The sequence below is a fragment of the Brachyistius frenatus genome, unplaced genomic scaffold (assembly GCF_029030835.1).
Source record: "Brachyistius frenatus isolate BFR_SWC_R1_liver_20210118 unplaced genomic scaffold, ASM2903083v1 Contig_30, whole genome shotgun sequence".
Lineage (NCBI taxonomy): Eukaryota > Metazoa > Chordata > Actinopteri > Embiotocidae > Brachyistius > Brachyistius frenatus.
The window spans coordinates 2317109-2448486 of NW_027210629.1; the positions used below are offsets into that span (position 1 = coordinate 2317109).

The 131378-nt window shown below is 40.1% G+C and overlaps 8 protein-coding genes across 10 annotated transcripts; 4 read left to right on the forward strand and 4 right to left on the reverse strand.

Moving 5' to 3' along the window:
* The first annotated feature begins 23543 nt into the window (after positions 1 to 23543).
* smarcad1a (SNF2 related chromatin remodeling ATPase with DExD box 1a) lies at positions 23544 to 39561 on the forward strand. The gene is made up of 23 exons (XM_069699506.1): positions 23544 to 24009; positions 24799 to 24943; positions 25033 to 25150; positions 25404 to 25473; positions 25744 to 25838; positions 26242 to 26343; positions 27676 to 27754; positions 27884 to 28620; positions 29356 to 29552; positions 30027 to 30117; positions 31601 to 31700; positions 33023 to 33082; positions 33437 to 33512; positions 33716 to 33851; positions 33939 to 34070; positions 34465 to 34560; positions 34922 to 35039; positions 35158 to 35273; positions 35493 to 35681; positions 35794 to 35912; positions 36364 to 36546; positions 36776 to 36885; positions 38265 to 39561. Exons 1-23 carry the CDS (start codon positions 23904 to 23906, stop codon positions 38324 to 38326), a joined length of 3237 nt encoding a protein of 1078 aa, XP_069555607.1. The 5' UTR covers positions 23544 to 23903; the 3' UTR covers positions 38327 to 39561.
* Positions 39562 to 40229: 668 nt separating this feature from the next.
* On the reverse strand, positions 40230 to 43794 carry prf1.5 (perforin 1.5). Of its 3 annotated transcripts, none has more exons than XM_069699503.1 (5): positions 43125 to 43794; positions 42539 to 42814; positions 42121 to 42392; positions 41499 to 41640; positions 40230 to 41306 (listed from the first exon to the last, which is right to left on the reverse strand). In XM_069699503.1, the coding sequence occupies exons 2-5, from the start codon at positions 42806 to 42808 to the stop codon at positions 40419 to 40421; spliced, it is 1572 nt and encodes a 523-aa protein (XP_069555604.1). In that variant the 5' UTR covers positions 42809 to 42814; positions 43125 to 43794; the 3' UTR covers positions 40230 to 40418. The 3 variants fall into 3 exon arrangements, with proteins under 3 accessions (XP_069555604.1, XP_069555605.1, XP_069555606.1); XM_069699504.1 differs by having other exon boundaries at positions 42539 to 42913; XM_069699505.1 differs by lacking the exon at positions 43125 to 43794 and having other exon boundaries at positions 42539 to 42952.
* A 488-nt stretch (positions 43795 to 44282) lies between these two features.
* Positions 44283 to 47368, reverse strand: mpeg1.1 (macrophage expressed 1, tandem duplicate 1). The gene is made up of 2 exons (XM_069699501.1): positions 46919 to 47368; positions 44283 to 46530 (listed from the first exon to the last, which is right to left on the reverse strand). The coding sequence occupies exons 1-2, from the start codon at positions 47366 to 47368 to the stop codon at positions 44839 to 44841; spliced, it is 2142 nt and encodes a 713-aa protein (XP_069555602.1). The 3' UTR covers positions 44283 to 44838.
* Positions 47369 to 50458: 3090 nt separating this feature from the next.
* LOC138621436 (histone H1) lies at positions 50459 to 51332 on the reverse strand. The gene has a single exon (XM_069699502.1). The coding sequence runs from the start codon at positions 51252 to 51254 to the stop codon at positions 50754 to 50756; it is 501 nt and encodes a 166-aa protein (XP_069555603.1). The 5' UTR covers positions 51255 to 51332; the 3' UTR covers positions 50459 to 50753.
* Positions 51333 to 55544: 4212 nt separating this feature from the next.
* mapk4 (mitogen-activated protein kinase 4) lies at positions 55545 to 88600 on the forward strand. The gene is given in 18 exon segments (XM_069699341.1): positions 55545 to 55697; positions 59341 to 59532; positions 59675 to 59749; positions 59871 to 59966; positions 60483 to 60635; positions 60851 to 60934; positions 61557 to 61631; positions 70817 to 71029; positions 71032 to 71096; positions 72597 to 72622; positions 73729 to 74100; positions 74857 to 75032; positions 80226 to 80370; positions 82142 to 82224; positions 82420 to 82498; positions 82796 to 83015; positions 84083 to 84248; positions 84853 to 88600. Coding segments are annotated over 18 exon segments (3231 nt in total). The 5' UTR covers positions 55545 to 55637; the 3' UTR covers positions 85804 to 88600.
* Positions 88601 to 89551: 951 nt separating this feature from the next.
* Positions 89552 to 104089, forward strand: me2 (malic enzyme 2, NAD(+)-dependent, mitochondrial). The gene is made up of 15 exons (XM_069699507.1): positions 89552 to 89758; positions 92817 to 92973; positions 96442 to 96575; positions 96735 to 96884; positions 97154 to 97229; positions 97441 to 97602; positions 97728 to 97941; positions 98471 to 98568; positions 98733 to 98846; positions 99024 to 99135; positions 99446 to 99588; positions 99691 to 99793; positions 100000 to 100070; positions 100647 to 100745; positions 101334 to 104089. The coding sequence occupies exons 2-15, from the start codon at positions 92860 to 92862 to the stop codon at positions 101493 to 101495; spliced, it is 1752 nt and encodes a 583-aa protein (XP_069555608.1). The 5' UTR covers positions 89552 to 89758; positions 92817 to 92859; the 3' UTR covers positions 101496 to 104089.
* A 346-nt stretch (positions 104090 to 104435) lies between these two features.
* Positions 104436 to 112643, forward strand: elac1 (elaC ribonuclease Z 1). Its single transcript, XM_069699508.1, has 5 exons — positions 104436 to 104666; positions 107989 to 108195; positions 108549 to 108607; positions 110094 to 110304; positions 111987 to 112643. Exons 1-5 carry the CDS (start codon positions 104510 to 104512, stop codon positions 112463 to 112465), a joined length of 1113 nt encoding a protein of 370 aa, XP_069555609.1. The 5' UTR covers positions 104436 to 104509; the 3' UTR covers positions 112466 to 112643.
* Positions 112644 to 115800: 3157 nt separating this feature from the next.
* mier3b (mesoderm induction early response 1, family member 3 b) lies at positions 115801 to 121680 on the reverse strand. The gene is made up of 13 exons (XM_069699537.1): positions 121633 to 121680; positions 120725 to 120749; positions 120311 to 120456; positions 119505 to 119627; positions 119198 to 119321; positions 118866 to 118939; positions 118666 to 118738; positions 118380 to 118528; positions 118063 to 118144; positions 117098 to 117189; positions 116869 to 116996; positions 116570 to 116724; positions 115801 to 116404 (listed from the first exon to the last, which is right to left on the reverse strand). Exons 1-13 carry the CDS (start codon positions 121639 to 121641, stop codon positions 115929 to 115931), a joined length of 1656 nt encoding a protein of 551 aa, XP_069555638.1. The 5' UTR covers positions 121642 to 121680; the 3' UTR covers positions 115801 to 115928.
* Positions 121681 to 131378: the final 9698 nt, after the last annotated feature.

Below are 131378 nucleotides of genomic sequence, written 5' to 3' on the forward strand. Positions count from 1 at the left end.
TTAGAACAACAGTCTGTGGACAAACACTGAAATACATTTTTGCTGCTGCGTTTGAAAGCCCGCGTCATTAGTATAGCTAAACGCAAGTTGTTACCACCACAACCTATGCAGCGAGGTTGGTGATGTCTGTACACACCAAATCTGATCCGCTCCCGTGAAAATAACAGTGTGGACAGTTTGTCCTAAAGATTGGATTTTAGGAACAAATCAAACATTCTGCAGTCTGAAAAAAGCCCATGCCACCGGCCACAGCTGTCCTCAAGCATAGGGGCATAAAAATAACAATACATTTGATAACATTTTTAATACTCTTCTGCTGCACCTTACACATACACATTGTTTTCCTGCATATTGCTGCTCACCAAATTATGTTTTATCTTTTACCACAGTTGACATGAAAATGTATAAGTTCTACATTTCTATTGAAGATCCCAGAATGCAGCACAAGTAAAAATCTTTGCAATAACACAAAGGGGCCAAGACTATTGCTGTGTAATTTTTCTTTGCGGGATAAAATGTGGAAATAAGCTAGATGCTGCAAGTGAGCCACCGAAAATAAATGATTATTGAAGAATCGGGTAAAAATAGATTATGCAACAAACAACAAGTACATTAGTATTTGTTGGAGAGGATTCCCAAATTATTACAAACCAGATATTCTCATGGTGTCACTTTTGACCATTTGTCAACAAAAAGCAAGTAAAATGCCATCAAACCAGTAGCTAAAGATATGGTTGATGCAGCAGCCAGCTGTATAGCTTTAGGTTAGGTAATGTCCTTTGAAAACTGCATTGTATAAAAAAAAACAATCATATTGTATTGACACAATAAAATAGATAACAAAATTATTGCAGCACAGGCTTGTTCTCTTATTTTGAAAGGGTTCCACAGCTGAGGGCTTTACATCCTCTAAAGAAGAGGTGCTAAACTATTTTGACAAAATACATCCTGTGGTTTGCACAATGACAAGTAGCCCATCCCTCAGAGCATGTCCACCTGCACATAAACACATTGACACAGTCACACACACGGTGTATACACACTGTAACAAGGAAGAAGATCATTTATCTCTGCAGTTCTCTCCATGAAAGACGTCTATGGGTGAAGCAGGGTCTCCCAGGGCTTTGTTCTGGGCAGGGTTCAGCTCTTTGTGTCCACCACCTTCAAAGCAAATGTACATGAACACGAACATGAGGCTTCTTGGGTAACCAGCCTATTGAAGAACAGCACAATGGTGCTACCAATTATCCACAGTGCTCAATGCTCGTGCGGAATCAGTTACATGGCTTTGTGTGTGTGTGTGTGTGTGTGTGTGTGTGTGTGTGTGTGTGTGTGTGTGTGTGTGTGTGTGTGTGTGTGTGTGTGTGTGTGTGTGTGTGATAGATTTGCATGTTTGACGATGTAACCCTTTGATGTGTGTGCATGTATCTTTCCATGCATGTTATTCTGCATGAATTTGTGCATTCACTTTATTGTATGTGTAAGAGTTCATTTGTGGATAAGAGTGTGCGGGTGGGTGTGTCATTGGTACCATCTTTTAAATCACTTCCTAAAACTTCTTGCCGTTTTGTTACTTTTGATTCTGACTACTATTTTGCACTACTATTATGTACACACTTCTGTTCTACTTCTTATAGTGTGACGTTCTTGTCTTTTTTTTTTTTTATAACAAATTTTCTTTGCCTTATTTTTAATTATTGAGTTAGATTTTTTTAAACACTTAATTGCCCTGATGTGAAAATGCTTTGGAAAAAACAGAGCTTCTGTGTGTGTGTGTGTGTGTGTGTGTGTGTGTGTGTGTGTGTGTGTGTGTGTGTGTGTGCACGCACGTGCGTGCCCTGCTTGTGTTTCTGCGCAAGTGTCTGTAGTGTAGTTATACTTCCCAATAGGAAACACATAAACTGCAAGGCTTTTTACTCCCCTTGACACAGAATGACTTCCAGCAGGGTTGGGTTACAGAGAGTGTGAAGCCGGCCCTCCTCAGAGTCAGTCAGAGTGAAGAGGCCTTCACTCTGACTGACTCTGCACACATGAAAAGAAACCTCTCGCAGCTTCGGAAGACATTTGGCTGCAAGCACCTGCAGTCAAATGACTTCCAAAGCTCCGAGAGGTTTCTATCGTTTTCACACCTCGGAACATGAAAGGTGTGTGAGAGATTGAGAACGGAGTGAGCTTGTTCCTATACGTGTAAATGTGCGTGTATATCCTCAGACAGATGTGAGTGTTCGTTAGTGTGTCTTCCCCATCACACCGGTCATTTTTGCCACACATAACCACCACTGGCAATCTGCCAGATTCACATGTACAGTGCAAACGTGTACGTACAAGAACATGAAGCCATACACACTGATTGTCAATTGACCAGTGTCAGGTTCATTTAACTTCACCAGGTGACCAAACTTGTTTCACTCATCTTCAGTATGTATTGAAAAGGCTAATTTAAGGATGGAAAACATCGAACATGTTAAAAAAATTTTTAATGTAAAATCAAACCCACTTTCTTGGGGGCTTTGGCTTTCAGAATTGGAATAGAATAGCCCAGCTCATGCAAAATTACAAGGGTAGATAAAAAAAAAAAAAACTTCCCAAACTCCTCCTGTTTTCTGATATACACAGATTTCCTGATTTATAAGTTGATCTCTCACAACAGATTTCCACCTGGTATTAACATACATCCTATATCCAGATAACTAATAAGGGAAACACATGTTATTGCCTGGCATAAATACACATAGAACACACTGGGATCAGAAGACGATACAATCGGCCAGCATGAATTGTGATTGGCTCTCAGCCAGGTGTAAATGCAATCCATAGGTGTGACCGCATTCTTGAGAAAAATATCAACCCAACAAGTTGAAAGCTTAACTAACTCCATCTCGTCCTGCTAACTCAAGCAAGCCCAACAAAAGCTACAGGTATTGGCCTGGCAATAGCTTTAGCTCCACAATGGAAGTAAATGGAAGCCCATACAACAGCAATCCTTTGACCTGGAATGCACCATGTTTGTTGATAAGTCAACAAGCCTCTCCTAACTGATTTGCATATTGAGATCAGATCAAATTGCAGGCACAATCAAGGTCAACAGGAATGGATTTTAACACCAGATGTAAAGACCCATGAATTGCATGTCAGAAATCCCATTTATACCTGTTGTAAATTGGCATGGGCTTCTAAGGTAAAACATAATGGTGATGTTTCCCTGTCACGTACCATCTAATCAGCTTTGCTCCTTTAAAACAGGTCCAACTTTTCTGGAAATTATAAGGGCATAAATGCAGCTGCATGCTGAACTGCAACTAATTACAGTGTCAAATAAGTACAGATTTAGCTGAACTGCAGGTAAACTGAAGCTAAACCAGGTGTCTGAGGCACTTAACGCACATTTGTCAGAGTGCCTCATCACTGAGGCTATGTCTAAACTCCCTCCCTTGTTCACTCATTCACTCCTCACTACTGTATAATAGACATTAAATAGTTTACTCAATAGTGGGAACAAATCAAGATTTTGGACATTAAATAATCATTGTCATTTTGCACCATCAACTGTGGTCATTGGATGGTGATTTTCACATCTTTAAAAGGTGAAGCATTGTATTTTGGGGTTCTTAGCATGAAGTAGTGCACAAGCCACAACCACTGGTATATATATATATTTTAAATCTTTTTCAAATGTATACCTCTGTTAAATTAGGTTTATGCTCAAAAACAGTTTGACTAGGTTTAAGGACAAATTAGGGTTTTGGTTGAAATAGAGGATCTTGGTAACCATGACAACAACAAAATGATTCAAGAAAATATTTGCTTTGAAATGAAAAACAAACAGCAGCCCATCAATGTCATAGTCAAATAATAAAAAAAGTGTTTAAGGTTATGGAATGGTCATGGTTAACTATAGCTCTCCTCTCCTCTCCTCTCTGATCTCCTCTCTTGTCCTTCCTGGGCCCATTGTACAGTTGCCCTTGCAGCTCTCCTTTCAGCTAGTTGCCCTACTCAGGTGAGGGATACAGTATATTGAAGGAGAGTTTTCTTGTATTTGATTCCGCTCCTTTTCAGAGAGGCTGAAAGCCTGGCCTCCGTGCTGCCCCCCCCCTCCCCCTGTCCTGTCCTGTCCAGTTCCCAGGGGACCCCCACTCTCTCCCGGGCTGGCCTGGGTGGAGCGGCCTCAGAGTGGGGCAAGTAGGGAACAGACAAGGGTATCGCTTACAGCCTCCCTCCTGCGCTCACACAGCTCTGAGAGACCAGACAGCACCAGCACACCCTCTCACCTCGCCTGTCTCCCTCTCCCAGGTGCACATAGACACACGATGGTTTTAGTGCATGCACACATGTACATGCGCATCTTTCCTCCCATCTTTCCAATTAGAGATACATGTCCTATCGTTTACACCCCCATCTTTTCAATCTGTCCATTCAGCCACCGATCCAGGAAGGAGGCAGACCACAATGGAGCTGTGGAAAGCCATATCTTTGCTCTGAAAAGCAAGCAATTGAGATTTGGTGACTAAGAATGACACATGAGTTCATATGGAGAATGGCACAAGTGCATTTACAGGGACAAAAACTTGAGTCAAAGGCGCTCTCACAAGAAGAAGCACGCACACATGCACGTGCACACAATTGCATAGAAAATGAACTGTATCTGGGCTCCATTTTTGTTAACACACCATGTACTCACACACCTTTGGCCCACTGAATAAACAAGTCAGGTATATCAGATAACATTCTTGTTCAATGCTACAGAATTAAACTTTAAACAACAAATAGTATCATATTAAACTGTCTTATTTTAAATCTAGAACCAAGAAACCGAATATATATGGTTCACTGTTAGATGCTATCACAGAAGACACAGGATTTTCACTTACATTGTTCCAAAGTTTAGGTATTAACTGTTGTTTTACATTAAATAAAACCTGCCGTATAAATATTTTGAAGTTAATTGGATGAATCACTATAATGTGAAAAAAATTGATGGACTAATGCTTTGGGCTGACTTTTAGTTTTTAGTCAGCTTTAGTTCTGTTGGACTCATGTTTTTGTTTTGTTTTTTGCACCATTGACGGTGTAAATGCTGTTTTTCTTTACAGCCGGGGTCTTTATGAACTATGTCATATTATGATATTGAATGTTAAAGGCACAAAACTATATATATTAATGCTAATTCAATCCAGTTTTACTTAATTTCTGATCGAATTGGCATGTTTTAGCAATCCGTACAGGTGTATTTAAATACATGAGAATGAATTAAGCGCAACAAACTTTGTTGAAATATTATAGTCACCACTTTGATTTCACACTTCAATGGGTTTTATTAGCTTCCCAAACTTGGAATTATTTGAGAAAAGCTAACTACAAGGTTCATTTCAAAGTATTGACTTTTGTTTTTTGTTATGAAGTGTTGCTTGTGTATCTGTGCCCTCAGCTTGTGAGATAAAGCCCACCCAACTTCGCACATCACCCACTTAATCAGAGGAGAGGTGCTATCATGTATTACTACTCGAGTGGTCTTTTTAAACACACAACAATAGATCAAGCCCCCTGCTAGACAAAACAGCAGCACACTACTTCCCACAGTCCAGGAATTGGATTAACATTTGTCTTTTCAACTAGACAGGAAGTGTAACAGTGGGTCTGTGACCCTCAACCCTCACAAAAAAGACCTTAAATACCAACATTCAAGTTGGTTTTTAGTTAAATGCTACTTTAAATCATGACTGTTAAAAATTGTATCACAAACATCTTCAAGTCATCACATCATTATTCATTATGGAGCTCTTTTGAAATGTGAATGTATACCATAAAGCATACATAGAGTTAGATGTGAACACTTCTCATACATGGTCTCACCTCCTTCCATTGCTAAGTATATTTGTTGTCTGTTGGTTGAAAATGCCTCCAGGGCATCTTTAAGCGTAATAGACCCCTGCCAAGACACAAGATCCCAGCAGGATAACACAGCTAATATACCAAGACATTTCCTACCACTGTAACGGATTAGCCTGCCTCACTGCAGGGTAACATAAACACATAAACAAAGGTCATTTGACTGACTGTGAGATGAGGCTCATATTCCACCTGTTAAACTCACGGTTCCCTTTAGTGAGACAGAAATCTCCTCCTCTTGGAGCTTATGCCCAATACATGTTTCAGTGTCATTAAAAATGCAAAAATACAGTTGTTGGTTTTTTTTCTGTGAAAATACATTTTTGTTGTTGCGGGGGTTTTTTTTTTGGGGGGGGGGGGGGGGAAATCCCCCTTCTAAATTCAGGCTTGAACTTTGAAATCTTTAAAGAGAATAAATTACCTCAAGGTTAAAGGTACTCGGGAAATGGGAATACATTTTTATTGCAAACGTGAGAAATTTCTCAGTTGATTGACTTTGTTTGTTTGTAGCTGCCTTATCTTCCTCCTCCCAGATTAGTGCTCCAGTCTGCCTGTTTTCTCAGTATTAATACCAATCCACATCCTCTTCATTGGGGTGGGGTGGGGTGGGGTGGGGGGCGGGGGGGACGGAGGGGGAGGGCTCGAAGGGGGTGGGGGGGGGCTCCCGTGGAGATCAGTGACGCCTCACTGACCACATCAATCAATCATTCTCCCTCCGACTACCTCTCTCCCGCTTCCTTTTGTCTCTCTCTGTATGTATCTGTCTCCATATCTCTCTGTCTCGCCTACACAACTTTAATATCTGTCTCATCCCTCTTTCCCACACATGACATGGGAACTGCTTATCATAAAAACAGATACATTTTGTTGTTGTTGAGGAATTCATTGATGGGGCCCATTAGAAGCGTCTTTGGGTGGTGAATTATAACTATCCATAAGTATCTCATTAATGCATTTTATTATATACGATCCCTTTTCAAAAAATGACACATGATTTTTTTTTTTTTCTAAGAAGGGTTCTTATACTCACTCTGGTAATTATCTGACATTTTTGGATATTTCTCAGGTGACTCTTCCTAAAGCAGCCATACATCTTGCAGTCTTCCAGAAAAACTCTATACTTGTCTTCATAATGAGGTCAACTACTCGAAATTTGTAGAAGTGAGGCGACAATAGAGATCAGTTGAACATACACTCCCTGTATAGCAAAGGGTTTTTGTTCCTGCATTGCCCTCATGGGAGGTCACGTACTGTGACACAAAATGCAGGCAACATATGTGCATCCCATGTATTGTGATAATAATATAGGCCTTTTCAGTGCTTTTACGCAAACTTGGTTCAGGCAAAAATCACTCTGGACGCCCACGCAATGCACGGATTACATATGTTGTTGAGAAGTTATTAAGGTTGCTATACAGGGATGAGGAATAACAAACCTTCTGTCTATTTTTTCCCCCCACTTTCCTATCTGCCTGCACAGAGAATTGTGTTCATTGATAATTCTGGTGATAACCTGTATTTTTCTGATTACCTGTCAACTAATTTAATGTAATGACTCAAACCCACAATAAATACTATTAACAAGTATTGTGCTGCCAAATACTGATATGATTCCTATGCCATAAGCTCCATTAGAGTCCAAAAACTGAAAACACACATAAAATGTAAACATGGACACTGTAGTTTATTTTGAGCCCATACAGCTGTTTAAGGACATTATTTTGGCTTCTCTAAATTAAAATTGTTAAAGATTTACTCCCTGAACAGAAAAAAAATTTGCTTGGGTTTGAGAGTCAGACAGAGTGGGAAAATAAGACTGTCGCATTGTTGGCTTGGGTCTTCTGGTGGATTTTGTTTGAGAAGAACAGTGCAGAATATCTCCAGCCAACCTACCTACCAATCAACACACCCTTTCCATCTTCCCTGCCATTTTGCGTACTGGTTTTGTTGTCCTGCCCTCTTCTTATCTCAGCTGTCTGTCTGCATACCAACCTGTCTGCTACTTAGTGTGCCTTTTTACCTCTCAGTCTGTATGTCTGCCAGCGAGGAAAGGTCAGTACTAAATGGGCTGAGCATAAACAATGCCCTCGGTACCCAGGGCAGGGACAGCCAGCGTCCCACAGCCGACGTCCTGCCACTGCCGCCTGTGGTGTGTGGCCAGCCCTTCCTATTCATCTTTACTATTCTCTCTCTTCATCCTCTCTGCACTTTGCTGCATTTGTCTCAGTGTTTGCCACCCTTCTCTTCTCCTCCTTTCTTGTTCTGCTTTTGGCCACTTGTCACTTCTTTCCACCGCTTTCTTTTCTCTCTCCCGCCCTCCATCTCTATGTCTGTCCTTCCCTGCACCCCCCCCCCCCCCCCACACACACACTCCTCTCCCCATCAGTCCCCACCAGGAGGAACCTAATAGGAAATCAAAGTTTCTGGTGGAAGAATGGAGTGGGGCTTAGCATTTCTGTCCCCTGGGTCCTCCCCGCTGAAAGAGGAGTGCAGAAAAGACTCTATTGGCACTGTGGAGGGGAAGGTTAATGCAGCAGATAGTCTTTCCCTTGCTCTTTTTCCATGTCTCTTTATTTATTGTTTTTCTCTCAGACAAACTCTTTTTTTTCTATCTTTTTTACCTCTTTTCCCTTCTTGCTGCCTTTCATTCGCTAAAAGACACTCACATACTCTTCTTTTCCTCTCTAAGAGTGAATAGCAAAGCAGGTGTATTTATCGGCCCCTGGTTGGATAGCGTTTTGTGAGCTTGAATTTGCAACCCGCCACTGATCCAGCCGTCCTTTGGGATGCGGTGTGTTTGGTTGTGGAATGGATCGTGTGTGTGTGTGTGTGTGTGTGTGTGTGTGTGTGTGTGTGTGTGTGTGTGTGTGTGTGTGTGTGTGTGTGTGTGTGTGTGTGTGTGTGTGTGTGTGTGTGTGTGTGTGTGTGAGTGAGTGAGTGAGTGAGTGAGTCCCCCAGCCCGGCACAGAACGCACCCCTGCCCTTCAAAGCCCTGCCTATGTGTAGCAATTGACTCCATTGCCCCTGTGAGCTCAGGTATTGCTGCCTTGTCAAGCATGTCAACAAGCATTTACAATGGCTGTCCCTGTGTCTCACTACATATGGAATGATGTTTCTTATCAGCAGCTTTAATAATCAGCTGATTATCTAATATGAATATATGAAGTAAAAGTTGTTTCAAAGCTAATGCAATCGGTGTTGAACCAAATGATAGATATTTATTTCAAGGTCAAAGCAGAATAGAATAAAGACATTATGAAATGCAACATAACTTTTTGAAAACCACATTTTGAAAATACCTTAGCATCAAAAGAGGACCCAAAAAACTGTTAAACAGCAACTCTGCTTGTTAACCTAATTGCAGGAACATTAGTAACAGTCCCTAGCCATCATTTCTTGTTAAGGATAAGGGTGTAGAATGGCTTGTGTTAGTATGTTCATAAGCCATTGTACACGCTTGTGTATGCAGGGTGTCAGACACATTAACAGACTGGCAGAAAGTGCCATGTAAAAGTGAGGGCTAAGCCAAGAATTAGTCCTGTATTAGCTGTTGAGCATCAACCGATTCTGGGCTGAGCAGTCCAGGCCCTGCTGTGTTAAGCTTCTTAAACACTAAGAGGTGGAAGAGGTGGAAGAGGTGGAAGAGCTTAAACAGCGTGAATGCTTTGAGGTACAAGGAAACACAGGGAGCTCTGGAGGAGAGGCCAGGGGAGATAGCAGTATAGAACAGGGTGGGGCACAGCAGCCAGAGAGCAGGAGAGGGTAGAAAAAGATAAAACACACGTCATTTCGGAAGGAGTCAGGACATGAAGCCACAAAGAGAGAGGAATACTCAGACGCATGTGGGAGAAGGGAGAGAGGATGTTGTAGCTGAATTCAGATTCCTTTAAAACATGTTCCAACTCCCAAAATTTCCTCCTCTTTTCCTCTTCAACTTTCCTCCCCCTCACGCCTGCACACCACCCACCTGCCCTCTGTACTCCCCCACAGAAGAGTTCGGATTCTTGGAAGGTGTTGGGTGTCTACAGTGTCACAACTAAACAAAACCATTTGAAAACAAAGTGGGCTCGTGAATGTGCCGGCGCAATCCGACCCCTCTCCCTTTGTGGCCGTAGAGAAAAACGGCCTCTCAGAATCAAGGGGATGGAGGGCGGGCAAGGGGAGGCACACCATTTCAATCTACAGGTTACCCCTTATCCACCCACCCAGACCTGCTTTTACCGCCTCCTCTCCACCCCGCATACACCCCAGTTTTAAGTGCACCCTTCAAAGGTGAACATGCTATCTGAAACAGAGCTGTCTGTGTTACAGTACCTTCAAGAAGGAGATACTCCCTTTCTTCTGTTCTCTCTGATTTCTTTCTCTTTTAAGCCACTTTCATTTGCTCTTTTCCCACTTTAGATTTTAAATAATGTCATTTTCTTGTAAGAATCTCAATGCAGTTAGCAAGGGTCACATGAAATGTTGAATGACAATTACCAAAAATTATATCAAAATTTTGTAACCTTTTTCGATGTGGATAACACAGAGTTTAAGCTGGCATCTAACAGATAATAAAGGTGACAGTTGGACAGGAAAATAAGTGTGACATTTGTACAAAAGGGTGATGACGGGGTTGTGACTCATTGTATTGCTTTCTGTCATATGAGAGCTTTGGAGATCCACACACAGAAGACAAACATAAAAGTGATGACACATATCCATATGCCTTAATAATGCATGTATTTCTGATTTGTTGTTTGGTTTGTTTGTTGAATGCCAATGACGTTCTGTTGTAGGAAAGATTGTGCATAACATGTGGGCTACTGCAGACTACATACGGAGTAAAATCATTTACCTTGTTGTATGTAGATCATTTATTCTACTTTCTTTTATTTCTTTCATTAAGACATGTTCTTTTTTATTTATCTTTATTTTGGAACACAAAGAAGCACACAGGTCATCTGTCTTGTCTGTGCTGCTGATTATGGGAAAGTGATGCCCCCAGTTTGTGTGTGTGGGTGTGTGTGTATGTATCAGTGTGATGAACTGTCTGTCAATCATAGTCTGAGTTAATTATTTTGTCACCCCGCTGGGTGTGAGTGTGTGTCAGGAACTCTGACCTGGACCTGGAGACCCAGAGTTGTGTGTCGCGCGCGCGCACACACACACACACACACACACACACACACACACACACACACACACACACACACACACACACACACACACACACACACACACACACACACACACACACACACACACACACACACACACACACACACACACACACACACACACAGACATTCTTTCCCCATAGAGTGAAGAGGTCCACCCAGGATGGTCCATCAGCCACCTGACTAACCACTTTGCTGATCAGGATGAAGAGGTACATATATATATGTGTGTTCGTGCTTGTGTTCACAGTCTTTGCTGATTTAAACTTTAAACTTACTTTTTTTGTTTGTTTTTCCTTTCTTGGCAGATGAATACCTGAATACCTGTGTATACCTTCACTGTATGTTTTAATATTTAGCACTGACTACATGAGCAGGCATTTTTAGTAATTCATAATAAACATGAGGAAAGAGTCATCCATGCAAGTCGAGCGATGTCTGATGTTTCTAGAGCGTTGTGTGTGTTTTATTGCTAAAATGTGCATGTGGCAAGTGTGATGAGTGGAGACAGAAAAGGGCAGGACCCCTGTTAGAGTAACCCAGCACAATGAACACCCCTTGTCACGATCCTTTATGTCAGACCAATGGAGGCAGGGAGCAGAAAATAACACGCCGTAACTCACTGCCATTTTTCGCTGGCTGGTTAAGTCAGCCTGTGTGCTTGTCTCCTGTCAGTCTGAGTGTCTTTCTTACTTCAACAGCAAGAGCGTTAATGAAATTATTAAATTTGACTTAGAGTGGAGATGAGACATTCCTGAATATATGTGGATATCAAATTCAATAATTATAAAAGGCTTCTGAACCGTGCAAAACACTTGCAAATTCACAGTTCATGAAACATAGGTTTTGATGCATCATCCTCACAGCTGAAGTTGTATCAGTTTAGATCAAGTTCTGGGGCCCTGTATATCTACTATAATCCAGTGTAATTACATTACATAACAATATAGGTAGGCAGGGCTTTTTGGTCCTAATCTGGTACTTCATGTTATTTTACGTCTAAAATTCTTCTGCCATTTTGTATAAATATAAACTGAAGACAACACGTGCAGAATATCATAAATTAAATGATCTTTCACCTCCAGTGATCATATGTTTTCACCGTCCAGGTAGCATTGTGCCAACAGAGTCTACAGAGTTTCTTACAATTATCTGTTTTGTCCCCAATTTTCTACAGCTTCATTCAAAATGATTTTAAAATCCTACGCTGTGTTTATTGCTGTTTCTTTTCCCAGAGTGCAATGATCACAGTAGAATAGCCTGACCTTTGCCCTCTAAAAACGTCTATGCACTGACCCCACTGACAAACATCAGTTATCAAAACCAAATAATCAGCACCAAACCACTGGGCTCAGACAAATAGTCCCAGTATGATCCAATAGACACATCGTCTGTGAATAAACAATAACAGAAAGCTCCTTTTTTAATGACATCTGAACCAAAAACCCTGCACTTCATCTTCCCACAGGGGAGGAATAAAAGCCTGTACAATAACCAGCACCTACATGTGTCTCGCTCCATAAACTCCATCACCCACTGTGAACTAAATTGATGGAGAGTAACCCAAGAATTAAAATTAAAACACTGTCACCTTGTTTTTGAAGATGAAAGATGCCGAGTAAAAGAAAAGTGGGCGAGGACTTATTGGATTAGCAACCGACACAATCACATCTGTGCAGATTTGCCTCTGTGCTGTAAATGTGATTGTGGGCAATAACATGTCGATTAAGGGTCCGTGGCTGGAGTATTGGAGGCTTTATGTGAGACTGCGGAGGATGTGATTAGATTAGTGAGGGCTGGACTGAGAAGCCCATCGGGAGAGGGAGTGAATACTGATAAGAGGGTCCAGAAGTAACTGCACAACAAGTAATACTTTTTTACCACATGCAGTATTTGCTTTGTTTCATCTTCAAAACAAAAGAAAAAATAACAAAATCATGTGAGATTATTTTATATTCTAAAGTGTGCCTGTTTTCTCTGATCTTAACAATGTGAATATACCAAGCCTTCTAGTAAGTAGGGTACTTGAGATATAGTTAGCCAGGCATGCTAATTATTGTAGTTTACGTTCCACTTGTGTTTTTGGTTTCAAAAAGACAAACACAACACAACACACTCACACTTACAACCTCTTTACTGTTGCAACATGTGAAAAAAAAATCTGAAGCTTGACAGACCTAGCAGGCCAAAATACAGTTGCTGAGATATGACACTACAGTTACTGCAGTCCAAAAACCTTGCTTCAACTGTAGACACCAGTTTTTCTGGTTGGTCATGTTAAAATGATTTAACCCCTCTAATACATCTGCCATTTTAAATACTACTGCATATTTGCTTCATATTGCTTGTAAACTGTTCAGAGCATAATGTCAACAACAAAAACCGCACAAAGCTATATCTTTTTTTCATTTTTCAAATGATTACTATCATTTATAGATGTCGGATAAATGTTGCATTTTTTTAGATGAATTAGTATTTCTGTTGTCGGACTCCTTCCTCCATCTGTTTTTTTCCTGATGACCAAAAAATAAAAAGGCCTCTCTGATTTCCACCTTACTAAATTGACTTATCGGTTAGCGAGCCGATTGGGGCGAATGAAAACATGACCTTCACAGACGGGGTCTCGAGCAGAGAACTCCAGCTACACTGATCAAGGCTGATAAACGCTCAAGGAAGAGGATACTGCAAAGTCACACAGAGACTTATCTCCAGGTACACTGATCAGCAATGATAAAGTCATATGAGGATATGGGAGAGCAGTGGAGTGGCAAACAAGCACCATTAGGGTTATTCTATTCATACTTCGAGAGAGAAGGAGAGCGAGCAGGGAAGGCAGTGAAGTGGCTAACAAGACCCATTAGTACTACTCAGACTTTCAGAGTGATGGTTGGCAGACAGACCAAATGACTGACTAGCTTGCTGATTGACAGGAGTGGACGGGGGATGAAAGGGAGGGGGAGAAAAAGAAAGAAAGATGTCACATGTACGCAACTAACTCGACCAATGTGGACTCCTGGTTTACTTGATAAACTTGTATTAATGTGACTAAATGAAACAATTCTAGTTTTTTTGTTTTTTTTAAACAGATACAGGAATAGTTTGCTACAGAGTTGAGAAAGTAACTCTCTTTCAGTGGGGTGAATTTTGGAGGTTGATTTTGACTTGCACTGAAAAAAAATGAAGTGGCTTTTCTGACTTCATCTGATTTAGTGTTGCTGTAAAGAATATTATAATGCACTGGTGAGAAAATGATTTCAGAGCAAAATAAATCCAGCTTCTTCAGTTACTTCCTCTGACACACAGATCAGTAAAATGAGGTGAAATTTGTATGATTGATGATGAAAAACAACAAGAGTGTGGAGCCGTGTCCAAAAGTCAAAGATTGCTGTTGAGTTAAGGTACATTTTCATTAGCTGTAGATACTTGCAGGTTCATTGGTCTCCCTGTTGCGAAAAGGCTGTTTGTTATATGATTTGGGTGGGACTGAAGATGCTCCATTTAATATATTTGATGATTTAAGAGCTACCCTATGTCATAAAATGTTGTTAATTTTGGATGAATGATTTTAAGAAACTTCGGCTGTGTTTCAGAAAGTTAATCGTTTGTGTGGCTGATTTTATTCACAGATTAATTCAGAACATGGTACAGGACAAAGTTCTTTCTTTGTAGTGTACTGTAAGAAGTTTCATTCTCGTTTATGTTTGAGAAAAGTCTCACCAACGCTGCTGTTTTGGTTTCCTGTATGTCCATGTGGGCTGGACACTTGTATGTGTGTGACACAACTAACATTGTAACTTTCTGTAACTGTTAACCCAACATTCACCGATATTAGAGCTGCTATCATTTCCTCTTTGCAACTGTGAATTGTACAACTTTACTGTTATCATATTTATGTGTTTATGTAAAGTAGGAATGGACCCCCACATATACATATTTCACTAATGCAACTCACTGCCAGATTAAATCAAACAGCATTGTGACAAAAGACGAACTTTGTCCAAAGCTACCCTTTTTTTAAAGAGTCATTTGGGTCGGCTCTGAAATGAAGACAATCATACAATTTTTGGATCAGGTGCTTTTACTGATTTTTTTTTTGTTGAAGTCTAAGTATGCTTCTGTTTTTTGATAGATGTCTGTCAAAAGAAAATTGTGTTCTTATTTGTGTCTCTCTTGCGAGCTCATGTTGGCTGCATCCCTCTCGAGAGCATGATCCAGAAACTTATTAAATTAATCATAGCATTAAATGAGGAGGAATACCATAAATAAAATAATTGCAAGAATAAGAGGTTAGAGGAGTCGGGTAGTGACGAAAAGCAGGTGTAGGTGGTAGTGGGAAGAAAAAGAAGGATCAGTGGAGGGAGGAGAGTGCATGGGGATACAGTGCAAAGGGCTGGCTAAACTTTCAGATCTGTCCCATTGTCCTACATTAAAAGCACCAGCGTCCATTGTGAGGGCAGGGAGGGCAAGATTTCCCTGCAAGCTGAGGGAAGTTAGAGGATAGAGGACATTGGCAGAGAGTGACAGAAACGTAAAGTTAGAGGTCGTGTCTGGAGCACATCAAAACAAAAAGTATGATGGGGAGCAAGAGAGGGAAAAAAAAGAGGGGGTAAAGGTAAAACAAGTTGGGGTGTGCGCACAAAATAAATGTCCCCTCCTCTTTACAGCACGCTTGGCTGCTCCAGGATGGAGAGCGAAGGAGAGAGGGGATGAGGGAAGAATAGAGGGTCACACTAGACAGTGGGAGCTTTGTTGGCACTTATCAGACTGATGGCAAAGCACTAGACCCAGAGAGGAGAGACAGTGAATAGAGAGGGACGTAGGTGTGTGTGTTTCTGTGTGTGCGTGTTGGACTGGGGACGTGGAAGAGAATGAGGAGTGAAAGAATAGAAGGATGATGCAAATAGAGATGAGACAAGAAACCGTGAAGAGCAAAGAGGGGTAAAAGAGAATGGGGAATAATGGCGAGCCCAATGAGCAGAGGCATAGCACCCTGTAGATCACTTTACCAGCCTGAATGCACCTTCAGCAGAGACTGAGCAAGGCAGAGAGAGAGAGGGAAGAAGGGAGCACAGCACTCCAACAAAGAGCGAGAAGGTCAAGGAGAGGTATACGATATGGAGGTAGAGAAAATGGAAGGAAAGGACCGGAGAAGATTGGATTACACAGCGGGAGAGCAGAGACGTCCAGTGCGACATCCATCAAGGTGGTGTTTCACACAGAGGGTGACTCTGCCGTGAGTGTAACTATGTACCAGGACAGTGAAAGAAAACTTCTTTTTGTTGTTGTTTTTGTTGCTCACTTTCTAATCTAACTCCATCGTTCACTTCCCCACTCACACACAGACACACAGTCACACACAGCCACCGGCAGTTCCCAGCTCCCAGCTCCCCGCGGTGCGCCTGCTGAGAGGGGTCATGTCAGACATCAACTCCCGTCGCGTCAGCTCTTTTTCTCCCACAATTCAACACAGCTGAGGCTGTCACCACACTAACCTCCCTTCCCCCCAAAAAGGCCCAGACACTGGCCCCTAACATTCATGCAAACACAAACATATTTATGATGTACACACATAAGTCAGTGTGCGCTCACACACTCAGCCACGAGCCTTATCAAACACACACACACACCCAGATGCAGTGGCGTCCCAGAGGAGACCGACCCCCAACTGGCGTCCACCAGCAGGGGAGCTGATCTTGTGCTGACATTCCCATCTCAGTTGTTTCAACTTCCCTGCCAGTTTACAGAATAGAAAGGCCAGGACACACACACACACACACACACACACACAGAAACTCACACAGTCACAGTTGTCAAAGCGAGTCTGCCAGCAAAAAGAACAACTTAACGAGTTTTTCATTCTCTTCCTGTCCCAGCTCTCTTCTCTTTGGATAACTTTGTAAAGGAGTTTAAAAGTTTTGCTGTGCCATGAAGTGCTCATTACGTAATTCAGGTGAAGCAGTGTGAATATACCATTGTGCATTCGGCTGAATGTAAGGTTTATGTTACCTGATAAAGCCACCCAAGTTGGTGTAAAATACATAGTGCAAGCAAATGTCAGTACAATCACTGTGACTGCAGCCAAACACAATCAAAAGTAAATCTATGACAAATAGCAATCACTTGACTTTAGCAAACCAACTAAAGACAACAATATACTTGTATTATAAGTGGCTGGTCAGCCTGCACACACTGTAGTGATTAAAGGCAATCTTACAGGATTTCCGTTTGCTTCGATTTGATTTCAAAACACAATACAAATTTTGTAATACAGTCCACCAGTAAAATATATGGACTTCATTTTTGTCAGAGAAGACACAAATGTTTTAGCCAAACTGTAAAAAAAAAAAAAAAAAACACAGAAAAATGGAAAAGCAAGTAAAGTCAAAATAGGTGTCATTTTGTCTTGATTTTCCATATTTTGGGCATGATTACACTGAACAGTTCAGATAGAACGCTCACTGTTGGCAAAGTAGAAAAAGTAAATAATACAGCTCACAATATTTTATGTCTAAATGACAAAGACATAACAAGCATCGTTTGATACAAACAATTGCAGACAGGACAATGCGAAGGCATGCAGCGCCAACAAAGCTCTGTCTGAACAATGTTCTGTAAGGCAGCCTGGGGATCAGTCATTGTCCCCCTGTCTTCCTGCATGTCTCCTTCTGTTTAATTAAAACACTGTGATAATGTGACAGACCTGACAAAGTTGACTGCAGCCACTGATTTCTGCTGCCATTGAAAAGAATAAGAAACAATGGAACCTTTTAGTTATACCACACTTTTTCTTTTCAGTTGTGATGGTAAATAATGATAATTATCAACAATCACAGGTAAGGATTCTGCCACGATAAGACAAATTTACAGCTGTAAAATACATTTGCATGAAAGTAAGTCAAAGTGTCCCATTTATGATATAGATGCAATTAACATTGTTTGATTCAGGAGTGCAAGCAGGATGACAATACAGAGGAATGCATCGCTAACAAAGCTCGTTTGACTGATGTTCTGTAAGGCAGCCTGGAGGATCAGTCATTGTCTCTCTGTGATTGGTGTGTTGTCTCGGCTGCTCTGTGGCATTACCTCCAACAACATGGGAATTCTCCCCTGCTGCTGTTTCTCTTTCCCTGCAGAGAGAGAGAGAGAGAGAGTGGTTACATGAGTGATGACAAAACAAAAGCAGCACAAAACTTCTTTTGAAGCGATTGAGTGTCTGATACGTTTTCTGACAGCAGATCTTGAAGGGGAGTTGAGTGTTTTAATGATATCAACACGGAGGTGTACAAAATATGCTGCTTCTATTAACTATTGGCCTGCACACATGTTGCTGCATTCATTGTACACTGTGTACACCGTCTTTGGTCTCGGTGGATACATGCACTGTAACTTTTATGAGCATATCAAAGTCCCTTTGGCCAACTCTCTTTTGTAAAAAAAAAAACAAGCAACATCATGCACTTGTCAAGTTTTGTCCAATTAGCTTGTGTACAGCACAGACAATAACATAAATATTACACATCATAATCATTAAAAACAGGTATACGTTAAATCAGTACTTGTCTTCAATGCTAAAACTAAGATTATGTTCCATTATGATATTGTTTGGTCAAAGTAAAAGTACTGAAGTGAGTTAGATCAGTTAAAGTCATGCTCATATCTCAGGTCTATTATTATCAAACCCTCACCCGTGTATGTGCGAAAGTGTTGTTTCCCTCTTAGGAGAGTTGCAGTTTTGGTCAGTTACAGTCAATGACAAGTTTTCACAGAAGAAATAACAAAGTGAAATAACAGTCACATCAAACACCAGCAGCACTCACCTGTATGCTCAATATGTTACATGTGTTTATATTAATGTATACCCCACATCTCAGAATAGAAATTATGTTTGAACAAATGATGTTATGAGCATTGTTTTTGGCTATCACTCCCTCCTTCAATCTATTGAATCAAAATATAAACAAAACCTTTGGTGGGGCACCAGCAGGTGAACACGACACTCCTGTAGAACAGCTGGCTCTGGTACAGTATTGATGATCATACATCCTGAAAGCTGATCATTGTAGCTGATAAACAAACCAATAGAAATCAATCTAAAGTAATGATACTGTGCACAAACCATACAAATATGTCATTATACTATATGGCCTACTTTGTATAAGTTATGTGCAATAATATCTGTTTCTGCATGTGAAAATATCCTGTTTACAATTCTATAGATAAAAGGTGTATTTTGTGTGTGTGTGTGTGTGTGTGTGTGTGTGTGTGTGTGTGTGTGTGTGTGTGTGTGTGTGTGTGTGTGTGTGTGTGTGTGTACATACATAGGTCTTTTTTTTAACCTATTTTTATTATCTTTGTATTTTTTTGTATCTATCTCCTCTACCTGTACTATCTCTCTCTCTCTCTCTCTCTCTCTCTCTCTCTCTATCTATCTGTCTGTTTTTGTCCTCATCAGTCAATTATTTTTACCATGAAATGTGTTCTCCAATCAGAATGAGCCTTTCTTTTGGGTGGTGTGTGTGTGTATGTCTCTGTGCATTTCTTGGAGCGGGAGGGTGGGGGGGATTTACATCCCAGACGTGTTACCACGGTGACAAGGTGCTCACTGCCGCCGTCGGGTCTCGGCCAAGTTGGGCGCCGTGGTGACTGGGTGGTGACAGACTTTGTGACGAGACCACTGGGACACCATGGATGGGTCAGCCTTAAAAACGCACACATACGCAGACACGCACGCAATGCAGGCACTTGCACATGCACTTGACACAGGCACTAAATATTCAAAAGTCAAGCACGCATGTGGACAACTTGGGTATGCAGATGCATGCTTTTCACATTTCAAATGCATACATGGACTGTATGTACATGTACACTATGAAATGTAAACATGCATGCAGTATGGACACTGAGCTCAAACCCGTGAGGCCTGGTTTTGTGTGTGCATACTTATGTGTGTGCATGCGTGTGACTTAAATAATGCGACACCGATCATTTGTTTTCTAAAGCAACCGGACATCATATCATCTGTTTCACTTTTGCACTGGGAATGATTCCGTACTTTTATGTCAGATCTTGCAGTCAAAACATCTGTTAAGACATCAAGTACCTATTTCATTTTGTTAATGCTATCACTACGTGGGTGTGTGTGCATGTTAATGACTTGTACCAGCACTAGGACGGCGTCGTGATTTATATATCCGTGTTGTTGCATACTCGCCAGCTAGTCTGTGTGTGGATCTGTGCATTTTTACTCAAAGACGCCAATATAGTGGACAAACTCATTCAAAACAAGCCTGACAAAGCAAATCAAACAAAGAAAAAAAAACATCTATCCTAATTCAGATGTAAGAAACACACACACACACACACACACACACACACACACACACACACACACACACACACACACACACACACACACACACACACACACACACACACAAACCTTGACCAGGAGACAGGAGAAGCAAGGAGCCACAGTTTCAGCTTCCTGCAGTGAGGGGTCATGACCCCTATCAGACTCCGTGTCAGTCTGCCTATTGTGCCATGGGTAGAGCACAAACACACACATACACACACGTTAACGCTATAACTTACATGGTCTCCATGACGATGGTGAGGCGACAGTAAGGCGGCAGGATGGCGCTGTATTGGCTGCTGAGGTGTTCTGATGAAGGGACCCAACCTAATCATCATAAAACTGTATATTCACTGTACATGAGCAGGTGTAGTCTACAAGTGTAGGCACATTATATGATTAAGTGTATGTACATTTGTAAAAAGTGGGTTTGAACACCATTAGTAGATCATGCAATGAAAGTGAAATATGCAGTACGTTGATATTATATTTGGTGTTTTAAAGGACTTGTTTGACATATATTCATTAGCGGAACATTTACTGTACAGTTTAGACTGAACAAAATATGTTCTTGACATGATCCAGATCAGACATACCAGATAAAATAAAGACAGCTTCCAAAACTCAAAAAACAAATAAGGTTTATTTCACGTTTTTTTTTTTTAAATCACCTCGGGTGTTTGAAGCAGCTGTGGGTGAAGGTAAGTGTGTATGTATTTGAGTGAGGCTGGGAGGGGGTGGTGTTGTCTGCCACTGACTTTGACCATCAAGACCAAATGAAGATGGCTATAAGTAACACAACAACTCTCTTAAAATTGAAGAAAACTGCACAATTTGGTACAATCTTGAGTAACAGAGTGACATTAAATTTAACATATTAATATATATTTTTGTGAATATGTACATCTTTCCTCAAGCTAGACAATCTTGAGGTTTGACGTATGAAATTATTTCTCAACAAACTGCTCTTTGTGTAACAAATTATGTCTGTCAAGAATTTCACTGACTGTTTCTTGTCACGTTATCCATTGAGTCAAGTCTTCATCTTAAAAGTAACTTAAGCTGTCAAATAAACGTTCAAATAAATACATGTCTCACTTCAATCAAGGTTCAAATGATCCAATATCTCATCAAAAATAAAATATTGGATGTATATGAAGTGCTTCAAACCAGCTCCACCTGCAGCAGCTTTAACAGCAACATGCTGCTTCCACACTGATGCTTCAGTGTGAATGATCTAGTTATGTCATATCAATCAGAGACAAAATAAGCACTTTTACTTCGAAACTGTAAAAACAGTTGGCTGCTCTGTTTACTACAGTCTTTTTTTTTTGTGCTGCACTTTTACTTCTTGAGTACTTTTACATTGCTCTATTTGTAGATTTACTTAAGTTCAGGATCCAAATATTTCTTCTACCACTGACATGTGAAAAGCCCTCGAGATCTTTTCCACATTCAGGGAGGCCGGCTTTAATTTTATATCTAATTCTGCATCTCCTTTTTTAATCGTAATCAATCACTGAAGCGCCACCAAATCTTACTTTTTGTCTTACTTCTTTTTCCATCCTGTTGGACTCTCATCCACACTAATTGTAACTTGTAATACGTCTGCTAGTTAATAGGGCTGCACCTTGTGATGGGACACTCACAAAGGGACTTAGCATGGTTAAGTTATCAGTTGAATAACGTACTATAGGGCCTTAGACACATAGTGGTAGTTGTTGTTCAGATTAATGTTTAAAACCTGCTGTGCTCCATTATTTCCCTCAGCAAAAGCAAACAAAACACACCTCACAGCCATGAAGAGGCTAAAAAAGAGGAAGTTCAACAGTCCAGCAGGTAAACCTCTTCACGGTTCTGTATTTTAGCTCAGAGAATGTGTATATGCTGCCCCCTTTTGATCAGTGAATGTAGGAGTGTCTTTTACACAAAAAATAAGGATTCTCCTGAGTGTGGCATCTAGTGGACAGCATGCATTAACAGGTGAACTGCACTGAAAGGAGGATTAAAGCTTTGTTGCATATTAAATAACGTTATGATGAGTTTTTGAGACTTAAAACAATATTCCACTTGATTATTAAGCATTGTCATGGTGGATATTATGACTTCTAAAACACAATGTAACCTAAAAATGATGATTATTCCATTCCAGTCTTGAGCAACATGATTTTCTGACACACCGAAATGGAATCGAGCTATTGTGGTTACGGTAATTAGGCTTTTTCTTTCTCAGCTTGAACTGAACATGTAGACTACTGTGTGGCAGATACAAAAGAGATCAGTGACATCAGGGATAGTTGAAAATGTGATAGGCTACAGAGGATGTCCCATAGCCTGTTGGGTGACAAAGTTATTAAGAAATCAATGATTCAAAAAAAAAAAAAAATGGCACTACTGTTTGATTTTCTGTCAACTTCTGTTTTTCTCTGCGTCCCCAGACAAACTTTGGAGGCAATTGACCTTTGTTCCAAGTTAAAACCTGCCTCTCTATCCAAAGTTGCCTTCAGATTAGTTTTTTTTCATAATACATCCATGAATTGAGATGTTGAGTTGCCCTTCAGCAATTCCCGTCCTGTTTACCCAATTTCTTCACATGGTGTATGCAGTTAAGAAATCACAATGTATTGAAGGTTGCCAGAGGCCTTTGCACCCCTGCTTACAGTTTCTAAACACATATCACTCACATAGTCTGCAGTGCGTATACATTATCTACATAATTCACAATAACCTTTAATTAGACCCTTTTAACGCCCCCCCAATAGAAACAGTGGCAGCATTTAAATCCTGTGGTCACTTGAACGTCACTTCTTCCATTCATACAACACACCAGACTTTTAGGAAAACAAGCTAAACGTACAAATAACGAGCCAATCAAATAATGTGGTTAGATCAGGGGCTACCCTCAGACAATTGGGGTTTTTAACCTTATATCACCAAAATCACTGGTTTCGTAAGCGATGTTCCGATAACTGCAAGATAGTTTACCTCTTGTCCTTTTCCTGCCAGTAGAACACACCATATACGGCAGCGGCGCGCCAGAACCGGAAGTACGCTACAGTTTACTATCTTGACTTCCTATCGAGTTCCCGCCCACGTCTTCCTCGACCAATGAGAACGCACCGGCTTCGACACAACACCGCCGACAACAAACAGCTTCCTCCAGGGCCGCCGGAGTTCGCGGGAAACCGGCTGTAGACGTAAATACAGCGAACATAATCGCGTTGGGGATTTAGTTGCCGTCCTTTGCTGGTTAAACCTGCGAGTCATGAAACAAACCGTTTTAAAGCAACGCGGTTAAACACGGTAGCGGTGTCACCGCCTTAAACCGCCGTCTGGACGGGACCGCTTTGCCCTGACACCCCCCCTCCACCCCTCCACCCTCCTCCCGTGTGGGCTAACATCTGACGCTAGTTAGCTGGTTTGTCACGTTGGCGAACAGGAACGCTGCGCTTCATGCAACCGGACAAAGAGCTGCCGCTGTCAAGTCTCGGAAGAGACTCGTTGAAATGAGTCTGTTCAATTTGGACCGTTTTCGTTTCGAGAAGAAAGCGGCGAACAAAGAGCAGGGTAGCGGGTCCAACAGTCCGGAGTCGGAGAAGGAGAACAAGCCAGGTAACTCGGAGCTACATGTCAGGCTAACTTGCATTGGTGATTAGCCGGGCATGTCAGACGTGCTATCTGCTCTGCCAAGAGGTGCCGAGCTATTGTTGTCGATACACATCAATGTTGTTCTTAGTGAGAGCGTGACGCTGTCGTAGCTCGGTAATACCAACTCGGATAACACGACACAGTGAAGCACAGAAGTCTCAGTACCAAAACACTGTGAAGGTATTTTAGAAATAGTCATTGTAGCTTTGAGATCATTTCACTCTGCTCTTCATCCTCCCAAGTCCAGACAAAGCATACAGTCAGTATTATGACGAGATCTGACATGCCAGCACTTCCCATACATATAGTCCAAATAAGTAAATATTGCATAATTGATACAGAAGCCAACCACAGTCTCTGGTCTGATTCCTGATTAAATGAGTCGTTTAATTACACTGAAATTAGTATGTAAATGTTCTGGTGGGTTTTTTTTTTTTTTTTACTGACTTGTAAAGGTGTGACTATTGTTCTCAGGTGTCCCACTCCTTGCAGTTATCACCCCAAGCTCAGTATATACAGTTGCATTTAATTTGTAGAATAGCTGGGCCTTAAATCTGTATGTCATGATGGAGGTACGATCTATTTGCCAAGCAGCAGAATATTGATAAGTACAAAGAAAGTAGCTTCAAACTTTGCGTACAAACCAGAAAACATACGTTTACCCTCGGTTTTTGAATTGCATCCCATTTATCCTGCCTTGTATTACTGACAGGAATGCATGTAACCACGTGTTTCTACCATTATGCTTTCCAGCTCAGATGAAACCTGTCAAAGCCCCACCAAAGTCTCAGTCCCATGCACGGGGAGTGGTTTTTGAGGAAGTCCTTTCCATTGATTTAGAGGATGATGATGTCATCTCTGAACCAAAGACCAAAATATCATTAACCAGGAAATCCAAGTATGTGCTCACTGAAAGGACAACGCCATTCAAGTTCATATTCATACTGATTAACACTGTTTTCAAGACCTGTTGGTTTTCTTCAATAGGAATGCATCCAAATACGTGGCATCGGATCACACCGATGATGAGGACATCGAATTGGGCGAGAAAATGACCAAACTGCTGGAGATGTTTCCTCAGATGACGAGAGAGGAGCTCCTGGACGTAAGTCTAGATTATGTTTTTGTAACGTTTCGGCATGAACTCATTATTTTGACTCCAGGGGTGCCATAAGCCAATTTGTAAGATTTGTTGTGCAGTGTCACCCACAGTCAAAACCTATCTAGATTTATTTCACAGGTTTTGACTGCACACAAAATGTATTATGGGAAAATTATATTTTATTTGTATATTAGGCACATTGTCTAAGCTTTGGATTTTACCCTTTTCAGAGCAGCATCTTCTGTTCTCTTTTCAGGCCATTGAAAGTACGAGCACATTGGATGGAGCTGTAGCTGCCTGCCTTTTAAAGTCTGGATATAAAGAAGGTAAATAAAAAAATAAAAACACCATGGGCACTTTAAAAAGAGAAAATAAATTTGATTTGCCTTTTTGGTGTTGATGACATATTAAACAATGTCTGGTTTATTCCCTGTACAATGAAGCAAAATCAAGATGTTATTGCTGAACGTTATGTTCAGATGTAGAAAGAAATAATACAAAAATTGTGGAAAATGTCACAGTGTTTGTTTCCACTTGGCTACTTTTGTCAGTCAGTTGGCCTCTTTTGAGATCAGTTGTTGCTTTTGTCCTCTCAGCTCCGCAGCCAAGCAGGAAGAGAACGCATGATGGATCCAGCAGTTCTCAGGACAGTGATGAGAATCAGCTGAGAAAGAAGAGGAGACCATCAGTGGTAAGATTATTGAGTGTACCTTCATGGTTTTAAATGCTGTAACGTGGACACGTTATTCAGATCTTATCATTTTTGTGTACCTAAAGCCATTTTACATGTTCTGCTGCAGAATTTACATTCTGTACAAACTGCATAAAAACAGGTCTGTTACGGTGTCCAAAAAATTGTCTGAAAAATACCTCTTTCTCTTTTACTCGTATAGAAATTACAATTAAATGTTTGCGACTGTTGATGTAAAAAAAAAAAAAAAGCATATTCGCGATTGTTATTTAATGAGCACTGATGCACACAAGAAGAACTGAGACTATTTTGGGTTTCTCTTCACTGCCAAATGCTTATCTTAGCAGTGCTTTTGTGATTTGATGTGGTAAGGCATTTACCCGTCTTGTATTTTAACTTAAAGGCCTCTGATGGAGAAGAAAATGATGGGAAAGAACCGAGCTGGGAGAAGCAGGAAGCCATGGTCAGAAGACTGCAAAAAAAGTTTCCTGACCAGGACAAGGAGGTGAAAACACACACTGTAACACTTTATATTTTTTATTGACATTCATTTTATTCCACTCTGACTCTTTCCTCTCAAACTGTATGGACGTTTTTAGGTTTATTCGTTCATTTATCTGTATGTTAATCATACATTCATAATAATTTGTCTAGATTAATTTATCATTAAATAATTAGAAGCTTATGCACTGCCATTTAAAGGCTAATGTGTATGATAAACACAAGTGTCACTTGAAACTTTGAACAAACACTTGCATAAGAGGTTAAAGGACATAAGGAATGGTTAAAGTTCAGTTAATTTACAAACACTTATGACCACATGTATCACTACTTATCAGTCCCATCTGTATTTTGCGCCGTCTCTTTGTGAGCTTCATTGAAAACGACTTGATTTTTCCAGCAGCTTTTCTCAAAAATTGCAATGCAGTTTGGAAATCCTTTTAAATGGACCACGAGCTCAAAGTTTCAAAAAAGTCATAAAAAGGACGTAGCTTTACGAATCAGTCTGCGACTGCAATATAGAACACATTGGCTGCATTTCAAAGTAAGGGCTTTTTAAACAAATGTAAAAAAAAAATCATGTAATGTAACACACTGTGTGATTAAAAGTGTGTCAATTGGTTGCGAAATTGTCATGATAACATTTCCCGTAAAAGAGGTATGGGGTTTGTTTTGATGACGTGTTTAAAGAGTTACTGACTGTAAAGTTATTTTTACAGTTATTTTAGTTGATAAAGCAAGTTTTGTTTGGAAAGGCTTATTCGATGTTGTAAGACCTTCAGCAGAGCTTCTATTGAGTCCATTTATTGCATAAAATAACAAAAGATACTTAAACAGAGTAAACAAACTTAATGAAAACTCCACAAAATGTCCCATAACTGCTCACTTTCCTGACACTGGACAAACAGCATAAAGAAGAATTTTGAAGTTGTTTTTTTTTTAGTTTTTTTTTAAGTGTGTCATCTGCAGACCCTTCCATCACAGTCTTAACTGTAAGTGACTGAATTATTGCAGGAATGAATGAATATGTGGGGAGTATTTAGTTCATGTGATTTGCTGCAAACCAAAACCAAAAAATATCACGATCATTTGTTAAATCCAGGCTTCGAGGATGAAGTCATTCATTTTAACAAGCATTGCCGATTTATTGGAATATCTGCCTCAACCTTTATAAAACCCAATGATGGTGAATTGATTGTGTGTTTATCCGATGATGACGAAGCAAAACGGTGAGAAAGGGGGGGGGGGGAAATGCTGGCAGATTTTTTTTTAATTCTGTAAATAATTGATCTTGTGTTTCAGTTCTGACGAAAGATCTGCTTTGTGTTTGGTGTAGGAGCTGCGGATGGTGCTGCAAGAGCACGACTGGAACGTTGAAGATGCTCTCCAGGTTCTCCAGATGTTCTCAGACACAGGTGCAAACACAACGGCTGCCACCTGAATCTGGCTCATGCCATGTATATGTGTACTTGGAACTTTTGCATTGAATTGCTTAAGTGATTGTAATCCAGGCTGCTGTTGTTGTTGTTGTTTTCTGTTATCAGATAATACCAGTTTCAGCTCACCGGATTCAGACGGGAAAAAAAATAGCAAATCAAAGAGCAAAGACAAGTCGAGCAGGAAGCACACGGAGGTGAAGTGCCACAAAGACCGTGCAGATAGAAAAAATGGGAGAGATCAAAAGAACCCTAAAGACCCCAGAGAAATCAGTGAATCAGAGGAGGACAGTACAGATGATTCAGATGCTACAAAGGACAGTGAGGACGATTCAGACTCGGAAGACAGGAAGGATTCCAAACTCAAGGGTAGCGCTTCCACTCTGTCTTCATGGATTATGAAAAAATCAGAGTCGGCGTCATCATCATCATCATCATCCTCATCCTCCTCATCCTCCTCCTCCTCCTCTGTCAAGAAGACAACTACCTCTTCTTCCCTAAAGCCATCCTCCTCTTCCTCTGTGGCCCAAACGCTGTCCAAATTTGCCAGTGTGACCAGCATAGCTAAGAAGCAGGCAGAGGAGAGAAAGAGGAAGGCGCGTGCCTCAGATGAACGTGTCAGTTCCGAAGGGGAGAATGACGATGAAGAGGAGGCAGTAAGCAGCGAGTTTGAGGACTCGGACCACGAGATGCACTCGAAAGGTACCATGACACAACTGAAGAAGGAGGTACTCGCATTCTTCCAGCAGTCGTCGATAGACGAGCTGTCGCTGATCGCCGGGTGCTCCGTTAAAAAGGCCCAGAAGATTGTGGAACTGAGACCCTTCAAACACTGGCAGAGCCTGGTGAGAACACATCTGTAAACCGCAAACACATCATGCAGAGGACTTATTCACGTTAAATTCAACAGTTTGCACGAGTTTTCGATGGGGAAAAGTTGTGGAAACAAAAAGCTACACTGTTATCATCTTGCTGAACACCTGGCGAGGGACATTGTGACGGTTGTAATTTCAATCACACCACATTTATTTAGCGTGCACACTACATCAAGGTCCTCAGTGTAGAGACAAGACATTCCTGACAATCTATTGAACAGCAGAACTCTTCACCTCCTGACACCTTGTTCTCTCTTTCATCTGATTTTCAACAGTTTCTTTTCCCAAACATCTACCCGTCATCAGACAGTAAATATTAACACTATTAGTAATAAGTGTGACAGGATGTCATGTTGCAACAATAGGGCTGTGAAATATTTCATCTCTTTGTATAGCAGTGATAATGTAGTGCTGTTAACATCCTTTGTTAGTAGTGTTTGGGTTATATGGTGATCTTGAAGATGACCTTGTGACCATGTGGATGTATAAAAGCTGTCGTGGCAGCATGGTCTGTTTTTCAGTGTAGTGACAGCAGTTAGGGTGAACTCTTCAGAGAATTCAGTGACTCAAACATTTAGTCTTTATCCACTCTCGGGCCATCGACTGATTTGGCAGAATATTTACTGACAGATTGTGCAGTAATGGCCACCGTCTATATACTTGCCAAACTGTGTTAACTATAACATTTTGTTTGTTCCTCTTCAGATTGAAGTCTTTCATAAAGAAAATGGACTTTCAGAAGACTTGCTGCCGGGCTGCAGAGTCGTCCTCAGAGAGCGTAAAGTCGTCCACGGGCTCATGTCCAAATGTGAGACCATTTCTTCAAAAATGGTCAAACAGGTTACTGAGGTGATGGAGAAAGGCACGGGGGCCATGGAGCAGCCCAGTATACTTAACAGCCAGTGAGTAAAATTCACAAAAACACACACGGGCATTAATGAACGCTTCATAGAATGAAAAAAAACTTCTTCAGCAGCATTTTTGTGTTAAATCGTGGCTTGTGTTGGTGCCAACTTGCTACCAAACATGTATAGACACATGTATGCACTGATATGACCATGAAATGAGATAGAGCCTCCACTGAAACGTCTCATTTTTTGCCTGCTTTGGATGTTTGGCAGACTGTGCAGAAAGATGTCTTTATAGTTTGACTTTTCGGTTTCCAAATTGCCCTGCTTGAGGTGCGTATTTTCTTTGAGCACATTTAGTTTAAGTTGTTTACATGCAAGCAGGATTTGTGACGTCCTAACTTAAGTTTGGAAGACGGTCCCGGCCCGGTGTACAAACTTCTAAAAGTGTGCTGTTGAAACCGGAAGCATGCATGGCACACACATTGAGAATAGACTTTCATTGCACTCCCTGTGTCTGTCTTTCAGATTACAGCTGAAAACCTATCAGCTGATTGGTCTAAAGTGGCTGTTGCTTTTGCATGAACATGAACTGAGTGGTATCCTCGCTGATGAAATGGTAAGACAACCAGGAAAGGATCTATGGGGTTTGACGTCGGGGGAAAGGAGCAATATATGTGAGGTGTTGGATCATCAACCCAGAGTCCAAAACAAATGAAGTACTGTAAATGTTAACATGTAACCCAGGCGGCACAGCAGGCTCCTACAGCTCCATGAGTGTTACTGCGTCAGTATCAAAGAGGGTTTTGTGTAGATATGAAGCCGTCCTGCAGGTGAGTAAATAATCAGAAGGTAGGGACGAAAGTTATAAAGAGTCACATTTATCGTTTTAGCCCCAAGATGGTGAGAGAAGCGAACTTTGATTTGTGTACTTTGTTTAAGCTGCATATTTGTTGAAGTCTGTCAGCCTTTTTTGTTTGTTTTGGTCACACTGGTGGCATTTGATCTGCAACGCAGATGTTCAAATATTGTTTTGCTTTTCTTTCTTTTTTTTTTCGTCTCAATCACTTGATCATTATGTTTCATGTCTGACTGTTGTGAATTCCTCTCATCAGAGACTGTGTGGACTGTGAATGTACATAGTTCATTTTTACATGAACTGCATAACATGGTTACGTGAGCTCTGTCTCCGGTGTCCTGTCGGCCGTCTCTTTAATCCCTTAATTGATTCATTACGGGACAGTTGCCTGTGCGGAAATCGGTGATGATGCAAGTTGTCTCTGCTGTATTGAAGTTATTTTTCTGGTTAACACGGAGAGCTGCACCATTCAAAATGAGAACCCCAGTTTTCTTGTTTAGACAACAAAAAGGGAATACTTTTGTATTGACCTTTTAAATGGAACAGCTCCACGAACCTGACACTGAACATGATAATCAACTTCAGTCAGTATTTTTTCTGTGGGTGTCTCTCGCTCGCTGCAAGTGTTTTTTTTTTTTTTTCCTGACTGCTGGGTTTTGCTGCTCTGCACCTTGTGGCGTAACGCTGCGTTGTCATTTGTTTAAGGAGAATATTAGGAGGGCTTGTTTTTCTTACTGCTTATGTCCCAGATAACAAAATGCAGCAGAAATGTTGTCATTTAGAAATGAGATAACATAGAGGTGCGAGTCAAGATGCCGTTTTTATTACAGTTAATCATGCAGCCCTACTTCATGGCGTTCTGTTGTCTTCACTTTGTATAGCGTTGACGAATTTAGCTTGACGTAAAGGGCTTTTTATTCCCTTATTTTCTCTAACGCTGTCGGTTGTTGAAAGGTTTGAGGTTAATCAGGGCTTCACATTTGAAAGTAGTAGCATTACATTGTCGGTTATGTTTCTTTATACATTTTGACATTTTAGAGGCAATTCTCACCTGTGTAGCAAACGACTGTCTGGAATCACTTTAATGTCCTCTTTCTTCTGATTAAACAAGTTCAATGTCATTTTGACACTCTGTGCTCTCTGATAGTATCTCTAACGCTCAATACAGATTATCCACCTCGTCCTGTCATGTGGAAACTCAACACGGATTGTATCTCTCCTTTTCCCTCTCTCCACCGCTCAGGGTTTGGGGAAAACTATCCAGGCTATAGCATTTCTGGCTGAGCTGTACCAGAATGGAATAGAAGGTCCTCACCTCATCATTGTGCCTTCTTCTACACTGGGTAATGTCTTTTCTCAAATCACACGCTTGACTGCTTTGCTTCAAACAATGTAATCTAAGAACATACGCTGCTTTGAGAACTCTTGGAGTTCTTTATGATTAGGATAATTCCCCCCCCCCCCCCCCCCCCGCACATGAAGCAAGTCTCTAGGACTGCATTCTTTCGTGGCTTCAATGTTGCCCAGGCTGGGAACACCATATCCCACCGTGATGCAGGGAAATTAATCCATGCATTTGTTACTTCCAGGCTTGATGACTGTAATTCTTTGTTGTCAGGATTGCCCCGGTGGATCTCTGAAAGCCTCCAGCTGATTCCGAATGTTGCTGACAATAGAGAGAGCATATTTCCCCCATTTTAGCTTTCCTATATTGGCTTCCTCTTAAATCATGGATAGAATTAAAAAAAAATTCCTCTGCTGACATATGAAGCCCTTAATGTTTAAGCTCTATCTTATATTCTCATTGGTCCCTGTTATCCCAACAGAATGCTTCGCTACCAAAGTGCAGGCTTGCTTACGGTCCCAAGAGTTTCCAGGAGTAGAGTGGGAGGCAGAGCTTTTAGGTATCAGGCCCCGCTCCTCTGGAGTCAGCTCCCAGTTTGAATTCAGGAGGCAAACAAACTCCCTGCTTTTAAGACTAAGCTTAAAAATGACCTTTTTGATAAAGCTTACAGTTAGTGCAGAGTAAAATGACCTTGAGCCATCCCCTCACTCTGGTCTCCATTCATCCCCATGAATTTCCCACTACTGTGTGCTGTTTTAATATTTCCTAACATTGACATTTTATTGATATTGATGTTTAACATTGCTAACTTTAGACAGTTGTTTATTATCCTTTTTTCTGAAATTGAAAAGTGCATAACTAAGTTCCTTACTTGTATACTTTGTAGTTTTTATATTTCCTTGCTATTTTAATGTGGCTGTTCTGTTTGAACAGTGTATTGGGGCCATGTTCAATTGGGATCTTGCACTGTAAACAAAATTGAAATAGATGAGGTTTAACATAACAGTATCCCTTCTGTTGCCTGACGCTATATATAGTTTTATGTTTGGAAAAGGCAGTTTGTGAGGGGAAAAAAGGAAAATAATTATGATGTTTCAATGAAAGCAATACTCTGTTCACCTTAGCTGTCGCCCTTGTGTATCTAAATCAATTGCTTTAATTTGACATGTATACAAACTTAGGTAAGCGGTCACTGAGACTGCAGTGTTTTAGGTTAGGTTAGATTTTCATCCGTTTATGAAATATATTGATTATTTTATTTGCTTTGTAAAAAAAAAAAAAAAAAAAGTATTAATGCTGTCTTGACTCTCTCTGTTGTAGATAACTGGGTCAGAGAGCTGAAGCTGTGGTGTCCAAACCTCAAAATTCTAGTCTATTATGGTAAGACTGTTCATTCATCTTGCTACATAAAAGTCTTGTCTTCCTTATGTCGACCCTTCAAGGTCCTTCAAGTGTTTACTGCAATCAAACGTGTGCAGAGATAGCTGAAGATGTAGACCAGCAGTAGCACTGCATCAAAAACCCAGCACAGAGCTGTGTTGGGCATCTATGTTGCTACAAGATAAAACATAAAGTAGAAAGCCAGGTCAGGAGCAGCCACCTGGAGGCAGATTGTTAAACTCAGAAAAAGTATGATTTGTGTTGATTGTATTGTGATATTGATGTGCAAATAAGTAGGAAAAAGATGTTTTCTCACAGTTCGAAACAAAATGAGGGTGTCCGTGTTCTGTATAGGATCTGTGGAAGACCGCCGTTACCTCAGGCACGACATCCTCAATGATGCTGTTGAGTTCAATGTCATTGTGACCACGTAAGCGCGCACACACACACACACACACACACACACACACACACACACACACACACACACACACACACACACACACACACACACACTCACCCTGCATGATGTTTTACTGATCATTACAGCAAACATGCTTCTGAGAGACAGAATCCGTGCGGCTGGCGCAACTTGTCAATCACACGTTTGCTTGTGTTTGATTTGTTTTCCAGCTACACTTTGGCCATAGGAAACGATAACGACCGCAGCCTTTTTCGCAAGCTGCGTCTGACGTATGCTGTGTTTGATGAAGGCCACATGCTGAAGAACATGAACACTCTGCGCTACCGACATCTTATGGCTATTAATGTTAGTTGACTTACACATTGTAATGTATTTCTACCCCATGAGATTCACCTAAAAGCCTAAAATGTCTTTGTCTCGCTTTCCTTGTAGGCTGAGCATCGGCTGCTGCTGACAGGAACTCCTTTACAGAACAACCTCTTAGAGCTGATGTCTCTCTTAAACTTCATCATGCCCTCCATGTTCTCCAGCTCCACAACACAGCTCTCCAAAATGTTTTCTATGGTCAGTGTGGGTGTGTGTGTGTGTGGGTATTATCTTAAAATGCAAAAGCCTGTCTTCTTCCTTTTAATGTTTGAAACTGAATCCGTGTTCAGTTGTAACTGTTCCGATTTCCTGATACGAAACCATGAATTCGTTGAAATACAAAACCGAAAATGGTGCTTCATAAAATAACAGGCTTAAGAAAGACACCTTCCGCCTCTGAGCTTAAGGTTTCTCCTTACTCTTCTCTGTTCTCTTCAATTGAGTCCCTTGAGATTATTTTCAGCAAGCAAGGAATGTCAGAGATTAAATAAAAGCAAGCTATAATAACGTCCCAAAGCAGTCACAGTACAGGTAAAGTGTGGTAAGGTAGACAATGAATAACCTGTGTGTTAAATGTTGCGTTCTGTATCAGAAATCCCACGAGGAGCAGAGCCGTTTTGAGAGGGATCGTATTTCTCAGGCCAAACTCATCATGAAGCCTTTTATCCTCCGAAGAATCAAGAGTGAGGTGAGTTGATCTGGGAAAGTTGCAAATTTGTGTTGCAAACTGTGCAAATATAATGTGGGTGTTTTAAGAATGTTTTAAATACAAATCTTCAAGTAAAATTATTTCAATCCCCCAGTTTTGTAAAATATTTAACTTTTAGTTTCTATTATTATAGTCTGCAGAAAAAACTTCAATAATAATTGAATCCCGTGATTTAGACATACATTAATTCAGTTATAATTCAGTGAAGAATCATGAAAACAAGATTTATTTCAGCAGCATCTGTTCCTTATTTCGATATTTTGCTGAAGCACACTTGTCGGAATAGTAGAGTACTAAACACAGCGCAAGTATCGTGAATAATGTTTTGTCCTTCTCCCAGGTTCTCAAGCAGCTGCCAGCAAAGGAAGAAAAGATCAAGTTCTGCCCAATGAGTGAGAAGCAGCAGGTTCTCTACCAGAATCTCTTTAACAAACTCAAGACTTCCATCAATGGCGAGAGTAAGCCTCATTTAAATGGCTGGATTTACTGCTATGTACTCTATACTACAGCACTATTTTGTGTAAATTGCAGTATTTGTTTTTGGTTAATACTTTTTCTCATCCGTTCTTTTCTCAGAGCGCGAGTTGTGTAATGTGATGATGCAGTTGAGGAAGATGGCCAACCACCCTCTGCTTCACAGACAGTACTACACCACAGAAAAGCTCAAAGCCATGAGCAAACTCATGCTCAAGGTCAGTCCTGCTCCCTTTCGACTGTGGTGAACTACAACAATTTGAACAGGGAACATTTTCAGCCTAACGGCACAAGTGACAGCTTATGTCCACAAGAAGATGGCAAAGCATTTTTCTGTTGAAACTTAACTCTAATATCAGCGGTTTCATTTAAATTATTTGATTTAAAAAAACAAACAAAAAATGTAAACACGTTAAATGTTTCCTCTTTTTCTTCAGGAGCCAACTCACTTTGATGCAGATGCTTCTCTGATCCAGGAGGACATGGAGGTGATGTCAGACTTTGAGCTGCATCGTCTGTGCCAGCAGTACTCCTCCATCGGCTCCTACCAGCTTGAAACCAATCTCCTGCTCGACTCTGGAAAATTCCACCACCTCACAGGGCTGTTGGCCTCACTTAAAAGCAAGGTAAATACAAATGTGCAGAACGATTTCTGTGCTCAAGAAGAACATGTCGTCTGTTTGGTTTTTTTTGCACAGATAAAAGACTATACAGCGTAACTTTCCTCTCATCCAACAGGGAGACCGAGTAGTATTGTTCAGTCAGTTCACCATGATGCTCGACATTGTGGAAGTGCTGCTGAAACATCTTCACCATCGTTATGTCAGACTGGATGGATCCACACCCATAGCTGACAGGTCAGATGTATGTCAGATTCCAACACTGCACTCAGATCAGTTGAAGGCAACAAGGCATCATCACCGAGCCTTTGATCTTATCAGTCACAAATCGTTTAAGTCATCCTTACAGCAAGCACCATCATTTCCCTATTGCACCACATTCTTTGCAGTTGGACTGTTGCATATGCTCACATTGTGATTTTGATAATAAAATGATATGTTCAAGGTTCAATGTTAATTTTGATCGCCTCCTCTTGGAGAGAATTACCTCCGACTGAAGGAGCTGCAGCAGCATCAACATCTTACTTTCCAATAAAACCACATCAAATAAGAGCAGCAGCTATTGGTTAACCCTGAGCTGATTCAATGAGTGTTGCATCGGGGAGAAAAAAAATGATGTCAAACTGAGGAAAAAGGAAGCAATGTTTGTTATTGATCTTGTACTCACGAGGATTTCTTTGTCCTGCAGGATTGTCTTAATTGATGAGTTCAACACCGACCCTGACATATTTGTTTTCCTGTTGTCGACACGTGCTGGAGGCCTCGGTATCAACCTCACCTCAGCCAATGTTGTCATCCTACATGACATTGACTGCAATCCCTACAATGACAAACAGGCAGAGGACAGATGTCACCGTGTGGGCCAGACCAGGTGAGATGAGATCTGTATTGGCTTCTACCTGTATTCCTGTCTTATTATGGCGGAAATGGAGCCGGAACAGCTTCTGCTATATGCGTCCAGATTGTGATGGGATTCAAGTCTCGGAATAATACAGTACGTATTGCAATTATAGGACCCCGTTAGGTAAAACGTTCCTTTTAAGAGCTGTGCTTAGTGTATTGATTTAGTGTCATGACTAATGTGCCTCCCTGTGTGTCAGGACTGTACAGGTGATGAAGCTGATCAGTAAGGACAGTATAGAGGACGGCATCCTGCAGCTGGGCCACAAGAAACTCAAGCTGGAGCAGGACATGACCGCCGCTGAAAAGGGTAAGATGATGCGTACACATACATACTGCACTCACACACTCTTACTCTGTAATAAAAACATTAAAGTGATTTAATCTTAGATCAAATTCTAAATAATTAAAACATCAAATAGCAGAAATGACTTCTTTTAGGCCAAAAGTAAAACAATATATTTTTCCCTATAAATCTACTTTTATTTGGTTGTCATAACAGCGAATATCCACCTACTCTTCACTTTATAACAGACTTTTGCAAAACTTGAAAGAATCATTGATAAAGAGTAGTGCCCATGCTATTTTTGAGGGTGATGTCGATACGAATATGAGAGCTAAAATATTCCAATATTCTTTATATCTAAATTGTATATACATTGTATATAAACACCCTTTTTTTTTTTTTGCCATGACCCCTCAGATGTGGTTATCAATGTCGGTTGACACTCGTGACAAATTAAAGTAATGGAGGTCGGATGTTTTACATTTTATTGTCCACACGGACGTCAATGCACTGAAACAGTAAACCTCACTGGGAATGTTGTGACTATAGACAACTTTAAATATAAAAACAAATTTAAACGAACTCGAGCATCTTTTCTGCATAATCTTTTGTAAAAAAAAAAAAAAAGTAATCTTATGGCCGCATATGAGCCAACACATACTCCTATACTATTGGTATTGGAGTGTATGTTTATCGAGATATATCTAAAATCGAACGGTCGGACTCTAATAAAGAGTTGATCGGCAAGGTCAGAAGTCAAGCCGTTTCTTGCACTGCGCTTCATGAGGGTCCACTGTGTTTTAACTCAATCAAGAGAAAATGTCAACAATTATTTGTTGGTGAAAGTTTCTTTAATAGTTTATCTTAAAGTCAAAAGTATAAAAAAAAAAAATAAAAAAAAAAATTGTATATATTCAAAATACTTGATCCAGCAGTTAACCTTGTAAGATCTTACGCCTGGGATCTTCCAGTGTAAATACAGTTTGAATTAAATCTATAAATTATTAAGATTCCTGGGTTGAATGTCGTTATGAGGAGAAAACGCTTGGGTTCGGGAGGAGAGGCGTCGCTCTTCGCACGCAATCAGTCATGCAAGGAATGTTGTGCGTCCAGAACTAAGAGCAAAATAATGAAATTACACTGTGGAGAAATGGTTCACAATATCGGGTCAGTAAATTATAAACGTGTATGAAGAATGAAGGAAATTGCAGGTGCTGCTCAGCGCTGGTGTCAAACTGTAGATGATGAATCTAAAACTTAAAAAGACCTGGGACTAATTGTATGCGGCTAGTTTGCCATATTTCTGGGTACACCGTGTTCGAAACGGTTGTCTTGGGTTTTCCTTAATTTTCTGTATTATTTGTGAATTTAAATAAATAAATAAAGCATCATTTGTTCTGTAGGTGGTGAAGGGACCATACCTGAAGATATGGCATCTCTGCTCAAAGCCTCTCTGGGACTGTGACACCCAAACACGTGCAAATTGAAATGGTAAAATCAGTATTTGATGGAGTGCCTGGGATTCTGGGCAGACTTGAGTATTGTGACTGAACACACACTTGTGTGTCTTTAGAAGGACTGCAAACTCTACATTGCCATCAAACAAGTTCTGATCTTGAGGTCTGATTTACTGTGCAGCATGGTAACTGTGCCTAAAACACTATTTTGTACATGCACACCGTTTTTTTTGGTCTTACTTCGACTACGAGGCCATTATGTCATCACAAATTCTGCCTTCTAAATACGGTCGTATACACTCCACAGGTTTATGTGAGGGTTCAAAGCTGTAGAAACCTGAAAGAGCATGGTGTTTGGATGTTCAGAGCTAACCTCGAGTAATGCAGCATGTTTTAGAGCACACCATCTTTGACGGAATAAAATGTATCATTTAAGTGCACATAACACGTGGGGTCTACTATTATTTACATGAAGATGAAGGCACTGTATTCTGGTCAGGAAAAGGATGCCAGTCTTTGACGGATGAATATTTCCAAATTCTGTTATCCTTACTCGCTCGAAGAGAGGGTGGAGAATAGAGAATAATTGTTTTTTTTGTTTGTTTTTTTTATAAGCTTTTATTCCATACAGTTACATCTTGCCTGTCGTTTCTGCCAGATTTAAAAACTATTTGTTGACATTAAAGCTTTTTTGGCTGCTGTGATCCGTAGCGGCATTTGAACAGCAGCAGGCAAGTTGCTATTCACAATGAACTCCTCTGCTACCATTTCTGACTGAAAATGATTTAAAAGTTGTGTCACAGTCAGCCGTGTATTTGGATTTCCTGTTGCTGTAAATGTTGTGTTGAGTTTCATCTTCATTTTATTTTTAATGTACATTTTTCAGCGAAGGCAGACTGACCTTTTTTTTTGTTTTGTTTTGGGGTTTTTTTTGGACTGAGGATACATGGTTGTTTGGTTGTAGTTGATGCATTTAATATACAGATATTCCAGATAACTGTAAAGAAGAATGTTTTAAAAATGTGGTGCTTGAGCTGGTTTCTTTGCTGTTTCTACTCTTTTAAATCTCTTCAGCCAAGCGAGATAGAGACAGTGGTTTAAAGAAGCAGCTGCTGCATTCACATAGTGTCAGTGGCTAATGTGTTGTAAGTGTTCAAGTGTTCCTGTTAAAGCTTTTAATAAGTCATTTGTATGTTTTTTAGGTTCCTGTTTGAACTTAGTAATAAATATTGGAATAAATATTTGTCTGGTGTCTACAGCAAATAGGCAAAAGAAAATGCCAATAAGAAAATGATACAATAATATTTCATCTTGTATGAATTTCTCATATGTTCTGATAGAGGACTAAAACCTTTCTAACAGCAGGTTTGGGGTCCTGAGTATACATTTGGAATAGGCCACATTACTGAAATATGATGAAATTAAAACAAAAACAAAAAAAACATTACGTTTTTTTTTTTTTTTTTTTTTCCCCCATGGGTAGTGGAAAATTTATGACTGGAGTTTTATATTTAAACCATCCATAGAAGTGCTGAAAATCTCACAAAATATGCTCATAAAAACAGGCTTATATAATGTCAACAAGAATGTAAAGAATTGCAAATAACTGAAAAATAGAAATTTAGAATTGCTTGATTTCTTGCTGTATATAACGCACATCTGCTGCTTGTGTAAATGTGTGCCTGGCCGTATGACCTTGTGTTTATCCAATAATTATCTATATACATCACATTATCACAATTTCTTTATTTGTGTATGTACAAAAAAATGCACAAGGACTCAGACATAGGTTAGTCAATACTGAGGCAAACACAATCACATAGAGGACAGTTGACTACTGTATGTTTTCTTCTCGGAATTCTCGAATGGAATTTTTGGGAGTTTTATAAAAAAAAAATATATATATATATATATATATATAGAAATGGTTGAAAAAGGTAAACAAGTTTCGTTGATGTCCGAAATGTAGACAAATGTTCCTAACAAATATGTAAAGAAAATGACAGTTTGCTAGTTCTTGATAATACAAAAGAAAGAAGCTTAACATCATGAAGTAAGAAAAGTGCTCGAATCGACAATAAGACTCATTAGTCTGACAAGCTACTCGGCATTGGGGGAGTATCGTCCACACCTGAACCCTGTCAGATGAGCGTCACATGTGGCGGTGTAGGTAAAATAAAGAACTCCTTTGCGCAGCTGACAGCTTAATGAATGAGACCCTCTCTCCGGAAAGACGAGACATCGCCCTGCTACGTCATTGTACAGCACGTCCCTATCCCAGACTTCAAACCTCAACTCCCGACCCATTTCCACAGAGCCAAAGTCATAAGTGGCATTCCACACTGGGTCGTTGTCGTCCATCACCGTCTCGGTCTCCTCGTACATGCCGTTGTAGAAGATCTTCACGTAGGCGTCGGTTTTCGTGAAGGTGTCGGCCCTCAGTCCCGCGGCTCTGTGGATCTCCAGCGTGAGAGTTCCTCTGCCGGCCCTTAAAGGACAGCAGTTATGGTCCGTATTGGGAGTTGGGGAGCAGTTCTTGAAACCATGCTTGTCCTCCTGCAGCTGGTTCTCCTTGATATACTCCGTGACGGTGTGTCTCAAATTATCGCTGATATTCAAGTCCTCCACCAGATGGTGCAGCGGGAAGATGGCATAAGAAACCACATCAGGGTTGTCATGGAGGCTGTTCATCCAGCTGTGGTACGCCTCAGAGGGGTCCTGCTGGTAGAGGATGTCAGGGAAGTACCTCTCTCCTCCAATAACCTCAATTTTATTGGTAATGAAGCCTTGGTAAAAGCCCATGCTCATATTGCCTTTCAGGAGGTTCTCGCACTTGTTGGAGAAGGATGCGTTGGCAGGGAGGAAACCCAGAGCCAATCGGAGTTCAACATTCAGGCAGGTTTTGATGTCTGACTCCGAGAAGCCCTTCAGTGTGGCCAGGCAGGTCCTGAAGGCCGTGATTTGCCTCACCTTACCACCAAGCTGGACCTAACCAACACAAACAAATACTGGAGGTGAGGGCCAAGAACTTCCTTTTTCGCTGATCAGTAACAGTCCATCATCATTTTTATTTTTTTTCAGCATTATTTAGCTCTGGTTAAAAAAAATTTTTTTTTAAAAACGACTACAACATAAAAGGCAGGAAAAGAGGAGCCCGTGTATCCAACAAGTTTCTCTGACCTGGTGTATGTAATGTGTTCCGTAGGTGTCGATCAGCCGCCTGTATAGGGCCTTGCTCTGGCTCGTACTTAAACTCCGTGGTAGTCTCTTCAAATGCTTTGTGAACGCTGCACTCAGCTGGGGATGATCAGCCAGCCTGTAGCTACAAAAACAAAAGGCACGCGGAGTTCAACCATAACCATAACAAGATGACAACATAACCGTGACTGTCCTGTAACAAAGATAATAAACAGCCGAGTCCACTGTAAGGTCTCAATCTGCGCCCTTAAACTTGTCACAAAAAAAATGTTAAAAGGTGAATATATATATATATATTATTTTTTTTTATTATTATTATTATTTGCATGCTGTATTCCAAGTCATCTTTCAAATTTGTATCCCCTGTCATACCGAGATCCATATGTGCCTCCGAGCCACTGTTGGGTATTAAACTACAACCTTACTGTTCTGGGCTTTTTATGCCACAATACCGAATTGCCAAAACATTCACGGGAGCACATTTTTGGTTATCGATTTCTGTCGGCTCATGAGTTAATGACGCTCCATCAGTCAACGCGTTACGTACACTTATACCCACTTTTTTTTTTTTTTTTTTTTTTTTTGGACCAACCCTACTCTTTACCTGTAGTAGGTGCAACTGATTTCATGGATGGCGAACGTGGCTTTGTCCACGCTGTGCTGTGAACGAGCAAACTTCGCCAAATCCGAGCGGCTTCCTCCCAGCACGGCCCCGCCGACATCGTCGAGGCTCAGGCCCAAACCCCAGTTGCTGTTGACCAGCGCGTTGGAGCTGCGCAGCAGGGAGTCCACGGAGTGGTAGAGGGCGCTGGACAGCTGCTTGCTGCAGCGGCTGAAAGGACGCCAGTCGAGCACCGCTGCCGGGAGCCTCTGAACCTAAAAGAGGAGGAGGGAGGGCAAGGATGTGGAGAGGGATGCAGGTGTTGGAAAGAAAAATATATAGGAAGTGCCAGAGTAGTACGCGGTGGTGGTGGGGGGGGGGGGGGATTACCGGTTTGATTTGAAAATTTTGACCGTCTCACCTGTCTGTTTTGGAAGCGGTTTGGACACAGTGTGCAGGTGTGGTTGTCAGCCAGATGAGCTTTGACGTTAATGACGTAGGCTCCCGTTCGCCGCATCCGCACCACGTCAAAACCCTCCCCCGCCAGGTTGTGGCCCGGGACAAAAGGAGCTTTCTCACACTCTGACCCTGCGCCAGTCCGGCAGCCCTGGACTCTGTGGATGTCCGACATAACTTGCGCAGCCAAGATAAACGGGACAAGGTTCCTCCATCGCTTTCCTCCTGCTTGCATGGTTGCCTGAATGTAACGGAGCGCAACGTGGATGAGAAAGTGGTCGGTGGTGTTTCGGTTCTCGTGGTGACTTTGCGTCGGGACATTTTTGCTTTTAAGCCCATCCTATGGAACATGTAAGCAGTGTCTCAGATTGATTATTGCTCCAATAATAATCCAAGCATGAACTATGGCTAGCTATGTTTAAATGCAGATGAGCCTCTAATCCTCTCTGCTGCATGCCACATAAACTGCGGTAATCCTGCCGCAGATGTCATGTCAACACCAAAAACATGCACAACAAAATCATGCACCATAAGAGGACATGCACTCTTACCTTGGACTTGATTTTTTTTTTTATATATATATTTTGTCCTTTGGTTTGTGTCTTTTTCTTAGTTGCCAAGCAGTAGCTTTCTACTCCTCCCAAAACACCTCTCTTGATGTGAACTGGTCTTCTTCTTCTTTCTCTATCCCCATCGATGGCACATGCACGCTTGCAAATGATGAACTGCGACTTAGGTCTCGATCCAGCTGGAAATGAAATCACGGCTGAGAGAGCTTTAGCTTTGCTGGCAGGCTGTTCTGAAAGCCTGCTGGGTGAACTCTTTAGTCTGTCCTCCGCCTTTTCAAAAACACCAAGAAGGGAGTGCCCCCTTCTTCAGGGCTGTGTGTCTGCCGCTCTCTCACTCTTCCTCTCTCTTCCTCTCTTCCTCCCTCTTCCTCCGGGCCATACCAATTTCCTCAGCATGAGTGGGTTTGTTTTCATGTTCGAGACCCAGTTCTGTGAATCGCTCTCTGCCCTTTGTGCACATGCATGTGTGGGAGAGGAGGGAGATTTTTGTGTAGTCCAGAGAGAAAAAGATTAACATTGGTCTGGGCACTCTTTACAGGAAATGGGTGTGTGTTTGTGTGTATGTGCATGCATTGTGAGTGTACAGTACATGGGTGTGTGTGTGTGTGTGTTTTGGACTGAATCCGTGTCTTTGTCTATAAAACGTCTGAGCTGGCCTGTCTTGTGTAATAATAACCTCGTCCAAAACATGAGATCAGCTTTGCCATTGTCTATGCGTGGATGTGGGAGGAATGTCGGTGGTTTTCGCTGTAAGTTCAAGGTAAATAAGTGTCTTTCTGCAAGAGGTTTCGTTTAACAGGAGACAGAGAAAGATTGTCTATAAATAAGATTATATTCAGAGAAGCGGTGTGTACTATATAAATAATACTCGCTTTCCTTGAGTTACCCTCAATTGTGACTTTTGTATTTTATACTATAATAATAAAATATAAAAATGCAACTAAATGTGCTTCCAATTAGCTCAAAGATTTAGCATATCATTTGTTTAAAAAGAAAAAAACAACACTTCATGTAGTTCGACTGCTTCGTGTAAGTGACCGCTGACTAAGCACTGTAGGTATTTTAGAGAGTTTTTATAGTTGTAGATGACCAGAGACACACCATCCATGAATCCAGTATAAAAATGAAAACAAATTCATGAATAGTTTCCTGTTCTTTTATTAAGGGCACTTCAGAAAAGTTCTGTCATGTTAGTTTCAGCATGAAAGTAAAAACAGTATTACATTTTTCATCGAGTACTTTCCATTCGTATATAAAAAATAAATAAGCACAAGATGCTCATCAGGTATCTATTTAACCACATGTTTCATACATGGTAGGTCCCAACAAACTCATAAAGCATGCAAAGTTCTGAAATGGGTATAAGAATGTTTATACATTACATGTCATTGTGCATCTTGGCCTCATGGGGGCAGTATTTGTTCATTTCGACTCTGAAAGTCACTTTTGCTTTAAAAGCACATATGGGAATTTCAAAAGCGAATTGCTCCAAAGTCGTATGTCTAGTTTAACAAAATACATTATTACATTTAAAAAGCTTGTGATTGGAAAATGCAAAGTATAATGTTTTCGACCACTAATGCAAATACTGATTTAAAATAGAAGCCCTTAAACATGACAATATTTCCCACACCAGTGAGAAGCATTACGGACATTTCTGGGGTAATAATCAACAAGTTAAAAGCACAGTCTGTCACTACAGATCAGGCACCCCAGAGACAGAAGCTGTGTGTTCTTCATGCTCATTACGCTGTGCCTCTCCGTGTATTTCCTCATAGCCTCTAGTCGTCCTAACCCCAGACAGCCGCCTCCTTCTCTTCACCAGGATCACTGCCACTATGACCAGCAGCATCATCCCCATCACCCCAAAGGCTACACCTGCCTTTTCTCCATCAGACATCTGATTCAATTCTGGGTTAAGCTTTTGCACAATTTCCTTGATTTCCTCTGGACTGGCAAGTTTCCACGCCTTGGTCTGCCCCACTCTGACCCAGTTATGTTCCCCCTCCGTCATCACCATCACTGTGTTGGTGGCTCGCATGCTGACAAGCGGGCTTTTGGTGAATGGAGGCAGTCGGACAGGTTGCAGCTGCCCACCTGTGAACAATCCAGACTGGACGCAGTAAAGAATTTCACAGCCGTCGCTGACCGATGCAAGGTGCTGACTGAATTTGGGAGGGCACCTACGTTGATTTCTTGCCAGTGGGTTGCTTGACTGACAGCTGAAGAGGCCTCCGAATGGTACGGAGTATCTGGTTGCAGTCTCATAATCATTACTCACGCAGATCACTTGGCCATCTGAGAGAAACTTTACTGGGATGAAGTTTGGGGGGCAGCTTTTGGCTTTGGTGAGGGGGTTCAGGAGGGAGGGGCTGTACAGGCCTCCAAAGAGATACCCTGAGTTGCCCGGGGCCTGTCCGTTTGCAGAGCACCAGTAGGTGTTGACGCGAGCAATGCGAACATGGTTGTTGTCCTGACACTGCAATTTGTGACAATGGAACAGATGAAATAATCCACAGGAATACCTTTCATTGTGACAATCATACGTGCTGTAACTTTGCTGTCTCACTTCCGATCTCAGTAAAGTCGGGGAGTAAGGCGGACGGCAGGAGAAGTCTCCTGTTTCTGGGTTTTTCTGAGCCAGGGAATTACAAAGTGGACCTGCATCTGAGCTGACCTGTGTACACTCTTGGTAGACGCCACCAAAGCTAAGGTTTGTAGCGGGGCCTTCGCAGGATTTATCATCAATGTTGGCCTGGAAGTTGAAGTTCTTGGAGTTGATGTCGACACACCCAGGGCGGGTGTTGACCTTGTAGTAGCGCTCTATGGCCTGACTCAATGAGTGAGCCACTTTGCCAACTGTAGGCTGTGGCAAATCAGGGATACTGTTGGTGTTGATAAAGTAGTGTAAGGGAAATCCCGAACGGTCGATAGCAACCAGGTTGTTTCTGGTACTTTCCTGCCACTTCTGCAGAGTGATGCCAGGATAAAAAGGTATGCCGCCTCCTTGGCTTTGAATGAGGGAGTACTGAATGTTGGACTGGTATGTCTGAAGCGATGAGCTCTGCTTGGTGTTTTGACTGCTGATATCAAACTTGAGTTTGTCAAAAAAGTTTAGACCAGCCAGTGCTTTGACGGTCGAACTCTGTGACACACTGTCCGACACATACGAAGAGCTGAGGTAGTCCTCCTGCATCAAAGTCGCCCCAGCATCAACACCAGTGATGACATGAGTGCCGTAGTCCAGAACCATCTTCTCCGAGAGATAGTCGCTGTACCTCGTCTGGTTGTTCTCGATTGCATCAGCTATTTCTTTGGCTTGTTGAGCAAAGCGTGTATCCAGAGTGAAGTCTGGATAAGCCTTGACTGTGTAGATGAAGTTACGAACCTTTAAAGGAAAGGATTATAACATCATTACATTTTAAGGTTATTGTTTTGAACATTTTATTTTGTATTCTTTCTTTTTATTTGCTTAAATTAAAATGACTATGTAACATCTGTCCAGGGACTGCAGTTAAAGCATAGCCTTTTAAGTCAAGCACATTTAGTGCAACATTTGTAATACACACTGCATTAAATAAAGAAAAGAAAATACTTCAGGTCAGACAGCATTTTTCATCAACCACATTTTAAGCAATCAATGATAGAGTAGTTTTTGTGGACAAATATGTACTAAATCATTTTAGCTCTTGGTCAAGAAACACCGCAATTATGTGTTTGCATTTTTGTAATACAGTACATCCAAAAATAAATTTAAAAATAAAAAAAAAACTCACCTGGACTCTGGCTGTAGTTGAGGAGTCTCTGACCTGATGTGTTTTCATCCTCATGTTCTCAGTGGAAAATTTACCATTCAGCACTGAGAAGAAGGATATGTCTGCATTTATGCTGTGAGACGTGGAGCTTTTCTGCTCCAGCCATGAGCTGATGATCTCCGAGTTGGTCTCCACACCCGTCTCTTTGTGGGGGATGACAAACACTTCATCTGGGATGAGGTAGATCCCATCCTCAGTGGTCTGGCACTGGAAGTAGCTGAGGTTCATGACTCGGCCCATGTCCATGTTGCGGAGGTTGTCCCAGCCTCCGCCTGGCAGCACCTCCAGTGCTGTGATGGAGGTGTTGGTGGAGGCCCGACATTGTCTGAGCCAGTTAGTCGGGCGACTTACAGGGACTGAAGAGCAGACATGAAGGAAAGAGAGAGCCAGGAGGGTCACTGCTGTTTTCATGATGTCAGTGTCAGATGTGAGGACTGACAGCCGAGTTTAAACTATGTTCCTCCTCCTCCTCCTCTGATTAAAATCATCACATGACTAACAGGAATATCTTGCTTCACAATTTACAGCGCACGGTTAGGCTTTACTTTCACTTCTGGAAAGTCACGAGAAGACAAAAACTTGAGTGAAATTAAAAAAAAGTTAAGCTATTGAAAGATTGAGGGGGGCTGGCAAGATATGAAAAGCTATTTATTTGCTAATTTAATTAAATTTGTTAATTAATTAATTGATTAATTAAAAGAAGTTTAAATTATCTATTTGAAGAAACTTTCAGGGGATCCAGAATTCAAACTAAAGGCAATAAATACCGGCTTTAATACATCAGCTAAAAAGGGACTGGTTAGATACCAAACAGTTTTATAGAAGCGTGCAAATAAAAAACGATTTAAAAAGTAAAAGGACAAAAACACAGAATACAGAATAGGCATCCTCTTTTGAAATATGGCATGTACAATTACAATGAAAATTTCCAAAATACTGGGTTGGTTATGACTAGTAATGATGAAGCTTATTCTCACAAGCATAACACAGTATAATATAACCATATTAAAGTCCTTATCAGAAAACCTACAGGCATTTAAAGAAGTTACAGTGAATTATCGTATCTAATAGTTTAAGTAATTTAAAGTTATGATTTTTCTCAATGTATGACATGAAATGAACTCTAACATGAAAGTAGGAGGCAGAAGCCATGACAGTGTCTAAATTTGTACATACATGGTCATGTGACCTTCAAGTAGTGTAGAGGAATAACATTTGTTTTTTATTGTACTCTAACAACAGAAAAGATTTGATTTATTTCAGGTGTAATTTATATTTGATTTATTTCAGGTGCCATCTATATTTGTGAAAGACATAACAGAGCTGGAGTTCCCAGAAATTCAAGAATTTGGACTTCCTCCACAGCACAATGTAAATCTGTTCAGTTTTTATCTTATTAAAGAGAACAGAAAACAGGTATGAAAATAAGATCTACTAAAAGGAAGTTGCAGTGTTTTAAATGTCAGGAGAGATAAGTATGCTCAGTGTGAGTTTCCCAAGAATTTCCTGAGCCCCCCCCCCCCTCCCCCAACAATCAAGCCTGAGCTTGAATATTTAAACAAGATTAAAAAAAAATTGTTTTTAAAAACCTGTGTATAGTAATAAACTGCAGACTTGCAATATATATTTCAAACAATACAGTAAACACCGTCAAATGTCTTGTTTTATGTCACACATGGGGAAGTCCCCATTATTTTCCATTGTTTATTTTGGGTTAATTTTTGACATCAGTATGTTCACACTTATCGGACTTTCCCAAACTCCATGTCTGGAAAAACAAGTTAAAACACGCAAGATCACATGATGAGACTAAAAAACAGTTATGTACTGCATATTTAGACTTCCTCTTCATGTAACCCGAGAGTGATTCTGTGACGCTGACATCAGGAGTCTGCGGGAGGCCACAGGCTACCGCCCAAAGGGGCCCTTGTTCCTCTTGCAGAGGATAGTTCCTTATAGAAGTTTGTTGAAACATTTCTCATCTTTGTCTAAAAATGTAAGAACTTCTGTTTTCATAAACAGCAGATTATTTTGGTTTGCAATGCAGGGTGCCAAATTAATGCAGAATAACACTGCGCAAGGGTCAACTGACTCAGTCTCTGCCAAACATCTCACTAACTAACACTATGCAGGCTATGTTAATATACCAACGTAGAAACCACCTATAACAAAGCGTTGGCAACCCAGCGAGAGTGTGCAGTATCTCCCTGGGGTTATCAAGTGGTCACCTCCCTTCACCGGTGTTTCGTCAAGTTAGGCCCACCATACCTCGGGAAGGCTCACCTGCAGTCCTGGCGTCCCAGGACTACTCCCCTCAATACTCACACCCTGTGTGTCGCTCTACATGTTTAACATCCAATCTAGTGTGACCTGTGCCTACATACTTTGGCAGCATTATCGTTGCTCAAAGCCACAAGGTCATAGGCCAACATGCTACACACGACCACCACAACCATTCTTCCTCCACTAACTCCTGAGACTTTAAATTAATTTAGCAATATGTACTTTTTTCCGATTTATATTTGGGCTAGTTGATTTTATCAAATACCTCTGCGGTTTTCAAAGTCCACAACTTGTTACAGTAAAAGGCAACCCGGTGTCAACTGACTTGGGGTGAACCCTCCCGGTCCTAAGGACTGCAGTTGCGTCTTCTGGCCAGCAGATGGCAGTATGAAACCATACGCCACAGCAGATGAACTGTACAGCCAATTAACATCACCTCAGAGTATAGTATCAAAAGAAATTAAGGAATGTAGATCACGGGAACTTTTTAATGTTTTTTTTTAACCGCTATATCATCTGCTACCTAAATTCCTGAATGGTAGACTACAAGCTATCATCAGTAGGGCATATAACTATTGGTTCCTGTGTTCCCTGCTGAAACTCTGACATGTTTGTTGTATCAGCTGTTGAGAAGAGGAACTGTTGTCACGCCCACCAAGCCTCACTGTTGTCACAGATGTTTAGCTGTTTTTTGCAAGCAGCTATAAGGAGTGTCACCAGCGCTGTTTTATGACCACCCTGGCCTTGTCCCACTTGCCTATCAGTCGTGATTTGACGCAAGCAAAACAAACAAAAGCATCCAAAAGTACCCAAGTGACAGGTAAGAAGGGATCAAATTTGCATAAGAAGTACACGGGTCTGGTCGACTTGCGCGTAAAGGGTGCGTAAAAGCGCGTCTCCAAATTGTCCTGCGCGACCTGATCAAATAAATCCAGTTTTAAGCCAGCACTCACCAAAATATTTTTAGCTGCTTCACAAAGACATATTCAACAAGCCAACGGTAAAAAAAAAATCTCTGTGGCTAAGACCACAGAAGAAGTTTTCTGAAATACAACTCAGTTGCGCTGAATGGCACTACATAATGTAAACATGCTCAGAAACATCACGTGTACCTCACAACTGTACAGGCTCAGTATAAGTTTTCATTTTATCCGTTTGATGTTTACAGCAGACTGTGCTCAGAGTAGTAATTTTGACAAAAAGCCACACATCACGGTCTATAAATTAAAATAATTTTATTATTTCCAATAATTGCAGATCAGTCCATTACAGAACTGACAGAAGGCGAGAAGAAAAGAGATGTAAACACAGAAAGTTCATTATTTTCTGTTATAGAAAAACTGAAATAGATAGGTAACGCAAACTCAGGATCTTAAATTGAAAGCAACTTAGTCCACACAAGAGTCAAATGCCGGCAGAAACACCTTTGGGCGGCATTCAGTGTTCAGTAGGAGAATTTTCACTTCTTCGCAGTACCCCTGGTCTTAGGAGCCTTGGCGACCTTGCGTTTGGCCTACTTAGGGCTCTTTGGCTTCTTGGCGCTCTTGGTTGCAGCAGGTCGCTTGGCTTTCTTAGGACTCTTTACCTTCTTTTTCTTCGTTGACCTCTTGGCTGCTCTTCCTGCTGCTTTCTTGACACTGACCTTCTTGACCTTTTTCGCCTTTGGCTTCTTCTTCTTCACCACCTTCGTCTTGCGAGGTTTTGTGGGCTTTTTGTTGAGCTTGAAGGAGCCCGAGGCCCCGCTGCCCTTCAACTGGATCAGAGCTTTCTTAGTCAGCAAGCGCTTGATGGCTGTGACGATCCTGGCTTTGTTCTTCACCACGTTATATCCTGCGGCCTTCAAAGCCTTCCTCAGGGCTGGCAGAGACACACCGCTGGGCGATGGGGATGCAGACACAGCCTTCAGTATCAAGATTGACACTGACGGAGCTGTTTTCTTCCTCGGAGTCTTGGCTTTCCTTTGGGCAGGTTTGGCCGGACGTGCCGGTGTCAGAACAACCACAGCAGAAGACATTGTAATAGCTCGAATACCAGGATCAAGTTGGGGAGGTTCACAGACAGTACAAGACAGAGTGTTATCTGCGCTTGTGCTCTTGGCGGATCCAGGCTTTATCAAGCCTCTATGAGAACCGTGTAGAGTCAGCCCTGCAACCACAGTGCGCCTCTTCTCCCCCTCTTATTTGATCATGTTTGTGTTTTCTTCGTCTGAATTAACCTTTAGAATACCTGTGTAAAATGTTTTATATCCATATAAAAGTCACCTCATAAAAAACATCACAATTTGAACTGCCTATATGGATATTTTCTATTTAAGAATTGATTACATACATTATAGTTTATTGTGTAATTGCAAGCTGGCAGGTGTAAAATGTAATTTGAGATGTGCATTTTGAACATTTTAACAAGATTATATCCTCTAAATAATCAGGTACGTAGTTATATGATTAAGTACACTTAAGTACAGTGATGTGTGTGATATGTTGGCCCCAAAAACTGGTTTCATTTCAGCTATTTTTTTTTAAATAAATGAATTTAAAGATGACCAAAGAAACACAGTTGCCTTATATGTATGCTGAGGTCACTACAGAGTGGCTTCAACATGGAGGCAAGAATGTTTTTTAGTGACAGGATGTGGTGAGCAAGGTTCAATAACAAATAATTACGTTTTTTTGGAATTAGTGAATATAAAGGCTCCTATATGAGATGGACACTAGTATCAATAAGAGTTATCAGCTGAGGAGGGGCAGCCAGAGGAACGAATTTAAGATTATTTCCCCACGTTTCTTCTTTCTTTTTGTTTTTTTTACTCGGTTTAAAATAATCAGGGGTGTATTTAAACCAGTTTCTTTCTTATTTAAGCATCAATCTATGGTTTTATGGCCTTCTTTTTCAGTTTAACAAGAATATGGTGCCTTGAAGTGCTTCATTTTCACATGAGCATTTAATACACTCTGTCGTACACCTTTACATACATTAATTAAATCAAATGCAAAGGGGCCAATTAAGTGCTGGCATCATATAGCACTATTTTGCCTTTCTTCTATAAAGTACGCTAATGTACTGTTCAGGCTAGAAGACTTTATGAGATATTAACATCAGCCGGATACCATTATCATATTATTTTTAAACATGAAATAATATTTACTTTATATCATTAGTAATTGTTTGTGTTCATTAACATGTTTTTGTGCCATCAGCAAAATCAAACATAATTTCAGCTACATTTACATATTTCATATGGTATAGTAGAACACATTTGTAGTTAAAATTGTTTATTTGTTTCAAAATGAAGAAGACTGGCAGACACATGGACTGGAGTGTCAATAAATCGTAACTATTCCACTTGAAAAAACACTCAAACTGCTCAAACCACTGAGAATTTCTCTCTGTCTGTCTTTCATTCTCTCTCCCACTATTTCTTTTCTTTATTAATATTGAGTGTTTACTTAACCATGTGTGAAGGGGAAGATTAGCAAATCTTGCCTTCTGTAGTGCACTGATAGTGCCTACTCCAATTGCAGGCAAATGCACAAACACACACACAGTGTTGCAGCAGAGTGAGTATGTTTCGTTTCAGTGAAAATGCAGTTCTAGTTTCGGCCTGTCAGAGCGAGTCATAGTTTTTGTAAGCAAACCTACATTTTAAAGTGGCCATTGCAAGGTCATAGTTCTGTTTGGCACTCCAAAAATGAATATGGATAACATTTTAATTGTAGATGAGCAGAAACTTTCAAATTCACCATAATGATGGACTCCAGTAGAGAAGACAGGATGAAGCAGATATACTTTTTTTTGTCAATATTTACTTGACAGGGACTTTTACTTACTCAAAGAGGAAGGAATTTAGTACTGCAATGACTTCTTTTAGTTTGTGTCCAGTTGTGGTGTGAACAGTTTAAGTCTTAAACTGTGACACATGCAGTCAGAAAAGCAACTGAAACCTTCTGTTGTGCTACCTCAGACTCCCACAGTGGGTAAATGTGTCAGTGGATTGAATCTCCAGCATTCAGCTTGTCTGACTACCACTGTAATACAACTGAGGCATACACTTCAGCAGATAAAAGGGCTCCAACCATCCTATTGACGCACTCTTAATACAACCATTGTTTTGTGACAGTTATTTTTCAGCTCGGTCACTTTTCTAGCCCTCTATTGAGCTGCCAAAGGAGACCAAAATCGGAGTTGCCTTTAAACTCGAGGAGCATGAAGGGGCACTGTCACTCAAATAATGTTTTGATTGAAACCACAGATTCATGACACACACACACACACACACACACACACACACACACACACACACACACACACACACACACACACACACACACACACACACACACACACACACACACACACACACACACACACACACACACTTCCGGTGAAAAGTCATCCATGATAAACACAAGTGAGGAAGATGAACAGGTTTGTTGTGTCATGAATAACTGCTGAAAAGCTAAAATGCCCCCCAGTGGTGGAAAGTAACTACATTTAGTTAAGTACTGTACTTAAGTAAGATTTTGAGTTACTTGTTCTTCCCTTGAGTATTTTTCATACTTCCCAATACAACACTTGAGAGGGAAATATTGCACTTTCTACTCTACAACATTTATTTGACAGCTTGATATTTTAAAGGACAGATTTGACACAATGGATGATAAGCTTTAAGAATACAACACATTATTATAATTAAAATATGTTGTAGAAGGGCATTCAGAAAACAAAGACCTCCATTAAGGCCACTCGTCTGTTCTTCTATGACATGCAACCAGTATGTCTGGATATACTGGCAATTGTGGAAATGGGACGATTGTCATGGTTCTGGTTATTCCCTATGAAACCACTAACGACAGCTTACTGTATTTAGTTTGGGCAAATAAATGAGTATTCCAGAGGATTATTGATTCCCCTTGAATATGGATTGTGATATGGGATCATGGTATTTCTAGAATGGCCTATGTTTTGTCACAATTGGACTTTACTACCATCTACTGGATTTTCAGATGTACGGCATGTACCAGAACAATGTGTCCTTCTTTGGCCCATGCTACACCGTTCCACCAAGTTTTATGAAAATTGGGCTGGTAGTTTTGTTTTTAATCCTGTTGATAAACCAAAAAACATAACCACCAGGGGTTTCCAAACTTTCTGGCCTCTGACGTCTTAGAAAGAACATATTTCAGATGTCTATGGTGTGACTAGCCCCATCAAATAGGGATTTTTCCCTCTAAACTTCTCAAATGGTTTAACTTCAATAAAAAAAAAGCAAGTAATCCACTATCTCACCAAAATATAAAAGATTACAGAAAAAGTCCAACAACTGAAAAAAATATGTATTTTATACGAGAACTCTGTTTCTTTTCTTCTTCCAGTAGGCCCCTCACATTCATCTGGTGACCCTTTAGAGTGGCCCGACCCTGAGGTTGGGAACCACTGGATTAAACTAGCTAACGGTAGGCTACATAAAGTAGTTCAGATCAGCTCCAACTGCAGCAGCTACAACAGTAGCATGCAGCTTAACACACTGATGCTTCAGTATTAATAATCTAACGGTGTCTCATATAATAATATCAATCAGAGGGTCCAAACCACTACTTTAATAATACTTTAATTACTTTGCTGTTCATACTCCTGTACTTTTAGTTAAGCGGGACTTAAGCAGGTAACCTGACCTGAAGTGCATGTTTTTGGATGATGGGAGGAAGCCGGAGAACCCGGAGAGAACCCACGCAAGCACAGGGAGAACATGCACACTCCGCACAGAAAGGCCCAGGACTGGATTCGAACCCGGAACCTCTTTTTGATGGGAGGTGACAGTGCTAACCACTGCACCACCGTGCCGCCCTTTTGAGTATTTGTCTTACATTGCTGTATTTGCTGTAGGCTGTGTGTACTTTTACAGGCTTCTTCCATTATTGAATGCGTCCCTTTGAAGTCATCAGAGAGAGAGAGAGAGAGAGAGAGAGAGAGAGAGGACGCAAGTGTAGTTTTACCTTTTAAAATTTGACAAACAGAACTGGCTTTTACGCTAAAGGCGGAGGTAAAGGCATGTTAAAATAAATAAAAAATAAATAAATAAATTAAAAAAATTAAAAATGCATTGCTCGGTATTATAATGTTTTATTCCCCCCCCCCCCCCCAAAAAAAAAAAACAACCTCTGTCGAAGCCTGGGAGACCTGTTCACTTGGGTTGCTCTCCTCCCCGAAGCATGTGACCAGGTGATCACAGTCACTGCAGTCAGGCAAAGACGGAGGAAACTTGTGACCGAGGCGGTAGGAAGAGAAGCCCCCCTCCTCACCCACCCACCCACCCACCTCCACCCGCTCCGTGAGACCACAACTGGATCCGCAGCGACTGCACAGCCTTCCTTCGGTCTTTTCAGCTCCGTCACACAACATGGACTGCGGAATCATCACGTCCAAGACCATCCTCCTCTTCCTCAGTTTGATATTTTGGGTAAGTTCGCTGTGTTATTTCACCAGCCGCAGAGATTGGATTTCACAGTGACGGCTTTTTTTTTTTTTTTTTTTTTTTTTTTTAAAGAACGAAGGAAACATGGCTCTACAGCAGCACTTCCGTTCCTTTTTTTTTTTTTTGTCTGAAATAATTCGCTTATTGTTATTATTTCGTTGTCGGCGCGTCCTCGTGCGTTAAGGATTATAAATCAGAGTGAGAACTTGATAAACATCATATCATTGTGGATTGCTCCACTTTTCTGGCCTACGCGTTCGCATCTTTACTTCCTTATTTTTTTTTAATTTTTTTTTTAAACTCCTCTCCACTTTAAATATGCGTAGCTATTATTTCAAAGCCAGAAAAAAAAAAGACCGTGAGTTACATTTGCCAATAATATGAACTTCAGTCCGACTGAATTCCGGGTAAACAACTGCCCAACTATCTGTCCTGCTCTGCGTCCTGAAGAGCGAAGTGCTTTTTGAAGCAATGGAGTATGAACATCTGTCTGTCTGTGACTCATGTTTGTGTAATTAGATTACTGAGATACAACGTGTGTGTATATTTGAATATCTACTTTCGTACTTCCTTAATTTCATTTTTCTTCCAAATGTAACGTTTTTTTTTTGTTTTTGTTTTTTTAGCCTCCCACGTGATATTTTCTCATCTCCAACAGGTCTAGGTTTGATGAGCTAATAGGCTTCGTTGCATTTCTCTGCCTTTCACTATCAATTGTTTCCAGTCAATATGTCCCTACCATAGCAAAAAAATAAAATAAAAAGACTGATGGCATGGTAGGTTTCTAGTTGCAAAGCATTACAAATTCAATACTTTCACTTCACGTTTAAACCGCATAAGTAAAAAAAAAAAAAAAAAAAAAAAAGATCCCCACACGTGGATTGATCCTGTTTATTCAAACAGCTTCAGCTCAGTTGTTGTAGTTGCTCAGGTCTGCTGACTGCCGATGAGGAATATTGTTTAGCCAACAGTCTACGATTTATCAAGCTAAGCCAGTGTATTAGAATTAAATATTGAGCAACCATCTTTGATTATTTTTTTTTTAACACTAATTTATAAGACCTTGAGTCTTACATTTCTATAGAAATAAAGTTATGCTTACATAGCTGTGAGAGGTAAATTGCCACATTGTTTAGAAATGATCCTTATGTTTCTTCATTACTTTTTGGGGAGTTGTTTTGCTGTTGTTGTCGATTTTTTTTATTTTTTTTATCTCTCTCTGGTTGTCATCATTATTGAATTTTTTTTGACATATTAAGCTTCTCAAAGATTTCAAAGAATAGTGTTGGTTATATGCTAAAAGAAACTGCCCAGATTAACTTGGCTGCAGTCACGTGTCCTGATTCATCCAGAATATTAAACTGACCTTTCAAACAGTCTCACCCACAAAGCCTCTCTGGCATTATATTGAGCGAAACATTGTACGTACAAACCCTAAAAAGTTTATTTAACGTTTTGGTTTTTTTGAAGATCCCAAAGTTCCATTCACATCTCGGTGAATTCTAGGAAAATCTTAACAATTACAATATTTCCATTTGCTTTCATTTTGATGTGTAATTATGAAATTGAGTCAGGGTATATGTATCTTATCGTGTGTGTGTGTGTGTGTGTTTGTAACAAATTGAGCGATTTAAGGATGAAAATCAAGAGTTAAGAGGTTAATGCGCTCTGGAAGCACATGAGCAAATACGTCATGGCCTCTTTCGTTACTTTTTTTGTTGTTGTTGCACAACTTGCATCCTTTCTGTCTCTGAAACCTGGTCCAATGTACAGTAATAGTCCTGCAGGGGACCCACTAAAATCATCCCCACAGATCAAGAAACATTTCCTCAGGGGTTTCTCACATTCCAGAGAGGTGGCACCGTGTGCAGACGCTATATGTTATGTAAGCCTCTTTGTGCTGCTTCTTAGACACAAGATCAGAGTTTCTGGAAAGATTAGGGGTGAGTGGTGGAGGGGGGTGTAGAGTAGCTGCCCCACAGGGATCCCGTGACTGCGGAGTGATTAAGAGAATCGAGTCATGTGGCTGAACTGCAGGATGAATGATTGTTAGGCCACACAAAACACACATACTCCCATATAAAATAAAAAAAAACACCAGGCACACAATATAACTTCTGTAATTAAAAGGAAAATAATACTCAAAAATTACACTAATTCGCAGGCACAGACGAAGGAGGATTTCTGCCCAGTAGTACTCTCTTATGAAAAGGAAAATTCATCTGATCACACATTATCATATTCTCGTATTCCCACTGTGACATCAGCATTTAAAACAGGGCGAGATTTACATAAACTGCTTGTTTTAGTATATCTCAATCACAGTAGTTTCATAAGTTTTATAGATCATCAGTTAATTTTCCTTTTAGCTCTTTCCCCCACATTATCAGGCTTCTTTTTTTTCCTTTTTTTTTTTAATCAAAGACTGTGGTTCAAATCAAATGTGGTAGAGTGCGTTTCAAAGGGCTCAGGGAAGTCAGGAGTGCTGCTTATACGATAATACTTCAGAGTTATTGTAATCTTAACATTTGTTACTGTTGTTGAGCTTTAGTTATTACATTCCGGACTTGTGACATTTTCAATGAAATGAGAAATAATTTCTTGAATTGTCCAAGTCATTTTATTCTGGAGTGTGTATGCACAAAATTGACCCAGTATACGCGCAGTCTTGTGATTGGTGATCTCACTCACGAAGTATGACTCGTAGAAAAGTGGTGATGTCGGTAGGTGACTTGATGCAGAATCTACGTCCGACTCCACCAGGACAGGCAGTCGGTGACCTTCACAGCCTGGGTTAATCACATGAGGTCAGATAACAAACGGAGAACAAATCTCTTTTGAGCTTTGTCTATTTGTGTTTTTAACAGCCAGCTTTGTTCTCACTTTATAATTATTGGTATTCATGGCTAAAGTTAGTGTTTCTCCTATTGTTTGTACCTTTAGAAAAAGAAGACTTATAAAACAGTATAGTTTTCATGTTGACAGACCAAAGACCAAATGGCCAACTGAAACTTTACATCAATATTTATTAATGCAAGGTTTTAAAAAACATTTCTGACTTCGGTTGTTGGCCACTTCAGCTACCGAATTTGATCCAGATGCTTTCAGCTACAGCGCAGAGAGGAAAAACACAGATCGTGTGACGAAGCCCTTCAGTTGTATCGTGTTTGCTTCTGCAGTAAATTGCGGTGTGAAATGCAGAGTCCATGCATGATGACATTTTTAAAAACTAAAGATTCACTGCTTCACGTTAGTTGATCTTTTTGGCACGAGCGTAAAAAGGCCTTAATAAATTTGGAATGAACAGAAATTGAATTTGCCTCAACGTGGCACAAGTGATGTCAGCAGATGAGATGTGTACATTTAAACCCGCGTTCATTTCAGTGGGATCTTTACTTTTTAACTTTTATTCAGGTCAGGAAGCTGAGCGAACGTGTGTCTCGTGATGATACTTTTGCTTTACATTTACCCTCAACTCTTTGCCGATTTAGAAATGTAATAATAAAAAGATTTTGATCTGTGCGCACATGTTCGATAGTTAGTCTCACTAAAACCGTGTTGCTAAATTGTTTACTGTAAATAAACACTTTGATGACATGTAACGTCATTATTTTTCTCCTCCCCGCAGGCTGCAGGAGCAACGTTGGCCTACGTTGGTTCCTACGTGATCAGGAGCTATGACAGCTTTAGCAGCTTCATTCAGGACTGGAACGCGCTGATCCCAGCAGCTACGATCATCTGTGTCAGTGTGGTGATGTTCTTTTTCGGTCTGGTGGGATGCTGCGCCACACTCCGCGAGTCCAAATTTGGCCTCAGCTTCGTAAGTGTGTGTGTGTGTGTGTGTGTGTGTGTGTGTGTGTGTGTGTGTGTGTTTGTTTTCCATTACCTTTTGTTTACCCATTCACTGTATTCATTTTCTCTTTTATTCTCTGAAATGAAATTCTATTATTTTCTTTCTCCAGTTCTTTCTTTTCATCTTGGCAATCTTTGTAGCTGAATTGGCTGCCTTGGGATTTAGCTTCATCTACCAGGGCAAGGTGAGTCACAGATTTGAACGTATTATCATCAGTTTTAAATATGCTATGACAAATTTGGGTACTCTGATAGAGCTCACTGTTAAAGTACCTGAGTATTATTTTTTTTCTTGTGTCTTTCCAGATAAATGGACTCGTAAATGGCTCTATGGGCAACGTCTTCAAAAAGTATGGTTTAGAAGCTGCTGAGACTAAAGCTGTGGACTTACTGCAAATTAAGGTTGGTGTTGTATTCTCCAGTGTATAAATAGATTTGTTTTCTCATTTGTACTTTCGGTCTGTTCGACCTCTTCTGCTTTGCTTGCGTTCTCTCCCACCTGCTTGGTTTTATTTCCTCCTATCGTTCTTTGAATTTGCTCTATAGTCTGGCTTCTTTAAGAAAATAAAATCTTCAAACGGCAGCAGCTACAGTGAGATCCATAAACGACCACCATGTTCTCCACCTACATGCCCAAAATGCTCTAAAATTACTCCTCAGTCAAAAGTAATTCTGGGAAATGTAGTAGAGGAATACAAAGATGAAGTAGAAAGATAGTGTGCAGGTCAAACACTAAAGAGGACTTCACATGTGCCAAAATAAGCTCTGTACTGTAACTGATATGCAGACTGATGATGGTGTTAGTAGGTGTATATTTCCCATAACCCTCTCTCATGTAGTGTCTAACTTTGCTGCTCTTCTTGACATAATTTGTTAATCAGCCTCCTTTCTTATCACCTGTCCACTTTCTCTGTGCAGTTGCAGTGCTGTGGTGTGCACAACTACACCAGCTGGTTCAACACTTCCTGGTTCAGCAGCAGCAACAACAACTCGGTGCCCGCAACGTGCTGTAAAAACAGCAGCTCATCGTGCACCGGCAATCTGAGTCAACTTGACCCGCTTAACTTGAAGGTAAATCCCACGGAGGAACACCGAGGCCCCTGTTGACATAAAAACAGTGTCAGTGTGCACGTGGTTACATGTGTGTACTGTGTCATGGTTGCTTGAAGAAGACTTTGAAACAGGCAATCTCTTAAGTTAACTGACTTTTCCTGTTCTTGAAATGCTTTGATGACTGCGAGAATAAAGTCCGCAAAAATTTCACTGTACTTGTGTATGTATTTCAGGGTTGTGAGGGCATCCTGCAACACTTCCTACAGGATGTGTTGAGTTATGCCATGCTGGTAACTCTTGGCTTTGCCTTGATCAAGGTAAGATCATCACCCACAGTTTAGCAATTGAATGAGCATTGCTCTACCTCCTGCTCTCTGTTAACGTAATGCAGTGAGATACCCACTAGTCAGTGCAACAGATGACATGTCTCCTTGTAGAAATAGCCTACATATTACAATGAATTCTCAAACCTAGCACTTATTGCAGCTTGTCAAAAGTGGAAAACTAATGCCTGGAATCACGCAGATAGAAAAGTACTTGTCTTGACGTCTACTCAAGTCAATGTACAATGACAGCTCTGTTGAAAGGATTTGAAACAGAAAAGGGTCAGGGTCAGCCATTTCAGCATTTATACACTTCAGCTATGCCTGTCAGAAAGATTTAATCTAAGAAAGCTGAACTCAGATAGCCTTACGAGGTAAAAAAAACAACAACAAAGCAATCTCATTGAAATGTCCTCATGATCGTCCTGTAGACTACTTTGTAATTCTTATACTTCTACAGAGATTAGAGTACAGTACTTGATTCTAGCCTTCATAGCATTTAGCCTACTTGTAACCTTTACTTTCCCCTAAAAGCCAATGTGTTCACAAATCATTTGCTGCTTCATAAAATATATTTTAAGCTCGTTTCTGATGGCTTTTATTTTTCCTGTTGCAGTTCTTTGGGATGACGAGCGTGTGTGTGATAACCTGTAGAAGTGGCAACCGGAGGAGTGGCTACCAGCCTCTCTATGCCTGAACCACTTCCTGCAGCCACCCACTGTAGCACCTCCTCATTTTGCTCTACTGTAGGTTTCCTGACTGCTTACTCTATGTTGTACACATTCATTGCAGAGTTATTTTGAAATCAAAACTTGGAAAACCGTGTCTCAGTCTAAAGGGGGGTCTTACCAGACCATTCCTTCTCAGAATATAATCATTTTGTTAAATGTGGATACAGCTTTCAAATTTCTAAATTGTCTAGATTTGTGTCATTGGGTATTTTTTTAATCATACAGTTTCCATATGGTAAAGCAGCCCAAACTTATCTGTCGTGACTCAGCCCAACTATGGCCAATCATTGGGATAACAATTCATTTTAAAAGTAATTAAACAGTCACAAATGTTGATTCCCGTTGCACAGCTTTGGATTTTGTTTCCTGGAAGCCTTATTCTTCTGACGCATCATTTTCATTTCTAACATAGTCTGTAGTGCAGCAGCAGCCATGACATCAAAGGACAGAAAAGATCACAGAGAAGAAAAATCTATTTTGGACATTAAGGCTTCTACTCGTAAATCTTGCTGAGCCTTTTTAATCAGTTGAGATCATGTAGATATTATTTTACAGGACATTATACTTTGGAATGTACTTTAATGAATGACTTCAAACTATATTTTAAGCTTTTTTCTGATTGTGAACAAAATAACAGCAGTTTAATGCCTTACGTAGCGTTGCAATATTTATGGCCAGCTGAACGGATGAATATGGACATATGTCATTTTGGGGTGTATCAACTGTATTGAATGGAATTGTAGCTTTACTTCTAGTTTGACGCTGGTTGTGTTTATTATATTTCTAAATTAAAAAGGTGAATGTTTCACAATAATTTGGAGTTCGGTGCAATTATATCCCTTGCTTGAATGGCCTACTCTTCTATACTTTCTAACAACCTCTTGTAATTTACAATATTAAAAATATTTATTGTGCAATATACATTCAACAAAAATATGAACGCAACGCTTTTATTTTTGCTCGAATTTCTCGAGTTTAATTAAAAGATGCAAGGCTTCTTTTATGCGTGAATAGGCTCATTTATTTTCAATTTTCTTCACAAATATGTTAAATTTATGTTAGTGAGCACTTCACCTTTGCCAAAATATTTCATCCACCTGACCGGTGTGACACACAAGATGCTGTGCCTTGGACTGTTCATAATAAAAATGCCCCTCTAAAATGTGTAGTTTAATCAAGCGACACAATGCCACAGATGTCACAAGTTTTGAAAGAGCGTGCAGTTGGTATGCTGAATGTAGGAATGAGCTGTTGCCTGAGAAATTGAATGTTCATTTCACTACCATGAGCCTTTTCCAACGTCGTTTCTGAGAGTTTGGCAGGCATCACCTGCAAGATCATCCTGAGACGAGCCACCTAGACAGCTGGTGAAACAACCGTTTTGCACAACTGAAGAACTTCTCACAAACTGTCACGAACCGTCTTAGGGAATCACCCGAGTGCTCCTCATTCTCATCGAGGTTTTAACCTTACGTGACCGACGTGTGTCGTCGTAACAGAGTCAAGTTGGCAAATGCCATATGTAACTGCACAATTAGAGTGGCCTTTAATTGTGACCAGTCCAAGGCACACCTGTGCAACAATCATGCTGTTTAATCAGCATCTTGGTGGATGGATTCATACTTTAAGGGAGAGATAACCCTTTTGTGTGCATAGAAGAAGTCTTATATCTTTTACTTCCAACACATGAAAAATGGAAGTGAACACAAAAGTGTTGCGTTTAAATTTTTGTTGAGCATACATAAGTTATTATAAATATATAAATTATTATAACATCCTTAATTATTAAGTCTTTATAGCTAGGACACACTGACAGTCACACACATAATATCGTGTCATTGTAATGAAACGAGGGCATAGGGGAGTAAAACGTTATGTTGAATCATCTGTTCATTTTGGTGCCAAAACGCCTTCCTATCTTCTTTTCAAGAAAGCAGACCACTGTGGCAGAGTGTACATTCATACATCCCATTAAACATGACCCACGGTGGTTATCTGTCACCTCCTGACTGCTGATAAAGAGGCCCCTGGTGTAGCACATACAGAAAATAGAAGTATTCATCTTACATAAGCCCTGTCACTGTTGAAAAAGATACATAAGAATATAAACTCATGTCCAGGGGGAGTCGCTGTCATCAATCATCACTGAGCACAGAGAAAACAGATATGTCACCCACTGATGAGGCATAAATACAACTGATTTTAGCCTTCTTCTTTTTTTAAATCCAAAGTTAAATAATATATTTTTTAATTAATGTGGTGCGTCAACCTAATTTGTCGCCCCGATTGCCCGTCCTAATACCTACGTAAACAAATTTGGATTGCTTTTTAGACCTGCAGATGAAACATTAGATCGCGCAACATGTTTGTTGTTGTATGTTTAGTTGCAGTAACCAAGAAAATCCTGTATGTGGAGCCAAAGAACCTGCTCTAAGTTTAAAGACGAAAACAAGTTGTGGTGCTGAAAGGGGCCCAGAAAAACACTCACAATGCACTTGCTACAGCAGAAGATATACGAGTTCATACTTTGTCGGTTAATAGGTATTATATACATATATAAGTACAATTAGATATAAGTACATTTTGTACGTAAGTACGTGCGTTCTTTGTGTTGGAGTTTCAATTAGTGGCTCTTTGCGTGATTGAGATCTCTGTGTGTGTGTGTGTGTGTGTGTGTGTGTGCGACTGTATTTATGATGTAAATGACCGTGCCGACCCGTCTCAGTCCGTGTCCCTCTCATATCTCTCGACTGCATATCTTATTCGGGGCACATCCCCCGCTGCCCCAGGCTGTGTTGACATTTAGACAGGTCGTTGTTTTTTTTTTAGACACAACTGTTGGCACACGCACAGCCACATAACTTTGTCAACTCTGAGACCCGCTTCCCTCCCTTGTTCCTTAAACTGTCTTGTTTTTTCCCGTCTCTCGTTCGCTTTCATGTCAGTTATGTCAGTTCTTTGGCTTCACCTTTTCTCTCGTCACATATCTTTCTTTATTTGTTTCTGTTTTGTTTTTTTTATGTTTGAGGTGTATTTGCATCTCTATCTCCTCCCTAGACCACACCTCTGTTTTCTGTTCTGTCTTCTTGTTTTTTTTTTAACTTCTCTGGCCCTGTAGTATCCCAAGTGTTCACCCTGGATATCAAGTGGTGCAGCAGATATGATAGTGCTCTTTCTCACTCACTCGTGCTGCATACTGGGAATACTACAAATCAGTCTGAGCACAGCAGCTGTCCTTGAAAAGTAATATAGTAAATTAAAACCCAAACCGAGAAGATGTTTTATTTTCGTTAAAAAGATAAAAAAAAAGATAAAAGCCTAAACATTTGCTGCCATAGACCAGGCTGTGAAGTGAAGTATTCTTTTAAGGCTTTTACAATAAAAGATCCATCTTAGGCATCCCACTGTAAACATTGTAACTTGTGTGTGTGGCTCAGATGCCCTCCTGCAGAGTGCTCTGCTAGGATCTGCACTGCTTGCAACCATGTTATCGCTGCAGTCTGCGCCAAAATGTCTGCATTCATTTGTCAAAACTTGGTTAAAACATTGTTTTAACAATGTTTTCATCTCATATTTATGTGGTGAAATCTCTTCTCGTTGAACTCTCTTGTGAAGCTCCAAAAACACTGGTTCCAACATGTACCATAATGCACCTGGATATTAGTCTTAATTAGCTTCTCCTTGCCTCAGTAGCCTCTTCTTTCAAAATCAACACCTAAAGTTTATAATGCAACCGTTTTGATTGAAAAAATAAGTCGTTTTAGGTCCAGTGAAACTTTAGGTGAAGTCAGTTGACTTCATCAGAGTATAAAAACAATGGTACGCTCCTTTAAACTTGAATAGCATGAACTTTTAATAAGGTTGTATTTCTTGTTCTATAACAGGCATGTTCTCCGGCTTCCTCCCATCATCCAAAAACATGCACCTCAGGTTACCTGGCGCCGCGCTAGTGGCAGCCTGCTGCAGCATCTCCCCCCTGAGAGCCCCCCTGCTGTAGTAAAGAAATTTCCCCTCGGGGATTAATAAAGTGTATAAAATAAAATAATAAAAAAAAAATGTTCAGCCTCTTTCCATCACCTTAAAGATAAAAACAAAGAAAGTTTTTAATTCACCAGGGGAAGAGTTGCTGTGCGTAGAATTTGGCACGGAAGTATTTTCTTTCATCTTTGCACACCTACAGATGTGGCTCCTTTCTCTTTCTCTCTCCATTTTGGGCCATTAACCTGATGGAAAAAACATTCATCACAAACACGCACAGAGCGAGCCGACTCAGCCAGATACCATCACAAGGAAATTTCAGCCTGACCTCTAATTTATTTATTTCCTTTCCTTACTTACACAGGGATCCTTTGAAAGGAGGTAATCTGAGGAGCACACACATGCAGTGCTGTGGCTCACTCTGTGTTGAAGGTAGATAGACAAAAGGACCGGAAGGCAGTTTTAGTGTGTCTTTGTAGAAGTCCGAGGACTCTTCTCCAGAAAATTTCTTCATGACACAAGTAGCTATTCTATTACTAAATGGCTTTTCTGGATTCATTTCATAACTACTGGTTTTGTTACATATCTGTCAGCTTTAACATCAAACAAAAAACCCTGCTCAGCACAAACAGTGAAGGTGAGATGAATCACACGGCAGATTGTAGGGCTTGTGTGCTTTCTTATAGGGTAGGACAAGAACAAAAGGGGTTTTAGAGTCCTTTTTTATTATTAAAAAAAAAGAACAATACAAACAAATAGGGAAACTGTGCAATGTCAGGGTTTATTTGGATTTCTCTCTTTCAACTTTCTTTTCAGGAATGATGCCTAAATAATTTGTCAGGACTAGGAGCAAGTTATACTGACAACATGCCTGTGTGTGTATGCGTGTGTGCTTCTGTAAATAGCCACCCACGACCGACACTGTGATGTCTCCATTTGTCAGATGCTATCAGTGTTAATAAGAAGAGGGCAGCCAGAAATAAGGAACAGAAATACAGCACAGACAGTGAGAACAAAGACTGAAATGGGCCACATGAGCCACAGCAATATCACAGTATTATCTATAATTTTAATCTTCACAGTATACGTTGCTACAAGGGGTATTAATGCCATCTCATTTCTTTGCCCCTTTACTTGTTTTTTCACTTGATCTCTTTCTCCTGTTTCTTTCATGTGTTGTCATTTAACAGCTTTTGGGGGATTTATCTATTTTTTGGCCCACCTCCAGTGACCAATAACTTTTCATATACCTCCAACTACAATTTCTTTTGAAATACTAAAAAAAAAAAAATGTTTTGCTAAATACTGTATCTGGAAATAGCCACAGAAACATCAATAAGAAAATACTAACAAGAAGTTATTTATGTGACTTTCACCTCAGTAATATATATCAACACTTTTTATTTCTGCCATCTCAGCATGTGTTATAAATAAAAGCAGATTGTGATGTTGCAGTTTTTCAGAAGCTGCATCACTAGTTGTGTCTGTCAGGGGACACCAGAAAGTGTTGTTTCATGCCTTTGTGGGCAGATAAACTTTTGAACTGCACCACTGCTTGTCACTGGTCACAAGGGGAAAATAGGACAACATCAAAGAGCTTTTACTAAATGATTTAAGATTTAGATTTAGATTTTGCATACAAAACCAAATATCAACCTTTAAAATATTAGTTTTTTTTGAAGAATGGCCATGAATGGGGACAAATCACAACATCAAAACAGCATTCAAAGTTGTTGTTTTTTTTGCTTGTTAAATTTATTTGATTAAGTCATCTGGTTTTTTTTTTCATTATGAATCAGCAGATAAGACTTTTGTGAAGCATTGGATCAATCAAAATACACTTCCTAAAAATAATTGAAAGGAAAAAAATTGATAACATCTTTCATTAAAAACTGGCCTGTGCCATTATTTCTGACAGTTCTCCTGCTACTGAATAAAAGCATCTGGAAAAAAAAAAATTTGCTCCATCTGCAACAAAAGCCTTTGACAATTTTCTCACTACATTCCATTTGTATGCCTAAGTTATCTCGCCAACACGCAGGACATAGAGGAGATACACACCTGAAAAATGTAAATTCTAAAAGACTCTTTCAATCCCACAAGCTTCACTTTAGATACCGCAGGGGTACAGGACGTCCACAGCTGCTGTTTGAAAGGGCTGAACCTTTGTTTGTCTCTACATTTTCCCAGCAGCATCACAACCTCCCCCCCCCCCCATCATCACACAGACACCACTGATCCATCACTTGCTGACTTGTGTTTAGCAACTTCTTCATCAGATTATCCTATAAAATACAACAAAAAGGTATCAAATGAGCAACAAATGTACATTTTTACTTATATATGTCATATACTGGTGCAGGAATACAAATCCATGTCTATCCTTGTAACTGTCCTCTGTTCTTCTCATCGACAGAGCCAGAACATCATAACAACATCACACCCAGTTCATTATATAAGGTGGCCTGTGGGTCTGTTCTACGGCAGCCTCACTTCACATTATGAACCCCTTCTCTGCATGATCATTATTACACTCACCATGACCTGGCCTCTCTTCCTTCTTCTCTCTCCCACTGCGTTGACTCTCATAAGAACGCTAGCCGCTCTCTACTCACCACAGGCGATGACACTGCAAACACTGGAGAAACTTTACTCTTTTGCTGTGCTTCTCTCCATCTTCATGAGGCCCTCAGTCCCACACAGTGTAATAAGTTCACACAGCTTTCTGCACTTTGCAGAGATGGCTCTGGAAAAGTAAGAAATCAGAAACTACTTTAAACACTTACAGTGGAGGAAATAATTATTTGATCCCTTGCCGATTTTATAAGTTTGCCCAGTGACGAAGAAATGAACGGTCTATAATTGTAATGGTAGGTTTATTTTAACAGTGAGAGACAGAATATCAAAATAAAATCCAGCAAATCACATCGTATTAAAGTTATGAATTGATTTGTATTTGATTGTGTGAAATAAGTATATGATCCCCTAGCAAAACATGACTCAGTACTTGGTGGAGAAACCGTTGTTGGAAGCACAGAGGTCAGACGTTTATTGTAGTTGGTCACCAGGTTTGAACACATCTCAGGAGGGATTTTGGTCCCCTCCTCTTTGCTGATCCTCTCCAAATCCTTAAGGTTTCGAGGCTTTCGCTTGGAAACTCGAAGCTTCAGCTCCCTCAACAGATTTTCTATGGGATGAAGGTCCGGAGCATGGCTCGGCCACTCCATGACCTTAATGTGCTTCTTCATGAGCCACTCCTTTGTTGCCTTGGCCGTATGTTTTGGGTCAATGTCGTGCTGGAAGACCCATCCACGACCCATTTTCAGTGTCCTGGCTGAGGGAAGGAGGTTGTCGCCCAAGATTTCACGGTACATGGCCCCGTCCATCCTCCCCTCGATGCGGTGAAGTCTTCCTGTCCCCTTAGCAGAGAAACACCCCCGAAGCATAATGTTTCCAACTCCATGCTTAACGGTAGGGACGGTCTTCTTGTGGTTATAGTCAGCATTTCTCTTCCTCCAAACACAGCGAGTCGAGTTGATACCAAAGAGCTCGATTTTGGTCTCATCTGACCACATCACCTTCTCCCAAGCCTTCTCTGAATCATTCAGGTGTTCATTGGCAAACTTTAAACGGACCTGTCCATGTGCCTTCTTGAGCAGGGGGACCTCGCGGGCGCTGCAGGATTTTGATCCATTACGGCGTCGTGTGTTACCAATGGTTTTCTTGGTGACTGTGGTCCCAGCTGTCTTGAGATCATTAACAAGTTCCTCCCGTGTAGTTCTGGGCTGATCCCTCACCTTTCTCATGATCATCGATACCCCACTAGGCAAGATCTTGCGTGGAGTCCAAGACTGAGGGCGATTGATGGTCATTTTGTGTTTCTTCCATTTCCGAAAAATTGCACCAACAGTTATCTCCTTCTCACTGAGCTGCTTGCCGATGGTCTTGTAGCCCATGCTAGCCTTGTGCAGGTCTACAATCTTGTCCCTTATGTCCTTAGACAGGTCTTTGGTCTTACCCATGGTGGAGAGGTTGGAATCTGATTGATTGATTCTGTGGGCAGGTGTCTTTTACAAAGGTAACGAGTTGAGATTCGGAGTACTTTCTTAAAGCGAGAGGACTAATCTAACCCGGTCTGTGGGAGCCAAAATTCTTGCTGGTTGGTGGAGGATCAAATACTTATTTCATACAATCAAATGCAAATCAATTTATAACTTTTATATGATGTGATTTCCTGGATTTCTTTTTTTTTCCTTGATATTCTGTCTCTCACTGTTAAAATAAACCTACCATTACAATTATAGACTATTCATTTCTTTGTCAGTGGGCAAACTTACTAAATCGGCAAGGGATCAAATGATTATATCCCCCACTGTATATAGAATAATACAAACCAATGATAAATCCAATTTTAAGAGTACATTTTATTTTTAATATATTCTGGACTGTTTTCTTTATGGGGTTTTATGGAACAGCGTGGTTTAACTGATTGATAAAATTGTTTAATTTCATAATGAATACACAAGAAATTATCTCAGACAATGTAAATCTTTTTTTAATTTTTTAATCATAAAACAGGCATATTTTACCTCATAAACAGCAATTTTCTGTGAAACCAGGCTCCTGTTTTCAAGTATCTCACCTCTTCTTTATTTCATATCCATTCCCGTTATGATCTCCCTACAATGTGAGCTATACTTTCCCCAGAAGTCTGGTACAAACTGTTGTTTCTTTTGGAAGTCCTTGACATGTCATAGCATCCTCTGTAAAGATATTCATTCACACTCAACAGAGGCTCCTCTCTCCAGCTTCCTCTCTTGGGAACACAGATATCTTGCGCCTGTCAGGATGATAGATGACCAGGGTAATCATGAAGCTATAATAATCGGGCTGGAATGAGATAGAGGCGAGTTCAGCCCATCTTCAAATACATTGAAAATGACAGGTTATATTCATGTTCTTTGATCCTTAGTCTTCAGTGGGTTTGGACACTCCTGCAAAACCGTGGTCCAGTTTTAACTCAGTTCAGGGAGCTCCAGGGAGTCCAGAGTCAGAGAAGTAGAGGATATAAGGGAGGGAGAGAGGGAGAGAGATCATGTGTGGTGCAGTGTGAGGCCACTAAGGTCTGATAGATGCGCGTGAATCGGGGTGATCCCTTCCGCTCCTTCTTCACTCCTCTCGAAGCGCTGACAGAGAGCGGACAGTCGCCCACAATAACCGACTTTATAACAGCCTCTGGCTTATCTCATTTCGGCGGATCGCCCCCGGTGCCGACCCGTACCGACTGTTCGCCCCTGTAGCATCTAAATCTCACTCACAAGGGAAGAGAAGAAAGATAGATTTGCAATCGTGTTTCACTTTCTTTGCTTCCAAAGGACCCGTATCTTTCCTATCTTTCCCCCGGATCTTTGTTTCTGGACGGCAGGCTGCGGCTGCGTAAAGCCCTGGTGAGTATTGATGGTTGCTGCTGTCATGTTTGCTTGTATTTCTTTCTTCTTCCTCTTGTTATTGGCCACCGAACAGATGCTTAGATAAGATAAGATATCGTGTCGCTGATCTGAGAGGGAAACGGAGCACAGGACTGTTTGTGGTTGGTACACTTTTTCTTGGAAACGGGGCTGTATTGTTTTTATTTCATTCACTCAATTTGACTGTTTTTGTTCTGTCAGAGGGGCGTAACTAGAGTGTATGAAGATACACAAAGGCAGCTGCATTAAGCCAGTGTGCAGAGAGGATGCAGCGTTTCCCATCTGTAGTAAAAACTGCCTTAACGCTTGTTGGAAAGTAAATCGAGTCAAAAAAAGAAAGAAAACACAGCCAGAGAGGGTCCTGGGGGACAAAGAGGCAGCAGCACAAAGCCCGAGTACAACAGATGTGCCCTTGTTTGCTCATATCTGCTATCACCTACAAATTTGGTAACATCAAAGCTACTGGCTCACTCCAAGTGCAGAGAACAGTTTAATTTTTTTTCTTCCCTTTTCTGAACATAAATTAAAGGCTATTTAAAGCCAGTGTGATATTCCTAAACCTTTTGACTCTGGGCTTAAATATAACGAACTTAGAGTTTATTCACTGCATCCAGAAACAGCAAATGATTCTTATTTATTATGTATATTGTCATTGCATAACCTGAAGAAATATGCAGAATAAATGCTCAGAGAGAGCACCAACCGCCATCTCTAGTGGTTATGCATTATTTATAAAGTTACCCCAGTGCTGCACCTCCCAACCAGCACCACTGTCAATCTCCCTCTCTTTTAGTCTCTGTTCTCACCTTACACTCTTGCAGTCTCTGACAGTCCGCCTGACATGAGTGTTTGTAAGTATTATTTGTGTTTGTAAGGCTGTTAAAGAGCAGCCGTAGTTGTGGGTCTGTGCCCAGGTCTGTGCCCGATTTTGAGAAAGAAACTGAGAGTGGGAGAGTTCATTCTCAAATGTGACCTCAGGCCTGTGATTGCAAAGAGACTTGTATTATGGATTGATGGATCGTTTGAGCTCACACAGCTCAAGGATGCTGTAGGGGCGAGAGGAAATCAAAGCTTTTGTTTTCTACCACTGTGTGACCTTTCTAAGGGCAGAAATAAGAAGCGAAATCTCAGGTATAGCAGGACGTGCAATGGTAAACAAATAAAGGAAGAAGAAGTAGACTTTCAATTCGATGTCTCCATGTTAATCTGTTCCAAGCTTTGAAAATGTCTCTTTGCTCTGAAAGCCTTTACAGCTTCATATAGATATTAAAGCATCATTGAACTGGCATGATTATCCTCTCTAAGCACATAAAGTTGCTTGTGTAGATTCGATTACAGTGCCATTCAGTGTTATGTAATAGCAACTCCCCTGCAACACAGACCCTGTTAACACCCAGGCTCTGTTGCTGTGTAACTTTCATCTTTATCCTACTCGTCTCTCGGCTCTCTGTTCACCCTTTTTCCTCTTTTTCTCCCCAGCAGCAGCAGCAGCAGCAGCAGCACATGTGAGAAACACTGCTAATAGCGCTATCATCCCACAGTGGCCACAGCCTCATGCTGAAATCCCTACATTCATGAGAAGGCAACAGGAAGCAGATTACTGAGGGATTAAACTCATGCACATGTATGCGCATGCACACACAGAGGACACCGTGCTTCCAGGATTTGACGGCCATCCAGCTGGGCATCTCACACTGAATGAACTTGTGTGACTGACTGAGACACTCTCTGGTATCATGGAAGAAGAGGAGGAGCCAACAGAGACTCATTGAATTTAAAACCCACGATCTCACCTCCTGTACTCTGCCTCACCATCGAAGGCTTTATGACTTGTAACAAACAGCAGAGCATGCAGAAAGAGAGAGGAGTGCAGAGCCAACCGTCCGCCTGCTGCTGTCCCATGATGCGTCGGCACTTGTAAGAGCAGAATCTGCCACACAGAGGGCTGTTTCTATGGATACCCCTGCCCTGGGAAGTATTAATAAGACTCACTGACAATCTGACTATCTGCTCATGAAGAATATACAGAGAGAGATTAGAAGTGCATCCTTGCAGCATAAAAAAAACAAAACATGAGTAGAGCAGAGAAAGACATCATCAAGTATATTTAAACATGAGGCCACAAGATCACTGACTAAACCAAACATCAGATTTATTTTCACTTGGTTTCATATATTGTGATCCTGTATGATTTTCTTGCATCAAAGATCATCAAAAATGTCACATGAAGTATGTTCTCAGTTCAGGGCAACATGAGCAGAAGATGTTTCAGAAAAAGTTTGATTTCATAAGAGATGCCCCACACAGGACTAAATGCAGAAGTGCAATGATGCGCAAACAAACTTGCAATACTGAGTATCGCACCAAATTCAGCACAGGCCTGTCTTCATGTAATCAGCCCATTTCAATTTTTGTGGGCCCTTAGAAATACCACCTCTTTCTGCAAGACAAATAGTAATAGTTGGGTCTTGTCTACTACAAAACAGACATCTACATGCAGCAGCTACCTATAGAAAAATCAGCTCTGTACTCACCAGCAAGATGTCACACTATTAATCTAGAGATTAAATCCATCACCTGCAATTTATCTATCGTTCATCTCTCAATTGAGCTGTGATGGCCAGACAGGACACTCCTCTCTTCCTCCACGGCTTTGACCTCAGTGGTCACTTCGTTGACCCTCGACCTCTTGGCACAGGTGTCACTGGCCTGGTGCTGTCGGCTGTGGACCAACGCACTGGACAGCGTGTAGCAATTAAAAAGCTGGTGATGCGAGATGCCGTGACCGTAAAACACGCCCTGCGGGAGGTGAAAATCACCCGACGACTGCACCATGAGAATGTGGTGCGGGTCCACGACGTCTTAGCACCGTACGGACGACCGCTGCCCAGAGACCCGACCCAGCTCAGCGCTCTGTATATCATTCAGGAGTGCATGGAGACTGATCTGGCTCGGCTGCTTGAGCAAGGACCTCTGCCCACAGGTATGAGGGAAAAGAAATAGAAAAATCAACCTATAAATTAAAATAAACCAATAAATAAATAAATACAAAATATTTTTCTGTGAATTTGAACAATTTTAAAAATCCAGTTGACCAAACAATCTCCACCCGAGGTCCTACACTCTACAGTTACTGTATCAGTGTGATGTGAACAAAAGCTACTAAATAGACCACGAAGAGAGACTTTTTTTGTACACTGTTGTTTCCAAGAATATATTTCAAACCTCAAAGTCAGTATTACCCACTGCTGATATGATGATTCCTATTGGTACTATAATTTCACTGCTGGCTGTGTTTACATTGTGATTTATTAGATTTAGTATGAATTCATTTTCTGCCATATTAGTTAACACTGTGACCCAAAAAAATCCTGTCATATTTTAAAATTACACATTTGAAACTGACTCACAATTTTACTCTATTTGAATTAATTCATTCACTGTTTTTCATGAGCATACTGTATGCTGTAAAGCATTAGAGTGAAACAGATTTAAGATTTTCTATATCAACAAGTCACATGTCCAAAAGGGAAGTCAGAATTATACGTGAAATGTGCTTGTTCATTTATATGTCAGTGGTTTGATTATTTGAATAACACATTATTTTAACCTGGGGATGTAAAATGTAGAAAAAGTAGTTCATTTACAAAGTATTAGTATGTAATGCGTGCACATTGTAGCTGTAAATATGTGAGTGCATTAGAGTGTGTGCTGATATGGGATTTTTGCCCTTGAACAGGTCATGCTACTCTGCTGTTCTACCAGCTGCTGAGGGGACTCAAGTTCATCCACTCAGCCAACGTGCTCCATAGAGACCTGAAGCCTGCCAACATATTTATCAATACGGACCAACTGCTGCTCAAGATCGGAGACTTCGGGCTGGCCAGAATAGTTGACCCTCATTATTCTCATAAGGTGAGTGTGAGACACAGAAGGACCCCCCCCACACACACACATACACACAGACACACACAACACACACAAACACAAACACTGGAAGGACATTCATATATACAGAGTATTAACTCTCAGCAGCCTCAGAGCGCTCCTACAGTGTGTTTACATGCAGTCTTTTCAGTCTTCACTATCAACAGTAATCTAATTATGAATATGATACTTGGACTGTATATACCACTGGTGATTTGATGTCTTTTTCTGGTGCTCATCTGCAAGAAAAATTGTTTAGTGAAGGCTAAACCTGGCATGTCAGCATGGACCTTTGCACATGTACAAACATTCCAAACCTAATTCCTCTTACTAATCTTTTTGAGGGCATGTCAATGTAGTCAAAGAGCCAAGTTTTGTTTGACCAAAGGCCATTAAATGCCTGTGACCATATTTTAAATCCTAAACGTTCATACTGGTCTGTCCACTGAAGATTGTGATCTTTATAGTTTAATTTTGTCTTCTTTAAAAATAGTAATTTTAAGACATACAAACATTTTGTATAAATTTTAGATTTTTCACTCTTGTCATTGCTCTGATGCACAGTGCGCTGCTATGCTGCTGATGGATGAATCTCAGGATAGTATTCTAATATTAAACATTATCGCTGTTCCATAGAGCTGTTATCAAGGAGGAGACAGCAGCTCCTCAAGCCCCGGCCCGATGTGGTTATTAGACAGCAATGCACAAATCCTTGGCCTTGTGTAGAAATGGATACACTGTATGTAGTGTACTGTTACGGAAGAATCCTCTGATAGAAAAGCAGTAGGGTGCACACATAGACACAATTGACAATGCAGAATAATCTTTCTTTTAGGTATCTTTTCAGTGTGGTTAGGTGGCGTCTTAGGCGTCACTCGTCAGATTTTGCTGATTTTGCTGATAGTTTGCTGGTCAAACAGAGCCATTTTCAAACTCTCACGTTTTGAAAAGAGTCTAACCGCTCCACCTCTTTCTGAGTGTTTCAACTGCAGTACAGCTAAGTTTTTTTTTTTTTTTTTTTAATTATTATTATTAATGGCTTCTCTAATTACACTGCCCCATGTCTGATGTTACCGAATGTGTCTTTCACAATGGGCTTCCTCTCCAGCCCAAACCGTGCTATTAAAGCCTTCTTCCCAGACCTGGTATCAAGTTTTGCACTAATCAAACACTGTGATTAGCCTGTCCATTGTAGATGATAGCTTCTGAGAGATTATTGTGACAATTCACTGCTCCCGTGTTCTGCTTTATTATGCGCAAAGATCCCACAGCAATGCTGTAACTCTAGCAGGGCTGGATGTGTGTGCGTGTTTGTATGTTTGTGTGTTTTTCGGTTCCGCGCATGTGAAGAGGAGCCTCTTGTGAAAGGCGATCTTTGTCAGCTCCGAACACAGGACTGGGGATCAGCTGGGTGCAGACACAGGGGGTTCGTTTGGAGGGAAGGAAGGAGGTGGAGGGGAAGAGGAGGAGGAAGGGAAAGAACAGATGAGTTGCAAGGGTGGGAAATATTGAGCCATGGGAGGATGAGAGGAAGAGAGGTGAGAAGGGCGAAGGCAGAGGCAGGCAGAAAAAAGGATTGTGAGTACAATAAAAGTACAAAGAATAGAAACAAGGAAAAGAGGTGGAGGCGCAAACAAATGATAAAGACAGACAGACAGATAGATAGATAGATAGATAGATAGATAGATAGATAGATAGATAGATAGATAGATAGATAGATAGATAGATAGATAGATAGATAGATAGATAGATAGATAGATAGATAGATAGATAGATAGATAGATAGATAGATAGATAGATAGATAGATAGATAGATAGATAGATAGATAGATAGATAGATAGATAGATAGATAGATAGATAGATAGATAGATAGATAGATAGATAGATAGATAGATAGATAGATAGATAGATAGATAGATACACATACAGGCAGACAGACAGACGATTCATCTGTTACCCAGCATAACATCAATTCGTCTTTCGCATGTAATGTGTGTGCGAGATGAAGCTGCTGTATTTGTGATGCTGTTTTGACACCAAAGCGGATGCCTGCACTGAATGTGATAGTATCCTCTCTCTCTTATTTAATAATGCAAAGCAAAAGCCCTGCTTTTTCTAACAGTTAGTGTTAATGGACGTGAGTAGTATTGACTTCAGCTATGATGGAAATTCACAAATACTATTAACTGTTATTTTGTGCCGTTAAACAAGACTTCTGGAACTTTTTTATACATCATTTATAGTGCTTTCAGATGGGCTCCTTGCACCACAGTTGACCATGATCAGATTTTATAATGTGTCATACTTGTCAGCAAGATTGGCAGGTTAAGAGTTCAAGTTCTCACCATTGAAGGATGATACCTCTTTTCATTTATCTGTAATTGCTTTAAATAACTCCCTCCTACATTTTCTTACTAAGTCCTCATGTCTCACATGGTCCGTGTGGTCTGACAATGGCTTTATCAGACTACCGTGACTCTGCAGCGCATTGAAATGAGGTTGTTTGGCGAGCTGTCTAGAACTGTGCTTCTGACTACACAGACAAACATTTACTCAGGCGAAGAGAGATGACAGAGGGGTGGAGAGAAGAGGTGAGGAAAACAGAGGCCATAAAACCCCACCATTATTTGTGATGTTGTTTACAGTCTACACCGGTGCTTCTGTGAGTGTGTATGTGTGAACGTCACCTGCTGAGGCAGCGCTGGATCCGGCCAGAAATTATTCATGACCAGGCTGAAGGACAGACAAATAAGGAGAGGACGAGTGAATAAGAACAGAGCATTTAAAAGTAACCGAGCAAGAAGAGAAGGAGGGAAGAAAGAGGTGAGAAAGGAGGTGAGGGAAGGAGGGTGGTAAAGAACAGTGAGATGGGGTGAAGTGTGAAGAAACAGTCATAGATCATGATGACACAGAGAAACACTAAGGTGTGTGTGTGTGTGGAGTGAACAGATAGAGAGAGAAGTGGGAGGTGAAGACAGGAAGAAGAAGGTCACGGGAAAAGATGAGACTGCAAAGAATGAAGGCACCGAATAAGCCTTTTTAATTGGTAAAAACCTGAACGGTGCAGAAATAGTTACATAATAAAACCTGAGACCATGTCTATGCATTTTCTTTCTAAAACTAAGACCTATATACTTATTTTTCCCTTTAAAACAGTTATTTAATGATCAACTTTCATCATCAAATAATATTTCATCCTGAAACAAGGACACTCTCTAAAATTCTCCGTCAAATACTTGGCAGGCAGGAGAGCTTAGATATAGTGATCAGCAAATAGGGGAGAGAAGGACCTACAGATAGACGACTTACTATATGTATATGTTCGTCAGAGCATCGCTGAGCACTAAGCATCAGTTTAAGCTCTGTTATCTGCTGCCACACAGACGAGAGCAGGCGGTGATGAGGGAGGGCATGAAGAGGAAGGAGAGGCTGCGGGTGAGGGAGAGACAGGAAATAGAGATAAAACAATAAAATAATTAGATAAGAAACGTGATGCAGAGGTAAAGACAATAGGAACGAGAGAAAAGGAAAGTAGCACAAGAGGAGCAGGTGCAAAAAGAGTAGACTGAAGAGAAACACTGAAGGCTGAGGAGAGCTGTCCACTTAAGGTTGTTCTCAGCTCTCAGGTCTTCCCAGCTACTCAGCGGTGCTGTGCAACTGGCCAAGTCACTTGATATGTTGTATTGTAGAAGTAATATAACTTCTGAGAGAGCTGGCACCCAAAAAAATTAATTTTGACACGTAAAACCATCTCAGCCAGGCTGATTCTTCGTAGGGCCACACTGCTGGGAGTGATGTTTAAGCGGGAACATTGCCGTGGGTGGCCCACAATGAATAAACGCTCTGAGTCACGGCAAAAACCTGCTGATCAAGAAGGAATCCACTATTTTTTTTTTTTTTTGCCAGCTTCAAAGATGAAGAAGGCACTTGCTTTTCAGCTGTCGAGTAAAATACAAAGCCACTCAGCAATAAACCTAAAACATAATCTTGACCCTACTTGATGTAATGTTATGCAGCTCGAGATAATTTAATTGGTGTGAAAAAGCTCACGGAGCAGTTTCTGACATCCATTTTGATAACTCATCCACAAGAAATACAAGATGAAGAGGGAGGTGAATGGTGAGGGGGGAAATGGAAATAGTAGACTTCAGGAGAGGGGTGATGTGAGGGCACAAGGGAAGAGGAGCAGCGGGGATAGAGGAGGGAGGGCTAAAGAGATGAAAGGCAGGATATGAGAAGAGTGCTTAGAGGCACATTAGATACTTCAACCAATGTCTCATTCTGGGAAGACTGAACAAAACTATGCCAGTCAATGAAAAAGCAGAATGTGTAATGTCTGCCATCATGAAACACTTCAAAGCAGTTTTATTGAAAAATATTGAAGAAAAACTGGGCCATCAGCTGCCAACAAATATACAAATGTGTGAGACTTATAAGTGTATTTTGTTGTGCAGCTTATAGTCTTGTAATACCAGAAGTGTCAAGAAGTTTAAGAGCCTGGGGCGCAACATTTTGTTATTTTTTTTTAATCACGAGAGATGTAATGAAAACAACATAAATTTAATTTGAAATGCAAGTATTTGGAGATTTTGTAAGGTTGGAGAATGAAGAGTGGAGTGATACACAAGAGGTGATAAGAGTGTTAATGATAGCAGTAGGTAAAAACATCTCATTATTACATTTGGTTTGTATGTAAATACGCTCGTCAGTGGTCCATCTTCATGCTCAACATCATCGTTATTCACAAGGTGAACATTGACAAAGGTAAAGGCTGAAAGGAGCCTTGTCGGAGGAGCCCTGAGGAGAGCAGTCATGTCTTCACACAGCAGAGCATCAAAGGCTTGGTGAAACTCAGGAACTCCAGGAGGAGATTGAGGGGAATGTTTTCTATTGCAGTGTCTCCAGAAGCCAGTTTCTATCATGTAGTGACATAAAGCTGAAGTCTGTGTGCGTGTAAATCAAAATATCCCTTGTGAGCTCAAGTCTCCTTTTTTTTAGCTGACAGTACCAACTTCACAATGCTTCCACTCCAACAAAAATAACTACTGCTAGCTGGATTGCACTGAAACTGAGTAACTTGAACACCTTATAGACATGCAAGTGCATGCAGACTTACAAGTACAACTGGTGTGTTGCGTGCTCATCACTAATATAACTTCATTACTCCCTCATGTCCACAGGGCTATCTGTCCGAGGGTTTGGTAACTAAGTGGTATTGTTCCCCCCGTCTGCTCCTCTCCCCCAACAATTACACCAAGGCCATAGACATGTGGGCTGCTGGCTGCATATTGGCCGAGATGCTCACCGGACGCATGCTGTTTGCAGGTACCTCTACTGTTTGTCATGCAGTCTCAATGAAACCTTCCCTGAACTCGATGTCCTGCAGAAACGATATGATCATTGATGTGATAAAAAAACAAATAAGATAAGCTCTTCTCATTAGTATTCAGAGGAGATATCATAGAAGTCTGGCTAGATCTTTCCTGGGAGAAGTGTTTCTTGTAGCTGGGATTATTTCCAATTAATATTTTGGTATTTTTGGTATTTCACATGTTTGGTTATGTTTTGGCTCCTGTGTGGAACAGACGATTGAGATAGAAATTCAGTGACATTTTATTTGCACACTCTTTTCTTGTTACGTGAAAATAAAGATATACATACAAAGTTTTCAAGGGAAAGTTGAGCACATTCTGTCAATATCTGCATATTAGAATTCAAAGTATGAGAAAGTGACACCAGACTGTCAGCAACAGCAAACACCAGTCTTGTGTAGTTAAGTCAATACAGTAATCAGTTTAAATCACTTGTACCCAAACACGTCTTTTGTTCCCTTATGTAAAGTTTTTACTTGCAGAGATGCAAAAAAGGAGTTTAAAGACTGCATCACAGTGTTGGTGATGTCCAGTCAGTGCAAAGAAGAGTTTGTCATTCCAGAGTGTCCTCCACCAAAGACACTTTACTCTCCTTCTGCAGGCTACTTCTTTGCCTGACCAGAATAACAATGATGACAGAAATTTTCACTGTCTGACGTAGTTCCCTCACTGACTGGCTGAGTTGACCTCCACCAGCCCTCTCTACAACACAGGGCTGACATCATAAACTAGATAGCATCATCCGGCTCCCTGGTGTTCCTGTGTGCTAGATTTTTATACATCAGGTGTTAGAGATGTTTTTGCCCTGTCTTTCACTTACCAAACAGAAAAAGGGTATATTTTTGTTTACCAAAGGGGAAACAATGTACTCTTATCCAAACAAACCACCATGGCTTGCTTATTTCTTAGAGGGATAAATGTGTTCATATAGCACCACCTGCTGGTGTCCATTATTTCGATGAAAACTTTTAAAGAGCAAATTCATACTTTGTCACATAGGTGGAAAAATGCTGCTGTCCTGCTCTCTATTAGCAGAGAACTTGCGTGCAACACAAACATGTTACACTTCTGGTTACACTGCAGTCAGTGACTTCAAAGTATTTGTTTTCCATCCGCTGCCAGAGATAAAATGTACTATATGGACTTTTTCAGAGTTGGCCAGCATCAGATTCCTCCCAGTTTGTGTGCGACTAAAACTCATTGAGATGTTTAAAGTTACAAAGGTTTAACATTAGGGTCTGGGGCCTTGTTTGGGTACATCTCTACCACTATAAGAGGGATGCAGGGATGTCTTTAACATTACAAAGGTGAAGGTGACCAGAAAAAGAATACGCTTGGAATTTCAACATTCACTGTAGCGGTATTTGATTAATTTTTAACAGATCAATAATCTGAGGGAGAGAGAAAAATGAAGCTGCAAGTAGTGACATTTAAAAAAAAATCAGTTTAAGCAATGTAATTCAAATTGAAGTGGATGTTATAATATTTGAGTTTTAGAATAGTAATTTCTCACATTGTTTTTAATTGGAAACTGTTTTAATAGTTGACTGCGGAGCATTTCAGCCTATCTGCATAATTTTAACTGAATATCCTTTCCACTTCTTTCACTTGACAGCTCACACCTCCCAGTTCTTCCTGTTTGACTCTTACTGGTCTAATTTCTTTACTTATGTAACTGATGCTCCGTCTCTGCTCGTCTCTGATTGGTTGGTTCTCTCTCACAGGAGCTCATGAGCTGGAGCAGATGCAGCTGATTCTCAACACAGTGCCCGTGCTGAGAGAGGAAGACAGGCAGGATCTGCTACAGGTGACGTCTCCATGGCTGCTGCAAGTCATATGTCTGCAGCCTCAGGGTGTCGTGCTATGTTTGCAGCTCTACACGACTATTTACAAATATTTAGGCACCTTTTAATGTGTACACAGGTTTTGGAGTACTTGAATAGACTAAATAAATGTACAAAAACCAGAACAAGTATGTGATATTTTAACCTTGCTTTCCCAGGTGATGCCTTCATATGTCCGTCATGGATGGAGAGTCAAGAAACCCTTTTCTGAATTGCTGCCTGAAGTGGATGCTCAGGGTGAGCAGAGGGAATTGAGTGGTGGGAGGAAAGGGGGAGGTCAAGCAGTAGAGTGTAGACAAATAAGAGTGATGGAGGTGTGAGAAGGAACAAAGACTCAGAAAACCACAGCTCTTCTGGCATGTGACTGATGAAGAGATGATTGAGTAGGGTGTTGAAGTGTAGAGGTCTATATGATTTAGTCTTGAGAAAGGATGATGAATGAGAATGGGTATCTGAAGAAGAACACACTTCATGGAGACTACATTGTCCTTCTCTTCCTCCCTCACTTACCCCTTCTTCTTCTTCTCCTCCCAGCTGTGGACTTCCTTGAGCGTATCTTAACATTTAACCCCATGGATCGCCTGACAGCCGAAGCAACGCTGTCCCACCCTTTCCTTCAGCAGTACTCCTGTCCGGAGGATGAGCCCACTTCATCGCATCCCTTCCGTATCGAGGATGAACTGGAGGATAGCCTCATCACCGAGCAAAGCCTCAGCAACAGCAACAGTCAGGCCTCTAGCATCCACTGGGACAGGTGTGCAGACTCAGTACTCTTTCAAACACTGGTGAAGTTTTAATATTAAATGTCTAATTAACAAACCTCTGTTTCACAGTGAGATCATCAACAAACAAAGAGAGATTATCTATTTTGTTAATTATTTTGTTGATTTCGCATCAAAATTAACAAGTGACCACTTGTATTTAAAGGCAGAAGTTTCTGGTTACTCAAGACTCAGCTGTACCTTTGAAGTTATAATATATGCTATAACTACACAACTATTTATATGTTGAATCACAAAGTAATTATTTCTAATGCAGGCTAATCCACAATCGTTTTGGAGATGTTGTCACACAATATTGGGTGTTACAGTAGATATTTCTATCGCTGTAGTCCTGCTAAACTGGACTGGGACTGTGATCAGATGGTAGAGTGGGTTACCCATTAATTGGAATGTTGGTGGTTCGATCCTGGCTCATCCTGTCCACATGCCTAAGTGTCCTTGAGCAAGAACCCCAAGTTGTTCCTGATGGCGTACCATCGTATGTATGTGTGACCTTGCATGGAAGCTCAGTGTCATTAGTGTGAATGTATGGGTGAATGGAAAACCGTGTAAAAGCGCTTCGAGATCCTAAGGTGGTAAAGCGCGTTTTCAAGTGCAGACCATTTGCCATTTAACTGCATGTCATCAAAGGATTTAGGTTACTAACATAACTACGACATCTATCCATTAGCTGTGACTGCTTGTCCTTAAGATAGCTGACACTGGGCAAGACACAACCATTCATACTCACATTCCCAACAATTGTTGTCTATTAACCAACCTACATGTCTTTGAACCGAGCCTTCAAATTTTACTGAACGCTACCATAATTTGACCCAGTCTAAAGTGATTTTAAATCATAAGAAATGTATTTACATAGTTTGTCTATTTTATGGATTAAATCAAAATGTAAATGTAAATTGTGAGTTATGTTTGGCAAAACATAATGAGATTTGTGTATAGCTCAACTGTGCATCAGCTTTTCCTCTACCCTATTGGGACTGAACATATAATACTGAATAACAAGGTTCAAATGAATTTCATTTCTGCTTTTCTGCAGGTACGAAAATAGTTTATCAACAGATATGTGCTGGCAGCAGTCAGGAGGAAGGTGTCGCTGCATGCCCTCCAGCTGCATAGCCTCTGACCTGGGGGACACAACAGAGGATGAGGAGGTGCAGAGGGACCCCCGAGCCAGCTCCAGCTCACTGCTAGAGGAGGCTCAGGTTGAATATGCTTTGTCCTTTTGACCCATACTGACTGATTGATAAATTTGTACTTTATTAGAAACATTATCCTGTTTTAATGATATGCAAAGATCGAGAGCAAGCTGGTATAGCTGATTAGGTTAAACATGCATAAATTAGCTGCTGGCTGAGGGATTGTGTGGCCTCAGTTTTACAGCAGGGATATTGTAAAGTTACAGTGTATTTACGACATGACTGCATTTCCTCTGGCTCCGTTGTTTCCTGTCACAAAGACATCACTCCTCTAAAGACAAATTCAAGTTGCACACAGAGGCATTTTATGTCTTTTGCCACCAGCTATTTGGCAAAATGAAATTTTCATCAGATAGATTATTATTTGTGGTGTAGGAACTTTCTTTATTCCTGATTTTCCTTTTAGGTAGTCCTGCACTTTTCATGCAAGTGCAGTCTTTTGGTAAACACTGTAGAAACTTCATATTGTTTGATATTATTAGTGTTACAGTTCCAATACTTACTGTACAGTATATGTTCTACCAAATTAGAATGAGTCAAAACAGTTAACACACAGTACAATGGTCATTTGTCGTTTGTCACCTTCTCTCTCCCCATCTGTCTCGTACAGGTTGACCCACGCAAATATTCCCACAGCAGCTCAGCTGAACGTTTCCTGGAAAACTCGCACTCCTCTCTGGAGCGGGCCTGTGGTTTGGGGTACGGTGACCTCGACTGTGGCCACTCATGTGACTACAAAGTGGGCTCTCCTTCATATCTGGATAAAATTGCCTGGAGGGAGGGGAAGCCTCAACACTACTCAGAGCCTAAGCTGATCCTGGATCTGTCTCACTGGAAGCGCAACATTAACAGCCTTCCTGTGCCTGTCGAACCTGTTGGTGGCAGCATGGAGGACCTGGGAGAAATGAAGGAAGAGGAAGCAGAGGAGGAAGAAGAGGAGGAGGAGACCGTGGATTTATTCCAGGAAATCTCTCGCTGGGTGGAGAGCACCCAATCTCGTCTGCACTCACCAAGTCCCAGTCCTTCTTTGGAGCAGCAGTCACCCTCCTGCTACACCTCCTCCCCGCCTCTCCCTCTCTCTCCTACTGACCTCCCAGCTCCAGTCTTCCACTACACGGACGTTGTGCGGCAACGATCAGCTGAATATGACGAAGACAGACGAAGCCCGCTTCCCCCTTTCAGATCCTCCTCTAATACCCTTCCCTCACTTCTCCCTTCATCTCCCACTGCTCTACTTCCACCACTGTCACCTCAAACAGTGTCACCCCCCACCACTCTACTTTTGCCTCCCCTGCGGTCTCAACCCCTTTCCTCTACTTCTCAGCCAGTAAATGCTGACTCAATGGAGTCACTTTCTGTCAAGCAAAAAGACCGTCTGTTTGACCTGGATGTGTTCATATCCCGAGCGCTGAAACTGTGCAGGCAGAATAAGGAGAAAGCAAACGGGAGGAAAGGAAAAGAGGGAGGGTGGATGGAAGAAAGCAAACAGCCAAACATTAACCGAAAGGTATCCAGGTTTCCAGAGCACAGGACTCCACCACCGCAGACCCCCAACTCCTGATGTTGAATTTCAACTTCAGGTTCACCACAGTATAGCATCATCACGGGTAGCACTCCCAAATGCTCATAGTGCTTTTTGTAGTGAGGGATGCCCATGGTTGAATACGCTGCTTAAAATTAGACCTTAGTGTTGGCAGCTTTTGTCTTTTCGGTACTACTGCAATGAAAAAAAAAAAAAAAATCACTTGAAGAATCAATCTTGCAGCTTTGTCATGAGATGTTCTCAGGCAATAAAAGGTCAGAAATCATATGGGTTCAACATAAGTAACCATGCTTAGCATCACAAATATCAAAGATTTGTTCCACTCAAGCATATTTAGAAATAATCAGCTAATAATGGTTGTGGTATTTGCGGTTTCCTTTGTCAGACAAGACAAGATCAGACAAGACTTGACAGTGACTGATTCTGTGACACCCATACTTCCATACTTGCAAATGACAAAGAGGGAGCAGTCAGCTGTGGATATCTAGGCTACTGATGACAGAAACTGAAGAGAGATCCCTTAGCGTGTTTTAAGATTGCTTTAAATAGGTTTTTCGATACAGGATCCTGCACTGTGTCAGTCAGTCAGTACATTTTCAAAATGTCAGACAGTCTTCCAAAGGTGATGTTCACCAAATAATTATAGTGATACGGGAAATTGTTTTTCCTGGTGTCTCTGAATGTATTAGCTGAAAAATAATAAGTCAAATTATGATACATGGTGATCTATGAAGATTATATTTGCTTCTGTTAACACTCCCACACTGACTTCTTCATGAATTTGGTCACCGTTGCAAAAGGCTTGTAAACTTGTATAAAATTGTTGTCTTATTTAATTATACCGTATATTTCTCAAAACTTTGAATAATATTCCTGTGTCTAAAATACTCTTGTATTCTTTGTTGAATGCTAGGTTGAACGCACACGTTCATGTTAACTAGGAGTGAGTTGCGTTTTGTTTGAATGTGGAATGCTCTATATGGTAGTATTTGATTATGATTATTCAGCCAATTTTGCTCCAATTTGATCATAAACAGTTTCTCGTCTGCCCGATGATCTCAACAAGGTCAACATCTTTTCTACACTTTAAATCCTTTCTGTACTAGACAGATAAACATCTATTACCATTTTGCTAACTTCAGTGTTAGCCACAGAAAGCTTTAATGCAAACAACAGTAGCCTATATTTTGGAGAGTGTAGATCCTTTACAACCTTTATAGGAAATAATTTGTACTCAAAACCTCTCAGTGCTGCCCAGAAACCATATTAATATATGGAACAGTAAATAAATAAAACTTATATTTGTATGTCCAGCATGTTAAGCAGTAGACACTAACAGTTTTTTTTGACAGTATTTTGTCATTTGATGTCTCCTAATCAAGAGAACTAGACCGGGTAAAAGATACAGTTTGGTGTAGTAAGCTATTACCAATGCAGGCTGTTGGCTTGTGCCTCATAGTCGCTCAAACAAATGCATTTGACATCCACTTCAATCATGTTTCAATCATATGGCTATTAGTGAGCATAGGGAAATGGCATTAAAGATATTTGGCAGAGCTAGTGACAAAAATAAATACAGTTAAATAAATGTTATCTATATTCTGTAGCCAAATCGCACCAGCCCCGCTTACACTGCTTGAAATGTAACTCTCATCTCTGAGTTGACCATTGACTGTATGCAGTCTGTTTGCTGTATATGCACAGGAGTCCATCAATAGGGAGTGGCAGAGGCACAATACTGATAAAACACACTGCCAGCACCACCACAAAATATGAATGTTTTATCATCTTTAATTCCAGGATCTAAAACTTATTCTGACTGTATAAATCACTCAGTTGGCAACAAATCATGTCATGCCCTAAGATATTAATTTGAATCCTTCCATACAATCAAGCAGCAAACAGATCAAAGTTCTCCTTTCAAATCCTTTGCAACTCTTAATTGCTGTGCACATCTAAAGTTGCTCTAAAACGTTGACTTTCACGCCCGCTGCAGCCAACACAGGCAGGTTGTAAGCAGATCTTTACTTGCACAACATAGTGTGACTTCCAAAGAATCGAGCCATTCATGAGCACTGCTAACAGTACAAGCTTTGAGACAGCAAAGCCAGGTATATTTGTTTGTATTCACAATGAAGCACATGTAGCACATTCAGAAAGACAAGATTTCCTCAACAACAACGGGAACATTACCACCTTCTATGTTCATTATTGTCACCTTTTTAGCAATTGACCATACCTATTGCTGGACTCAATGAAAGAAGTTGTTCAAGTAAAGAGAAACTGTCAGTTGTATGATCATAGTGTTTAATCTATTTACAGAAACAGAGAAACGCTGTGCTGCAGTCCAAATAATTACAATGTAAAATATATTTAGTATTTAATTAATACAGGTCTAATGATCACATTTTGTATTTTACAGTTTCTTCTGCAGGTAACCTAAGCCAGCAATAACATCATTGAACACAAACATACTGTAACACGTGGTTACTGAGCCGAAGTAAATTCTTTTAGGTGTGTAAAGCAATGTAGAAAATGTGCCTCAGTACACCTCAATTCTTCCAGCTTACTGAATGTAACAAATGCCCTCCCTTCTGCATGGCTATTCAAACAGGTTAAACGTTGTTAGTTTTATTATGTGTCAGTTTGTGAAACAGTCAGATTCCAGTGGTCTCTTATTTCTTTTGTACTCACGGTGCAAAGAGGCCTCAGCTTTTCATTTGAGAAAATCTGTGAGGTCTTTAATGTTCAATATTGACTGATTTTGGAGTTTCTGTTTTTGCTGGAAAATTAATAAAACAAAACTAATATTTGATCTCATGCTTTTAAGTGTTTTGGCAGAATACCAGGTAAAGATGACATTTTTTTTTTTGCTTTAATTAGTCATTCAGGGGTGTTTCACGTTTGATTGGTGTTTTATTTTGTAGTGACAAAATTCAAAGCATTAAAAGGAAATGTAGATTGTAATGTCCATCCCCACTTAGGCCTTTATACACACATCCATGAACACAAAAGTTATTCCTCTTTAAAAAACTATTTAAGTTTTAGTTTACAGGTGCAATATGTAATTATTGTACCGTTTTTTCTTCTTCTTCTTCTTTTTTTTTTTTTTTTTTTAATTTATCTTAAATGGTGATAATGAGTCGCTGTGGCGTCCAGTCTGCCTTCAATCCAGCTCTGAGTTTCGGCAGATTGGTCAAATGTTTTGTTTTGTTGCCCTGCCCTGTTTTGTTTGCTGCATAAAATTGCCTTAGAGAGCTGGACGATGAGCTATTTGAGGACATCCCATAGGATTACAACAGCAGACATATTAAAACAGTCATAATATAACTACCTACCTTTAATAACTGTTTGCAACATGTCCAACCAACCACATATGTTGACTGTGTTTCTTGGTTTGTTTGTATATAATATATACAGATATATAATGTACTGTATATACTATGCATTTTATATTTTATATTTTTTACTGCTATGTACTGCTATTTTATTGCTTTTCTATTATTCTATCCTATTATTTTATTCAATTATTTCTATTATTATCTTATTGCTTCTGTATGCTGCTGTAGCGGGAAAAAAAAAAAAATTCCCCTCGGGGATTAACAAAGTAAATACCTACCTACATAAACTGGTAGGACCTTTACGGTAATTTATGGACTTCTCACCAACAAATCGTGCGCATCTTGCGGATCTTTACGGTAAACGAAGAAGGAAATCCCACCATGTGATTGGATGAGCGGCCAAGTTCTTCCCGGCGGAGTCTCCTCACCTCACCTCACCCCACCTCTCCTCCACCACTCCTCCACCTCCACCTCTCCTCCACCACTCCGCTGCATCTGCGGCTGCAAACGGGGCTCAGACCAAGTAGTGGAAAGTAAAGCGCTTTTACACCGCGACTCTCGGAGGAAACATGCCTCACAATCAGTGACCCGTTCAACGGAAGGAGCGGCTGCGTTGCGTTAACTTAAAGCAGGTAAACGATGTCTTTGTTCTCTAAACAATAGAAAGTCGGTGGCGTCTTAAGAACTAAGAATAACGTACAAAAAGGGGTTGTTGTGTTTTTTTAATGAATGACAGCGACGTCGCCGGGGTAGAAGGTGTTTTCCCGGTTTGACTGGTTTGATTTAAGAGTTACAAACATGTCGTCTGTTCATCAAATACCGACACACGCCGTCTTCATTTCCGAGCTAGCTAAACGTTTGCTAGTAGCGGTTGTTAGCAGCGTGAGGTTATTTATCACGACGTCTCGGTCCGGTGGACAATTACACTTTTGTTTTTGTTTGTTTTGTTTTGTTTTTGTTTTTGTTTTACATGTCCGCCTGATTTTTCTGCGCAAACGTAGTCGTGACGTGTTCACAGCAGCCCGTCCGTCCGTCCGTCCTTCACCTCCCGACTCCTCACCGAGGATGGAAGTGACGAGTTCATAAATGTCGCTTTCGTTTTTATAAGTTACGTATTAAAACACTAATAAGAACATAAAACTGTAGGAGACCGGGAGGTTTTACGGTCCTCACGATGGTTATTACCACATTTACACAGGCCAGTATAAACTACAGTTGTCTTGCATATTCAGTGGCCAGACGCACTTTTACTATTTAAGACTAAAAGGAGAATAAAAGGAGAATAAAAACGCCTGTCAGTAGAGCCACACCTCGCTGATGACCGATGTCTGTTTGCTATTTAATACTCTGTAATATGGACCCATGAGCAGTACAATGTTTACCTCCGTGTGTGTGTGCTTTGCTGCTTGTTTCAGAGTGTGCGCAGGAGGCCACTGCGTTTCTGTCAGTAAGGAAACCTTTTTTTGTTATTACACCACGTCTGTTGAAGTCAATACAGTTATTGTATTGCACAGACTACTTGCAGACCCAGTAATGCACAATGTATTACTACCCTGGGTAGATTGTACAATCTGTGGTGTTTGCTAGATGGCAATATTTCCCGGAGCTGACACACTGAGTGGGAGAGAAATTGAAGCTCTGTGTGCTCAAGAAACAGGCGGGAGTATGAAATACACAGATCATTAACACTTCTGATGATTGTTGGTGCTCATATTTCAGTTTACTGCTTCCTCCCCCCCCCTTCCCTCCCCCTGCTTCAAAGCAGCTTCCTGGGTGTGTAGTTGCCAGCTGGCAGCTTGTCATTTCTTTCATCAGATTTTGTGGTGAATGAGAAGACCGCACGATCCGGTGAATACTACTTCCTTTGAGTCTGGTCTTCGACAGCAAGTGCAGGCTAATGGAAAAATCCCACCGAGTGTTTGCTCAGAAGTTTTTAAGCTCGCTTGTGATTTATAAACTGGCTGACCTGCTCATCAGAAGTGAGCCAGCTAAATTAAACACGTGGATTGTCATTAAAATACGGTTCTAGGCCATGAAATCAATCAAAATGTGCTCTTTTTTTTTTTTTTTTTTTTTAAAGAAGACTTTGCTAACCCGTTTTTGTGACTGACGACTGCAGTTGACTGTAGTTTCCTCATGCGTCGTGCATTTCAAAACGAATTGTTTTACAGATATGCAACCCTTGGTAACTAAACTATAAGGAACTAGAATAGAAACTGCATCGTTGTTTCCTATTTAACTTGCTTACAGGTCCAGTTTCATTTCCTCTGGGTAATTACTTACTTATTACTTAATAAAGGCAGGCCAACAAGATGTTTTCTAGATCCTAAAATGACTAAAAACATGAAAACATTTTTTAACATAGTAAAAGTTACAGAGTACAGTATACCAGGTGGGTTAAGAAGTTGTTTTGGCGACATCTTGTTTTGTTGTCTGCTTCACTTTTTCTGTAACAGTGATATTTGTGCAATCTTCCCTTGTTGACATTATTATTTAAAATACAAGGTAGCATTATATCAGCATCACATAGGGCTTTTTAAAGTTGTCCATTCAGTCCCTTTGCTTTGTCTCACGGGAAAGCTGCATTTATTTTTGTGGTTTCATAGTCAACGTTGGTTTATTTGTATACAACTTAGAAAGAGGATAACGGTGTAGCTTTAACTGGCCTCTTTCTGCATCCGGCACAACACAGCACAACACAATCTAGCAGTGAATCCCAGGTCACGTGCATGACAGCTCTCACAACATAGATGCTATTCAGGCCACCAACAGGAACTGAAAGTCTGACCCTCGTGTCAAATAACGTGGCATCATTTTAGGAAACCCTGCCATCGGTTACTGTTTTATGGTTTTATTTATGATCTTGTTTTTTTTTTTTTCTCCTTTACTCCCAAAAATGTCTATCTCATTCATTCCTTCAGGTTTACTCTCTCAATAGCACAAAAGAGTTCTGTGGTCAGCAGTCGGAGTCTTGCTTCCAGCATGTGAAGCGTGTTATCCGCCTGTCTTTCACGCGGATCCTCTGCTGGTTTGATGTCACCACCATTTATTTTGTTCTCTGTCTTCATGTTGAGCTCATTGCAAAAGGGATTACGACAATCTTTCAAGGCTTTTTTTTTTTTTTTTCTCAGATCACACACTAAATCACTTCTGACCACATGCAGATTAATGACAGCCACTGCTCTCAGTATTTTTAATCCTCAACTGTATGACTGTCCCTGCACACCAAGTGCATCCTTCAGCTTCTGTGAATTGTTGTGTGCCAGTAGGCTGAGATTCCTCACTGTTGAGCTTTATGTCATGTCAAGATGCGATTGGGTGTGATGTTGTCATGTATTTAAATGTTGTGAATGGAGTCAGAAGCCAAAATAGCTCAACATTAAAGCGGTGACTCTTCCTGTTGACAATAAGGAAGCCAAAAAAAGAATACTTTTTTTCTTTGTGCTTGCATGTAATGCATCTTGGATACAAGTTAGGCTTAACAACAGGCAAAAAAAACTTAAGAATTGGTGTTTGTCCATGTTGATGAACTATTGCACTGTACTTAATTACTTTTGTCAGGAGACATACTCATAATATTAAGGATCCGAGCAGAACAATTTACAACAGGCAGTTTTGGTGAATTAGTTGCACATTTCCCAAGCAGGAAAATTAAGATGGAAATAGTCAACTTTGTCTTCTCCTCCTCAGAAACTCTCCACCAGTGCACCATCCATCCCAGTGACTGTCTACCATGTTGTTCCGGTTGAGGACAACCTGGTCCCTGAGGCCCTGTGTCTCTGCTTGCAGATGGGCACACACCAAAGAAAAGGGCAAGCCCCTCATGCTCAGCCCTCGCACCAACAAAGTAAGCAGATTACTGACATTCTGTTTGAAGAGAAATGGCTTCATGAACATGTTGTGCAGCGTTTCAGACCATTTGGTCTTAAGATCCGTACGTTGTTTTGTTTGCCCGGGCAGAAGATAATGATTGTCTTATTTCTGCACTGCAAAGACATCAAAGATGTGCAATAACTTTCAATTATTTCTTCTTTTATGTCTTAATTTAATTTGGATTTGATTTACAACATCTCTGTCTTTGAAACGTAAGGTTATGTCTTGTGTTGACATACACATCCGACTTCAGTCGACAGCGGTGTCACATCTGCATCGCTGCAGCAAAGACGCAGCTGACAAAATACTGAAGAGCTTTCAGCTGATGAAAATTGCTCTGCAACCTCTATTTAATACCTATTGCAGACATGCATCACATTGTTTGGTGTTTTGTAGTTGACTTTGGCTTGTAGGAGTTTCTTGTCAAGTTTTTCAAAGTGTTTAAGGTTACAAATGACATTTGTAACATGAGGCTCAAAGTGACATGGTCTCACTCTGCAAGTTATGATAAACTTAGCACAGACTCCACATGTTGTTGCGCTAAATATAGATATCCCAAGCCACATGTAAACTGGTAACAGGCCAGCTGCTCAATGGTCCAAAAGACTGTATATGTAGATGGAGTTAGCGCGTCTACAATTGTGCCTGTTTGAAGCCCAGATTTTCAGTTTATGATTAAGATGGCTACGCGGCTAGTCTCCAATAGACTGAACTTACAAGTAAAATTGATAAAAAGGTTCATAAAACTATAAATATATAACCAAATCTGTAGTTGAGGTTGTAGAGTTCCTTCCCCTTCCCCCTCTAACTGATGACACTACACGCAATCACAATTTAAGTAAAACAGCCTGGCATCTATTTTTCTGATTGGCCAGCATCTTGGCACACTGTAACCCTCTGTTAAAATCATGGAGAAAATAAGTGAGCCTGCAAGCAAACTGGAAGTTGCACATAGGGCAGTTTTGTTGAGAGTAAGCAAAACCTTGAGTGAGTATGTTTGTATGATTCTTGTTGTTCTCGGCAACAAGAATCATACAAACATACCCTCATGGTTGAAATGCACTTATTGTAAGTCGCTTTGGATAAAACCGTCAGCTAAATGAAATGTAATGAAATGTAATGTAAAGTATGCAAGGGTTTGAAACTGGGTGGAAGATCTTAAGTGGATAATGGGAAACACAGTGAGGTATTGAATAATTTTCATTTGCTCAAATTCAATTTATTGGGGAAATACGATTTATGTGCTTGCATAACATGTTTGCACACTCAGGAATGGGGCACAAATATAAATACATAGTAGAGCTGCCTAGTTGGAATTTCTCATTAAATAACAGTTCAACTCTAGCATTAATAGTCACTGAGTTCATCTAAACACACTTAAAACTGCATTTAGCCAGATTAAATACAAAAGATTCTGGTTATTCAGTGACTGTATTTACCAGAGCAGATTTGACTTGCATTATACCTCAATAATAATAGTGTTGCAGGAATGCATTTTTATTACATCAGACTGTTCTGTGATTTCATGTTCCTCTACCTCAATTTTATATATCAGTTATGCACCTCAAATGTTCACCGTGCAGGACAGTTCCATCTGTTTTGGCCAATTTAATATTCTTAAACTAAAAAAAAAGATAACTTAAACTCATGAATTCCTGTCCAGTTTGTACTTAAAAAAGTCTTAAAACGGTTTACTTTTTTATAAATCCATGCCAATTTTATGCACTTTTGTTTAGAAAATTGAAAGTGTTTCAAACCACATTCAACATTGACAAATCATAGGATACAAAGGTAAATATATTAAAGACATGCCTCCACAAACAACAAGACTAGAGCAAATGAAGCATTATTTTACATTTTATAGATTATACTACTTTTTGAATCACTCAAAGCACTCAAATGAAATGCCAGACAGAAAAACAGGAAAGGGGAAAAAAAGAAAAGTTTAAATGTTCTGTTACAAGTAAAAAGATGAAACCTACATATCAGAGGTTTGTAGCATGTTGCATTAGGCTGAGAGCAACTGAGTGCTCGAACTGAGAGAAGTAAAATGCTCCATCAGCATGACTCAGCATTTTTTTTCTCCAGGGGAGCCCTCGACATTCATCACTCTCAGAAAATAATCAGCCCCCACCCCGGCCCCAGACCCGAAGGCTTTTATGTGTTACGGCCATATGACATTCAGCGATGGGGCTGTAACTCTGCGTGCACACATGCTCACATACACTGCAGGGGCATGAAAGCACTTTGTAGCTACCGCTTACCTCCCCCATCCTCTCTTTTACAAAAGGGGGTGTTTTAGCCTACAGTGTTCTTCATTGGCTTCTTTGAGGCTACTCCCCCTCTCTTACCCCATTTTCCATCTCCTTCGCCCTGCTTTTCGTCTTGGTTTTCCCTCCTTTCACTCAACTCAAATTTTCTCTAGTAGAGTCTATAGGTCAACCCCACCAAAGGGCTCATAGGTAAGGTAGTGTGCCCTCTGGTGACAAAACTACATCACAGTACGTGAACATTTTCTGCAGCAGGTACTCACAAAGTTAATAAAAAAAAAAAATTCACGAGGGATATTTAATTAACTATAAATGCTTGTTTTTGTTTTAAAACTTAAACACAGCACATGTTTGCAGCAGAATTTGTTGCAGCAGACAGGAGATATTTAAACTTGAATTCTCAGAAACATGTAAAATGACATCTACAAACTGAACATATTATCCTCCTTTTTTTTTTTTTTTTTTACATTTCCAGATAGTCTGTAAGTATTTCATAAATAAGTCTGGGCCAAAATATTTAACATTTCTATCCAATCCAGTCCAATCAATCATGCAGTACTCTTGGTGTGTGTGTTCTGGTGTATTTGGATCTGCGTGTGACATACTGCATGTTGGCTGTAGTTTGATTGTCAATGTATACGGATGTACAGTATATTGTGTGAATGTGGAGAGACTTTGTGCTCCTACGTCACCCGTGGTCTCTTCAATGCTCAAGACAAAGTTCTTCTCATGGAGACAATAACGGCCAATTGAATCTAATATAATGTAATTTAATCCAATGTAATATAATGCAATCGAATCCAATTGAATATACAAAATTTGGACAGTGCAAGTTTTGCCAGACGTCTGGAGTAAACGAGTCTTGATTAGAAATAATAGCACACTTGTCATATTAGAAGAGGAAACTAGAAGAGTTCAGTAGTTCATTATGTCTTTACACTGTTTTCATATCAATGCTTCCTGAACTAAAACCAAGTGAACTTGACTCTGAAATTATTCTCTAGCAATGAATAGAGGTACAGCAGATCTCAACATTTCTATTGTCTCCTTACTAACTCTTCTGTGTGTGTGTGTGTGTGTGTGTGTGTGTGTGTGTGTGTGTGTGTGTGTGTGTGTGTGTGTGTGTGTGTGTGTGTGTGTGTGTGTGTGTGTACGTACGTATTTTTACCCAGGGTATGGCCTTCTCCCTACAAGAGCGACAGATTTTGGGGATACATGGTTTGTTGCCTCCTAAAGTGGAGACTCAGGACATGCAGGCCATGCGCTTTCAGAATAATCTAAAGAAGATGACTGATCCCCTGGAGAAGTAAGGAATTATTTTCTTTAAAATACTAGAAAGTGAAGTTATGGAAAGAAAAAAAACCTTCTCAGAGCATTAGCTAAATAATAAAAACAATATATTTGTCTTCCTGTATGCAGCTTTAATTCATTTTTTCCTCTTATTTTCCTCTCCTTTTCCCCACAGATACATATACCTGATGGGCATCCAGGAGAGGAATGAGAGGCTTTTCTATCGGGTGTTGATGGAAGACATCGATGAACTGATGCCAATTGTCTACACTCCCACTGTAGGCCTGGCCTGCACGCAGTACGGACACATATTCAGAAGACCCAAGTAAGCGTTGAGCAAAGCTATCAAAAAGGAAGGAAAAAAAAAGACACCTTTAATGTAGCTTTTTTCTTTTGGTCCAGACATACTATGCCTATCAAACCCCCAGGAATTAGTATCTAAAATACAGAAGAAAAACGTTTTTTTAATGAATATTAACTCCCACAGAGATGCATTTCCTTTTCTTCATTTGTACTAGAGAGTCTTACAAGACTCTGTTGCTAGAATAGCTAAACTGATTTTTTTTTTTGATTTTTTTTTTTTTATCTCCCCAGAGGCTTGTTCATCTCCATTCGGGACAGCGGACATGTCCGCTCCATCCTGGACAACTGGCCAGAGACTGACGTTGCAGTGAGTATCCAAAAACCTTATCGCAGAAATACCTGTTCAGCTGTCATCTCCTCTGTATTACAGTGTAAAAAGACACTCCTAGAGCTTTTTATCCTCTTAAACCCACATACTAGAGAATTGATATATTAAATGTGAATGCAGGGATGATCACTGTTGCCATTTTCTAAACTAATGTTCTTATTTTCCACCTCCTCTCTCTCTCATACTGTAGGCAGTAGTAGTGACTGATGGAGAGCGTATTTTAGGATTAGGGGACCTAGGTGTTTATGGGATGGGCATACCTGTCGGAAAACTCTGCCTGTACACCGCCTGTGCTGGCATCAGACCTGAGAAATGTCTACCTGTGGTGATAGATGTTGGCACGGACAATGAGGTAGGAAAAGGCTATTTGTGTTTCCTGTTCACTGTATGTGTGTAAGTGGTTTAGTGAAAAGTGGTTAGTGGTTTAGATAGAAAAATTGTTTATCCTCCTGGTGCTTGTTCTTGTCCTCCCATCAGACTCTCTTGAGGGACCCACTGTACATGGGCCTGTACCAGAAGCGAGACCGCTCTCAAGCCTACGATGATCTGATTGATGAGTTCATGGGAGCTGTGGTGGAAAAGTATGGGCAGGACACACTGATCCAGTTTGAGGACTTTGGGAACCACAATGCATTCCGCTTCCTCAGGAAGTACAGGGAGAAGTACTGCACCTTCAACGATGATATCCAAGGTTCATATATACCCCTAACACAGCACAAGGGACTTCAACTGTGAAATACATTATACATCTAATGCATAATTCATATAGATAATTATACCCTGTTACACGATTCTATCCGTGTAAATACCTCACTTAGAAATGCATAACCAGTTGTACCATATAAAATATTTAATTTACAGATTTGTGTATCTGTCCTGCTTTGTGAAGTCTATTTTACATATTCAGTTATATTTATATAGTTTAGCTCAGTTCAGTTGGTGTTGCTTCTCAAAGTATTCAGGAAGTTACTGTACAAATTGCATTCTATTTTAATTTGTTAAATACTAGGAGAAGTTTTTAAAAGCGTAACTACAACACTATATTCTATTTTACTGTAAAGATCATATCACAGGCCTGAAACGTGCTTGAAAATAAGTAACCCATGACAGAGAACATACAGTATTGTGGCCTTTAGGTTACATTTCAGCTGCAATTTTTGCTTGGACCATTTTGAAAAGACAGCTATAATTTTAGACTTTGTTCTTCTACATGTTTCCAGGCACTGCATCAATGGCCCTTGCTGGTCTGCTAGCAGCTCAGAGAGTCATTGGAAAACCCATTACTGAACACCGGGTGCTTTTCCTGGGAGCAGGAGAGGTAAGAAAGCTCATGTTTATCCATTAATCCATCAATCCAAGTTCTCTAGGTTTCTCAATTATCTCCATTTTGGAATGCGAACAATACCAAATATCAAAATATGAAACAAAAAAAAATGAAGATTTGCTCAGTTGGCTTATGTTTTCTAAATACTTTCTTTACAGGCTGCCCTTGGTATCGCCAATCTGATAGTAATGGCCATGGTGGAGACAGGGATGACCCACACTGAGGCCAGACAGAAAATCTGGATGTACGACAAACACGGCTTACTTGTAAAGGTTAGTTTGTGTGACACAGACTGTAATGACCAGAAGATACAGTACAGATGTCTGCGTGGCTTCCTGTCTGTGTTGCTTCCTCGCTCACTGTTTGAACACTGTCTGCCAGTGGTTTTGTTGTATTGCTATTGATTTATAATAATATAATTTCCACCGATGAACCATATGTAACTCCAGGGCAGACCGCAGGACACGGACACTAACCAGGAGGCTTTTGTCCATGACAGTCCAGGAGATGTACAGAGTTTCCTCGATGCTGTCAACACCATCAAACCAACAGCTATCATTGGTAACAATTTTTTTTTTATTATTCACGTAATCATAGCTTAGTAGTACGGTTTGGAATATGCATTTTTAGGTTTAATCAAAAGAGTCTGAATTAAATAATCATTTTGCTGTCATTTGTGATGTTGTTTTTATCATTTAATTTGAACCCAAGAAGGATATCCCTTCAGTTCAACAAATCCCTTAAGTTTTTTATTTACTCAATTTTATTTTTTATTTCATCAATCAAGACCAAAATTATCTTAATTTGTTCTGTCAAAGGTCAGTGCAGTCGCAAGCATATGATGACCAACTTTTCTCTTTCCTTCTTTCAGGTGTGGCAGGAGCTGGACATCTGTTTACCCATGATGTCATCAAGGCCATAGGTTCCTTTAATGAACGACCAATCATCTTTGCTCTGAGTAACCCAACCACTAAAGCAGAGTGCACTGCAGAGGACGCCTACAAACTGACTGATGTACACATTTTTATTTCTTTTTTTTTTTTAATGAACTTTGAAATTAAGCGTATTATCGCCCCCTGACCCCCATCACATGTCATTTGTTTCTGCGTCTCACAGGGCAGATGTCTTTTTGCCAGCGGCAGTCCATTCGGTCCTGTGACTCTGAGTGATGGCCGCGTCATAACGCCGGGACAAGGCAACAACGCTTACATCTTTCCAGGTGAAAGAAATAAAACGGAATATTTATAATATACATGAACAACCAGCACAGAGGAAGAATTAAGTGCATGTTCCCTGAACATGACTAATGTTAAAAAGTAACAAAAACCTAGTATTTGCGCAGTGTTTAAACAATTGGGGAAAATCTATGGATGCAGAAAGAAAATGCAGAGGGGTTGGGTAACACATGCTATTTGTACTTTTCAGGTGTGGCCCTGGCTGTGATCTTGAGTGGAGTGAGACACATCAGTGACACCGTATTCCTAGAGGCTGCCAAGGTCTGAAGGCGTCACTAAGCATTGCTCCATATCTTCTTTAAACTTGCCAAAAGGCCATGTTTCCTCGCCCACACCCCATCCTGCATTTTTTTCTCGCTGACTCTGTCTCGTATGCATTCGTCCCATATGCTCATCTAAACCCTCTTTAACCCTTTGATGTCTCCTCTTCCCTCTCTTTCTAGACTCTGGCATAACAGCTAACAGAGGAAGAGCTTTTAAAAGGCTGATACTGCTTTGTACTTTTTCCATCTATGTTCTTCATTCTTTTTCTGAGCTGCTTTTGATGTCGTAACACTGATCAGTGCAATTGATGATCACACAATGCTTTCTTAATAGTTCTCGTAGGTTAATATTGAAAACACTGTCATTTGTATGGTGGTAATATTAGTTAAGGGTAGTTTGATCTGTCATTTGACCCTTAATTTGTCTTTTTCTCAGTCAAAAGCACATTATATTTATGAATGCACATTTGTGTACATGGCAAACAACAGAAGTATGTTACAGGCAAATAATAGTTTTTATGTCTGTTATTTGAGCCCTAAAAATGAAGCCTAAACATTTGTATACTCCTTGCAGACCCTTGTAGAGCAGCTGACAGATAAAGAGCTTGAAGAAGGAAGACTCTATCCTCCTCTCGCCAACATCAGAGAGGTCTCTGTCCAGATGGCTGTCAAGGTAAGTGTTCTGAAAATAAGAGGCCCTGTTCGCAATGTTCAATGTGGGTGAACGGATCACAAGTGGGCAGCTCAAACAAGTACGGCAGTTCACACTTGTCATTTCATACATCTCTACATTCCTCTCGAGTGACTACTTTGATCGGATGTCACTTCCCTGCTCGATATTTAAGTGAACATGTACATCATGTCAATATACACGTAAACAAGCACATGTACACATACAGAAACGGGACGAGAGGAGTCGAAGTAACAGGCATTAAAACAGACATCGTTGCTCTCTAAACCTTAATTTTAATGCAAAGCCTCTTAAAAATGTATGACATATTACAGTTGTAGATGTGTGAACACTGTTCAGTAAGTTTGTAATTCACAACCTGAACCGTCAGGTCCTGATTGGTTCGAGTGAGATTATTATTGAATTATTCCAGCGGGTTTGACAAGGTCGGATTCTGCACCGGTGCATCAATGAACTGTGCGAGGGCCTGAGGGCTCTCACAGCTGTGGGTCTTGCTGTTCGTCTACAGTATGTCTGTCCTTGTGTCCTACTGGTATTTATCAGTGCATAACTGTCTCTTCTTCAATACAGGTGATGGAGTACGTCTATGCTAAAGGCATGGCGTTCCGCTACCCTGAGCCTGTGGACAAGAACAGCTTCATACGTGCTACTGTCTGGAACACCAACTACGACTCCTTCGTGCCAGACATCTATGACTGGCCCGGTGTCAGCTTCATCCCAAAGACTAACTAGAAGTAGAACAGACCCTCACTGTGCCCCATGTCATAATAACGCTCCCTTCCTCTGTTTTACACTTGACTCTTAATCACAGATTTTTTTAGGATCATCGTTACTTTAGTGCAAACGCATGCTTCTGGAAAAAAAAAAAAAAAGCTTGCAGTGATGCTTCCATGTAGCTGCATTTGTACTAAACCAGTCTTATGGGATCTGTGAAAAGTTAGAGTGGAAAGTGTCACTTGAAAGAGAAGGACATCTGAACAAGAGTACCCATTATCGCTTCACATTACAGTCTCTTTTTCGCTGCATCACATGTAGACCTGCACAGGACCGGAGGGCCACCTGGTGGTGGAAAAGGGCAGTGTGGAACTCTGGTTTCAATGCTGATGCATTTAAACCGTTTATTCTCTGCTTTTAATAGAATTCAATTATTATTAGAGTCAATTATTCATAGAAAGTTTATTTAAGAAAACCCCAGCTCTACACTTGCAGCAAAAAATTTTGAATTAGATTATGCAGCATCATCAAGCAAACTCGATAGGAACAATTGTGTCTCCTCTGAAGGTGAACATTTGTTTTTACAAAATAGAGATGACTGATTTGTTTTGTGTTCATGTCATTATACATTTTTTTTTTAGTTATGTATAACCTAAGAATAAGTCGGCCCTGTGAACAATTAGCGTGTATTATTTTATTATTATTGCCTCTATTTGAGGATGTAGATTTGACTATATTTTAAAGTAATGGCTGACTATAATTTGATGTAAAGTGTGCTGTGTGCACTCCTGATACACAACAGTCTTTGGTTAGCACAGACGACCTCCATTATTTAGTTTTAATCCACGTATTACTATGCTGACTACATCTAGCTACCTAGACATTACCTAACCTCATAAACATGTATTAATATGAAGTATCGATTTCTACATTGCCTTTTTCCACATCAAGTGGAGCTCTGGTGGCTTCCTTGATCCAACCAACGGCCAGTGTGAGATGCAGCAGAGCAGAGGGTAGAAGAGCTTTGCCTTTGTGTGCAAACCAGGAGAGATAAAGAAAAAAGCAATGTACTTCAGGGGAGAAATAAAGTGATGAGACTTCTTAACAGAAACGGATACAAATTTCATAGAGGGATATCAAACAAAATATTTATCTAAAAACATTCAAGATATGCAGCTAGAGAACACTCGGACGTCCACTCCAGCATTTAGTTTGTTCGAATGCTTTTTTTTAACACTGTATTTATTTCTTTGAATTTATTTGTTTTATTTGTTTTTAGATGTTTCGCAAAGTCTCACATCAGCACTTCTTTAATGAATCATAATATAAAGAATCTACTCCTAAAAATGAACCCTTAAGTGTTATATAAATTTGAATATAAACTATATTTTAAATATTTAAGGAGTATCAAATGATCGGATGAATATAATTTTATATTTTGTTTTGTTAACGGTGTATGCACTTTTGGTAACAGACAGGGCTCTTTGGCTTCAATTCACTGTTGTGAACTACCATGAAGTTGTAAAGGTCATAAACATTTAAATGAAAATGTTGACCTTTTGATATGGTTTTCATCCTAACTACCCACTGAAATAAAAGGTTTCTGCAATTGCTCATTTCCCAAATAGATCCTATTACATATTCCAGTTATTTTCTTTTTCAAATAGTTCACAAACCCTCTCTCAATTTAAAGCACTGCATTAATATCAGTGAGACAACTGCTGACAGTTTTCAGTTTTTGCTCTGTGCACTGACCGATTGCTGCAGTATAGTATGGTGTTTAAGCAAAAGGTATAACATGTAAAATGTTAGATAATGTCATCAAAATTTCATTTCATTTAAAATGCAAGAATGGAAATTTAATTTGAGACCACATACACACAGACACGGTTAGTTAACTGATGACAATTAACTACTTATTAGTTTATTTCATCTGTAGATTCTTATCTGGGGCATTAGCTGTACTGTGCATCAGTCTTCTGATATGTTAAAATATATAATAGCCCGCTGTGGCGATTTTAACCTCAGGACATCGTATTAGGACCTTCTAACCACCTGCACTGTAGTGCTAGCGTGATGTTCAATGTTACTTCAAGCTCCATCGTGTAGACCTCCACAACATACTGCACACGGAGCTGAGAAACCACTGAACAGCACTATGAATATAAACATAGCTCTTTATTTTGTACACAACGATGTAACTTTGTAGTATTCAACATGCAGCGTTTTCACATCACATTGATTATATTGTTTCGGGCAGAGTTTTTTTAAAATTTTTTTTACTAATCATAACGTTTTCAATCGTTTTATTTGAAGGAAGCTGCTTGTAAACAGTTAATTGTGTGTACGTGTGTCTATCCATTCTTCACTGCAATTGTCCAATATGAGTTTTTACTGTTTGTCAGGTGAATGGTTTGTTCATGTGATTCCTGTCGACCCAATTGACGGTTATTCATTGGGATATGCGTTTATATAGTGCTGTGCCCTTCCAGTCCGTTTCTGAAGTTTATATTTGGTACACGGTGATGTTATTGCCTTAGTGTTTGTGTGCAGAGAGCAGCATGTTTTTTTGCTGCATCATACTGCAAAATAAAAACTTATTTTACATCGGCTCCCTTGTGTCCTGGTTTTCAAAAAAAATTAAAAACGTTTTCCCTGACAGATTCATACTGTTATAAATAGGCAGTGCCATTTTCAAGCCATAATTAATAAATCTGTCTGTAATGACGATAAAAGGACAATTGGATTTGTGCCCCTATTCAACTGAGAGGAGGAAATGAGCACGATTTCAACAGGATTTTACGTCTAATTACAAACAGTCTAGGGTTCAAAAACATAATAATAATAATTGTAGTCTTCATAATTACAACGAATCAGGCCGAAAACGTAAACTTCCAGCCGTCGCTCCTCCTACGTCATCAGCGTGCGACAGTGTTTATAATGAGAGGGGGAGCGTCACGTTCTTGCGGTGGCGTGGTAGTAAAGAGACCGTGTTGTTGTTGTTTTACCAATTTCCCAGTAACTTTGGGAGGATGTCCATGGATATGACTTTCCTCGGGACCGGCTCGGCTTACCCGTCTCCTCACCGCGGTGCCTCGGCTCTGGTGCTGCGGACGGACGGGGAGAGCTGGTTGTTTGACTGCGGAGAGGGAACCCAGACCCAGCTGATGAAGAGCCAACTGAGAGCCGGTGAGTCGGTGCAACTCCTTCTCCTACTCCTGTCTTGCCTTTAAATGATTCGTAGGGGAGGGAAGTATAACAATTTCCATCAGTGAACTTTGGATAACATTTCTTCACTTCAATAGACGGCGGATAAAGACATGAATTGAATTGCTGCTGGAAGCTGTGGTCAAATCTTTGCGGAAGTACAGTAATTACGTGCAGGGGTCATTTTTTTTATTTTTTTTTATTTCGGTTTACTCGATCATAGCACATATGTTCCCGACAACTGTTTTCAGCAGCTCATCAATTCATGACTTTATCTTTATTCACACGTTTTCTTGTTTCCGTGACCTATCAACCTCCCCGTATCAAACTACTTGATATATTTGGGACAATCCTCCTTCCGGTGTTGTCCTATCTTCCTCAGCCAGTCTCTATACCACCTCTGCAATAATTGCATATCAGTTGGCCATCTATCCGCAAATATAATGGGAGAATTATTTCAACAGGTGATTTTTTTTTTTTTTTTTTTTCTACCACCCACTCCGACTATCCGGCCACAGCCAGCATGTCCACATCTTAAATATCACAACAACAACAATTAAAAGTTGACAAGAACCTGAGTGGATTCCTGTTTAGGATGACACCGACCATGAACCTGTTTATTATCAGGTACTAAGGAAAGTTTGTGGCAAAGTTCACTTTAATATTAAATATTATTTTAAAAAAACATCTTGAATAGGTGATGAGAAACTTTGAGTGGATTCCTATTGAATATGACCCAGAATATCACCATAATTAATATCAATTGATTGTAGTATCCCGTTACTGATACATTTAAAGGCAAAGTGATGGAAAGAAAAGGTTTGTCTCTTCCTCTTGTTTGCATTGTGGCTCCGGAAAGTCTCTTTGGGTTTCTGTCTTATTTGCAAGTGATTCCTTTTTGTTTTACTTTCCGCATCTAATTGACGACTCCCCTGTGTCCTTACACTCAGAAAGGTTTCTTTTGTTTTACTCTTATTTGCAAGTGACTCCTGGAAAGTTCCTTTTGTTTTACTTTCAGCATCTAACTGACGACTCCCTGTGTCCTTATCTTGTGACCTACAACCAACTCAGTATTACCATACAAAAGGGGACACAAAGGGAATGGGGGTGATTGTCAACTGTTTGTCACACTATAAAAGCTGCCCTACGGAGGAGTGACCTTTTTCTGGACACCTCCCTTTGAGGGTGCATGTATTTGCTCCTTCTTGCAAGAATAAATGTCCGACATGTTTGATTTTGAACCAAGCCTCTTGAGTAATTTTTCTAACACAAAGTTGACTCTTTTCACATTTTAACACAATCAAGTGTGTCCACATAAATAGTAAATAAATATAAAAAGAGTGAACCTTGCCTTTGAATTTCTCAGTAACCCTGCAGTAAAGTCACTTGATATTAAGAAAGGACACAGGCTGTGGCATTTTAAACCTGAATCCACTGAATGTTTCTTGTCACCTGTTTTTGATGTGGACATTTTAATGTGTTATAATGTGAAAAGAGTGAACTTTGTCTTTAAATTCCTCACTAATAGTGCAGTATAATTACTTGATAGTAATTAGGGTCATAGTCTGGGTCATCCTGAACAGGAATCCACTCAAAATGTCTCGTCACCCATTAACAATTTTTTTTTTTTTAAATTAATTATAAGATATAGACATTTAAATGTGTTATCATGTAAAAAGAGTGAACTTTGTTTTAAAATTTCTTGGTAACTCTACAGTATAATCAATTGATTTTAATTAGGGTCATGGTCTGGATCATCCTGAATAGGAATCCACTCACAGTTTCTCATCACCTATCAAGGATTTCTTTTAATTCATATTTAATTTTGGACATTCTGACAGTTACAGTGTGAAAAGAGTGAACTTTGCCTTTGGCTTTCTCAGTAACCGTACACTAAAATCACTTGATATTAAACTGGGTTATGGTAGGGGTTATCCAGAACAGAAATCCACTGAAAGTGTCTAAATATTAAGGATTATTTTCTGTAATATTTAACACAAGGACATGTCTTATGATGTGAAATCAGAGTATAAAATACTGTACAACCTTTAGGTTTTTACGGTTTTATTCATATTAAATTAAATTTCACATAATGTGCAATATTATGCTGTTTTTACTTGTTATAGGTCGATTGCATGAGAACCATTTGGTGAATCGGGTGTTTCGTCGGTGTTTTCGCTCCGGGTACCAGTACCGTAATACCACAGATAGTCGCGCACCTACAATCCCAGGGGGGCGGCTGGTTTGACCGTGTTTTAAAAGATGACGGCTCACTTGACCGCAGTAATTTTAACCGATAAGGCCGACAATTCAAGTGAAAGTGGTATAACACTAGAGTAATTTGCGTCGTTGTGAAATTGATTTTGCTATCATAACCCCCCCTCCCCCTGCAGCTGTCGCGTAAAAGACAGTGCGGAATAGACAGGAAATCGGTGATTTATCAAATCTAATCCAGGTTCAATGAGGAGATTGGTTAATAGGTTACTCGTCTGACTGCCGCACTGACAAAAGAAATATCCACCCCGAATAACACGAACAGCAACAGGTTTAATTTCAACACAATGTATTAAACAATAACAGAACAAATTGACATTTTCACACATCAAAAAGTGTCCGAGCAGGTAACAACGAAAATCAAAACCTCTGAGATCTCAGGAACTAACGAAACTGAGCTGAAAAATGACAAAAGAAAGAGTTCCAAGTTCTCAGATGTCGTACTGTGCACAAACCGATGTCCAGCGAAATGAACTCCAGGTGAACTGTGATGTCAGTTTGAGATGAAGGTTCCCTCGGGTGAAGGTAGACGGTGAGCTGAATGAAGATAGGGGGCATTGGGAGGGGAGGAGGGGGCGGCAGGCAGGACGCTGGATGGACGACACCTCGGGTTCCAACAAAGAAGCGATATAAAAAAAAATAAATAAAAAAAAGTGCAGGACAATACAGTTCTACAATTCATTACCAATTCAACTTGCTCAAAATTAAATTAAAAGTAACCGATGGCTATAAACATCACGCACAATAGAACACCTAGTTAGCGACAGTACATAACTCAAACGCACTCAAATATAATTATTACATCTTTCTATCCCCGTCAGATTTGATCCTGACTGGTTTTTTAGTAGAATACACAATTTACTCATTAAAAATATCAGCGAGCATTCCTGCTAATAAAGCTTGCATGCAACGGGTAAAAGCATTGAACTTCAACGAGCAGAATCAATAAATGTCTGATGTAATGACTACAAGGTATTTGAACCTTTTGTGTACCTCCAGTGTGTAACAATATGCTATGTTTCCTGCGCAGGCCGAATCACCAAGGTCTTCATCTCCCATTTGCATGGAGATCATTTGTTCGGTCTGCCCGGTCTCCTTTGCACTGTGAGTCTCAACACCAACGCCGACCCCCAGCAGACTCTGAATTGCGTGGACATCTACGGGCCCCGGGGCCTCCGGCACTTTCTCAGGGTCACACTCGGCCTCACAGGATCACAGCTGCTCTTCCCCTATGCAGGCAGGTCTAAAGTGCACAGGCCTTTCTCCATGCCACTGCAAGCCTGAAAACGCCGCAGACGGTGTGTAGCGCATTCGCTTTTAAATAAAGGTTTCTAGAAACAAAAAAAGACTGCCCAGAGATGCCTCTATGCCATCCTACATATCTTAGAGAAGCATGAAGTCTCTCGCATAAATGGGAAGTTTTTTTCAAACCCTCGGGTTTAGAACGTCTTTTACGAGACAATTTAGCTTTTTTTTTTTCATTTACCCAACTATCACCATGTACTGCCTGATTTGGTTCCGTTTCTCTACCGGTAGTTTTTATTGTCCTTAACTCCATGCACTCTGCTGTGTGTGTGTGTGTTGCTGTAGTGCATGAGCTGGAGCCCACACCTGACCAGAGTCCGGAAGACGGACAGCTCAGCTTGGAGGTAGGAGGTTGATGTTGGTGTTCCTGTGCAGTAGGAGGTCACACTTACTGTTGGGTACCTGAAGGTAAACACGCCAGTGCAAAGAGACCGACGTACAATACTTCTAAAACATTCCAGTATTAGTCCCAGGTCATTCTTTAAAGCGCCCGATAAAAGTTGTCGCTGACTCGGTTATAGTTTTGTGAAGCTGAAAGCTCAGGCCCAGCGCGACACGCTGTCACTACTACGCATTACACGCTGTGGTTCATTGCTTCGAGGTCGGTGTGTTCCTCTGCATCCATGTTGTTACATTAGCAACAGCTTTGCAGAAACAAACAAAAATATCCCAACACATTTTAATGGAGGTGATGGCCATCGACGGAGGCATTATGGTTTCAGGTTGTCCGTCCGTCCGTCCGTCTGTCCTGTTCTCTTGAATGCAATATCTCAAGAACGCCTTGAGGTCATCTCTTTCAACTTTGCGAAAGCATTCACTCGAAGCGAAGGATGAACTGATTCGATTTCTACACTTTCACATGAAGGCGATATCTGAGGATCGTCCGGATGGAATTTCGGGGTACGTTCAACGATGACATGTTTCGAATTTTGTGATCAAATGTCCAAAATACGACATCACGTCCGTCCTTATCTGCCCGTTGCATTCTCGTGAATGCAGTATCTCGTAAACGTCTCGAGGGAATCTTATCGACATGTGGCACAAACACGAGGATGAACTGATACACATTTTGATGGTCAAAGGTCAAGGTCACCGAGTTCACACCCATTTCCCTTTTTTGAATGCGAACACCTAGAATGCCAAATTTGGCACAAATATTCATGTAGACTGAATGATAAACTGATTACATTTTGGGTTTTAAAGGTCCAGATCACTGTCCCTTACATCGACCCGTGCTCGTGAGCACATCTGGGGAACGCCTAGAGGAAATTTCTTGAAATTTGCCACAAACATTCAGTTGGACTCAAAGATGAAGTGAGTAGATTTTGGTAATCAGAGGTCAAGGGCAATATGACCTCACATCCTTCCTATCCATTAGTCCTATTCTTGTGAATACGATATATTAAGAACACCTTAAAAAATGTAGCACTGACATTTATTTGGACTGAAGGATGAACTGATTGCAATTTGGTTGTCAAAGGTAAGTCTGACCTCACGAAACATTACTGTGGCCATAGCTTAATAATTCAAATATCTGACGGGATAAAATGATTATTTTCTGTCTATTATTCAAAACCGGGGCGGTCCATTTAGAAATTACTATGATTCTATGATATCTTCTGTGCTGTCAGGATTGCAGTTGTGTGTGAACCATCCATGTTTTAGAATTGATAGTCTCCTTTCAGCAATATCTACTGTATATGGGTTTGGACACATATGTAACTACAACTTCAGTGGTTAGCAGAGATATACAACTGCTAAATGGCAATTCTATTTTTTTTTTTTTTTTTTGTGGGAGTGGTACTAATATAGATCTCTCGCTCTTCTTAGATGACAGCAGAGTGCGGTCCTCTCCATTCCCAGGAGCAGCCTGGCAGGACGATCTCCCTGGATGTCTCAAGTGACTGTTACCACCTCTTTGAAGACGAGAAGTTTATGGTTAAGGCCTTCAGGTTGTTCCACCGTATCCCTTCCTTTGGCTTTTGCATTCGGGAGCATGATCGACCTGGAAAACTGAAAACTCATCTCCTGAAGGCGCTGGGTAAAATGAACTTTCTGTATTATTTAATACACTGCGCCAAAAAAATAAAGGGAACACTTAAACAACACAATGTAACTCCAAGTCAATCACACTTCTGGGAAATCAACCTGTCCAGTTAGGAAGCAACACTGATTGTGAATCAATTTCACCTGCTGTTGTGCAAATGGAACAGACAACAGGTGGAAATGAGGCAATTATCAAGACAACCCCTATAAAGGAACGGTTCTGCAGGCGGTGTCTACAACCCACAGAAATTGCTCAGGTAGTGCAGCTCATCCAGGATGACACATCAATGCACGCTGTGGCAAGAAGGTTCACTGTGTCTGTCAGCACAGTGTCAAGAGCACGGAGGAGATACCAGGAGACAGGCCGGTACACCAGGAGACGTGGAGGGGGCCATAGGAGGACAACAACCCAGCAGCGGGACCGCTATCTGCTCCTTTGTGCAAGGAGGAACAGGAGGAGCACTGCCAGAGCCCTACAAAATGACCTCCAGCAGGCCACTAATGTGCATGTTCCTGCTCAAACTGTCAGAAACAGACTCCATGAGGGTGGTACGAGGGCCCGACGTCCACAAGTGGGGCTTGTGCTTACAGCCCAACACCGTGCAGGGCGATTGGACTTTGCCAGAGAACACCAAGGTGGGCAGCTTCGCCAGGTTCACACTGAGCACATGTGACAGACGTGACAGAGTCTGGAGACGCCGTGGAGAACGTTCTGCTGCCTGCAACATCCTCCAGCGTGACCGGTTTGGCGGTGGGTCAGCGATGGTCTGGGGAGGCATTTCTTTGGAGGGCCGCACAGCCCTCCATGTGCTAGCCAGAGGTACCCTGACTGCCATTAGGTACCGGGATGAGATCCTCAGACCCATTGGAAGACCATATGCTGGTGCAGTGGGCCCTGGGTTCCTTCTGATGCATGACAATGCTCGGCCTCATGTTGCTGGAGTGTCAGCAGTTCCTGCATGATGAAGGCATCGATGCTATGGACCGGCCTGCCCGTTCCCCAGACCTGAATCCAATCCAGCACATCTGGGACATCGTGTCTCGTTCCGTCCACCGACGCCACGTCGCACCACAGACTGTCCAGGAGTTGACTGATGCTTTGATCCAGGTCTGGGAGGAGGTCCCAGACCATGGTGGAAACAAAATATGAATTCAAATAATTTTTGCCCTAGTTGCATATTACAGGCGGTTTGTTGTCCGTAGTCCAGTGATCGGACATGGTAATCAGAATCAACGTTTCTTTTATCAATTTACAAATGTTGAACATTTTCCATAAGAATAAAAAAAAGGATACTTTTTTATTTTAAACATATTTGATATATTTATAATATTCCGTTTTTGAAAACAAACGTTATATTACAAGAGGGGCAGAAATGCTTCTGAAGTAACTGATGACACAGATTTGAAGTTTTTGCGTTAAATCGTTAAAAATACACACGGATGTAAAGTGGAGGGGGAAAAAAAAACCGGTCTAAAATACATAAATTGTTAATTATCAGTGAAGTACATAGATGGTTACGTTGCATTCAATGAATTCAAATTTTGTTGGGAAATGATTTGAAGATCTTGTATTTCTGAAGTCTTATTTTGTCGCGCAATTATGCGGCGCTGTAAACCATTTCAGAAAAGTGCACGTGAATTACAATTAACTGCTCTCATCTCTTGTCCCCCCGCCAGGCGTGAAACCGGGGCCTCTCTACGGGCGTCTCAAAGCCGGAGAGTCCATAACTCTTGAAAGCGGGCGCGTCGTGCTGCCCAGCGAGGTGCTGGGAGAAGCTATCCCCGGGAGGAAAGTCTGCATTTTCGGAGACTGCAGCTCAGTGCTTGGGGAAGGACCGCTGAGGTTGTGCAACGGAGCGGACGTTCTGGTTCACGAGGCCACCCTCGGGAACGAGCATCGGGAGAAGGCGGTGGGGCACGGTCACAGCACGCCCGAGATGGCAGCGGCGGTGGCCCGGGCTTGCTGCGCGCGGAGGCTGGTGCTGTACCACTTCAGTCAGAGGTATAAACCCAGCTCACTGCAGAAGGAAGGGGACGAGGACAACGTCTCGGAGCTCAAGAAACAGGCTGAAGAAGCTCTGCGGGACAATGGCGTAGAAGTGACTGTAGCTGAAGACTTCCTGACTCTACCGATCCCTCTCGTAAGACCAAGGTAACGGCTTCAGTTTAGGTATCGTAAAGCTGGTCGTGGATCTGATTTAAAAAAAAAAAAAAAACAGGGCAGCTGTCGGTTTACTGTCATATGGTGTAAAATGAACCGAGTACTTACTATTGGCCCTCGTCAACCGATTTACTGATTTGGTTTTCCTCTCCACGTTGTTCCAGTTTGGCTGTTGTTTTGGGGTTGTTGTTTTTTTTATCCTATTCAGCATTTTTGTATCAGTAAATCCTGAATTAGTCAAATAACAAAAGTGAAGTTGTCAAAATAAATCTCAGCTCAAGGTTCCATTATTATTCTGGACTTATGACCATGTTGCACAACAACAACCAATCTATCAGTAAATGCAGTTTTCTGAGAGATTTGAAATGACTGACGTTTAATGTTTCCATTTTTTTTTTTTTTTTTTTTTGGCTACTGTTTAGGACTCGGGCATACATTTTGGCTTTTACTTTGAGCCTCATAACTGCTGTTCACAAAAGTGCCTCCGAGTCTTCAGTTTTTAAGTCCAACAGCTGCTTAAAACATCTGAACTGTCAGTTGAAAGCCCCAGAACAAGCAAATGAACCTGAACACTTGAGGTGTTTTTGTCTGTTGTTGTTTACAAGGTAAAGAATGATTTTTCTTCAGCGATATCATAATTTGGTTACCTGCAAAAATGCTAACTATTAGTACAATTGTCTTTTTTATGTGGTGATAAAGAACATGCGGTCTTCTCCGAACCTTTTCCAGAGCTTTATTTCTGGATCTGTACACAAGGTATTAAAGTACAACAGAAAATACAAAATAATGTTTAACAAAAGGAAAAAAAAAACTCAATGTTTATGTACAATTCTTATAAACAATAAAGATAGCTTCTTGAACATTTCTCATAGTGAAGTTTTTGATTGTCTATATTTCTGGATATACATTTTTAAGTTTTGTAGGTTTTTTTTTATTCACAAAGGTGTTTTTGTTTTCATCAAAGGACTCGAGTTTTCTTTTTCAAAACCACAACTGCTATATCTTTTTTTTTTTTTTTTCCTTTTTAAAACTTCAAAACACAATACAAAATATAAAATAAATTTGTTTAGTGCTTGCTTGCACACACAAGTCTCATACCAGAGATATCAATAAAATATCACATTTTCGAGAGTTCACAGGGAGGTGAAAAACCTACTTCTACTACTTAATGGCCTTTACATTCTGACAGTTTTTCTGAGTCTTTGTACAAACCACAGGTAAAATAAATATCACTGCACTGCTAAAGCTAGAAGAGCTTGGAGGACCTACTGCATTATGCACATTGCATTAAAAGAGAAACTAGCTCTCCACATACTTAGAGCAGCAGCCATCCCTTTACCATCAAGACAAATATAGACAACATGGAAAAATATTATTATTATTTTTTTTTTTTAAGGAAAGAAAGATGAGTGTCTTTTACACATGGCTGCAAGTTTCGAATGCAAAATTGCAACATTGAGTTAATATCAATACGTCTTCTGGTAAAGCCGTTTTCAGTGGTACAACTTGAGAAAACAGGCACAGCTGGCATGCGTGGTTTCAGCTGTGGCCTGGTGTCTGGGTGACTTTCCAAAGAGAGAGAGGGAAAAAAAAATAAAAAAAAATAAAAATAAAAACACCAAGTAAACCGGTAAAATGCAAAACCCAAAAATTATCTGTACATATCTACAAATTATTGCCTTTCTGACAAGGAATCGAATTAAAACCTTTGTATCAACACAGATTCACAAGTGTAAGAGGTCAGTTAATAAACTTTTTAAAGGCTATTTGCTAATTATTTACATGAAATGCAGATGTGAATATCCTCTCTGATGCTGGGCTTAGAAAATGAATCACTTGCTCAAACTTAAAAAGACGGTTAGTAATCGGCATGAATCCTGTCTGCACACACACAATGGTGAAATACGAGCTCTATGGACATGACACGCATGATGTACCCCTGAAAGAAAAAAAACAACTAAATATTCATAGCACAATGCATAGATAAATTAAGTAAACACTACTACTGCATCCAATCGACTGACGCTGACCCGCTAAGCGTTTCACAATTATGGACTTCTGTCGAGGGAAAGCGGCTCCATATCTGCTACCAGACTCCGAGAAATTTTCGACCAGATTTCAAAAGGCATCTCTAGTCAGTACAGGCTAGACCGAGGTTTAGTACAAAATCAGAGAGGCTTTAAATAAAGATATAATACTGCTAGCGGGTTAACCCAAGCTTGCTAGTGGTCTGAAAAATGGCGCTACTTGATTTTAGTAACAGATTCTAACATTTTGACTATAACAAAGGACAAACACAGCTAAACTTGGTTAAGAGTAGCATGAGGAAAAAAAAACAAAAAAAACATGTGAGGTTAAGGTAAAACTATATGCAATAAATACATATGTTACTGTGTCTATGTTTAAATGGCTATTAACCCAACCAAAATCTTTGCATTGCAATATTGCCATTATGGTTTGCTGATATCCTCCAAGAAAGAAGAAGTAAAACAAGGTGACTGCCATCATTTTTAACTCTGCACAGGTACTCTTCTTCACCTGCTTAAAAATGGAATAGAAAAACTATGAATCAAGGCCTGTAATTTGGGTTTGACTACAAGGGATGAAAAGACATTCACACGCTCCAGTTTGGCCACTTTGAACAGAAGTAAACAAGCAGACAAACTCCGAACAAGCTTCCACAGGAGAAAAGGAAAAAAAAAAAAGGAAAGAAAACCAAACGGGAGGGCCTTAGCAGCTAATCTCCATGCTAGTGTTGCTCTTCAAATAATAAATAATATGTACCCAGGTATATTTGGGAACAAATAAAAAAAAAATCTACACCAGTCTGGTTAATGAAAAGTACCTGTAAACCAAACACTTCAAAAAAATAATAATAATAAAAAAAAAAATTTAAAAAAAATTGTTTAAAAAAAAAAAAAAAAAGTACCACTTCAAACAACAAAGGCAATTAAATGCTAACACTAAGGGCAGAAAAACTAAGCCAATTTTTGGCAGCTGAAAAGAATGGCAGGATAACATAGTGTAGCTCTGAAGATGTTGTGTGTAGACGTGAGGGAGGAAGATACACAACTCTCCTACCGCAGCCTCTGGGCCCCACTGTACATGGACGTTACGCATCTCAAGACCGCAGAACAAAAATAAAATAAATGGCTATATAAACTCTTGAGAGAAATCAAGATTTTAGTTCTATATGATAGACATCACTGATGTCATATTACACAAAAAAATGAAAACAAAAAGTATATTCATATACATATAGATATATATATAGATAGATATCTATATCTAGATACATATAGATATATATAAATATAAATATATATATATATCTAGATACATATAGATATATATATAATAGAATTTAAACAAATTGGATTTTCCAGTGAGGTCAGTCTTATTTACAAGCAGGAAAAAGGGTTTCAAAAGGGAAGAACAGGGGAAGAAGATGAGGAAGATCACTCTGACTGAAGTGCTGCAGTGTGCTGTGTGTGGTGCCGTGCATGTGCTCCCAGAAACCCGTTGGGCTCCCCGCTGCCGGCCAAGCTCCCAAAGTCTGTGACGGACACGGCCATTTTGGCGCCGGTGATTCGGTGGTGATGCGTCGTCGTCCGCCGCGCTTCAAAGTCCACGCCGAGGTTACCGACCGACACGTCGTTGATAAAGGAGTCAGGCAGCGCCATCTTGAGTCTCTTGGAGGGCCGCTCGCAGTCCTTATTGACGCACACGCCTCCTAGCTGTCCCAGGTCCGAGTGGTAGAAACCGGCGTCGAGCATGTTGAGGCAGTCGGGGTCTGCGCCGTTCGAAGGGAACCCAAGGGACTCGTCGTGGCTCAGGGATCCGCGGTGAAGACTTTCCAATGGAGGGAAGCTGTAGGAGTCCAGGCAACTAACCTCTGCAGGGCTGCATACTGTGGCTACGCTGTTGCTCAAAGCTGCAAGAAGAGAGGACACTCGGTGAACACTGAATCACTGGAAGTAGTAAGAGAATGAGGTCAAGAAATATGTCGAGCGAGAGGGAAACCAGGACGTAGCATTAAAATACTGAATACTAAAGCTGTATTAAGTGATGTTCGAGAATACTTCCATCCAATACCAACCTGTGAGGTCGCTGGCAGTGATGGAGTTGAGCAGGCTGAGCTGCTGTTCTGTGGTGGTCTCCAGCCTCCCTCCTCCGCCAGCTCCTGAACACACAGAGGAGGAACTGTCCACTGCTAGTCCCTCTGCTTCGTCCACCAGCCTGTCCATCAGGTCACTGGATACAAAAGAAACAGGTCAGTGGGTTTGTTTTTCCCCCTCCAAAGTTATGTGCACTTTTTCAAACGTTCTCGTGTTAAAACATCAGCAGAAACATCAAACAATCCAAACGGATGTACTTTGCAATTTTTCTGTCACTCACGTCACGCCGGGATAGCTGCTGTACTTTTTCTTCCCAAACCGATTCTGCTGCACGAAGAAGTCAAAGCGCTCCGATTTTTTCCACATGTAATAAAACGCCACACATTCTGCTACTGTTCGCGTTGAGACCTGAAAGAAAAACAATCGTCATTTAGAGGAAAACGTTTTGTGTTTTTTTTTTTAAAATATATCTTTTAAAGTTGTGGAAGAAATCATGAAATCAGACTCACTTTGTGTTTCTGTATGAGGTGGAAGTTCTTGTCGTACATCTGTAGAGCGTGTTCAAAGTTCTTACATTCCTCTTCTGACCACGGTGATTTTTCTGAAATGAAACCAAAAACCATTCCGATTTTGATGTTGCACAGGCAAGTGATCCATTTGTAGACAAAAGGAAACCCCACAGAGAAAATTCAGTTGAACTGAATCAGTCTATCGAAAGGTTGAAAAGTCTGTCAATAAACGACTCAAACAAGAGCTGAAATGATTAGTTGATTGACAGAAAATGAATTACCATCTATTTTGGTAATCGAATAATCATTTTGAGTCATTTTTTTTAAATGAAAATTTGCCAAAAATTCTCCGATTCCAGCTTCTTAAAATGTGACCATTTCATTTCGTTCCTCCATGACAATAGACTGAGCATATTTTGGTTGAGGACTGATCATTGGAACAAAACGAGACATTTTAAGCTGCAACTTCGGCTCTGAAAAACACTGGTCAACATTTTTTTTTTTTTTTTACCATTTTCGGATTTCTGACAACAGCTAAACAACTTGTGGAGAAAATAATCAACAGATTATTTGGTAATAAAAATTATAATTTGTTGCACCCCACCTTCAAGACGAGAAGTGAAATGACATTATCAAATATAAAAATATTTTTCAGGTTTACATCAATATACATCAAAAGGACAGAATCAAAAGGTTTTTGAAGTATAATAAAAAATGCTTTCTACTACAACCAAAAAAGTTATCTGTCTTCCTCCAAAAATATTTAAATACTGATACCACAGACGGAAAATGTAGTTTGATGTAATCTGATAGAATCAGCAATTTGGATTCAAACTTTTGCAGCTGCAACATTTAAGTTTTCTCACAATAATGCTGGCAGCAAACAAAGTCAGAACTGCTATCAACATATAATAAAAAACGACAGTTTCCTGTGGTAGAAATGTGGAATCCATCACTTTGCTTACCTTTTGAAGACTTTACATGACTGCAATACCTCTCTAGTGCTTCGCGGGTGTTGTAGTTGCATTTGACAAGCTCATGCAAAGCCTGGATTGGAAGAGTGGAATGGTCAACACTACAATATTGTCCAAAATGCATCAAATGTACATCAGACGCATAAATCCAAAAGAAATCAGGAATAATCTGAAGAATTCAAAGCCCAATTGCTTCAGGAGGTTATGAATAACAGTTTCTAAAAAATAAAATATTGGTAATGCTGCTAATGCCACATTCAACATTGTATTCCAACATGAAAGGCTTGATTAATAAAGACATGACTAACCTGCTCATTGTCTCGAACATGCATCCCCGGTTTGTCGCATCCTGTCTTTTCATTTGTTGTCCGTGACAATACGTCAGACAGGAAACCTCTCACCTTGTTTTCTGACAATGTACCTGGGCTCCATAATAACTCATCTTCATCCTCATACACTATACAACAAAGTACATGACGGGGAGATTAGTCATCTTGTGCACATTATCTAGTCTCGATTGAATGGATAGCAAAACTGTAAAGCAGCAACACTGAAGAATACATTCAGCATGAAAACAAAAAAAGCAGTCGTCACCTTTCTCCCCATCTTTGTAGTGACAGAGGCACGAAGGAACATCTGCTTGGTACTGTGTTCCCACCATTATTTCCTAATACAAAAATCAAACAAAAGAAAACACATAGTACATTTAAATCCAAGAGCAAAGTAGCACTGATTAAACCTAAGACATAATGAAAACTCTTTATCTACGTTTCAAAACCAAATGTGTCCTTTACCTTCCTGGAGTCCTCAGGGCTTGGGCCATCTTCATCACACTCTGACTCTTTATCACCGTCAGAGATAGCGTTGGCTGAAAATAATAAAACAAATACAACTTAAATGAATTTCAGTTGCACCTGCTGGATGAGTTGTGGACTGTTTTAACAAAAACAAAACAAAAATTCATTAGTTGCAGTCCAAATTTCTTTGGACTTGAAAGTTAATTTATTTCAAATAGTGCATGGTATAGTATGGCACTAAATGAGAAGCATTAATCCAACAAAGTTACATTTTTAAAAAAATTTTTTAAAAAAGGACTGTTTTATAGCAATTGCAACCTTTCACTTACATCGAAGTGTTCTTGGGAAGAAATCAGTGGCCTCATGCGAGGTGACTGAAGGTGTCAGATCATCAGCTGAGGATTGGGTCTCCTCCTCGTAATCCCCAGACAGCAGGTCTTTTGCTATTTCCTCCTACAAAAAAAAAAAAAAAAAATAATATCCAAACCAAAGGAGCTCAATAGAGTACCCATTTTACCTATATAAACATTATATATACACACATTAATTAAGTTGACTTCTAATTGTGTTTCATAATTCATTAATACATTTTATAAACCTATTCATTAACTCTTTAACTACCACGGAGGCACTTACCTTATCCAAAGTCATGTCAGGCAGCTCATCAGTCAGGTCTCCAGAGGAGCTGTCTATACTGGAGCCTGCTGAGGCCTCATAGCGATAGATGGCCAACAGTTCTTCCAAAGGCATGTTCCCTTCCTGGACAGGAAAAAAAATGTGGAAAGGCAGAATGTATGATGCACATTGTTTTCGTTGTACCCGAATTACATCATGACGTCTAGGTAGGAAAACCTTGCATATTACACTTAATCAGTGTTTCATGAGGGTGTCAAAACATCATAAAAGTCTTTTTTTTTTTGAGTAAAAGTGACTGTCCTTTTTTCAAAATAAAACCAAATCATACAGTTAAAATACAATTTGTGAACAGCATTCCCATTGTCACAAAGAGACGTGAACAGAATGCATCTGTACACAAACTAGGTTGACCTAATAATTGGAACACATGAAGCCGTGACGCAAACAGCTTCACCTCATCATCACCGAGTTCGCATCAGCAATCTTTAGAGTGTTATAAAACCAACAAAACACCTTAAATGCGCATTACTACGGCATTAAGCAGGAACAAGAGCTCTGGTTCCCATATTAAGAATACGTAAACATGTTTTATACTCATCAGTTAATTCAGTAATTCTCAATGAGTCTTTTGCAAGTTACAGCAAATTACAGATACACAAGATCATAATAATTTAAAATCATCCACTCCAAGCAGCCGCCCCTCACAATAGTCAAAGCAGATTTGGTTATTTAAAATCACCGCACTTATTACATCTGCACAGATTTTGGACGTTTAAAAAAAAAAAAAAAAAAAAAGAATTGTTTACCTTTTCCAGGTCTGCAATTTCAGAGCCGAAATTTCTGCCGCCTTCCAGAGACTCTTCCTCCTCTAGAGTCCTCTCATCATCATACTCATGAACTAACATTTCTGCTGTTGGGTCAAAGTCATGGTCTTCTGATGATAAAGAGCCAACTGCATAATAGAAATAGAGAGGAAAAATGTGTTATTGCACATCCTGTGGAAATTAAACATTTCTCTACTAAAAAAAAAACACACAAAAAAAACCACACGTTACTTGATGGCAAGTAGAAAAGCAATTTCCAAACTATCTCCTCTAACAAATTGGGGGGGGGGGGGAAATCATATTTCATCTTCATGTTTTTGATTCGCAAATGTATTTCTTAAATGTGAAGATAACGTTTAAGTACAACATAAACTGCAGATACTAATAATGTATTACCTGGACTTGAACTCCCTAGGGAAGCCTGAAACAGAAAAAGAAAAAAACAAAAACAAAGTAGAAATTAGTGTAATTGTTAAAACATGGGCTCAATTATCATTTGACTTCGAACATTAATCCCAGCGTAGTTAAAAAAAAATAAAAATAAAAAAGACATTATCGGGCTGTAATATGATCAGTGAGGCAGGAAAGCTGCATTTGCCGCTAACATTACCTGACATAGATAGGAGGCTCTAACAACTAGCTCCGCTGCACACCGAGGACAGATGTGAGCACATTTTTTTTGTTTGTTTTTGTTTTGAACACTGGATTTGAGATGTTTCCGTGTCGACCGAAGAAAAAAAATAAATAAAAATAAAGCCGAATATATCGGGGAAGCCAATACGACTCATGCAGAGTCGGCTAGCCCGGCGAGCTAACCCCTGAGCCTGATGTTAACGTTATGCCATCGAAAAATGTAAACACTAAAAAAAAAAAATTAAAAAAAAAACAACATTTCGTATACGCGCTACCGGGAATCGATAAGGCTCAGATCATCTTGGATGGAAAAGGTGCCACTAATTTAGCCAATGATTAATTTTTTTTTTCCCATTCATCGTGAACCCAATCAGATCTGTTATATCCTTTAACCAGCAGGCTAACGTTGAATTTACGGATCAATTTACACAGCTGCTCCACCGAAAGCAGCTGAGAGAGCGAAGGCGCAGAGGCCTCGTAGTGAAGGATCAGTCCAAACATCCAGGCATATTTTAGAGCGATAAAAATGACAATTATCGCACAAAACACGCCGTGCAGAAGGCAAAAAACACCGTCTCTTCAATCGATAACGTAGAAATGAAAAATACAACACAGAAATTTTAAAAATATCGATTAAAGATCGATTGCTTCTCCCCTGTTTTCCCTCTTACCTCCGCCATATTGGTACCTTTAGCTAATGGGCTCGTTCTAGCGCAGTACCCGGATCAGCGCTCTGAGCCAATCAGCGATCCAGGTGACCGTCCGGGTCGTGACGCCGTTCAAACCAGCCACAGATCGAGACTAACGGGATTCATTTATGAACAGTGAATCTACGGCACGAAAAATTAAAGATACACATATATATATATATAAATATATATATATATATCTGCCGTAATGCTAAACACAAAGTCACTTTGTTCGAACATTCCTAGAATATACTCGGATCATTCCCGGCTGGATTTCCTGCTCTGTAATATCGCACTTTCAAACCGCGGTGTTAACAGAAATATGGTTTCTGTCACTACATTGCTGTAAGAACATTTACACTGCCTTCAGGTGGAAAATATTAAGAGGTTTTCAGTTGTGTTATCAGCCATACTACCCCCAAATACTAACCTCTACAAATTAAATCTTATTGTACAATAATAAACTGTTTATTTTATAAGTAATCAAATTGGATTGCATAAACTTTTACTCACATGATAGTCTACATCTTATTGAATTATTCATACCTGACAAAAATTCAGATATCCAGTTTATGATTTCCAATTGAGGCATGAAGCTGCTTTGCCTTAAGATTTCTGAGAGCAATTTTTATATTTTCAGATTAGGGTTGGACATATCTGATGATGATACTGAAACAGATATGTACCATAACCTTTTTCAGAATAATAATTTTAAAGTAAAAAAAATGTAGGCTATATTTTTCAAAATATACAGGCAGCAGGGGGCAGAATTACTGCATATAGCCACTCTATTTACACCACTGATATCTACTCCATCTTTCCCCATTCTCCCCTCTCTTCCTGTTTTGGATGACTGTGAAACCTCCCATTGTATTTGATCATATATTCACATGTGAAAACAGGTTGACAATTTGGGCAGGCTGGGGTGTAAGTTGATCCAGATCCAGTTTTCAATATGCAGAATCCACATATCCAAAGACTTCCCTCTGCAACCTACCTGACCAACAGACAAGTTTCTCTTTCTTCTGTTGTTGTTTCTGTGTTTGGTTGTGCATATCGGCCTCTTGAAATTGTTTCACTAGCAGGGAAACTATAGGATTTTCTAGTTCAAGGTGAGACTTGCACCATGCAGCTGCTATACTGTTAGAAGATCTGCAGATGTTTGTACACAGGCCGTCAGCTAGATACACTGCTTCCTGGACCTGACCAGATCCAGGGCAGGAGGTGGGCATCCTTCCTGCAGCAGAATAGAAAGATAACCATGTGTTTTTGCCATTTCAACAGATTAAATTTGTTTTGGACTTGAACTGTGATTCTTTTTTTTTGTGTGCGTCATACGGGTGAGAGTTTGAATTTTTTTTAATATTTTTTTTTGGAGTAAGGAGCATAATATTAATTTGTCTTTAAAGAAGGCTATATATATAGGCAACTAATTTCTCACTTTGTCAAGTTTGGCCATTCAGCTTAAGTGCATAAACCACAGTAAGCCCTGTATAAGAATAATGTGTCATTTGTTGGACCCGATGGCGCAATATTCTCATTAGAGGTAGAGGATGGTCTGACTCCTTGACTGTGCTTATAATGGCTGTCAGGATTGAATTGGATGAGATATTTTGTCACTTGTAATGGTGGTGCTTTTGCTTTGTTTGACTGAAAAACCTCATTCACAAACACAACCATATATGCACTGAAATACACATGCGGAAACATTGCTTGCACCAATAAACCGATCTCAATCCTGTGATGTAGACCAGCTCTCATAAATGTTGACTCGTTGGTTGCAAGTGGTGGGTGTCAAACTTTTAAATTAAACCATAACACACAATCTAGGGTTTATATATTGATCCAATTTAATTTGTCATTCTGTTTGTATTTTTTTTTTTTAGACTTGTCGCAGAAAGTAAACACCTCCGTGTTTGGAAATAGAATTTCCCATGAGGAAGAGCAGTGTGGGCTTCGTTTGGAAGACTCTGCAAACAAATTAGTCACTAACAGTTCAAAAGCACATCTCTCTGTAGCCCACATTTGTTAATGATCTGAGTTAAGTTGGACCACAATAAGGACCCAAAGTTGGACCGGATCAAGTTAAACAACCCAGTACACATACTGAATATACATGATATCGGAGTTGAATGGCTTCTCCAACAAAAGTATAAGGTCGTCATCAGATTCTCCTTGCAAATACGAGTTGTACCTGTTTATTGTTTGTTTCCCTGTGAACAGGTCACCATGTTTGTGTATACATAGTGAGTAGAATGAAATTAAAGCATCATTATCTGTTTCTTTTCTCTTTTTCCTCTGCAGCTAATTTATGATTATTATTATCATTTGAAAGCCCATTCACTCCCTACTTGTTCAGAACAATAAAGTCAGGAAGATGTGTTCCCTCACCAAATGAGTGAAACTGTCAGGTCAACAAGTTATCCTCTGACGTAGATTATGGAGAGGTGGGTGACGAAGGGTCACAGTCCATTGTTGTAGCATAAAACGGATGATGCTGATTAATGCTGGCACACACCTACACTGATTCTGCAATTGTCCAGCAACCACCCACTCAGCTGATGTGCCTCACAATACATGATAAAATGAATAACTTTCTCATAACTATCAATTATATTTCAGACCAAAGGGACACATCAGCTGCATATTCACAGATCATAATTTTACACGAGACATTACTAGAGGATGCCAGACTGAGTAAACTGTGAGTCTTGAACACATTTAGTATTGTTTATATTTGTTGTTGATGGTTTTAGAACACAAATAAAGCATCGTTTTTTTTTTTTTTAACCCTGCATGTGAGGAGGGAGACACTGAATTACATCGTTATGAAGACTCATACTAAAAACACATTTGGTTACAATATTCCCTCTGCGCATACTAAGGCTGGATGACAAAAAAATATATTTTTATTTTGCATTGTAGATAATGTCTATTACTTCTAATACCTCGAGCTAAACATCAATAAGAATGTCAATGAACAGATTCAATAAGTGATATATTGGTGAGGGTTTTTCTTTTTGTTTGTTTGTTGTTGTTTTCTAAATTTAGGTTGTAAGATAAAGAATCCATAGTTGATTAAGCTATGTTTGGTCACATATTTTTGTTTTATCAGGCAGTGGGTTTACTGTAAAAATAAACTTGGAATTGAATTTATTAAAAATTACCTTGAACTTTGGGAATTCAACTACTTGCCGCATATGTTAGTGTTCCTAATGCTGTGCCTTTCTTGAGTCAAGTCAGCATTGTGAAATAATTCATGGTATACTTTACAATTTAAAACGTTTGCCTACACCACCAGGTGGCAATGTGTGACAGCTTTAGGTTCTTTAGGTCATTTTCCACTACCACAGTGCTCCAAACCTCATCCACAGTCAGACTGCATCAATGATTTTATGAACACTGACTGCATGTTGAGTTGATATTGTTGGATGAGTCATGTAAAATTCCAACATGTGCAGTGACGCAGCTTTGTGTGTTTGAAAGTATAGTATTTATCCCCACATGCGGCTTATAAACAGTCAGCAGCTGCACAGCAAGTCCTACAGTATCAACAAATCTTTCTGAAGAACTTGGAAATTCTAAAGTTTATATTATCTACCAGTAAGATAAACAAGCTGTTTTGCTTACTTTAGTATAATGCAACTTCCATGAAATCCTGGTAAATTTATTGTACATATCTGTATTTTTATCATACTATGACACGAAGGAGCAAGACATGCAAGTAAACAATCTATAAAGAAAATTAAATTCAGTTCCATCCACAGGCAGGTATTGCTAATTTTTGTTTATCCCATTTCAAGTTTGCATTGCGGATGAAAAACAAATACAAGCTGCTCTGGTGAATACAAATTTCAGAAAATACTTAACAGCTACTACAATGCATCTACCTTTTTTTTTTTTTTTTTTTTTTTTACCTTTGTGAAGAAGAATGAAGGACAAATGGGTATTGGCATGTCAAGAATTTAAAGTAAAGCAATAAAATCAATAAATAAGTTATAAGCACACAGTCCATCACAGTAAAACGAAATGAAGGTCATGCTATGCTTAAACATTTGCTCCTTTTTGTGTGCACATGCTTCACATTTACTATTATCACGGTACAATAGGATACTGAGAACAAGATATCATGGAAATGTATCATTGGGAAGAGAAACTCAAATGATTGTGTTCCATTACAGCTGTAACATACTGTAATTGTTTAGCAAGTGTATTGTGTTGCACAATGTCCAGTGACATTTAAAGGCAGGGTACAATACATTACACACAACATGTAGTTGGTGTTACAGGAAATAGGTATTGACCATGAAGCCCTGAGGCTTATTAGGTGCAAACAGTTCTGCTTTTAGATCGTTATATGTTTAGGGATTTATTTTTGCACTTGAAACAGTCACTGGTGCTGTAATTTAAAGATACACGTCAGTTAGGTCTTTATTACAGAACATTGTTGACCATCCAATCCCATGCTGTCACAGCTCCTCCAACCTTCTGAAGCTCAGGCTGGAAGTTCAGCCAACAACCATTTACTTATGTCATGTGCGTCACAAATATCTTAAAATATGCTATTTGCTTTAACATTTTCCATCTTGCATATGTCTCCGGAATAAGCTTAAATGTGAGATGGGTTTTGTGCAAAATGCAAAGTGAAGTTCCAGACATATTAATTTGTCAAAATATAAATGCACCCTTTCGGTCATTGGAGAGGATTCTCTGGTATATTGAGGGTACATTAGTGGCAGTAGGTACAAAAATGGAAGCTATTACTGTAACACCTGAAATGGACGTGTAATTCTCCATGAAGAGGATTCTATGGAGATGAAATGGCCAGAGATGGCACAATTTTGTTCAAAACAGTCCCTTTATTGAAATAAAACTATAAATATGTTGCTTTTAGACTGATGGAAAGTTTTCAAATCAAAAAATACCTGAGATGTTCAAAAAGTACTTGCATCTTCCAAGATGTCCCTGTGTGATCCTGATCATTCTGCGAGGGCATTTCAGTGGGATCAGGGTACCGCCACTGTTTCAGATTGTTAATTGAGTGTTCTCAAAAGCAGAACAATATGTGCTCACTCTAGTAGGGTCTTAAGTCTAAACCATATGTTGTTCTTTTTTACTGCATGACCATCTGTGAGCACTTTAATTGTTTGTGGTACCATAGTCTGTTCCCAGAGGGTGTGCAGTGCATTGTCGGACAATAGAAAGTTTGGAGGACACCACACAAAAGGTGTTCTACTACAAGCTTCCTAAATCATTCTACTGGTAATAGATATATAAATCAATAAACAAATAAATAAAAAATAAAACATTTAAAAAATAAAACATAAATTACCTTTTTTTTTTAAAGTTAAATAAGAATTTCCCTCATTAAGTCGCCAGCCATGGGTACCACTGGGATTGGGGTACTTGCAACATACAGTAACATCCTTAAGAGATTAGAAATAGTATGACTATGATTATGGATCTCCCTTTTATTAACATTTACATCAACTAAGCCTAGCACAGACAATTTAATTTGCTCTTAAGTGCACCGACACAGAGTGAAGCATGTCTGAGAGATCTTTCATTAAACCAGCCCTTAAAGCATCCATCAACATCGCTTTATTGCAGCCATTATGAGCTGGTACATGAACTTCTCCAGACTGTTGGGGATCTGTTGTCTCCTCAGGTAATGGGGTTGTTGAGTTTGAGACATGCATTAAACAAGATTCTGAGTATTAGCAGTGCTCTTTCTCTCCCCGGCACCATACTGAGCTCTACAGCACAGCACAGCAGTCCACCCTTCATTGGTTGCCTTCATGTATCATCTGTATCATACTAATGTTTGTCTAATCTAAAATCATACATGGGTTTTAAATGCATCCTACTACACTGTTTATCAGAGCACAGACAGTTTAAAAGGGGTTACAAATGTTGTATAAAACCCGTAGTAAAAACTTGGCAGTTCAGCTGTGTTCATTTTTTATTTTTTTTAAATACTGGAACACTGAGTAGCAGGAGCTCACTTCAAAGCGGAGTAACAGTGTGTGGGCACTGCAATTTCCTCTCTTTCTGTAGTCAGACGCACTATCTACTTGTGTAGGTGTTTGTATATATCCATGCGTCACACTCACATGTTTTATTTGAGATTACCTTTTTGAATGACTTGTTTTCAGCCACTGCCGTGGAAATGCCCATATTTGTGAAGATGACGCAAGGCAAACGTTGAGAAAAATATTAAATTCAAAAGTTAATTGTCCACTGTGTATTTAGGCTCAAAGATTTATTTAACCTTCCAAAAAGGAAGGTGTTAGTCCCAGTAGCAATAGATACAAACAATGTCTCTTTTCTTGTATTTATCCTCCTTTTGAAAGTATTCTTACAGGTGCATCTGTGAACATGTGGCTGTATCGCTGAAAAATTACTTAATACAAGTGATAGCACTTATCACACCAGCACTGGTGAAGGTTTTTTTTTTTTTTTTTTTTTAGCAGTTTCGGCAGCTCTACAGCTCCTTTGATTTGAGTATTGTGCAGAATATGCAAAGTGATGAGCAACGTACCAAATGTGAAAGCTAGAGGAAACAGCTGTGTTGTCATGGATAAGAGGCTCCTCATGACAAGACATGTGGGTGATTCTGTCTCCATGGTAACCGAAGATTCGAGCACAAGAATAGTTTGTCAGAGGAAGAGAACAGAAAGACAGAAAACTTAGGAAATGTTCTTTTTCTTTCTTTCTTTCTTTCTTTCTTTCTTTCCTTCTTTCTTTCTTTCTGAGTACATTAATTCACAATATCACACATACAACTCCCATTCAGACTCCCATTCACACCTACACACTGAATCTAAAAATGATTAAAGATAAAGAGACTGAGGTTTCTTACAATAGCCGGGCAATCAAAAAATAGACAGTTGTCTCATCTACTTTGTCTGTTTTCTGATTGAAATGACAAATGACAGGGTTTGAATTGTATCCCGTCATGGAAATCTTACACCGGTTGAACAAGGCAACTGTCTTTGCAAACCTTTTTCATTTTTACATTTGTGATAATTGACAAAGCAAAGCAAAAAAATACCATTATATTTGGATTAATAAAAATGTAAAATGCATGCCAGTTAAAGCTCTGTCTTTACTGAGCCTGAATATTGTGAAGATGGAGTTGAAAGATGAAGAAGAGATGAGAAGAAAAACGTCAAACTCAGTGCACTCCTTTTTTTTAAAGACTTCAACACTTAAAGCCGCACTAATCAATACCTTACATTAACAAAGAAGACACTTACTTACAGGGTTGCTTGAGAAACCTGCAGAACATGATCATTTCAATCTCCAGTTCCTCTTCTGTCCTCTCTGTTTCTGCATCATTTTGATTTCAGAGACAGGAACTTTTCTGGTTCTGGTTTGTTTGTTAGCAGCAGCATTGAAAAGTGCTTCTCAGCATACAAAAAAAAAAAAAACTCAGGTGAAGCTCTAATAGCTGTACATACCATTGCCAGACAGTTTCAAGCAGCAGTCAGACAAAACTGCTGGATATGTGGCGTCCACTATTGGAAGCTACAGGTCCCTCAAGAGCTGGTGAAGAGCAAAAAGTTTGAATACTGGACTTGCATTTGGACACAAACACAAAAAGGGCAGCAAATTGAGAAAAGCTGTGAAGACCTACATGCTTTTGGCCTTTAATTCTTTTATTGCTTACCTAGAATGTATTTTTTTTTTATCTGTATGTTACACTTCCAATAAGGGTCATTTTGTTTAATATTGAAATGTTGGCTTTGCTTCAGCAATTATGTTCATGCCAACAATAAAGTCATTGCTATAACTGCACATGAAATAAAAATCGTTATGTTTGTACTCCACGTAAAGCTTAACATAACATTTCAAAGTTATAATATTGGTACACTGAGGAATCAGTTAATCATCTAAAACTCCCATCATGTTCTCTAATCCCTGTAAAAACACCATGAGACAAATTCAGGATGAAGTCATGCAAACTGAACTTGGACGAGAACATTAGGGACCTAATTTTAGGGTAATAATTAGTTTTGACTGACTATAGCTTTTGATGTCCTGCCATCTGGCTCTGGTTCTCTGGGTTAGTTAAAGTGATGATTAAAGGATGAAAGAGAAGCTGTTAAAGGCCGTTATCTTAAAAATAAACTTAGAAAACTGTCATTGTAACTCACTGAAGCTACTAGTGTCTTATATTGTTGTCAATTAAAATTATATGAATGATCTTGCTTGATAAATGGGAGAAATGTATTAATTTGACTTTAAAGGAACCAGAAATAATTGTTCCTATCTTCACAGTAACACATTCCATTCCTGAGGGGTTTGCCTTTTCTCATCCTCTTTTTTCTGGGCTAAATATGAGGCCAGGTATGCAAAGAAAGCGGAGTGGAGCCACAGGTGTGTGTCTAGAAGTAAAAGCCATCTGTGAGCTGTGATAAGGGGATGTTTAAAAAAAAAAAAAAAAAAAGTCTATAACTATTTCCTCACCCGGAAAATTTTATCCCATGGGCTTGTCAGTGAAGCGAGACAGTGCAGCAGTCTTTTGTGCTGTTTCATTATTTTACTCAGAGATGTCTCGTGGGAGACGATGCTGCAGCACAGATATGATCGTTATATGACAAAATATATCTGCTTCTCTGTCAGTTTTTCAAGGGATTTGAGATTGTGCTTTTTAAATACGAGGAAGATAGTGTGGAAAAAAAGGATGAGGGAAGCTTTTTTTTGTGATGCAGGGCATGTCGCTCCAAATGTGTGAGAATATAACCAGTCAAGTGTCTTTATACTGTAGTACAGAAAGCACAATTCTATCCAGCAGTACATTTCTATATTTAGAGGTGGCAGCTCATTGAAAACTCTAAAGAATTGAGTCTTTGAAGTTACACTGTTCAAAATGTGTGACCACCTCCCGAGCTCCTCTAATCCTGCTTTTATCATACCTCTATTTTTGAGAGCATTATCAGAAGACCGTAGGTGGTTAGATTGGAAGAGGAAAAAAGTAAACTCTCTGGTGGAGTAGCAGGAAGTGTTACATTACGTAATCGCTTAGTTTTCTGTGCAGTTACTTACTCCACATATTCCCATTGTCCAAATTATCCACTGCCTCCATCTTTTCCTCCATCAGTAAAGCCCAACTGGAAATAAAGAACTTTAATCGTACTTCAAATTGAGCATTTAAATACAACAACTATTTCCAAGTCACTATCAATGTCAGTTATTTGAGGACAGGGTTGCAGTCTGTGAAAAATGGCAGATAGGAAATACACTTCCTTAACCACAAAAGCTACAAAACAGGCAGAGAGCAGATTGTTATTTCCCAAAGAGACTAAATATAGTGGCTGGGACACCCTGAATACAAACACAAAGCTGCAAACTTCCATCCTCTTTGCTATTCTGATCAGTGCTGAAACATGACAATGCTCATGACACAAGTTTTCTTGGCCGAGAGCCTGAAATATCTGTGACACAAAGTGGCGGTGAAAGGAAACTGTTAAGAACGTATGTGATTGCTCTGTTAGCTTCATCATTTTGTTGGCTGTTTAATTGTTTTGTAAGCATTGATGTTCTGTAGTAATTATGTGTATACAAAAGATGCTTTTGAAAGTATACCAGGGTTTATGCAACTTCTTGCTTCATCTACTTAAATATAATTATATCTACAATAAATAATGAAACATAATAATAACTTTATATTGTGTGTTTTTAAGTGAATATATGGTTTGATGTTCAATATTTTACAACAAAAT

Coding starts and splice junctions, on each gene's coding strand:
- mpeg1.1 (XM_069699501.1), bottom strand. CDS start 47,368: ATGAAAACAGCAGTGACCCTCCTGGCTCTCTCTTTCCTTCATGTCTGC. Junction 46,531..46,918: donor CAACTACAGCCAGAGTCCAG/GTGAGTTTTTTT, acceptor TTTCCTTTAAAG/GTTCGTAACTTCATCTACAC.
- smarcad1a (XM_069699506.1), top strand. CDS start 23,904: ATGAGTCTGTTCAATTTGGACCGTTTTCGTTTCGAGAAGAAAGCGGCG. Junction 28,621..29,355: donor TCAAACACTGGCAGAGCCTG/GTGAGAACACAT, acceptor GTTCCTCTTCAG/ATTGAAGTCTTTCATAAAGA. Junction 35,040..35,157: donor GACTTCCATCAATGGCGAGA/GTAAGCCTCATT, acceptor TTCTTTTCTCAG/AGCGCGAGTTGTGTAATGTG.
- elac1 (XM_069699508.1), top strand. CDS start 104,510: ATGTCCATGGATATGACTTTCCTCGGGACCGGCTCGGCTTACCCGTCT. Junction 108,196..108,548: donor GCTGCTCTTCCCCTATGCAG/GCAGGTCTAAAG, acceptor GTGTTGCTGTAG/TGCATGAGCTGGAGCCCACA. Junction 108,608..110,093: donor ACGGACAGCTCAGCTTGGAG/GTAGGAGGTTGA, acceptor CGCTCTTCTTAG/ATGACAGCAGAGTGCGGTCC.
- prf1.5 (XM_069699503.1), bottom strand. CDS start 42,808: ATGCAAGCAGGAGGAAAGCGATGGAGGAACCTTGTCCCGTTTATCTTG. Junction 42,393..42,538: donor ACCGCTTCCAAAACAGACAG/GTGAGACGGTCA, acceptor CTCCTCTTTTAG/GTTCAGAGGCTCCCGGCAGC. Junction 41,307..41,498: donor GAACACATTACATACACCAG/GTCAGAGAAACT, acceptor TGTGTTGGTTAG/GTCCAGCTTGGTGGTAAGGT.
- me2 (XM_069699507.1), top strand. CDS start 92,860: ATGTTGTTCCGGTTGAGGACAACCTGGTCCCTGAGGCCCTGTGTCTCT. Junction 99,136..99,445: donor CAAACCAACAGCTATCATTG/GTAACAATTTTT, acceptor TCCTTCTTTCAG/GTGTGGCAGGAGCTGGACAT. Junction 99,589..99,690: donor ACGCCTACAAACTGACTGAT/GTACACATTTTT, acceptor TGCGTCTCACAG/GGCAGATGTCTTTTTGCCAG.
- mier3b (XM_069699537.1), bottom strand. Junction 118,940..119,197: donor CTTCCCAAGAACACTTCGAT/GTAAGTGAAAGG, acceptor TATTATTTTCAG/CCAACGCTATCTCTGACGGT. Junction 116,405..116,569: donor CACTGCCAGCGACCTCACAG/GTTGGTATTGGA, acceptor CTCTTCTTGCAG/CTTTGAGCAACAGCGTAGCC.
- LOC138621436 (XM_069699502.1), bottom strand. CDS start 51,254: ATGTCTTCTGCTGTGGTTGTTCTGACACCGGCACGTCCGGCCAAACCT.